General features: G+C 34.3%; 6 protein-coding genes, 1 long non-coding RNA gene and 1 other non-coding gene across 10 annotated transcripts; 6 read left to right on the plus strand and 2 right to left on the minus strand.

Annotated features, from left to right (window-relative positions):
• Positions 1–265: 265 nt before the first annotated feature.
• Positions 266–2,927, plus strand: LOC133812618 (SCARECROW-LIKE protein 7). Its single transcript, XM_062246406.1, has 2 exons — positions 266–414; positions 565–2,927. Exon 2 carries the CDS (start codon positions 593–595, stop codon positions 2,441–2,443), a length of 1,851 nt encoding a protein of 616 aa, XP_062102390.1. The 5' UTR covers positions 266–414; positions 565–592; the 3' UTR covers positions 2,444–2,927.
• Positions 2,928–18,394: 15,467 nt separating this feature from the next.
• LOC133780960 (uncharacterized) lies at positions 18,395–19,280 on the plus strand. Its single transcript, XM_062220280.1, has 3 exons — positions 18,395–18,595; positions 18,753–18,889; positions 18,997–19,280. The coding sequence occupies exons 1-3, from the start codon at positions 18,405–18,407 to the stop codon at positions 19,080–19,082; spliced, it is 414 nt and encodes a 137-aa protein (XP_062076264.1). The 5' UTR covers positions 18,395–18,404; the 3' UTR covers positions 19,083–19,280.
• Positions 19,281–61,958: 42,678 nt separating this feature from the next.
• Positions 61,959–64,564, minus strand: LOC133780478 (zinc finger BED domain-containing protein RICESLEEPER 2-like). The gene is made up of 5 exons (XM_062220199.1): positions 63,828–64,564; positions 62,748–63,735; positions 62,465–62,663; positions 62,080–62,141; positions 61,959–61,988 (listed from the first exon to the last, which is right to left on the minus strand). The coding sequence occupies exons 1-5, from the start codon at positions 64,562–64,564 to the stop codon at positions 61,959–61,961; spliced, it is 2,016 nt and encodes a 671-aa protein (XP_062076183.1).
• Positions 64,565–74,056: 9,492 nt separating this feature from the next.
• Positions 74,057–76,173, plus strand: LOC133812619 (uncharacterized). Of its 3 annotated transcripts, none has more exons than XR_009884003.1 (4): positions 74,057–74,320; positions 74,434–74,561; positions 74,655–75,499; positions 75,882–76,173. It is a non-coding gene; the product is annotated as an uncharacterized LOC133812619 (long non-coding RNA). The 3 variants fall into 3 exon arrangements; XR_009884002.1 differs by having other exon boundaries at positions 74,058–74,320; positions 74,655–75,205; positions 75,450–76,173; XR_009884001.1 differs by having other exon boundaries at positions 74,061–74,320; positions 74,655–76,173.
• A 12,911-nt stretch (positions 76,174–89,084) lies between these two features.
• Positions 89,085–89,516, plus strand: LOC133780490 (uncharacterized). Its single transcript, XM_062220202.1, has 2 exons — positions 89,085–89,258; positions 89,415–89,516. The coding sequence occupies exons 1-2, from the start codon at positions 89,085–89,087 to the stop codon at positions 89,514–89,516; spliced, it is 276 nt and encodes a 91-aa protein (XP_062076186.1).
• Positions 89,517–108,959: 19,443 nt separating this feature from the next.
• LOC133812620 (uncharacterized) lies at positions 108,960–112,463 on the plus strand. Its single transcript, XM_062246407.1, has 6 exons — positions 108,960–109,162; positions 110,201–110,289; positions 110,388–110,564; positions 111,372–111,470; positions 111,569–111,814; positions 111,907–112,463. The coding sequence occupies exons 2-6, from the start codon at positions 110,224–110,226 to the stop codon at positions 112,210–112,212; spliced, it is 894 nt and encodes a 297-aa protein (XP_062102391.1). The 5' UTR covers positions 108,960–109,162; positions 110,201–110,223; the 3' UTR covers positions 112,213–112,463.
• Positions 112,464–112,983: 520 nt separating this feature from the next.
• LOC133812621 (protein AE7-like 1) lies at positions 112,984–114,781 on the minus strand. The gene is made up of 5 exons (XM_062246408.1): positions 114,602–114,781; positions 114,270–114,373; positions 114,081–114,180; positions 113,525–113,570; positions 112,984–113,399 (listed from the first exon to the last, which is right to left on the minus strand). The coding sequence occupies exons 1-5, from the start codon at positions 114,713–114,715 to the stop codon at positions 113,299–113,301; spliced, it is 465 nt and encodes a 154-aa protein (XP_062102392.1). The 5' UTR covers positions 114,716–114,781; the 3' UTR covers positions 112,984–113,298.
• Positions 114,782–116,288: 1,507 nt separating this feature from the next.
• Positions 116,289–116,362, plus strand: TRNAI-UAU (transfer RNA isoleucine (anticodon UAU)). The gene has a single exon. It is a non-coding gene; the product is annotated as a tRNA-Ile (tRNA).
• The last annotated feature ends 6,329 nt before the right edge of the window (positions 116,363–122,691 follow it).

Below are 122,691 nucleotides of genomic sequence, written 5' to 3' on the forward strand. Positions count from 1 at the left end.
AGAAAGCGGGGCCCACTGTTATATGGGTGCCACGTCATGCAAGCGGCCCTCAACTGCAAAATACACAGGGAGGGACTGAAGAGTGAAGAGGAGTATACCAGCAGGCCAAAATAAAAGTGTCTATTAGTATTGGCAGGAGGGTACATAAATAATATTACATTAATAGTGTTTTCATCATTCAAAGTTTTGATTTTTATTAAATAAAAATAATTTAAAAATAAATAAAAATATTTGTTATGAGTATGAGGAAAGAAAGTGGGACCCTTTAGTTTCATTTCCACGGACTTTTTTATCAGCCATCCCAGTTGAGAGTGAAGAGCTTTTGTTCTTTAAATAGCTGCACTTCTGAAATCGTCTTCCCCCTTCTCTCTCCTCTTCTCGCTCTCTCTCTCTCTATAGCTGGGTTATATCAGAGTAAGTTCGATCCATTTGTTCAAAGTTTTCTTCTTTTCTTTTTTTTTTTTGGGGTAATTTGAAATTTATTTCTTCACCAGTACAGCTCTCCATACTAGAACTACTACTACGTTTTTGACTGATGATGTGTTTTGGGTAATGTGAGTGCAGAGTTTTTCCGGCGGTGGTTGGCCGGAGAATGGCATATATGTGTACGGACAGTGGTAATCTAATGGCAATAGCTCAACAAGTGATAAAGCAGAAACAGCAGCAAGAGCAACAGCAACAGCAGAGCCATCAGCAGCAGCAACTCACTGGTCTCAGTCCCTTCTCTCTTAACCCATGGACTACTACTACTCACCACACCACCATGTCTAATGCTCCGAATTTGGGTGGTTATGGGTTAGCGGGTTCTGGCTTTCCCGATCCATTTCTAGTCACCGGTGGTTCGGATACCGGTGAACCCGGTTTTCAGTTTCCTCACATGGACCACCACAACACTGGGTTTCGATTTTCAGATTTCGGCGCCGGTCCTGGTGGCGAGTTTGAGTCGGACGAGTGGATGGATAGCATAATGGGCGGCGGAGATTCAACGGATAGTTCCAATCTTCCCTCTGGTTGTGACGCGTGGCAAAGCAATGCGGATTTCGTTCTCTACGGTGCTGATCCCTTCACCGCATGCCCGAGTCGACTCAGTGTCCCTTGCTCTTCACCTTCGGATCTCAACCGAGTTCTATTCACCGAAAGCCAGAAGAGCCCTAACCCTATTCAGCCTCAGGTTTCGCCATGGATCCCACCCCAAGCTCCTCCGTCTCCGCCAATGGTATCGAAGGACTCAAAATCGACCAATCCTCCGTCGCACAGCGTACGGAGGAACGACGTTATCGGTGGCGGCGGTGTGTCTACTAGCTCGCCGGAAATCGAGTCAGCGCCACCGCTTTTGAAAGCCCTAATTGACTGTGCTCGACTCACTGAGGCCGAACCCGAACGAGCTGTCAAATCATTGATTCGGCTTAAGGAATCGGTGTCAGAGCAAGGAGATCCGACTGAGAGAGTCACTTTTCACTTCGCCGAGGCACTGTATAACAGAGTTTCTCTACAAGCGGATAAAAGCTCCACCATGTACGAGAGTGCTTCTTCTGAAGATTTCACACTCCCTTACAAAGCTTTGAACGACGCTTGTCCATACTCCAAATTTGCCCATTTGACCGCGAACCAGGCGATACTCGAAGCCACTGATAGAGCGAGTAAGATCCATATAGTGGACTTCGGTATCGTTCAAGGGGTTCAGTGGGCTGCCCTTTTACAGGCCCTAGCGACACGGTCCACCGGAAAGCCGAGTAAGATTAGGTTATCTGGCATACCAGCTCTGGCCCTCGGCAGAACACCGGCGGCGTCTCTGGTCGCCACCGGTAATCGTCTCTGCGAGTTCGCGAAGCTTCTGGAATTAAATTTCGAGTTCGAACCGATTCTAACACCGATTAGTGAACTGAACGAGTCAAGCTTCAGGGTCGAAGAGGACGAGGTGTTGGCAGTGAATTTCATGTTACAATTGTATAACCTCTTAGATGAGACTCCAATGGCGGTACAGAGTGCTCTCAGATTAGCTAAATCGCTGAACCCGAAGATTTTGACTTTGGGTGAATACGAAGCTAGCTTGAACCAAGTTGGGTTCATGACTCGTTTCAAGAACGCGTTGAGGTACTACACGGCCGTGTTCGAATCGTTGGAGCCTAACTTAAGCCGGGACTCGCGGGAAAGGCTTCAAGTTGAAAGGGTTTTGTTTGGCCGTCGAATTGGCTGCGTGGTTGGGCCAGAGGAGCCGGGAACCAAGAGAGAACGAGTGGAAGATAGAAAGCAATGGAAAACTTTAATGGAAGATTGTGAGTTTCAACCGGTGAACCTCAGTCATTACGCCGTGAGTCAGGCTAAGATCCTTTTATGGAACTATAATTACAGTTCTTTATTTTCTCTGGTTGAATCTTCACCTGCGTTTCTATCATTGGCATGGAACGATGTCCCTCTTTTGACCGTTTCGTCATGGCGTTGATGGGTTTTTTTTCCTCAATTGGGGCCACTGGTTCTTTTACCAGGTCTTTTATCTCTGGTGTGGAATCATGGCAATACCTATTAGCCGCCATTGATGTTCTTTGTTCGATGCTTCTTATTGATTCAGATATGCAAACGCGGTCATGCTTATTGAACTCACAGTAACTCTGATTTCGATCTTGCATTAAAGTACTGCATTATCAGAGCCTTTTGAAGATTTTTGGGACAGAACTTGCTTTTGTTCATTTGGTAGTTTGTCTAGTTTTTTTTTCTCAACTTTCTTAACGTTATAGTGGGCTTTTCTCTTTTCTCTTTTTCCTTTTTTTCTCTTTTTTATTTATTGGGGTTTTTCTTATAGATTTGAATCTTGAATATGACTAATTGTAGAAAAGGAATTGAAACTCGAGGGGAAGGAAGAAGGTGCTTTCCCTCTTTGTGTCTGTAATTTTGCATGTACATTTGAATCAATGGGTTTAGTTTTGCTATGAATATTTAGCTTTTATTTGACTAAAAAAATTGAGCTTTGGTATATGATTAAAGATTACTTTATTTATTCACTTATTCTTCTTCTAAAGCTCCTTTGTCAATATCTTGCTTGTGAGTTGTGACACCATTTATATTGCTAGCAGGGCCAAGTCTGTCAATCTGCAATTTTACAGAACACTCAAAACTATCATAAATTCTATGAATTAAAGACCACAGACCATAGACCATAGACCACAGATAGATATATGACATATGAATTATGTCATTATTACCCAGATAGCTCCCTGTAATTGGTTTTTGATGAAAACCCATTTAGCAATTACAAGTAATCTGCAACTCCAAATAGCCCTTTCATTGAATATTAGATGTGTATATAGTTGAGGTCTCCTTGTCAAATTCACTGAAACCCTTCTAGGAGAAAATGACTAGTAATAGTAGTAATCTATTCCAATTGTTAATTATAGCCTTTTTCTTCTCCATGCTCTTGATTGTGGTTTTAATGCATGTCCCTTTCGTTCATCAATCACATACACAATCTCTCTCTCTCTCTCTCTTTCTCTCTCAATTGACAGATATTACATTTTCATCTCTTGCTAAACATAGATGACTTGGGAAGAAAACCAAGCCAGTTTTCCAAGTCTGGACTGCATGAATCAATGGGCCAGAGGATGACAACGAAGGAGTGGTCTGCTGCATAATGCTCTGCTCATTGTCCGACTGATTGTGACCATTCGGGGGTCATCGTGGAAAGAACGTTTCGAGTGTTTTAGAAATTTGATTTTGCCAAAGGGGCCCCATTTTTAGAACAAAGAATGCACTTTGTGGGGTTTGGTATGCGTCTTCTTCAAACACTACTGCTCGTATAAATACAAACCAGTCCTCGTTTCTGAGCGTAACCTTCTTTCCCAATTGCTTAGAAAAAATATTGGACCCCATATGGTAAGGTAACACCCCTATCTACCTTACCTTCCCTTCCCTTAAATTACCTCGGTATTCACTCTCAATTGCCTAAAATTAAATAAATGGCTGACCACATACCTTTTTCTTTTTGCTTAAATAGTCTTTCTCTTTTATGATCAATCCTCAAAAACTCAAACCGCTACTTTTTTTCTGTTCATTTTTTTCCCTTTCTTTTTATGTGCCCATATCTATAAATGAATTCAGCATTTAAACTGTACACCTTTAATTCTTGTTACATATAACTTTTAAACATCATCATATTATCAAATCAATGTTGTGGACCGTAATTTGAACAAGGGTACTGATAGCACATGTACTACCAAGCATTGGTACAGTTTCACTGCCCGTGAAAGCTTAATACACAGGCATTTATATATATATATATATAAAAATAAATAGTTGCAGTAAAACTTGGATAATCAGAGAGTGTAAACACATCAGTCCTCAGACACAATTCTTGAATGAAAAGGATGGTTCAATGCTCAATCCAAGTTGCATAATTGGGTGTGGCTTACTTGAACAGTCGAACCAAATACAAAAATGGTTTAAGTGCAAATCACATATATAATAATATAACATAATATACTATACTAATAGTAGTACGGATAAGGAGGGAGGGAGGGAAATCATTTGAACAGTTTGGTGTGATGTGGAGGACTCTGAGATTTGGCAGAAGAAGGCTGTGGTGTGGGGTGTGGCCAGGGCAGGGCAGGGCAGGGCTGGAAGGGGTTGTGGTGAGAAGTGAGGGTGTGTTATTAGGTTTGGTGGAGATTTGTGTGTGGTTTTTTTGGGAGACCAAAGCTGACGAATTTGACGTGTGTTGGAGGAATGGATCTAGTCGATGAAATCTAATCCATTGCTGAGCTTTGTTTCGATGGGTGTGGAGTGGAGAGTGGTGTGGGAGAAGATTGATAACGTCACACGCTGCTGCAACGGTCGGGTGGTCCCGCCATCTGGAGACCATATTACGTAATTATCTTAATGCGAATTGAATGAATGAATGAATGAATATAAAATAAGGCCTTCTGTTCTTGCTTTGTCATCACACCAAGTGCTGACTCATCAGTCTCCAACCTCGGCCTCACCGGCCCCCACAGTCCTTCCCACATTCGCCACCGCACACGTGTTATGGGCTTTTCGCCCTTAATTTTTTCTTTTAGTAAATATAAGAAAAATAGTACATAGTTTAGGTTGTTCTCCACCGCACTCAAAAACATAGGTACACTAGTACACTTTCTTTTTATATTTTAGTTTTTGAAGTATTTATCGTTCAATATCTTTTTATGACGGTGTATATTATAGTTATTTATAGCATTGAATTTTTTTTTTTTAAATTCTGAAAAATTTATAATACTAAAAACAATATTCAAATAAGTGATTTTCTACGCATATAAAAATAACAATTATTCATGCAACAAATTATTTGAACATTATTCTCATATGGTTTATTTTGTTAACTTAACATAATATTATAAATATTTAACGGAATATATATTGACTTTTGGGTTAAATCTTAAATATTAAATTGATTTTTCAAAATCTAGAAATCCTATTATAGTTACTAGTTACCATTTGTTTTTTCTTTCAACTTTAGAGTGCTTTAAAGCTTACAAGTATGCAACAAAACAAAAAATCTAAAAGAAAAAAAATAATAAATTCAACACAAATTCAAGAAATAGTAATGACAATTTTCATCGATGTCTTTTCTGCTTCGTCTATGTCTCCAACAATTATTTTAGTTCATATTTTTTTTACATCTTAATGAACTAAACCCTGCAAGATTTAGTTTTGAATTTATAATTCTGATCGATTTTGTGTTACCCAAGAATAATATTAATCGATTTGCAATTCAATTAAAAGAATTGAGGCTTACAATCTATTTTTGAGTTGATTATGAATATAAATATTTTTTTCTTCTGAAATATGGAAATCACGTTATGTTAACTACCTGTTAATTAACTAACAACATAATAGTTTCGGTTATTAATGATTGCAATAATAAGGCAGTAATATGTTAGTAAGGTAAAAACCACATTTCAATTAGTGACCCGTAACCACTTAGGTGATGTTTGGTTAGTGGTAATGTAATGGAATGGAATGGGAATGAATCAATTCATTGCATTCATTTGTTTAGTTGCATTTTAGAGTATAAGAATGTCACTATAATGGAATGGTTTTTTCACCATTTTGGTGGAATGACTACTCTATTTGAAGACGAGAGGAAAGACAATTCCAATGCAAGACTAAAAAAAATGATAATTTTTTTGTTAGAATTATTATATGGGCTAATATAGTCACAAACATTATTCCATAATCACAACCATTAACTGAAGTGTCTATCAATTGACAATAGTCATAATAAGATGGTTGACACTCACTAATTGCATTAGAGGCACATGGTGGCACTTTAATGACTATGGTTGGCCCATTAAACTATAGTCCACCACATCTATCATAATGAGCCAAATTAGCCCACTAAAACCCATAGGGCATAATACATATGGTGTATGTAGTGGTAATTAAGTGTAAGGTGTTATTTGGTAAGGGTTTGCTCTTCATAAGCTCTTTCTAGCATTACATTTGATGTTGTGTGTTGTTTTGGGCTGATTCAAATGGATAAAGATGAGCATTGGAGACTCAATGACAAACTTAGGAGATATCTCTATTTTTGTGTAATTAATGTCCTTAATAAAATGTGATCTTGATTATTGCATTAGCATTGACTATTGTTGTTAAATTTAATTTATGATTATAATGCTCATAATGTGTTTCTAATATATAATTTTTATCAATTTTTTTATTCTATTCTTATCCATTTTCTCATTCTGAGTCATATTACTCTATTTTCATTTTCTTCAACCAAATAACACCTCAATTACTAAAAACATTAGTAATCATTTACTGAAAAAGAAAAAAAATTAAGAAAAAAAGCATACCCAAAAATTAACCACAAACACATTAATGATTAAGCTTCGAAACATAAATAAGCTACAAAAATGGCAATTACTAACCAAAAACACCTATTATAAATAATATTTGTTGAAGAAGTTGAAGAAAATAATATTCTAGAAAATAAATATAACATATTTATAAATTAAAATTATGAAATATTATACATAAATAGGTTATTAAATGTTCACAACATGAATTTTTGTTTATACCTCGAGGTAGATCTTGTCAAAGAAAAAAAATACAAATTTGCATCTCTACTATGTGGATTTGTTTTTAGGCATGTAAATAGGGAGGGTTTGTCCCGCCCCGCTTCTGCCCCACAAATACTTTTGCCCCACCCCGCCCTGTCTTGAATTCCTCCCCGCTTTTATCAGGGCAAAGACGACTCATCGGGTTGGGCCCCGTCTCACCTTGCCTCACCGTCTCATTTTGCCATGCCTATTTATTTTATTTTGTCATTCATTTGCAACCTCAAAAGTTAAATGACTATTTCACAAAAATAAACACTAACTTTCTTTTTTGAGCAGCATATCTATGTCTAGATAAGTTATCCAAAATACTATTTTATAGTGGATTTCATGGTACTTGATGACCAACTTGATACTAATTAAAACAAAGGATTTATAAAGTTTGTAGGTATTAATATGTTTGCAAAAAAAAAAAAATGGTTCATACAAGAGAAAAAATAAAAAGTTATGCCATTTAGTCCATCAGTTATTAACATTGGTAATAATTTTATTTAACTAGTTGATACAGTTATTCTAAAGACGTATTTATTGTTATGAATATTATGAATAATCGACTTCCTAACCCATTGAGATATCAATAAATGAATGATAATTTACTTGTATATATTTTGAAATATATATTTTTATAATGTTGATAGTTAAATTATAATAAAAGAATTTTAAATAATGAAAACTCATCGTGGTATATTGTAATAGAATCAAAATTTACTAAAAGGACTATTTTTAATATTTGGCTATGATCGATGTTTGTTTTATGGAAGACAATTTTTATCATACCTTAACGCCCATGTCACACGTTTGTGGAAGTTTATCCAATCATATTATTAAGTGCACTCGCTAATACTATTATAAAGCACTTTTATTGATTTAAAGATCGATTAATATGAGATTAGCACACTTTATACTTTATTCATGTTTAATCAAATTTCTAACGTGTAAATGTCTTGTCATGTATTATTTGAGAGTCTTTTTTACACTAAAAGCAAATCTTTTCTTCTTCCCTTTTTTTTAGTGGACTTTCTTCTTCGTTAAGTAGGTAAAATATATCAATTTTAAATAAATGTTTATATTAAATATTATTTTATATAGCTCTTAGGTGATGTTTGGTTGGAGTTAATAGAATAAAATTGAAATAAATCAATGTTTATTTTATTTTTTTGTTTGTTGATTGCATTTTAAAGTATTGGAATGTCATTCCAATTAAATGATTTTTCCTCATTTTCGGTAGAATGATAATATTATTTTAAAATGGAATGAATGTTCATTTCACTACAAGATTGGAAAATTTTAATAATTTTTTTATTTATATTAATTTTTATTTAATTAAATTCATATTCATTTTCTCATTCTCATTTCTATTCTTCTATTTTTATTCCCTCCAACCAAACGACACCTTAATGTTTTTTTCTTTCATTTTCGGGATTGAACACGACATGCGGTTATAAATTATTTTAGTTTGAATTTCATATGTTTTAGTTTCAATACTTTTTTTTATCATAAAGAACATTGACACACAAGTATAATTTAAGTTATATATATATAGAAGACTCTACACATAAATGGGTACTAACAATTATGATAGTGTGGCAACATAGTGACTTGGTATAGCAAGTCACCAACAGGTAAATATTTTTTTTCTACATTAATTTCAAATTTAGTTTTTTTTTTGCCATAATTAATGTTGTTTCCAACCAATAAGAGACGATATCTATATTTAGAAATTGACATGCATTTGAAAAATGAAAAGTTTACAATATTATATTTTCATAATAAATACACGTTTTTCATCAGGTAACCCTTCAAAAAATTTGAAAAAAAAAACAAAATTTATTTTTAGAAATATTAATTAACAACTATATATATGGACCATTGATCTTAATCCAATGATTAATATTAAAGTAACTATCTATAAGTAGTAATCATTAAGAGTGCATTCACATATATATATATGTCACTACAAGAAAATCTAATATTAGAGGCGGAATAATTAGAGGCGTACTCAATTCGCCTGTATTATACAGCTCCCTAGTCCACTGCTAATAATGTGTAAATATGAAAAAAAAAAAAAATTAATATTTTTTATTAGCGGCGGACTTACCATTATTAAAAGCTGGTAGTCCGCTGCTAATAATCTTACATATTTTAAATTTTGCAAATTGTTCGTCCGTCCGTCCCTCTCTCCTTCTCTCACTTATCTTTTCAAACGTTGCATTAGACTTCTCTCCTCCGACAGTGACCCACCACAGCTCCGACCAGTGACCCAACAACCACAAGGCGTTCACCATCCACGACTCCGACCTTGCGCTAGTGACCCACGCTGATTGGCCTCTGACTTTGTCATTTGTAAGGTTAGTATATATATTATGTATGTATATGAAAATGTTGGGTACTGGGAATTTTGGGTATTGGCAATTTTGCATTTAAATTAACATAATTTTTGGGAATCACCTTATTTCTTTATTTAATTATTTCATATTGTGCTGTTGTAAATTGTTACTGTTGTTGTTGTCATTTTGTAAATTGTTAATGACATTGAAAATGAAATATAGATGCTGTGAAATTAGCATTTTGGCATTTTTTTTCTCTTTATCCTAATGATAATTTTATTTTTACATTAATGTAATTATTAGTCTTTGTTCAGAGTTTGATATATGTATTGTTGTTGTCTTTGAAATAAATAAAAGTTGCTAAATTTGTATTTATTTCAAAGAAAGTTGTTGTAAATTATTTATATACATATGAAATCAAATAATAATCTTTGTATAAGAATATGATTTATGTATTATTATTACAGCCTACAAGCATAAAGTTATTTAATATTTATATAAATGAAACAAAAACTTTAAAAAGGAAATTATTTAGAAAGACACTTTTCTTATTCTCAGAAAAATATATTAGCTTGTTTTGTTTATCTATATATGATTAAATTAGTATAATGAACCTAACTTACAATTGCAATATTCAAATACAATATTATATTATGTATGACGAATTTAAATTAATTTTAAAAGTATGACGATTTTAGTACTATCACAACAAAAATTGATATATTTGGTGACATATTTTATGAACAATAGTCATGATTTAATATTTATTTTATTTTTATTATATTACCTATTAATAGAAGGCTATTTAAGTGGTTGCAATATATTATTATTTCTATAATTATAATTTTGTCCTAAAATAAACCATTTTGCTAAAACAATCCTATTAATTATAAATAGAAAAATAATTTAATTTTATAATGATTATAAAATATATATTAAAAAAGTTGTATATAAATTATCATAAATAATTTACGAAAAAATGAAGTGGTTATAAAATAACATAAATTATCATTAAATAACATAAGATAAATTTAAATAAATTTTACCATGAATACAAAAATAGTTTTTGTTAACTATAGTAATAATTAATTAAGTAATAAGAGATCATAAAACTCAAGTTTGTCCAAGAATAATACTTCTCATAAGACATCATAAAATATTTAAAATAATAAAAAAATTTAAAATGATAGATTAGGACAGTTACTCTTTTTTCTTCCCTTTCTTATACTCTCTTATATCATCGTAGATGACGATTGATAAATCTTGGGTCGCAGCAACAAGAGCAATATTTTTTATTCACCCCGATACAGCCACAGCCTCAGGATCAGTTTGGGGACCTCACGCTTAGACGATGTTCACAGCAGTCTTATATTCTTTCACCGCTACAGACACAGCCACCGCCGCAGCCACGCAAAATGTTGAAGATGAGGATAATTACAATATTAACCTTAATAATTATATTTAGTTATTATAGTTTATGTATTTTGATTAAATTAACAGTGTATTTATTTTTAATGACAATAGCGATATTAGTTAGTTTGATAAATATTAAAATTATATATTAATTTAATGTTAATTATGTTTAAATTAATTAATTGGTTATTTTATTAAAATTTAGTATGAATTAGTTTTAAAAATATTTAAATTTAATAAATAATATTTTATTTTAAATTAATAATAAAAAGTATAATAAAAAAATTATTAGCGGCGGGTGTGTCAGTCCGCCGCTAATAAGTATTATTAGCGTCCAATAATTAACAACAGGGTAGTAGCGGCGGATCACTGCCGTTAATTTAAATTACCAGTGGACACTGATGGTATTAGCGGCGGACCTTACCGCCGCTAATACTATTTAATTTTGCATGTAAGACAATTTTTTTCCACTCTCAAACCTTGTTTAATTTCAACAGAAATGCTTATTCAGAAATCAATTAATTTTTATTTTTTTTGCTTACGGTTAATTTCTTAATTTTACTGAATTATTATTATTATTATTATTATTATTATTATTATTATTATATTGTTGAAATATATATATATATATATAATGGAAATGGGATCGGGGGCGTATAAAACAAACATGTCAATTTTTTCACTTTTTTTTTACTAATAAAATCTCTCTTACTTATCATATTATTCTCATACATAGACTAGATACAAGCAACATTCAGGCACGTTTATGTAGTTTTATTTATTGATTTTTTTTTTAATTTATATTATTGTTATATAAATTTCAAATAAATATCATGTTTTAATTAAATAATTTTTTTTAAAGTTTATGTTGTTCTAGTTTTTAAATTTGGAAGTGACAACAAGAGATTATATAATATCATGTTGTGCATGGATTTGATATGTTTATGATATCGGATGAGAGAGCTAGAGTTTGTGCAAGGAGATGCATGGAACTCGTAGCCAGCGTGGTGGATATCACTTGAATCGTACCAGTGAGATCAGGACAGACTGAGTTAGTCTGTGGGTTTTAAATGTCTTTCCAGGTGGTCTGCTAGGGCTTCTTTTTATGAAAAGAGACTAGAATAATGATTGGAGTAGTGTCAGAAATAGAATCAGATGTAAGTCTTGTTTTGAGTGGCTCAGTGGAATTATAAGAATTAAAGGGTTAGTTGCTGAGTAAAATGGAATCCTTTAAGGTGGATCTTGGATCTGGTTAAGACCAGTTAGAGATCAGAGTGAGAAAATAATGTAAAAGATCGAGCTGGTATCAGATTTGAGCACTGCGAGTGCTGAATATGTCTTGAGAATTGGTTTGATGTTAAGTGTTTGTGAATCAAATGAATAGTGCATTCAAGGGTAGACTTGAATGGGATTTGTGATCGTCTTGGACGATGGCATAGTGGTGTTTTCTCTGCGGAGAATTGCTAAGAGTGAAGAGTGTCTTGGGGAGAAAGTGCTGGGTCTTTTATAGACCATGATTAGTTAGTGGATTGTTATGACATCCTAGAGATAGAGGAAAAGTGATTGCCTATGCACTATGTTGATTAAAGAGTTTGGTGGGCCAGATGGCCAGTTTCTTGTTTGAGATTATTATCTCAAGAAAGATCAAAAGGAAAGATGGTTAAGTGAGCCACAGATGGGCAAGGCTGAATGGAAAGCTTTAGCTGGATTAGCTAAAGGTGGTATGATGACAGACATGAATTTATGGTGATATAGAGATTGGACTTAGGATCCGATGGACTTTGAGATTAACTGAGAGATTCTGGATGAATCTCATGCTATTATTTTGTTCGTTTCATTCAGGCATCGTGAAATGGTAGCATGATATGGAAACTTTATAGTGATGGCCTGAGATGAAGAGGCATATATCGAGGCATGTGTAAAGCTCTTACCTGTTAGCAGGTCAAAACAGTGTATCAGGAAACAGCAAGGCCATTACAGCCTTTGGGTATTTCATAATGGGAATGAGTGAGCATCGCGGTGAGTTTTGCGGTGGGATTCCCAGGTTGATGGATCGGTATGAAATGGACATTAATTCATTGTGGACTGGTAGTCCAAGTGAGTTATTATATCAGTAAGGATAGGTGGATAGTACAGCTGATCATTATTTGAGTCTCCTTGTGAGAAGGATAGAGAGCCTTCGTGAACTCAAGGTCTATCTTATCAGATGAAGACTTTATTGTGACTTCCAAGTTTTGGAAGAGTTAGAAGGCGATGAATATATAAATGGAACTTAGTACAGACTATCACTCTCAGACTGGTGGTACATCAGAGAGAGAGGGTTATCCAATTATTATGGGAGGAACATCTTATAAGATAAGTGAGGAAATATATATATGCCTGGATCCTGAGGTGGTTCAGGGGAGTTATGAGATTGTTGGAGCTTGAATCTTCGATGATCACTTCTTGGAATAAATGGGAAATATTATTGAACTGAACGGTAGGAATGTGGAATTCCAGGTAGGGGAATGAATTTTCTCTAAAGTATCACTATGGGGAAAGGAATGAGGAATTAAGACAAGTTAAGCCCTAATTTGTTTCAGCAGTTGGATCCTGATTGGGTCTTAATAGGGTAACTCTGGATCAGTTTTACTTTTGGCACTGGCAGTTGTATACAGTGAGTTATGTGCTTCTATGCAGTGGGCATAGGCCGAAGGAACCTATGAGTTGAGTTATGAGGATCTGAAGGTTATGTTAAGTATTCCAGTAAGGAATAGCCAGTTCAGATTGTGACATAAGTAATGAGGATTCTGTTGAGCATAATGTACCTTGGGTTAAGGTAAGACTATTGAAATAGTGGGGTCAAGGAAATGACCTAAGGAATTTGTGTCAATTGTGTGGAATTCTGGTTCCGAGCTGTTGAGTAAATTTCGAGGACGAAATTTCTGTAAGGAAGGGATAGTTGTAATGCCCCAAATTTCCTAATGAGGTTTAGGACCTTGATTAGGAGGCCGGGAGGGCCATAATTGTTTTATTGTAGTATTTAATGATTATATGCATGTTTACGTAAATTATATTATTATATGATGGTGAATGCATGCATATGGGTTCATATGTTAATTATGAGGGTAATTTGGTAATTTGGCCACTGTGAGCGTAATTGTATATTTCGGGTGCATGGTTGTGATTAATTAATATAGCCACATTATAAGGTGGATTGGTTCGAGCTAATCGACATGAGACGATCATGAGATGTAAGTGTTCGGTCTAGTCATAACGGGTTTAAGTTCGGGGCTCGGGGTGAGTCTCGGGGTAAATTTAGTGATTAGAGCATTACCGGGAATTAAAGGGTAATGGGATATGATTTATTGGTGTTTGAGAATATTGAGAATAGCAGGAATTGGAGAGCGTTAATTATAATTAACGAGATAGGCGGGAAAGGACGGTTTTACCCTCGGAAGCTTTTAGAGGGATTTATTTGGCTTAAGGGCATTATGGTCTTTTGACCTTAAGGATTTATATCAGCTTTTGAGAGTTTAGAAGGCTGTGGAAATAGAATAAAACAGAGCCTATCCTCATCACTTCTCCTTTCTTCCCGTACAAGTTCTTCCTTCATCCTTTCTTTGAATTTTGAGAGCCATCTTGAGGAGTTGAGCTAGGAAATCAAAGGTGGCAGCTAGGGAACTTGTTTCATCCATTAAAGGGGATTCAAAACCGTGTTTGAGGTGAGTTTAGCCATAAGTTTCTGGTTCATACTCTGTTTTGAGTTTTAGTTTTTAACTTGTGAATCTCTTGTAGAAAGTTTGAATTAATGGAAGTTTGGGTGATGTTTACTTTGGGTTTTGATGAGGGTGAGTTGTAGAGGATGTTTGGTGGTTGAATTGGGTGTTAGGTTGAGGTTTGGGACAGGTTTCAAGGGCTGGTTTCAAGGGAAAACGCAGGGGAAAGTCTAGTGTGCGTGCTGAGTTTTCTGGGCAAAATTGGGTATTGAGCCGCGGCATGGCTGTGGTGCGCCGCGGCTCAAGGCGTCTGGCAGGGAGGGTGGTCTCTGTCTGGGAGGCGCGCCGCGGCGCAGCAGGGGAGGGCCGCGGCCCTTAAGGCCATTTTGACCAAAATGGTATTTTTAGCTTGGGGATTCAAGCGTTAGGCCTCGGGGTTGCACCTAGTACCCGGTTAAGTGGGGATTGATGTCCCGGAGGCTAGATATTGATTTGGGAACTTATGTTGATCATTTTTATTGATGATACCTTATATTTGGTTATGACTAGGTGACCGCTAAAGGACTAAAAGTTGATCGTTCACAAGGGTCGTTCTTTTAATCGTTCTAGCTCGACTTTGAGGTAAGAAAACTGCACCCCATATGTGACATGCATGGCTATGATTGATGCATGTTGGATGTTTAAATGTAAACATTAATAGCATAATGAATGACTGGCAATCTTGCCCATTTGCATATGATTATTATTGAGGCATGCTGGATGATTAAGTGTGATGCATGTGATGCACGAGAAACATATGATTAGGGCATGCCATGAATGATAAATATGAGATTAGTCAGAGCTTGAGTCTCTGGGTTTGTGCGTGATCATAATTATGCTAGCAACTGTTTAGTAAGCATGTTGAATGCCCTATTCTTGGATAACTGGCATATGATACATATTGATAGCATTGCTTACTTGTGCATGGTACTGAATAATTAGTCAGATTTAGCAAAGGGGCTAGTATCAACTGTGACTCATTAGTCAGGTTCGGCAGTGGTACTGGGCACTGGTCACGTTGCACTGACTCATCAGTCAGAATTGGCAAAGGTGTTAGTATCAACTGTGAAGCTGTGACTTATTAGTCAGGTTCGGCAGTGATACTGGACACTGGTCACATAGCGCTGACTCATTAGTCAGAACGGCCTTAGCGTGTATCACGCAAGCCAACAAAGATTAGATCTAATCGACTATCAGCATTGAATGACTCAAAGAGCATTAATGCCCGACCGACCTTGAGGGTCGATGAATGAAATAAGAGCTTGGAGGCTAGTGGCTTACCTAGCAGCCACTCTCCCACTTGAATCATGTGATGTTCACTCATTGGTTTGAAAGCTTTACGCTCAGTGTGATTATAATGATAATCATTTGATAATGTTTATGTATAGTGTTATGTTTTCTTGCTGGGCTTCGGCTCACGGGTGCTATGTGGTGCAGGTAAAGGCAAGAGGAAGTTGGACCATCCTTGAGTTGAAGAGCTTAGGTGATGATGCGTACATATGCGGCTGCTCGTCCACCATGGCCGAGGTTTAAAGTGGAACTAGGATTGAACCCTGTTTTGCCACTTAGACTGACCTGTTATAAATATTTTCTGTAATAGACTCTGAAACTTTATTTTCGGGATCCCAATGTATATATTAAACGTTCTAGTGAAACGTTACATCTTAACCAAAGTTTTTAATCCCTAAACCGCTAATCATACTTAGTTCACGATTTTGGCCAAATGACTCGGTTAACGAGTTTAGCACTGTTTACAAGGCACACCGTAACGGTCCCTGGAGTTTGGGGCGTTACAATGTCAACTCTGTGACATTCATGATTAATTCCTAAACCTGACACATTAGTGTGGTCAAATCAATAGGTAAGGGGATAATGGGCCGCACGACCCAACCCAGTCGTGGGTGTCTAAATACGCACGTTCCTGCTGCATGTCCGAGAAGTCAGGGGTATATCAGACACGTGATGTCTGATATATGCACGTTTATCTTACGTGATTGACTTTATAAAAGGTCACAGCCTCCAACTCCAGCTCGTACCGCGAGCTGGATGCTTCCCTCGACCTGCGGTCTTCAGAGTCCAGACTTAGTCCTTAAGCAATCTTGATGAACCCTTAGGTTACCTCGAGCTAAGGAGGTAGGACCTTATGACGGCAGCTCCGGGTTTGGGGATGTCCACGTGGTAGTCATGATTAGGCCGTATCTCAGCTCGCTAATCAGCCCGTGGGAAAATCAAGGCGTACAGATAGTATATTATATTATATATTTAATATGATATTATTCTAATGAGTAAGTTTAAGTTTAAGTTTAATTAAATTTTATTTAAGTTATAAAACGTATAATTTTGTTATTTTTAAATAATTATTATTGTAAAATATCTCAAAAATATCTTATTTTCATTTGTTTAATTATTTATTATTTTAAAAATAATTATCATTGTAAAGTATTTCAAAAATATCATATTTTAATTTGTTTAATTATTTATTATTTTTAAATAATTATCATTGTAAAATATCTCAAAAATATCATATTTTAATTTTGTAATTATTATTTTTATTTTATTTAAGTTTAAGTATTTACAAACTACCGTTAAATATAAGAATATTCTATTAAATGTAAGAATATTCCGTTAAATTTAACATTAAAAAAAATAAAAAATCGTTAAAATCAAGAATTTCCGTTATCTACACCCTTATTATATAGAAGCGATATATACTAGATACAAGCAACGTGGAATACTAGTTTGCTTAGTTTTATTTATAGAATTTATTAATTATTTTTATTAAATTTATATTAATGTCATATAAATTTTGAAATAAATATCATATTTTAATTAAATAATTTATTTATTTCTGTTTAAGTTTATGTTTGTTCTAATTTTTTAATTTTAGAGTGACAACAAAAGATTATATATTATATATTTGGTGTAATATTAAATATTATAAGTGAACTTGCTAGTTTTTAAAAAAAAGTAATTTGTTACTAATTCACAGTAAATTATATTATATGTTTAATATGATATTATTCTAATGAGTGAGTTTAAATTTAATTAAATTTATTTAAGTTATAAAATGTATGATTTTATTATTTTTAAATAATTATTATTGTAAAATATTTCAAAAATATCATATTTTAATTGTTTAGTTATTTATTATTTTAAAATAATTATTATTGTAAAATATCTAAAAAAATATCATATTTTAATTTGTTTAATTATTTATTATTTTAAAATAATTATGTAAAATATCTCAAAAATATGATATTTTAATTTTTTTTAATTATTTAATTTATTTTATTTTAAGTTTAAGTATTTACAAAGTACCGTAAAATATAAAAATGTTCTAGTAAATAGAAGAATATTTCGTTAAAATTAACATTAAAAAAAATTAAAAAACCATTAAATCCAAAAATTTTATTTATCTACCCACTTATTATATAGAAGAGATATAACATAAGATCAAATTCAATTTTTTTCAAGCTCAACAGTTCAATTTTCCAACCATGTGACACTTGGCTTAAACCTAATATAAAAGATTATCTCATTAGCTATGAAACTAGTATATTTTTGTAGTGTAGTTGATATAGATAAGGCTCATCTCAGTTTATTATAGTTCACCATGTATTTTGATTCAAACGGTGCAGAAGGGACAAGCATGTGCTACGTAAAGCCCATATATAGTAAGACAGACACGTTACCATACCAAGTTACCATTAATCATTACGTGTCATCACAGCAAATATCAGAATCGGCCTCGATATGATATCCATCAAAGAAGAATTATTCAACTTTTTTTATACATATATATATTTTCATAGTAGAGTATTCTAAAAAAATCAAGAATAATGCAAAGGAACATGATCAACGGTAGTCTAAGAAATATCATTTCACCACCTCTGCCAACCAGCACCTTATTTGGTCGGAAAGCCTCTGTGATCGGACTCAGACAAGCCACTGCTCACTCTGCTTCTAGGGAACCAGATCATCATAGCGATATGGACAAAGGGAAGGAAGAGAACACTAATGACAAAGCTGGGTGATGAGAATATATATATATACGTACCAATATTGGGTTTTGAAATTTGAACTTGAAGCACTAGTTATTGTCGTATAAATTAGCTTTATGTATTAAAGTACTGATCGATGTCGTTTTGGTGAAATTGGTAATTAATAATGTTTTATATACTAATCAGAGACGCGATGTCACGTTCCTTTGGAGAAGCTTATTCTACAAGGTGTGATGAAGAAGGATTTGGTGGAACCTATGGCCACAAACAGTCTTTCAAGTCCCAAAATGATCGAGTTATTGATGATCAGCAGAACCATTCTGGTATGTAGAATTTGATTATAGAATTTATTACGGAGTGATTATTACTTTAATAAATAATCATTAGGGAAATTCAAACATGTTTTGTTTGTTGTTGTTGGAATGTGAAGAGTACGACAAAACGCAGGGTAGTGTGAGTGATGAAGTAAAGGAGAAGGAGAAATCACTACACCAGACCGGCCCCAATCGCCAATAGTAGATTAATTAGTCTTGGACTATATAATAATTAATCCTATATTAATTGGGGAGTAATATATTAATTCCAGTTCAATTTTATATGCTTTAGTTTTTATACATAAGTGTGTGTTAAATCTTGTATGAGTTCTTAATATTATGTATGTAAATTTTTAGTGCTTAATCATATGATGAAATCAACTAAGATCTTGGTTGGCTAGGCCTTTAAAATCTATTTTTGGGCTCTTTTAAAGCATAATTAAAAGCACTTTTAGGGTTTTGTTGGATATTAGCTTCTTGAGCAGAAAATATCATATGAGTTATTGATATTTTAAGTCTTGTATTACCTAATATATAGAGTGAATGAGGTTTGGCACAAATTATATTGGATGTGTTCGGAGCTAAGAACTACTATTTTTTTATTTGGTTTCATCAAAATGTCTTCATATATCTCCAATGGTTCGATTTGTTATCTGCAAGCTTTCGGATTGTGATGTCTTCTGGGATATGGCATTCGTTGCGGAGGTAAGAAAAGGGAAAAGTTTGAAGAAGGGATGAAAATGAGGAAAGCTAGGTGAAGAGCAAAAGAAAAAGGAAAAGTATAGTATAATTTTCAAAAATTCAATATATATTATTTGCATTTAATGAAAATAATGATCATTAGAAGTCAAATTAACACGAGATTAATTTGAATTTAGTCGCTTAAATATTGTTTTTTGGCCAATACCTGTTCGTTTGGTGCAAGAACGAAGTGCCATTGTAATAGCCTAATTTTTTTACCTAAAAACTATATGTTATCTTTGTTAGTTTTAGAATCACATTATGAGCATTAGGGAATCACAAATTAGATTCAACCAACAATAATTTTAATGCTCATCGACCAATATAAAATATTTTATTTAGGTTGTACATACTTTCATTGTTGGGCATTGATTCTCTCACCTATGGAGAGCAAACACTTACCAAAACCACCTTATGCTAAATGTCAAGCACTTTTACCCTACCCTAAGAGGAATATTGGGTCTATTGAGTTTATATTTGTAGGAAAACTCTTATGTTTTCTGTGATCAAGACTCTTAGAATTTAATCAGCAATGACATAAACAATTGCAATAACTAATATATCAGATTAGTTATAAGGAAATGCTAGTAATCAAAAGTTAAATGCAGAAAAATAAAGGAAGAACACCCATAATTTTTATACAGGTTCGAACCAGATCAATCTGACCTACATCCTGTTTGATCCACTATCATCATCATCAATATCTTTAAATACAATTACAGTTGAGAACAAGCACTTCAGGACTCCCAAGAACCTTTCTCTCTCTAAGGTTCTAATCTCAAACACTTTCTAACAGTTGTGTTTCTCTCTCAGTCCTCACAATACACAAGCTCAAATTCTCTTTCTCTGTATTCTCTCTTTCTCTCAATACAACTTCTCTCCTCTTTCTTTCACACTTTCTTTTTCACGCTCCTTTTTTCACACCCCTAAAATGAAAGACAACAACACATATATATAGGCTGCCAAGATTAGTTGACAGCTAATACAGTTGGGTTAGTTAGGATTTGTAGGAAAGATCTCCACAAATTCCACCTCTTTTCTTCAAATCCTAGCTTCAGCAAAGTTGTCTTTGACTCCAATAGTGGACTATAAAATCCTTGCTTAGTTACTAAGGTTAAGAAAATCCAAGCAATGCCTGAATTTGCCTACAGATAACACCTTAGTACCAATGTCAGTAGGATTTTCTTCTGTTTTCACCTTTTCCAGCTCAACTACTTCCTCTTCAATCTTCTCTCTAATCCAAAATAGTCTAATATCGATGTGCTTGGTTTTCTCATGGTAAACCGGGTTCTTACATAGATGAATCGATGATTGACTATCTGAGTACACAGTAGCTTTGCCTTTGAGAAGTTTCAGGTCCTTTAAGATTCCTTGTAACCATATTGCCTCTTTGAATGCTTCGGTGGTGGCCATGAACTCAGCTTCAGTTGTTGATAGTGACACTAGTGACTGTAGTTGGGACTTCCAACATATGCAATCTCCATTTGTTGTGAATACATATAAAGTAGTTGACCTCCTTGTATCCTTACTTGCTGCATAGTCTGCATCTACAAAACCTTCAAGTGTAACTTTCTGATCCATCTGTCTGTATCTCAGTCCTATCTCAGTAGTTCCCTTTAGATATCTAAGTAACCACTTAAGAGCATTCCAATGCTCTAATCCAGGGTTGGACATAAACCTGCTAAGAATGCTTAGAGCATGTGCTATGTCTGGTCTAGTGCTGACCATGATGTACATTAAACATCCAAGAGCCATAGCATAAGGGACTTTTGCCATTTCCTTTGTCTCCTCGATAGTCTTTGGACTTTGATCTTTTGAAAGTACAAATTGTCCTCCTAGAGGTACTGACACACTCTTAGAATCCTGCATGTTGAATCTCTGAAGTACCCTCTGAATATAACTTGCTTGTTTAAGATTCAGAATCCCATCTTTTCTGTTTCTTGTCAATTCTATCCCAAGTATCTTTTTAACATGCCCGAGCTCTTTCATTTCAAATTCCTCTTTAAGCTTGTCTTTGATTCCCTTTATCACTGTTTTGTCTTTGCCCATGATGAGCATATCATCTACATACAGCAGTAAATATACTCTTGTTGATTCCTCAAGATGCTTATGGTACAAGCAGTGATCAAACTTTGATCTTGTGAAACCAATTTCCTGGACATAATTGTTGAATCTCTTGTTCCATTGTCGTGGAGATTGTTTAAGGCCATACAAGGACCTTTTCAGTTTGCATACAAGCTCCTTTCCCTCTTGTTCCACCTGAAATCCAGGTGGTTGATGCATGTAGACCTCTTCTTCCAAATAACCATTTAGAAATGTTGTTTTTACATCTAGCTGCTCTACCTCCAGATCTTGTTGAGTAGCCATAGATAACATCAGTCTTATGGTTTTATACTTTTCTACAGGTGAGAACACATCAGTGTAATCAATTCCTTCCACCTGAGTAAAGCCTTTAGCCACTAACCTGACCTTAAATCTCACTGGTTCTTCATGTGTTACTCCTTCCTTTACTTTAAAAATCCACTTGCAAGCCATCACCTTCTTGTTATCTGGTTTTTCCACCAATTCTCATGTGTCATTTCTGTTCAGAGAGTCCATCTCTTCTTTTATAGCTTGATTCCACTCCTTCTTGTATTTTCCTGAAGTAGCTTCTTCTATGCTTAATGGGTCTGGTATGTCACCTGTTTGAACTATAGCCAAAGCATAGGCTATCGGGTCTGCCTCAGCATATCTTGCAGGTGGGTGAATTTCTCTTCTCACACGATCCCTTGCTAGCTGATATCCTGTTAAATCTGTGGACTGGTTTGATTGATCTTCAGTATAATCTTCACCTGGTGCGTTGCTTTGCTCATTTTTTGGTTCATATCCTTTCAGATTTATCTCAAACTCAGTCAAGTCATCATTATTTTTCAATGCACCTGCACCATAAACATCACAACCTTTCTCGGCTTTCAAGTGAGGAAAATCATATTCATTAAACACTACATTTCTTGAAATTATGACCTTAGGCCTACCATTTTGATTCAAACAAATTCTATATCCTTTTGTGCCTAAAGGGTATCCAAGAAAAATTCCCTTAAAGGATCTAGCTTCTAGTTTGTCCTTTGTTTGGTGTGCATATGCTGCACAACCAAAAACTCTCAAGTGTTTAAGACTAGGAGGCTTACCATACCACATTTCATATGGGGTCTTAAGTTGTATAACACGATTTGGGCTTCTATTTATAAGATAACTAGCAGTTGCTAAAGCCTCTCCCCAATATGACTTCCCTAGACTAGAACTAATAAGCAAACATCTCACTTTATTCAATAAGGTCCTATTCATGCGTTCAGCCACTCCATTCTGTTGTGGGGTTCTAACTACAGTTCTGTGCCTTGTGATTCCATACTCATTACATAGATCATCAAACTCATTATTTATAAATTCTAATCCATTGTCAGTTCTAAGTGTCTTAAGTTTAAGATTTGTTTGATTTTCTACTTGGTTTTTCCAAATTTTAAACTTCTCTAGACACTCATCTTTAGTCTTAAGCAAATATGTCCAAACACATCTACTAAAATCATCTATAATGGATAAGAAATAAAACTTACAGGAATGAGTCGGAACTCTACTTGGCCCCCACAAATCCGCATGAACATACTCCAAAACCTTCTTTGTATTGTGTGTAGCAGTTGTGAATTTAATCTTGTGTTGCTTTCCAAATACACATGCTTCACAGAAAGGTAATGCACAAGTCTTCAACTTGTCTATGCTCCCTTGCTTGTGAAGCTCTCTCAGCCCCTGCTCACTAATATGCCCCATTTGTTGGTGCCACAGATGCATCTCAGTTTCCTGAGTCTTAACTAGAGATGTTTCAGCAATGGCTACAGTTTCTCCTTCTAGTACATACAGTACATTGACTCTCTTTAGGTTCCCATTCAAAGACTTGTAGCCATATCCTTCATCTTCAAGAGCTCCCAAGGATATCAAATTCCTTCTCAATTCGGGTATGTGTCTCACATTGTTGAGCACTTTCACCTCTCCATTGAACTGTCGAATTGCCACCTTTCCTAGACCAATTACCCTGCAAGAAACATCATTCCCCATTAGTACTCTACCACCATCAGTTTCTTTATAATCAAAAAATGAATCTAAGTTAGGACACATATGGTAAGTGCATCCTAAATCAAGGATCCACTCTTTGATATCTGATTTCTCAGATATTGAGAAAAGTTCTCCTCCTGATGAGCAGTCATCTTTGGTTTCTACCACAGCTGCAGAATCATTATGAGACTTCATTCCTTGCTCGTGTTTGTTTTCATTATGAAATTGATTGTAGATTGGTCTTCTCTGGTCCTGGTTTGATCTGGACCCTTGTTGATTTCTTAACAGATTGCAAAATCTCCTAATATGTCCAGTTTTCCCACAGTGATAACACTGTCTTGAGTCTTTCCCTCTTGACTTCGACCTTGAATGGTGTGATTGATTTCCTCTGGATGAGCCTCTCTTTAGATTTCTTCCTCGAACAAAGTAAGCCTCATCTTTCCTGGTTTCTTTCTCAAGTTGTATCTCGAACTCCTTCGACTTTAAAGCTCCAAGAACATCCTCCAAAGCAATCACATCTCTGCCATACTTTATTGCTGCTTTGACTTCTTGATAGGCAATTGGTAATGATCTGAGCAAGATAATTGCTTGACTTTCTTCATCTACCTTATGTTCAATATTAGCCAAACCAACAATAATCTCATTAAATTTATCAATATTTTCATCTAAAGAGATAGAGGAGTTCATTCTAAAACCATATAATCTTTCAAGAAGATTTATTTTGTTCGAAATGGATGGCTTCAGGTACAATTGTTCCAGCTTGTCCCAAAGACCCTTTGCAGTCTTTTCTGAAGTTAATTTCCTTCTTACTCCATTAGAAAGATACATGATGGTCGTGTAACAAGCCATCTCCTCCATTTCAGCGATTTCTTCTGGTTTCTTCTCTGCCAAAAGCTTTTGATCTCCGAGCACTTTAGCCACCTTTTGATGCACTAAGATACCTTTTAAACTCTCTCTCCATAAGGAAAAATCATTGGTGCCATCGAATTTCTCCAGTTCAAACTTTGCCATTGTTGACATACTTTCTTGATTCTGTTCTTGAACAATTCTTTATGCGGAAGCTTTGAATCTTGATCTCTCCTCTTGATCATGTAACCTGGCTCTGATATTGTAGGAAAACTCTTATGTTTTCTGTGATCAAGACTCTTAGAATTTAATCAGCAATGACATAAACAATTGCAATAACTAATATATCAGATTAGTTATAAGGAAATGTTAGTAATCAAAAGTTAAATGCAGAAAAATAAAGGAAGAACACCCAGAATTTTTATACAGGTTCGAACCAGATCAATCTGGCCTACATCCTGTTTGATCCACTATCATCATCATCAATATCTCTGAATACAATTACAGTTGAGAACAAGCAATTTAGGACTCCCAAGAACCTTTCTCTCTCTAAGTTTCTAATCTCAAACACTTTCTAACAGTTGTGTTTCTCTCTCAGTCCTCACAATACACAAGCTCAAATTCTCTTTCTCTGTATTCTCTCTTTCTCTCAATACAACTTCTCTCCTCTTTCTTTCACACTTTCTTTTTCACGCTCCTTTTTTCACACCCCTAAAATGAAAGACAACAACACATATATATAGGCTGCCAAGATTAGTTGACAGCTAATACAGTTGGGTTAGTTAGGATTTGTAGGAAAGATCTCCACAATATTCTTAGTGATGGTGGATTATGATTTAATGAGTCAATCTATGATCATTATGGTACTATTTTGTGCTTCAAATGTAATTAGTAAGTGTTAACTATTTTATTATAGTTATTAAGAATTAGTAGGCACTACGTGATTATAAGATTATTTTTGTAATTATATTAGTCTATATAATAATTCTAACATTTTTCTACTTAGATAATAGAATAATCAAATTACCACAATATTATTTATCACACAAAGACAGTAAAATAAATTCATACATAATAGCATATCCACATGATACATATATTACACATGATTGGGCTTTGGAGACATTCAAATACAATAACAATCATTAAACTAAACATGTAGTACAACAATTGAGACCATGCATATTCATCTCCTTTTGGACAAACAACAATATATATACATATATATATAAATGATAACAACAATAAAAAGTGACTATAAATATCATTATGCATGTTTCATAAATACAAGTCATAAGTAATCCATACAAAATACTAGCATGTTTAATACACAAAATAACAAACTCCTACTGATTTCAACAAGATAGGCTCCTAGCAGTCTCATGCGGGTAACGTGTTCTGCAAACACACATATATGTAAGCCTTTTGTAAGTGTATTTGCTAACATGCTAGTGGTAGGCATGTAATTAATAGTAATAAGGGATTTAACAACTTTCTCTTTAACGAAATAGTACTTTATATCAATCTGATTTGAGCGTGAAATACTTTTGAGTGTTCTTACAGAAAGCTACAGTTGCGGAGTTGTCACGGTATAGTTTCAGCAACCTCGAAATAGTCTACCACACCAAATGGTGAAATGAAATTCTGCAACCATATTGCTTGACAAGTGGCATCATAACACGTCATATATTCTACCTTCATTGTATATGAGGCTGTGAGTGTCTGCTTGACACTTTTCCACGAAACAGCACCTTCAGCCATCATATAGATGTAGCTTGAAGTAGACTTTTTATCATCCTCGCATCCTGCATTATCAGCATCATTGAACTCAACTATATCAAGAGCAGCTTGCCGATAAGTCAGCATATGATTTTTAGTACCTTGAAGATACCTCATGACTTTCTTAGCTGCTTTTTAGTGTGCTCTGTCTATGATCACTCAAGTATCTACCGAACACACTGACAACAAAAGCAATATCAGGGTATGTGCATACTTGAGCATTCATCAGGCTACCTACAAGTGACGCATAAAGAACGACTTGTTGAGATTGATTAAATATAATAGTTAAGTAGTCTTATACAAAGTGGTGTAAAACACTTAATGATTTTTCACTTAAGTTGAAGTAAAGATATGACTTTTTGTTGTAAGCATTTATAATTAATTTTTATGGGTCTAAAGTGATACAATGTGGTATCTAAGCTTATCCTACAAGTTTGGAATCATTTGGAGGTGCTTAAGGGTGTTTTTGGACACCCTAGCCAGAAAAACACCCTAGCTAGTGGGAAAGCAACATGTTAAAACCTAGGTGGCGACATTGTTGGTTTTTATTGATCAAATTAGAGATTATACGCAGCGGAACAACAATCAAATTGTTAATTTAATCCCACAAGATTTCTAGATCTACTTCTTCACATGCATATATATATTGAATCAAAGGCATGAATAGAAAATTACCTCAGGTCCTTCTTTGCTGCTATCTTTTTGTATGGCAAAATCCTTGAGATCTCACACTAAGATCTTCAAAAATGTTCTCAGCACACAAAGAACGAGTGTGGGCTCGCTATACAAAATAATAGGCAAAATCTATTTTATCAGATGTTCTCAACACATGAGATCTGATAAAATTTGGACCTAGGTTTTGTGAAGAACAGTGACTTTTGTTTGTATCACTATTCTCTTTCTCTGAGAGAGATTTTAAGATACTTTTCTATCTCTGAAAAGTTACGTTCTGAAAAACTGATATCATATATTTAATATCAGATTTTTGTTTAAATAATAATATTTTAATCATATTATAATATCTCATTATTTATTTAATATTTAAATAACTAAAATTGTGTAACCAAAAAACTGTTCTGAGTCTCTTATGCGTGTAGCACAGTGACTATGCACTGTGCTACACGTGTGCCACATGCCAGTGATGACATGTGATTTTTCCCAATTTTTATTATTATTTAAATACCAAAAATCCCAAAAATAAAGTAATTCAAAATTAATTATATTTTTGTTAAATCAAATAATTAATTAATTACACATAATTATACAATAATTATGTTTGATACATAGAAAAATATTTTACTTATCAAATAAGTCATTTTTGCCCATTTTTGTATTTACCTTTGTTAGTGTTTGTTTGAGCCATTTTGGGGACCATGGACCTATATCATTAAGCTCCAATAAATTGAAACTAAATAATTAAACTCTTTAATTATAATAGTTAATTTATTAATTCTGATATTTCTCCACTATAAATTCAGAATTGCACTCTTTATGTTATAGATATACTTTTACAGAAATCTTATCTTAAGTCGTCCATTGATATAACTATCTTACAATAGTTCAACCCTCCAATTAATTAGTTCATAAATTATAATGGAAGAATTACCATTTTACCTTTCTAATTTACTTATTATTCCTTAAGTACCATTAATTTACTAGTGAATAATTAATGTATAATTAGATTATAGATTTGAGCTCAAAATCATTCAGTTCCAGAATTAACCCTTAAGGGAACTAATATACGATCCGTTAGGAAAGATTAGATTCCGTATTGTTGATACATGTTCCCAGCCATCCATGATATTAAATCTCCAAAACAAAAGTCATTAGCCTCATTCTTTGAAGAGACCTTAACGAATGAATAAAAGATTTAATAAATATGAATAGGAATTCATGAACACTGAAGATTTAGGTTGATCTATAAATGATCACCAGTTATGATATGAATTACAAGTCTTTATTGTTAAATGGTTTTTGGATAAAGACTTTAATTCATATCTGTCCATGTCATAGATAATCATATTATATAAAACACATTTACCGAGATGTCTTACCACATCAATAATCCGAATCTAGATTATTTGTATCATTATGATACTCAGTAAACCGTACTTACAACTCCAATTAAAGAATTCCATAATTTTAATTTGTTGTTGTTGACTATTTTTATTAATTCATGTCATCTTAATTCTCTCGTAATAATACAATATCACATCCTCAATAATGAATATGGAATTTTTCTGATATTTACAAAATTATTCAAACAATAATTTAATAATCTAAATATAATAAAAATAATAAATCATTGTTCTTATTTATTCACAGAAAAAACAAATGTCTTTTACATGCTTTTAGGACACACTCCTAATAGACATGTTGCCACAAACCTTGAAAACCTAGACGAGACTACAAAATTTAACAATGAATCAATTATAAACAAGTTTGCATTTTTAACATAATCATCATTTTTCTTAAATATAGATTGTGCTTAATGATCTTTCACAAATGCAAACTTGTCTATAATTGATTCACTATTAAATTTTGCAGCAGAAGCAACTTTAGTGAATGTTCATTAAATTTTCAATTTAATTCTTATAATTGATAATAATAATGGTCCACACTAATATTATCTTATTAATTTTGAGATATTTCAGCCCTTGCAATATATTAGGCTAGGCATCCATATCCAGGATAATAACAATTTTATTTTGTTCACAAAATAGTTGAATTTTCATTATTAAAAAAAAATCCTATCCGCAATCTCAAAAATTCTTAAGTGACATCTTTGTGCTTGTTAAAAGAAGTATAACATTCAAAATATCTTGTAATTAGTATTATAAGGTTACACAAAGAATGCGATTAATTTCTAAAATATCTTTCACAAGGTATAAAATAAAAACAAATGTGAAAGTTAATAATTAATTAAAAGTGAAATCCGTATCACCATAATAAGAGTGAAGATCTTTTTTATTATTATTATTAATTGTCTATGAAATAATACAAACTATAATTATTTACATCAAAATTAAGTGGATCGTGGCCCCTAGTACAAGGGTTGCCTATACGAAAAAAAAACATCATAATTTGAAATTTACAATAATTTTTCTTAAAAAAATTATAATAATGCCCAATAATACAAACACACCCACCTGACCCTTCCCCACTTGCCCCCCTATCTGCTAAATTTAGAGTTGAAAATTTGAATCCCACCAAATACTCCTAATCCTAAACAATTTTATATCTTATATTAGTGAGCATTACTTTCCAGCAAAGAAAAAGTTTGAAGCCAACTTAAGCATGTTACGTTTTCTTAAGGAATTATTAAAGGGAGACTTTCTAGTACAAGTAACATCAGCAGAGGAAACTTCATTGATAAACTTCAACTACTCCCTTTTTGTCTTATTGCTTTCTCCACCTCCAATTTTCAATTTTAGACCCAAGTTTTGTTGTCCACTTCTTGAAAAACAAAAAAAATTCAAAAGCATGGAATTTCATTTTATATATATATATAAAAGATTTTTCAATGCTTACTAGTTATAGATTGGGACTAACAATTATGATGATGTGGCAACATAGTGACTTGGTATAGCAAGTCACTAATAAGTAAATATTTTTTTCTACATTAATTTCGAATTTAATTATTTTTTGACATAATTAATGTTGTTTCCAACTAATGAGATACACTAACTGTATCTAGAAATTGACATGCATTTGAAAAATGAAAAGTTTACAATATTATATCTATTCTATATAATAAGTGTGTAGATAACGAAAATTCTTGGTTTTAACAGTTTTTTATTTTTGTACGGAAATTCTTGGTTTTAACAGCTTTTTATTTTTGTAATGTTAACTTTAATGGAATATTCTTATATTTAACGGTAGTTTGTAAACCCTTCAACTTAAATAAAATAAAATAAATAATTAAAAAAATTCAAATAGGATATTTTTGAGATATTTTATAATGATAATTATTTAAAAATAATAAATAATTAAACAAATTAAAATATGATATTTTTAAGATATTTTACAATGATAATTATTTTAAAATAATAAATAATTAAAAAAATTAAAATATAATATCTTTTAGATATTTTAATAATTATTATTCAAAAATAATAAAATCATACGTTTTATAACTTAAATAAAATTTAATTAAACTTAAACTCACTTATTACAATAATATCATATTAAACATATAAATAATTTACTGTGAATTAGCAACAAATTGTTTTTTTTTTAAATACTAGGAATAAACATAAATTTAAAATCCACGTATAATATTTAATATTATATTAAACATATAATATATAATCTCTTGTTGCCACTATCAAATTTAAAAACCACAACAAACATAAACTTAAACAAAAATAAATAAGTTATTTAATTAAAATAAGATATTTATTTCAAAATTTATGACATTAATATAAATTTAATAAAAATAATTAATAAATTTTATAAATAAAACTAACAAAACGTGCATATTGCACGTTGTTTGTATCTAGTTTTCATAATAAATATACGTTTTTTATCATGTAACACTTCAAAAAATTTGAAAAAATTAAAATTTATTTTTAAAAATATTAATTAACAACTATTAATATAAAACATTGATCTTAATTCAAAAATTAATATTAAAGTAACGGTAGCAACCAAGTGCAACATATATATATATTATGATTTGTAAGAAATTTTGGAACCTATAATACATATAGACAATTTTGTCCTTAAAATTTGATAAATTGTTGACAAATATAGACGGAGGTCTTTTTAATGTTGTATATACATGATATTTCATATTAATTAAGTCTTTTTTAGTAAATAAAAAAATGGCAACAAATTCAAACTCAACCATCACTTTTAGCAAGATTTCAAAAGGCAGCTCTTTTAGAATTTTATTAAACATAGACTTCAAATTAAATTTTCGACAAATGTGGTATTCAACCAAAATAAATTGGAATTTCAATTTAACACACCAGACCAGAATAATATTTACTTGTTTTATTTATATTTGTTAGTCTTTGATCGTTAAATATATGCTAGCATAAACTAATATGACACCTATTAATTGACTCAAATTGTATAAAATGATCAATTGTTTATTTTCATCAATGTTAGGTCAAATATATTTATTTTTTAAAATGCATCTTTGTAAAATAATGGTTTTTTGATATTATTTACAAAGTAGCTTTTCTCACGTACTTGAAACCCTATTAAACACAAATGGCATCATGTCAAGAAGATTACTTTGGAAATAATTATTAAAATAAGGATACTTTGCATATTGATATTGTTGACTGGATTTTTCGTCAATTAATAATTAAAGAAGATGAGAACTTAAGATAATGAAATGACACAGATTTGACGTGGTTGTGGTTATTAATTAACACTAGTCAACGAATCAATTGTATTTAAGGATAAAGAATTTGCAAGGTTCAAGTTCTCTGGGGATCTTGACAGTGTTTTAGCACGCACCAAACTTCGAATCCATTAATTAACACTAGTCAACAAATCAATTGTATTAAGGATAAAGAATTTGCAAGGTTCAAGTTCTTTGGGGATCTTGACAGCGTTTTAGCACGCACCAAACTTCGGATTCATTACAAGTGAATCCCCAGCCCTATTTATAGGTGGCTTGGGGCTCGAGAGCATTATTAGATTTAATTTACATTAGTGTAACTAATTCACGAGTAACTTTGCGTTTACAAGGGATATTACAAGATGTTTATGTTACACCCAGATTTCGAGATCTGAGATTGTGACCTCGAAAGCTGGATTCGTCAGGTGTGAGCTCGCGATAGCTAAAGTGCATGTTCGTGGTCTAGATGCCAAACCCTCGAAGCAAGGTGGCAACCTCGAAGATATGGTAACCTCGAAGATATGTAACCTCGAAGTTCTTTCTAAGCTCGAAAGACATAGCATCGGAGTATATCCATTGTCAGGTATCTTCGGATCAAGTAGCCCAAGCTTGGCATGGGTGTGAGCTCGGAATGTAACGGCTTCGGTGGTATTTACTCGCTCCGAGCTAGTCTTGGGGAAAGTTGCATAGCTCATAACTTACCTAAAGACTTGGACTGGCATGAAGCTGATTCCCGGCCTCGAACGACTTAGTGGGTCATCTGATGAGACGCAGTCCATGCATTCAAAAGATATTTATTGTTGTAACTTCCCTACATTAAAGAGATATTAACTAGTCTGTTATAGGCCTCCTGGTCTTCAGGGGACGTTTCCTTGTATGTAGGAGTTACATAATTTAATGTCATTATTCCCATTAATGAAGAGGAGTATCTTCCCGAAATATGTGGGAACGAACTCTGAGAACCCTCTATAAATAGATAGATCATGGACACTTAGAGGGACGAATTTTTGATATCTTGAGAGAATTTCTAGAGAATTCATCCCTGAAGAATTTCCTGAAATATCCAAAGTCTTAATAAAATTGACTCGTGGACTAGGCAGAGTTAACTGCTGAACCACGTAAAATTCTCGTTGTTATTCTGTATTATTTACCTGCCCATAGTTCTTGTTGTTTAATTGCTCTACGTTTTAAGTTGACGAAAAACAGCGTCAACAGTTTGGTGCTTTCATTGAGAGCCTTAAGTAATACAATCCTTGATTAGCTATGGCCGCGAATGATCAAAATATTCCTAAAGAAAACTATCCACGGCGCCCTGGGAAGCAGCCGATGACGAATCCTAAACCTGATGAGAGAAGTGAGTCCTCCGATTCTCAAGGACCTCCAGCTCCAAGGGACGATGAGGACATGTACTATAATCCTGAACGGTATGTCCCCATTGTGGAACTTGAAAACTAACAGTTAAGAAAACAGCTGGCTGAAGCCAAGAAGCGGAACGAAGAGTTGGCTAGGTTAGCCGCAGATGCGCAGGTGGCTTAGCCTCAACCTCCGCAAGAGAACCAAGATCCACCTCTGCGGGACATTCATGTTCCTCCCCGTAGGCCTCGTAGGCGACCTCAGAAAAATGCTGCCACAAGAGGAGCGGAGCAACCTCCGCCACCAGCAAAGCAACTTGCTCCCTTGAGACCCCGAAGAAACACTCGGGCTAGGGCTCCGGCTAACTCAACTGCGGAGTTACCAGCAGAAATTGGGAATAAGCGAGCCCCTGCAGAGGCTCGGACTCAGGTTCTTGGTAACACGCAGAATGTTACCGAGTCAGCATGGGCGAACTCGAGGCCATCCAGGCCCCGAAAAGGTTGGCAGCCACCGTTACCCATACGGTTCCCGCCGTCACCAATAAGATACCCCTCACCACCTCGGAAGAACGCACAACCAACTCGGGGTGATGAGGCAAGGCAGGCAGGACGGAAATAGGGGAATAGAGAGGCTACTAGAGAACGGAGAGGCGACCAGCCTGTGAGAAGCCAAATGTCTCGATCTCGCACTTCAGAGATGAGGCAGCATGAAAGAAATCCGTCTCGGAACAATCATGCGACAAGCCTCGCCAGTGACAACTTAGGGGACGCCAGATCAGTCAGCATGTATGATCAAGGACGAAGAAATACTGGAAACCATAGGATCCGCTCCGACCTGCGGGAACACCTGAATCAGAATCGGGGTAGTGGTAATCCATTGAACCCAGACCTGAGAGATCGCCTAAATGGGAGCAAAGATCCCCTGCGAAGCCACGAACCTGGAATTGTGATTAATGATAGCCAATTTCAGGCAAGACCCCCTGCGGACCCGGTTCAAGAAAGAATTAATCAGCTGGAAATGGCATTTAGGCTCTTGTAGAATGAGCGAGGTCAGAGTCGGGATGAGGACTCTGATGAGGAGCTCGAACCATTCGCTCCCCATATTTCCAACACTCCGTTTCCTCAAGGGTTTCAGATTCCTCATGTCCCGCCTTTTGAAGGGAAATCCAACTCGTACAATCATTTGAGTACATTTAACACCATAATGAGAGCAAGTAATGTGGGTTACGAGCTCAGATGCACAAGTGTAATGCCCCAAATTCCTAATAAGGTTTAGGACCTTGATTAGGAGGCCGGGAGGGCCATAATTGATTTATTATGGTATTTAATGGTTATATGCATGTTTATGTGAGTTATATTATTATATGATGGTGAATGCATGCATATGGGCTCATATTTTAATTGCAAGGGCATTTTGGTAATTTGGCCGTTGGGGGCGTGATTGTGTAATTTCATGCATATGGGTGAATTATAATTTTACCACATTATATGTGGATCGGTTCGAGCCATTCGACATGAGACGATCATGGGAATGCAGGATTTCGATCTAGTCATAACGGGATTAAGTTCGGGGCTCGGAGTGAGTCTCGGGGTAATTTGGTGATTAGAACATTACCGGGAATTAAAGGGTAATGGGATATGATTTATTGGTATTTGATAATTTTGAGAATAATGGGAATTGGAGGGTGTTAATTATAATTAACGAGATAGGTGGGAAATGACGATTTTACCCTTGGGAGTCTTTGGAAGCCTTTATTTGACCTAGGGGCAAAATGGTCTTTTCACCCCTAAGATATATATCAATTCAAGGCTGTATAAACCTTTAGACCAAAACAGAGCATCCTCATCTTCAGTTCTTCTCTCCCTCCCGTACATGTTCTTCCCTCTTTCTTCCTTTCAATTTTTGAGAGCCAACTTGAAGAACCAAGCTAGGAGATCAAAGGTGGGAGCTTAGGAACTTAGTTCAATCATTGAAGATGACTCAAATCCAACTTGAGCTAAGGTTTCATCCAAGAACTTAAGCTTTACTCTGTTTTTCAAGTTAGTTTTCAGTTGGGAATTTGAGATGTTAGTTATGAGAATTAATGGAAGTTCTTGAGTGTGGTTGCTTGGGTTTTATTGAGGGTGTGATGTAGATGAGGTTTGGGGGTTGAGTTTGATGTTTTGATGATGTTTGGGGTTGATTTGGAGGTTTGTTTTTCAAGGGAAATCGTAGGGGAGAAGACCAGAAAAGTTTCTGGTCTGCTGATGGCGCCCCAGCGCCATTCCTGGCGCCTCAGCGCTAGGCAGAGCTGATTCTGGAGCTCTCTGACTTTGGGGCAGCGCCCCAGCGCTAGTGCACTTTCCAACAAGCATATTTTAGGGCTTAGGAGGACTTTTAAGGCTCGGGGGTTGGTTCCTTTACCCCGTTTGGGTGGATTGAGAGTCCCGAGAGTGTGGGATGGATCCCGGGAGTGAGGTTTTAGATTATAAACCTTTCTATGATTTATTTTATTGATGGGATTCCATATTTGGATATGACTAGGTGACCGCTAAAGGACCACAGGATTGATCGTTCTCAAGGGTCGTTATCTTACTAATTCTTGCTCTAACCCAAGGTAAGAAAACTGCACCCCATGTGTGACATGCATGGCTATGATTGATGCATGTTGGATGTTTAAATGTAAACATTGATAGCGTAATGAATGCTTGGAAATCTTGCCCATTTGCATATGATTATTATTGAGGCATGCTGGTTGGTTAAATGTGATGCATGAGAAACATGTGATTAGGGCATGCCATGAATGATGAATATGAGATTGGCCAGAGCTTGAGTCTCTGAGTTTGTGCATGGTCATAATTATGCTAGCAACTATTTAGTAAGCATGTTGAATGCCCTATTCTTGGATAATTGGCATATGATACACATTGATAGCATTGCTTACTTGTGCATGGTACTGACTAATTAGTCAGATTTGGCAAAGGTGCTAGTACCATCTGTGAAGCTATGACTCATTAGTCAGGTTCGACAGTGGTACTGTGCACTGATCACGCAGGGCTGACTCTTTAGTCAGAATTGGCAAAGGTGTTAGTATCAAGTTATCAACTGTGAAGCCGTGACTCACTAGTCAGGTTCGACAGTGGTACTGGGCACTGGTCACATTGTGCTAACACACTAGTCATGACAACCCTAGTGTGTAGTGCAAGCTATGTCGATTGGACCTAATCGACCCTCTGCATTGAATGACTCAAAGAGCATTAATGCAGGACCGACCTCAAGTTCGATGAATATAAACAAGCATTTATCTAGCCAAAGGCTAGTCATGTAGAGCCATTGCAGGAAATGGGCATTGGGCCCCTAGTGACCTGGTTGTCAGTCACTCAGTATGGTTTACTGTTAACCCAAGATATGTTTCCAAGAGAGGGGGTGAATTGGAAATTTAAAATAATTTCGGAAATTTAAAACTTAATATGTCAAATTATGCAATAAATTAAATTTATCAAGTAAAAGCAAATAATATGGCAATCAAATAGATATAGCAAATAATCAAACTTGTAATGTAAAGAGTTGAAGGTTAAGAAATTGCAAACTCTCGAATTTTACAAGGTTCGGTAGAACTAAGCCACCTACGTCCTTGGTCTTCAAAGCTATGGACCTAGCTTTGAGTTCAACTATCGAGCCAAGTTAGCGGGCTTGACTAACCCTTACAACCGGGAATTTTTCACCAAGGTATTTCCAAACCTCTTACAATAGTTTTCCACCACCAAGGACTATCAACCTCTTTTTCGGATTGTTGAAGTGCCAATCTCACTCTAACCGGGTTGTTTACAAAACCGGTGCCAACCTCACCTCAATCTCAATATGGGAATGTGTTTGATATTACAAGCAAAAATCACTCTAGAAGTATGATAATACAATGAGAAACCTAGAGTGATTAGCAAGCACACTTAGAAGAAATAAATACAAATTTTGGCTCAAGTGTGTGAATATGTGTTTGGATGAGTTAAACTTTGAGAGCTCTTTGAAATCAATGGATTAGGTTTGGTATATGTAATAAATGCTCAGCCAACCTCCAACTTTGAGTGAAAAACGAGTTTATATAGAGTTTGGGAAAAAAACTAGCCGTTTATAGCCGTTAGGGGTTAATTTTTGAAGCTGTCTGCCGCGAACCGGAAGTCCGGATGGGGAACCGGAATTCCGGTCTGGAAGCAACCGGAATTCCGGTTGCCAATCCGGAATTCCGGATGGCAAACAGAGAGCAAAATCTGAATTATGCCTATTTTCCCGTTTTTCAATTCTTTATAACTTTTAGCTCGTTTATCCGATTTCAAAAATTCCAATTGCGTTACGACCCTATCGGGATGTATTTTCTTAAAAGTGAATTTAGGATATTTATTTATCATTTTAAAAAATCACCATTTTTAGTATGTGAATGAGCCAAATTTTATACTTATGACTTAAAGTAAACTTGCAATCACTTTACAAGACTAAGAAATGAAATTAAACCTTTTTCTTGAGTTTCTTGAGTCTTGAAGTCCATTTCGGGTCATTTCCAGAAAATTTAGTAAAATGACCATTTTTCCCTTGGTCATAAGTTTGACTTTGAAGTGCTAATTCACTTTGGTTTTTGCTACAAAATCAACAAATCATTAGTAACAAATAATAATCAAATATTTGTTAATCATCAAAACAAGGAGACTTAAGAGTTTGGGTCAACATTTACCAGACCTCAAAGTGATATTCACTCATCTGATCAGAGCTATGAGCTCTGTATGATCATTTTGATCATCATATGCATGGCTTTGGGCACTGAGGCCCCAGTGACTTGCTTGTTGGTCACTCAGCATGGTTTATCAGAACCTGTTGAAGGTTAGAGGCTTACCCAACAGCCAGCCTTCCATTTGAATTAGTGACTTGCTTGTCGGTCACTCAGTATGGTTTACCAGAACCTGTTGAAGGTTAGAGGCTTACCCAACAGCCACCCTTCCATTTGAATTAGTGACTTGCTTGTCGGTCACTTAGCATGGTTTATCGGAACCTCAAGTGTTGCGACACTCATCTGATTAGGATTGACTTGATAGTCCTCCAATCAGAAGGCCAGGATTTCTTATCCTGGATACCCCAGCATTTGTTGGAATTCATTTGCATGCTAAATAGAGCTATGATTGCTAGGCATGCCAGATATGATTTGATATCATGATATGACTGTTCATGAGCATATGAGTTTTCTTGCTGGGCTTCGACTCATGGGTGCTTTGTGGTGCAGGTAAAGGAAAAAGGAAGTTGGACCATCCTTGAGTTGGAGAGCTTAGGTGATGACGTGTAAATATGCAGCTGCTCGACCAACACTTGGGCGAGGTTTGAAAGTGGAACTAGGGCTGAACCCTGTTTTGCCGCTTAGAACGGCCTGTTGTAAACACTTTCTTGTAATAAACTCTGAAATTATATTTTTGGGATCCCAATGTATATATTAAACGTTCTAGTGAAACGTTATATCTTAACCAAAGTTTTTAACCCCTAAATCGCTAATCATGCTTAGTTACACGTTTATGGCCAAATGACTCAATTAGCGAGTTTATCACTGTTTGCAATGTGCACTGTAGCGGTCCCTGGAGTTGGGGCGTTACAACAAGACCCCCTGCGGACCCGGTTCAAGAAAGAGTTAATCAGCTGGAAATGGCATTTAGGCTCTTGTAGAATGAGCGAGGTTGGAGTCGGGATGAGGACTTTGATGAGGAGCTCGAACCATTCGCTCCCTATATTTCCAACACTCCGTTTCCTCAAGGGTTTCAGATTCCTCATGTCCCGCCTTTTGAAGGGAAATCCAACCCGTACAGTCATTTGAGTACATTTAACACCATAATGAGAGCAAGTAATGTGGGTTACGAGCTCAGATGCATGTTATTTCCAGCGTCGCTTACAAGACCAGCAAAAAACTAGTTCGAAAAATATAAGAGGCATTCAATCACTTCTTGGGATCAGCTATCAAAAGATTTCAAAAAGCAGTTTAGAGCCATGATCAGGGTGAGACCCGAGGCATCGACCCTGACCAACGTTCGACAACAGCCAAGTGAAACGTTGAAGAGCTATCTTACAAGGTTTAATTTGGAGGTTGCCTAAGCTCAAGATGTAGATGACAACGGTCATCTAATGGCCGTCCAAGCTAGGGTAATGCCGGGAAGTCCCCTCTGGGATGATATGCAGAGAGAGCCTGTGAGGTCCTTAACCGAGTTTAATAGACGAGCTCAGAGGTTTGTCAATGTAGAAGAGGCGAGGTCAACGCTGAACATGACCTCTCAGCCCATAACTACAACGATAAGCGTAAACTCAGCCTCAGCCTCGGCAAACCCATTAGCCTCGAAACTCCCTGTAGAAAACCCTTCTAAAAGGAAGAATAATGAAGGAAGTAGCCCCGAGGCGGAAGGGGGAAAGAAGAAGAAAGGGGAAAGGTATTTCTCCGTGTACAAAGTGTACACCAAGCTCAACGAGTAGCTAATGAAAACCAGGTCCCTTTCAGGCGTCCAGACCCCATGAGAAATCAGAAGTCCAAGAGGGACTCCAGCAAGTACTGTCGATATCACAGAGATACTGGGCACACTACTGATGAATGCAGGCAGTTGAAGGACGAGATCGAAGGATTGATCTCGAGAGGATACTTCAGACAGTATGTCAGGAACCAGAATAATAATCAGGCTTCTACTAGCCAGAGGGCAGCTGCGCCACAGCCGTCTCAAAATAATAATTCCCGAGCTAGAGAAGAAGATAGGCCCCTTCCGATTGATGGAGAAGATGTGATAACCATCTCGGGCGGGCCTCATCTCGCAAGGACGGGCAAGAATGCCTAAAAACGATATGTGAACGAGTTAAAAACTGGGGACGGGTACCCCTATGAACCCAAACCTAGAGCTCTGAAGTGCCAAAAGATTGAATCTCAGCCTATAACCTTTACTGAGGACAATCCGTCCCATGTACAGTTTCCCCACAATAACACACTGGTCATCACTCTCCAACTTGCGAATTAGAGAGATCACCGAGTTCTCATTGATAATGGGAGCTCAGTGAACATTCTCTATAAGGCCACCTTAGAAAAGATGGGACTCGTGCTTCGAGACCTAAAAGCTTGTGCAACGACATTGTACGGTTTTTCAGGAGAAAGGATTGCCTGTATGGGGTCCATCGAACTCCCTGTAACCTTGGAAGACTATCCAGTCTCAGCAACCAAGATGATGGAGTTTGTAGTAGTGGACCTGCCATCGGCCTACAACGTATTGCTCGGGAGACCCGCCCTAGTAGGGCTGGGGGCAGTCTCGTCTGTAAGGCATTTGTCCACCAAGTTCCCAACTTCTAGTGGCATCGGGACATTGAAGGGAGACCAGTTGGCCGGGAGGGAATACTATAGCATTTCCATAAGAGGAAAGAAATAGGCGAGCGCACAAGCACTTGTCGTCATTCAGAATAAAGACAGGACAATCTTGGAGATAGATGAAGAAATTGACCCAAGAGTGGAGGAAAGAGCTGATCTCGAACCATTGGAAGAGCTCGAAGAAATCAGGCTCGAAGAATTAGACCCTCCGAAAATGGTAAAGGTCGGGAGAAACCTCCATGAAGAAACTAAATAGCAATTAATTTGCTTTTTGAAGAAAAACCAAGATGTCTTCGCGTGGTCACATTCAGACATGGTAGGAATAAGTCCAAATATAGTGAGTCACGCACTAAATATCGATAAAAGCTTCCCGTCGAAGCAACAAAAGCGAAGACAACTGGATGATGATAGGAAAAAGGCCCTAAAAGAGGAAGTCGACAGGTTAAAAGCAAACTGATTCATTAGGGATGCTTTTTACCCCGATTGGGTAGCCAATCCGGTACTGGTCCCGAAGCCTAATGGAACGTAGCGAACCTGCATTGACTACTCGGACCTCAACAAGGCCTGTCCTAAGGATTGTTTTCCTTTACCACGGATTGACCAGCTCGTGGATGCCACGACAGGGCATGGACTAATGTTATTCATGGACGCCTATTCTGGATATAACCAGATTGCCATGCCTGCCCCTGACCAGGAACATACGAGCTTCATAACAGATAAAGGGTTATATTGTTATAACGTTGTGCCATTCGGGCTCAAAAATGCTGAGGCCACTTACCAGCAGCTTGTAAACATGATGTTCTCCGAGCAAATAGGGAACAACATGGAAGTTTTTGTTGATGATATGTTAGTCAAATCTCAACTTAACAATAACCATGTTGATGACCTCAAAGAATGCTTTGCCGTGCTCCGGAAATATAACATGAAGCTTAACCCTCAGAAGTGCTCTTTCGGAGTATCTTCAGGAAAATTCCTGGGTTTCATTGTAAATGCTCGAGGAATAGAGGCTAATCCGTATAAGATCCAGGGCCTGGTCGATATGCCTTCACCTCGAAAACACAAAGATGTCTAGAGTTTGACAGGCAGGATGGCGGCACTAAGTAGGTTTATATCAAAATCTACAGACCGTTGTCTCCCGTTTTTCAACCTGTTGAGGGGAGGCAATAAATTTGAATGGACAGAGGAATGCGAGTTGGCTTCTTAGGAACTCAAGAAACACCTCGCAGAACCCCCTATCTTGTCAAAACCTATTACGCGAGAAGTTCTGTACTTGTATCTTGCTACGACCGAGCACGCCATAAGTGTAGTACTCGTACGAGAGGAAGAAAAAGTGCAAAGGCCCGTGTATTATGTCAGTAAAAGGTTACTGGGGAAAGAATCAAGATATCCCTTGATTGAGAAGCTAGCTCTCAACCTAATTCACTCATCTCGAAAAATTCGACCCTATTTTCAAGCGCACCCCATCCATGTACTAACTGATCAACCACTAAGACAAGTCTTGTCCAAGCCAGAAGCTTCAGGTCGACTGCTTAAATGGGTCGTTGAACTCGGGCAATTCGAGATCACTTATCACCCAAGGACGACCATAAGGGGACAAGCCTTGGCAGACTTCATAGTGGAGTGTACTGGCATGACCAACAATGAAGTTATAACCCCGGCCCACGAGCTGTGGAAACTTTACGTTGATGGGTCGTCTAATGAAAACGAATCAGAGGCAGGAGTAATTTTGATCACTCCTGTAGGAAGCAGATTTCACTCAGCCTTGAGATTTGACTTCAGCGCGTCAAATAACGAGGCCGAGTATGAGGCTTTACTAGCGGGACTTCGTATAGCCAAGGAGCTCAAAGCTAAAGCAATACATTGCTACAGCGACTCCCAGCTAGTGGTTAACCAGATATTGGGAGAGTACCTGTAATGCCCCAAATTTCCTAATAAGGTTTAGGACCTTGATTAGGAGGCCGGGAGGGCCATAATTGATTTATTATGATATTTAATAATCATATGCATGTTCATGTGAATTATATTATTATATGATAGTGAATGCATGCATATGGGTGTATTTATAATTATAAGGGCATTTTGGTAATTTGGCTTATTGAGGGCATATTTGTAAATTGGGTGCATATTGTAATTTGTGAATGAGATTTAATTATTATGGAGATATATTCGAGCTATTCGACATGAGACGGACATATATAATGGATTAGCGGTTTTGTCATAACGGGGTCAATTTCGGGGTAATAGAAATGTTTAGTTGGTGATAGATTGGGAATATTTGAGATCAGGGTGAAATTCTGGAAGTTTTGACTATAGTGTCCCCGGGGGTGTTTTCGGGACCCCGAGCACTAGGTTTTATTTGAGGTTACTTAAGCTTGAAGTAGCTTGACAGATAAGAACATACGTTAGAAACTTCTAGTTCTCTCTTAAAACAGTCAGTTTTACCGTTTGAGCCTTATTGAGGAAATCTTGAGTTCTGGGAGTCGGAATCAAGCGAGGGTCGAGGCATAGTGATCCTAGGAAAGATTAGAAGCTTCTTAACCGAATGATTTGATGAGAAACAACCCAATCGAAGGTAATCTAAGTTTGAAGTTTTAAGTTTGTAAAGTTTCTAAGCTTAGAATTGGACTTTGTTAATTGTTGAGTTTTTGGCCGGTTTGAGCTTTGGGTTTTGAGGGTTTTGGAGTATTGGGAAGCTTGGGAACTTTGATTTGATGATTGGGGAATGTTTGGGTATGTTTTTGGAGGATTTGGAGTGCTTGAAACACGTTTGGGAATGGCCCAGGGTTGGGGGCCGCGGCCCTGTTCTTGTGCGCCGCGGCCCTAGTTCGATGAAGCAGGTGTTAGGAAGTGAGCCTTGCTGGGTGCCGTGGCCCTTGATGGAGGGCGCCGCGGCCCTTGCCTCAGAGAACCCTGGGGGCCGCGGCCCAAGGTGCTAGGGCCGCAGCCCTTGCCCTGTTTTCACCCCGTTTGCTCGTTTTGACCCCGGGAACTTAGCTATGGGCCTCGGGAGTGTCCCTACTACTTGGATTAGTTTGGATTGATCTCTTGGGGGCTAGATATTGGTGTGAAACCTTTGATTAGCATGTTATTGATGGTGTTTCATACTTGGTTATGATTAGGTGACCGCTAAGGGCTTAAAGGTTGATCGTTCTCAAGGATCGTTCTTATATTGGTACTAGCTCGAATCTGAGGTAAGAAAACTGCACCCTGTGTATATGAGACATGCATGGTTATTATTGATGCATGTCAGTTGATTATTATGTTGACATGCATGGTTATTATGATGCATGTTGATTGATTAATGAGTATGACATGTGTGGTTACTATTGATGCATGTCGGTTGATTATTATGTATGACATGCATGGCTATTCTTGATGCATGTTGGATTGCTGGATATATTGCATATGATGCATGAGAAACATGTGATTGGGACATGCTTTATATACTGAGTAAGATATTGTTCAGAGCTTGAGCCTCTGTGTTTATGCATGGTCCTAATTTTACTAATACCTGTTTCGTAAGCATGCTGAGTACCTTGTTTATGGATATGGAACATGTGATATATGATTGGCGGCATGACTTACTTGTGTATGACACTGACTAGTCAGGGACTGACTCTAAAGTCAAGGAATCATGCATTGAATGGCTCTATGGCATTAATGCTGGACCGACTCTAAAGTCGAGAATTGTGCATTGAGTGGCTCTAAGGCACTAATGCCAGACCGACCCTAAAGTCGATGATCACGTGTTGAATAGCTCCATGGCATTAATGCTAGACCAACCCTAAAGTCGGAGAACTTATAAGCGCTTGCCTGGTCTACGACCAGATGACTATAGCCAAGGTATATGACCCCGGTGACCGTTTGTCACATGGCTAAGGGACGTTGTCCATAGTTTCGACTCTAGAGTCGTGAGGAAGGTTATGTTGGTGACTAATCACCTTGCACCTGTCCTAATCAAACTTAAGAAAGAATCACTTATCGGTTAAGCCCTGGTGACCCTATCGTCACATGGCTAGAAGGAGCGATGCTTATTATTGTGACTTTTGGCTATTGTCACCTATTTGCCTGGACTGATAGTCTTGAATGGTTATTATGATCGTTGTTGATATTATATCATGTTTTATTGTGTTTTCTTGCTGGGCTTTGGCTCACGGGTGCTACGTGGTGCAGGTAAAGGCAAGAGGAAGCTGGACCATCCTTGAGTTGGAGAGCTTAGGTGATGACGTGTACATATGCAGCTGCTCGTCCGCCACGGCCGAGGTTTAAAGTGGAATTAGGGTTGAACCCTGTTTTGCCGCTTAGAACGGCCTGTTGTAAATGTTTTCTGTAATAGACTCTGAACCTTTATTTTCGGGATCCCAATGTATATATTAAACGTTCTAGTGAAACGTTACATCCTAACCAAAGTTTTTAATCCCTAAACCGCTAATCATACTTAGTTCACGGTTTTGGCCAAATGACTCGATTAGCGAGTTTAGCACTGTTTACAAGGCACACCGTAACGGTCCCTGGAGTTTGGGGCGTTACAGTACCAGGCTCGTGGTACGAGAATGCCAACGTGCTTAGAAAAGGCAAAATCAGCATTGGAACATTTCGAGTTCTATGCGATAGAGCAGTCCCTCGAGAACAGAACTCGAATGCGGACGCCTTAGCCAGGCTCGCTACCTCTACCAAGAATGACGAACTGAATGTTGTGCCAATTGAACATCCCTCGGCACCTAGTATTGACGAGCCAGAGCAGGAGGACGTGTGTATGATCAATTTTGAGCCTACCTGGATGATTCCGATAGTTGAATATCTTAAGACCGGCATCCTCCCGGAAGAACGGACCAAGGCTTGAAAGTTGATGTATCAAATCCCTCGTTATACCATTATAGATGGAAGGTTGTATAGAAAAGGATATTCCATGCCAGTACTCCGATGTGTGACTCCTCCCGAAGCTAAAAAAATCTTAGAATAAATTCACGAAGGGTTCTGTGGAGACCATACTGGAGGGCATAGCCTGTCCAAGAAAATCATACGCCAATGATACTTCTGGCCTACCATCAAATCAGACTCATTTGACTACGTAAAAAGGTGTGATAAATGCCAGCGATTCGCCACAATTCCTCGAGCTCCACCATCCGAGCTAACTATGATGACCTCCCCATGGCCATTTGCAGTATGGGGAATCGACCTCATAGGCTCCCTTCCAATTGGAAAGGGCTGAGTAAAGTATGCGGTAGTCGCCGTAGATTGCTTCACAAAATGGACAGAAGCTGAACCTTTGGCGACAATAACCTCCAAAAAGGTCCTTGACTTTGTGGTGAAAAACATCATATGTCGATATGGGATGCTAAGGAAGATTGTGTCCGATAACGGAACCCAGTTCGACAGCGATCTGTTTACCAACTTTTGCGAAAAAAATGGAATAATAAAGAGCTTCTCGTCAGTGGCCCATCCCCAAGAGAATGGCCAGGTCGAAGCGGTAAACAAGACTCTAAAAAGTTCGTTGAAGAAAAAGTTGGAAGAAGCTAAAGGAAGATGGCCCGAAGAATTGCCCCAAGTCCTATGGGGATATAAGACTACGGCCCGTACATCGACATGACATACCCCGTTCTCTCTGGCGTACGGTTGCAAGGCTATGTTGCCAGTCGAGGTCGAAATTCCCACAATTTGAGCCCTCGCTTATGATCAAGCCTCGAACCACTCTCAGCTCGAAGAAACTCTTGACCTAATCGAAGAAAGATGGAACGAAGCTCAATTAAAAAATGCTGCATACCAACAGCGAGCTACCTGGTACTTCAACAAAAGAGTTCGGGATCGAAAATTCGGCATGAGAGATTTGGTACTAAGGCGTGTATTCTTGGCAACACGGGATCCGGCAGCTGGTGTGCTCGGGCCAAATTGGGAAGGACCCTATCAGATAGGGTCAGTCATCCCACCCGACGTTTACAAGTTGGCAAGATTGGATGGAAGTCTAGTACCACGAGCATGGAATGACGAACACCTACGACCTTACTATCAATAGTATAGGAAGGATGTTGCCTATAACCATGCTTGTTTTTGTACTATTTTTCTATTTTTGGACTTTTTCAAATAAATTTTGATTTCGTTTAATATGCTGTATTTTTTGTTTGCAATCTCTCTTAATTTAATAACCTATGGTCTCACTCATACGATATTAAGGGGGCATCAGTGGCACATATACCACCAGCTTGAAAAAATAAAACAGCATATACGAAATACATATAAGTGTTTGGACGTAACCAAATACGCGAGCTAAGACAGTCTGTATATAACCAAACTGTCAAAAGTATACAAGTATTTGGAAATAACCAAATGCGCGAAATAAGATAAGTTTGGATATAACTAAACTAGCAAAAAGATAAAAATGTTTGGATGTAACCAAATATGCAAACTAGATTAAAATGTAAGTGTATGAATTACAAACCTAACACGACCTTAATAGGTTTGGAACAAACCAGCTAAAACCAATCGGCAGTAAGTTGGAGCATAACCCACTTCGTATAAGCCGAGATCAAGGGTTGAGTATCTTGCAAAACAATAGTTTCAACCTCATAACCTCGGAGAGCTAACTAAGTGTAATGCCCCAAATTTCCTAATAAGGTTTAGGACCCTGATTAGGAGGTCGGGAGGGCCATAATTGCTTTATTATGCTATTTAATGATAATATGCATGTTTAGGTGTATTAAATGTGCATGTGAACCCGTTTGTGATTAATTAGGTGATTTTCATATTTTGGCCATTTCTGGCATTTTTGACATATATGTGAAATGGGCGTGGTGCTTTGTTATTATTTGGTTATGCCAGGGTTACCCAGCACAAGACGATCCTAGGAGGTAAGCCAGTGGGAAAGTCAAAACAGTATTTAAGCTTGACTTGGAGTAAGTCAAGGGGTATTTAGAGCATTACCGGGTTATTGGGTAATGGGAATTAATATTTGGTGATAAATTGGGAATATTTGAGATCATGGTGAAATTCTGGAAGTTTTGACTATAGTGTCCCCGGAGGTGTTTTTGGGACCCCGAGCACTAGGTTTTATTTGAGGTTACTTAAGCTTGAAGTAGTTTCCCAGATAAGAACGTACGTTAGAAAACCTCTCGTTCTTTCTCTCGACGGTCCGTTATATCGTTTGAGCATTTTTGAGGAAATCTTGAGTTCTAGGAGTCAGAATCAAGCGAGGGTCGAGGAATAGCGATCCTAGGAAAGATTAGAAGCTTCTTAACCGAAGGATTTGACGGAAAACAACACAATCAAAGGTAATCTAAGTTTGAAGCTTTAAGATTTTAAAGTTTCTAAGCTTAGAATTGGACATTGTTAATTGTTGAGTTTTTGGTTGGTTTGAACCTTGGGTTTTGAGGGTTTTGGAGTATTGGGGAGCTTGGGAACTTTGATTTTATGATTGGGGAATGTTTGGGTATGTTTTTGGAGGATTTGGAGTGCTTAAGACACGCTTGGGAATGGCCCAGGGTTGGGGGCCGCGGCCCTGTTCTTGAGCGCCGCGGCCCTAGTTCGAAGAAGCAGGTGTCAGGAAATTGGCCTTGCTGGGCGCTGCGGCCCTTGCCTCAGAGAACCCTGAGGGCTGCGGCCCAAGGTGCCAGGGCCGCAGCCCTTGCCCTATTTTCACCCCGTTTGCTCGTTTTGACCCCGGGAACATGGTTTTAGGCCTCGGGATCATTCCTACTATCCGGATTAGTGAGGATTGATGTCTTGGAGGCTAAGTTTTAGTTCAAGGGTTGATTTTAGAACTTGAACTCATTGGATCACCATTTGTGGTTGTGACTAGGTTAACACTAGAGGCTTGGATCAGGATCGTGCTTATGGCTTATTTGTTGGTAACCTGTGCATGGACCCAAGGTAAGAAAACTGCACCCCATATGTGACATGCATGGTTATGTTTGATGCATGTTGGATGTTTAAATGTAAACATTGATAGCATAATGAATGCTTGGAAATCTTGCCCATTTGCATATGATTATTATTGAGGCATGTTGGTTGGTTAAATGTGATGCATGTGATGCATGAGAAACATGTGATTAGGGCATGCCATGAATGACGAATATGAGATTGGTCAGAGCTTGAGTCTCTGAGTTTGTGCATGATCATAATTATGCTAGCAACTGTTTAGTAAGCATGCTGAATGCCCTATTCTTGGATAATTGGCATATGATACACATTCATAGCATTTCTTACTTGTGCATGGCACTGACTAATTAGTCAGATTTGGCAAAGGTGCTAGTATCAACTGTGAAGCTGTGACTCATTAGTCAGGTTCGGCAGTGGTACTGGGCACTGATCACACAGGGCTGACTCATTAGTCAGAATTGGCAAAGGTGTTAGTATCAAATGTGAAGCCGTGACTCACTAGTCAGGTTCAGCAGTGGTACTGGGCACTGGTCACATTGTGCTAACTCACTAGTCATGACAACCCTAGTGTGTTTAGTGCAAGCTATGTCGATTGGACCAAATCGAACCTCTGCATTGAATGACTCAAAGAGCATTAATGCAGGACCGATCTCAAGTTCGATGAATATAAACAAGCGTTTATCTAGCCAAAGGCTAGTCATTTAGAGCCATTGCGGGAAAGCCTAGGTAACGGTGTCATTACACGGCTATGGGCACTGGGCCTCTAGTGACTTGGTTGTCAGTCACTCAGTATGGTTTACCAGAACCTCAAGTGATATTCACTCATCTGATCAGAGCTATGAGCTCTGTATGATCATTTTGATCATCATATGCATGGCTTGGGCACTGAGGCCCCTAGTGACTTGCTTGTTGGTCACTCAGTATGGTTTACCAGAACCTATTGAAGGCTAGAGGCTTACCCAACAGCCACCCTTCCACTTGAATTAGTGGCTTGCTTGTCAGTCACTCAGTAGGGTTTACCAGAACCTCAAGTGATATTCACTCATCTGATCAGAGCTATGAGCTCTGTATGATCATTTTGATCATCATATGCATGGCTTGGGCACTGAGGCCCCTAGTGACTTGCTTGTTGGTTACTCAGTATGGTTTACCAGAACCTATTGAAGGCTAGAGGCTTACCCAACAGCCACCCTTCCACTTGAATTAGTGACTTGCTTGTCAGTCACTCAGTATGGTTTACCATAACCTCAAGTGTTGCGACACTCATCTGATTAGGATTGACTTGATAGTCCTCCAATCAGAAGGCCAGGATTTCTTATCCTGGATACCCCAGCATTTGTTGGAATTCATTTGCATGCTAAATAGAGCTATGATTGCTAGGCATGCCAGATATGATTTGATATCATGATATGACTGTTTAATAGCATATGAGTTTTCTTGCTGGGCTTCGGCTCACGGGTGCTTTGTGGTGCAGGTAAAGGCAAGAGGAAGCTGGACCATCCTTGAGTTGGAGAGCTTAGGTGATGACGTGTACATATGCAGCTGCTCGACCAATACTTGGGCGAGGTTTGAAAGTGGAACTAGGGCTGAACCCTGTTTTGCCGCTTAAAACGACCTGTTGTAAATATTCGTTTGTAATAGACTCTGAAATTATATTTTTTGGGATCCCAATGTATATGTTAAACGTTCTAGTGAAACGTTATACCTTAACCAAAGTTTTTAACCCTTAAACCGCTAATCATGTTTAGTTACACGTTTATGGCCAAACGACTCGATTAGCGAGTTTAGCACTGTTTGCAATGTGCACTGTAGCGGTCCCTTGAGTTGGGGGGTTACATTGAGGACGAGAAAAAGTAACTAAAAAGTAAGATATAACTAAACCATTTGCATTACACACCATACAAGTACTTTCGGGTGCATGGTAAAAGTAATATCCGACCTTGACAAATAACGAGATCGGAAGCGGATAATTCGAGCAAACTGTGCTTGAATGCATTGAACCTCGAGCTTAAATCCAAACTATGTTTGTGTGATTAAACAGGCATATATGACACTTTAATATAAAATGTGCAAAATACTTCAACCCGAGAAATGTAAAGCATATATATTAAAATGAAGTCAAAAAGAAAGAAAAATTGTATCAGCCCCATGGGCATAAATTAAAAGAAAACAATTACAAAAAATAAAGGGACGCAGCCCTGAGGTGTCATCTAAAGAGAAAGAGCAACCCCCTTGGCCTTCTCAGCATCCTCCTTGGCCTTCTCAGCATCTGTATCCTCCTCGGCTCCCTCTGCGTCATCTCGAGCAGCCTCCTCCTCATTAAGTCGAGCCTGCCATTTGGCCACGAGCTTTGCTTCAAGATGGCCTAAGAAGCTGGTATCGAGGTCGACATTGTTGGCCCAGATTCTGTACATGGCCAGGTCGACCGCTCGATCCTTTTTCTCCTTAAACTCTTCAAGAAGACGAGCCTTTTCACTCTCAATGATCTCAAAAGTGAGGGCCTTCTCTTCTTCAAGCTTGGCATTGACCTCCTTCACCCGAGCATTCTCCTTCTTAAGCTCTGCGAGCCTGGCATTCTGCTTTTCAAGTTCGGAAGACTTGGCCTTTATCTCCTCAGCCCTTGCCTCCACCTTTGCTTTCGTTGCCTTGCGCTCATCACTCAGTTTGAGCTGAAGATCCTTCGCCTCCTGAGCATAGGACTTGCTCGAGTGGATCTCATTGTTCAATTTATAGTTGAGCTGAGCAGAGACAGCAAGAGCCTGGCATACAAAGAAATCAACATTAGCATATGGACTGTCTATAAATACAGCTAGTAGCGAGAAATGAAAAGTTACCGCGACACTAAGCTCGACACTCTTCTCACAAAGTGTGTTGCAGTCTCGGGCATTGTTCAAAAATTGCCAATGAGGAGCATCAAAACTGCTAAAGCTCTGGCCCACTCGAGACAGAATGTCCGAGCCCAGCGTAGCCCCATGGGGTCCAGCAGCATTATCAACTACATACTCATTAACATGAGTAGAAACTGACAACTTGCGTGTTATGGAAGCCGAGGGTTTTTTCGGAGGTGGGCCGAGCGTTGAGTGAACCATGACGGGAGGTTGGAGCTCGACCACAGTGGACTCCCCAACTTGAGGAGTCGGCTCCATAGCCGAGCTCGTGGCAGCCGGAGCTGAGGGAGGAGGTGTCTTTTCAGCCCTCTTAAGGACCTTGGCGGGATGCTCGGACTTCCTTGAGCCTCTCGGGCACTTGCTTCTTTTGGCCCCACCACTCTCAAGGATGTTGTCGAGGTCGGAGTCCATCTCGCCTGCACAGTTACACCACAATATGAGTTATCAAAAAATAAAGTACTCTGCATAATGCACACATACATGGGATAAAAAGACAAGTGGAGAGAAACCTAACTGGAACTCTCCCCCGAGCTTGTGCTCGGTAACCACGAAATTCCCCCATCTTTAGAAGAGGCAGGGGGAGTGCCTTCCCTATAGGTGGAAGTCAACCTCGAAAGGTCCCTATAGTCGTTGGTCCCATATTGGACGGCTATCCCGTTCCATACCTCGTTCAAGCTATACCTGGTGTCATATTTCCCGAGCCAGCTATCAAACCTATGTACCCTATCGTCTACCGAAGACCATACATAGAAATGGTCCCTATCATCCTTACATAATACTAACCTATCGGGTTTATGCTTTAATAAGGAGGGGGGCCACATATTTGAGCTAAGGATGACTGTACCTTGATCATCCGAGCCCGAGCTTGAGGCCTCGTCATTGGCATCATTCCCCAATTGTGGACTCCTATGACGGACTGGAGGTGGGGGCCTCGCATCTCTCCTTAAGGGGAGGTTGCCGGTTGGTAGAGGTACGAGCTCCCACCGGTCGTATTTCTTATTGGACCAGTCTAATGTAGACTGATCCTCCCCTAAGAGCCTACATTCCCAGAGCTTGTCTTCATGCAGGAGATATGAAAGGGATCTCCTGCCATAAGGAAGCTGGAGCAGAGTCTCTCTGCGCTCCCTCATCTCCTTGGTAGGGGTAGAGCAAGTGATAGTTGGCTAGAAAATCAAACACATTTCAACTAAGTACGAACCTAAAAACAAAGTTCGAGCACAAAAAAGAAAGAGGTTGAGATACTTACGAATCCGTCTGAACGAGTAGAATCGAGACGGGGCTAGGCCATCTGTCCAGAAGAAGGCTTTCTTGAAGTCAGGAGGATGATTGGGAAGATCCGCGAACACCTTCTTCTCTTTCGGATAGCTCGAGAGATAGTAGAAGCCGTCTCCTCCCCGAGCTCGGGAGGGATTGCTTTTCAAACAGAAGAGATATAAAATCTCTCCTGGTGAAGGTCCTGCCCACTTCAACTCGTGATACAACGACCTCAGGGCAGACAGTACCCTGTAAGAATTAGTGTTGAGTTGGAAAGGGGCTAGCCCAACAAAATCTGTGAAGTCCTTGAAAAAAGACTTCAAGGGCAGTACCGCCCCTGCCTTCATGTGCTCCTGGCTCCAAGCTGCGTATCTCAGCTTGCTGTCAGGATTTCCATCTCCTGGAGCGCAGCAACTTCGCTCATGGGAGGTCGGGGCTCGGCACCTTAGCGAGCCTGATAATCCTATACCGTGAAAGGTCAGGATATCAGTTATCTGGCCTAGTGACGTAACCGAGCTCCAATAATGCTCGGCCTCGAAAAATTCCCTCCTCGGCTGCGAGGTAGAGGGTTCCCCCATCAGTGAAAACTGAAGATCACCTGGCTTGAAATCAATCATCACTTTAAGCGAAGGGTCGAGTGGAATTGGTCTAGGCTCGATATTTGGATCTGGATGAAGAGCGACCCTTAGTCTTTTCCTTTTCCCTTCTTTGACCTCGTTTATCTGACGTCAGAAGTAATCTCGAGTGTCCTCATGCTCACGCCTCAGTTCGTGCTCCCGAATTAAACGTTGATTTCGGGTGAAAGGAGATTTCGGGCTCGGAGTTACTGGTGAGTAGGGAATTGCGAGCTTTGACCCCCACCACTTTCCCGAATTCTGCGGCATCTAACAAGAAAGTAAAAGGGTGAGGGCCAAGCGAGCAAGAATTATAGAGATAAATAATACCTAAGCTCAAATGATCGAGGCTACAAGGCAAGCTCGATCCAAAGGACGAGACCAGTCCTAGAGCGTGTGTTCCATCGAAGGGAAGGAAAGTGGACATGTCATGGGAAATCTCGAAATATTAGGGAAGAAAGGTGACGGTTATTAAAAATGTGATATTTTTGGGAATCGTGCATTCCTTAAAGACACTCCCTAATTTTGTATCTGATATCTTGGTATGCAAGATACGGTTCCTGAAATTTGAAAACCCAAAAAAGGAACCATTTTTGGCCTCTTTTTCGCAGAAACTGGGTTTGAACTTAATGTCCATCAGTCGAAGCACCCTAATCCTAGTGTGTTAAACTAGTGAATGGATTAATGGGACGAGAGTAAATCTTAATGCCTACGGTGTAACAAAAGCATAAGCATGCATAAAAAAAATGTGTATGTTTATAACGCAAAGAAACCATAAACTGAAAACTTACACAATGTAATCGGTGGAAACAAAGAAATGGATGATTGAACGAGCGGTTGCAGGTACTATCTTACTAAATCAAAAAATCCAACCGTGCTTTGTCTTCTCGGCTTGGAGAACATGCAAGAACCAGGCGAAGAAGTGTCTGGTTTTTTCTCTCTGAAAAGTTGAATGTGAAGAAAAAATGGAGAAGACAAAAAGGGATATATTTATAGACCCTCAGAGATTATAAAAGTTGAATTAATCTGAGCCATTGGCCAGATTCCGTATCAGATCCGATGGCCAGGGACAAATGACATGATGGTACCATAAAGTTGGCAGGCGAACGATCGTGGGTAGAGTCTCAAGGCACTCTAGTACCTTGAGTAAGCAACACCCAGCAGACGCGTGTCCATACTCGAGTGTGCGATGGAACGGTTCCCGAAAGAAGTAGTTCAAAAGTTTCCTTCTCATAGGATTCAAACTAATACTTTTGAGGGGGCAGAATGTTACACCCAGATTTCGAGATCTGAGATTGTGACCTCGAAAGCTGGGTTCGTCAGGTGTGAGCTCCCGATAGCTAAAGTGCATGTTTGTGGTCCAGATGCCAAACCCTCGAAGCAAGGTGGCAACCTAGAAGATGTGACAACCTCAAAGATATGTAACCTCGAAGTTCTTTCTAAACTCGAAAGACATAGCATCAGAGTATATCCATTGTTGGGTATCTTCGGATCAAGTAGCCCGAGCTTGGCATGGGTGTGAGCTCGGAATGTAACGGCTTCGGTGTTATTTACCCACTCCGAGCTGGTCTTGGGGAAAGTTGCATAGCTCATAACTTACCTAAAGACCTGGACTGGCATGAAGCTGATTGTCGGCCTCGAACGGCTTAGTGGGTCATCAGATGAGACGTAGTCCATGCATTCAAAAGATATTTATTGTTGTAACTTCCCTACATTAAAGGAATATTAACTAGTCTGTTATAGGCCTTCTGGTCTTTAGGGGACGTTTCCTTGTATGTAGGAGTTACAGAATTTAATGTCATTATTTCCATTAATGAAGAAGAGTATCTTCCCAAAATATGTGGGAACGAACTCTGAGAACCCAGATAGATCATGGACACTTAGAGGGACGAATTTTTGATATCTTGAGAGAATTTCTGGAGAATTAATCCCTGAAGAATTTCCTGAAATATCCAAAGTCTTAATAAAATTGACTCGTGAGCTAGGCAGAGTTAACTGCTGAACCACGTAAAATTCTCGTTGTTATTCTATATTATTTACCTGCGTCGTATTTCTTGTTATTTAATTGCTCTACGTTTTAAGTTGACGAAAAACGACGTCAACAGTTTAGTAGACACATTTTCCCGTGCATGGTCCACGGGCTTGCAGAGTGAAAAACACATGACATCGACATCCGACCTTCCGAGTAGCTCCTCGAGGTGCCCGAGGCGCTCAGAGAGCTAGCGTTATATAGGGAATGTACAAAAAGGTGTCAAATGGTGGGGGCACAACCCTCAAGGATGATCTCACCTTTTCCTCATGATCTGTGTTGTCAAGTGTACGAATGGGACAACACATTCTTCAAAGCCGCCACTGATGTCAAAGGCTCATGGGCACACACGTCAGTGGTCCCCCAGATTCCTTGTGATGACACGTGGAGAAAACTCCCAATGAAGGGTACAAGCTGGTGGATTCCTAGTGGGATGCATGTGTGTTCCTTGGGGGTTTGACCCTTGAGCTACCTTCTGAGCGGGTTCCGTTGATGATTTGGTCTTAGATGATTACTAATCGCGATGTTATTGACTAACATGTATAGTGTTGGGGGAAAGTGTAATTACACCACCAATACAATAAGAATCTGTACACAATTCCACTTGATAGAGCCCAATAAAATATTAGAGTAGAGAAATGCAAACCCTAATTATAGAACAAACTCTTTGATATTCTTGAAAGCTTCAAACCCTAGATGGAGAACCACTTGAATCCATTTGATATGGAAAATCAAAACTAAGGCTTATACATGAGATGTATCGTTGTCCAAATTCTCTATTTCCTAGCCCTTCATCGATGTTTGTGACTTTCTTTAGTAGGAAAGGCAATTTGGATTGAACAAGCCTTGAAATTCACAAAGACAAGTGCTTTCTTTATAAATTTCTTAGAGAAAACTTGTGAACTTGGAGGCTAAAGAAATAGAGAGGTTAGAGCAAGAGTTGAAAGTTTGATCAATCCTTTCAAAACTCTAAAATACCCATTTTATAGTGTTATCACCATCATTAAGTCTAACTAATAGGATCACAGCTTTTAAACACATCATGTGTAGCTTAAAACAAGTAATTGTATAGACTAATCAGGTGATGCATTGCCTGCAATGTCTCATAGAGATTTCAAGCTTTGGGCAATGCATCGCCTACAAGGAGACAATGCAACACCAAATAGGCAGGTCTAACTTCTCAAAAGTGACTTTTAACACATTTGCTCCCAATTTTTTTGGACATACTTTGATACCTCAATGTATCACTTTGGACCCAAATTTACAATTTTTACATGCCCTACAACAAAAAGTCAAAATTCACACCTTCACTATATGAAATCATTAGGATTTTACACCTAGCTTGTGTAATACCATTTGAGCTTTGTATTTTAACAAATTCTAACATATAGTTGGGAAATGCATGTGCCCGCTAAAGTACGCACGTGTGGGTTACTCGAAAAGCACATGTAGCAGACATAAATAAAAACTAAAAGTCTATTTTCATCCAACAAAAATATTTTTAAAATAAACTTGATTAAATCTTTTTTAAAGAATAAAAAACATATAACTAAGTTTGCTTTAATTTCTTAATTATCTCTAAATTAACAAACTAAATAATAAAATCTTAAATCTAAATTAAATTTAATAAATAATATCACTAAAAAATTAATCAAAGTAAAAAAAATCGTCAATAACAGTGAAAAATCTTAGTATTAACAATATGTTTTTTCAACTAGTAGTTTTTTCAATATGTTTTTTTTCTTCTGAATTTTCAACCAAAAAATACATCATAATTCATACAAAATAAACATAAACTAAATTAAAACTAAATATATTCAATAATAAAATATACAACATAAGTTTCATGAAAATACTAATTAAAACTTAATTTATTTTGACATTTAAGCTCAATAAAATCATTTTTTTAATTTTTAATCTAACAACACTGATTTTAAATAATTAAACTACAACATATTACAATAAAATATTTATAAAAACATATAAAAATCTAAAAAATTACTTAAAAACTAATAAATTCAAAATTACTTAAAAACTTAATAAATTACTTTAAATCTTAAGAAATAGGCTACAATTAGCATATAAAATGTGATAAAATAACTCTATCTTGTTGAGTTATCAAATATCATTATAGTTGGATAATAGAATAAGTATATCAAATGAATAGTAAAAAACACAAATTATTATATGAGATGACAAAGCCGAAGAGATCACATATTAGATGGAATTGACAAAGCCAAGTTGGGTTATATCCAATTTCTACAACAAACTGACCTTTGATTCAATGATCTTGCTAAACACAGAGAAGGCTTAACATAATCCATCAAAAGCATGATTTTGTAAATGTTGGAATATACAACTGATTTTTCAAGGTATCAAATAGTTATGTACGAAAGCGCAATATATAATCACAAAGTATCATTTGTGCTAGGTATTCATAGGCCTCATGTTTATCACAAAAAATGTGACTTCTACTAGTGGTGGCTGAAGTATGGATCGGACGATCGATTTCATAAAAAGAAAAACAACAAAGTTAACAAGTAAATAAGTTAAGAGATAAATAATGTGAGAAAAATAGAACAAACAATATTTTTTGTTGTTTTTGTTGAAGCATTAAAAATACAAATAAAAGGTAAAATAAAGATAAGATGTAACAAATGGTAACAGGTGGGAAAGTATCAAGATTCACTCATATGCATTATCCATTTATTTGGATCATTGATTCACAAAATTAACTTAAATGAAAAGTTCACATCTAAACTATTCATTTGGAATATTAAATACTAAAGCACAAATATTTTAACAAAAAGATATATGGGTAATAAAATTATCTACCTTAAGCACAATATTAGTTTTACGAAAAATCTAAAAATGATAATAAATCATTGGAAATAATGCAATAAAAGATTAGACATAAAACTTAACAATAATATTACTTTTACTTGTTTGATAATGTATAGATAAAGCATAACTAAGTCTATATACTATAGTAAAATAAATAGAGAATATGACATAAATTGTAACGCCCTGGCTACCCCTGAACAGTTACGGTGAACAGTGAACCGGAAATTTGACTCGCTACCCGAGTCCTTTAGTTAAAAACGTGCTTCTAAGTGTTATTAACAGGCTAAGGTGGAAAACCAATTAAAAGAAAAGAATATATTTTATTAAGTATATAAATTGTTCATGAGCTCATCAAAACATTTACAAGTTATTTATAACACAAAATGGTCACTACTGTTTCAAATTTACAACCCTGCTGACCTAAGCAGCAAAAATAGGGTAAACCCCTAGTTCCTCTGAGAACTCCTTGGTCGTGGTGGTCAAGGAGCCGCATATGTACACATCACCACCTAAGCTCTCCACTCAAGGTTGGGTGAGCTTTTCTTTCCCTTTACCTGCACCACAAAGCACCCATGAGCCAAGGCCCAGCAAGAAAACACAGTATTGCATATAAACATTATCAAATGATTATTATTATTATTATTATCACACAGAGCTTATAGCTCTTAAACAGATGAGTGAATATCACTTGAGGTTCTAGTAAACCATAATGAGTGACTGACAAGCAAGTCACTAATTTAAACAGATGAGTGACTGTTGGGTAAGTCACTAGCTTAAACAGATGAGAGACTGATGGGTAAGTCTCTAACTTAAACAGATGAGACACTGATGGGTAAGTCTCTAACTTAACATATGAGAGACTGATGGGTAAGTCTCTAACTTAAAAGATGAGTGACTGATGGGTAAGTCACACAAGCGCTTTTTATTTTCATCGAACTTGAGGTCAGTCCGGCATTAACGCTCATCTGAGTCATTTAATGCAGATGTCGATTAGATCTACGTCAGCACTGTGTGACCAGTGCCCAGTACCACTGCCGAACTTGACTAATAAGTCCTAGCTTCACAGTTGATACTGACACCTTTGCCAAATCTGACTAATGAGTCAGTACCATGCACAAGTGAGCAAGATTTGCTAAGCATTCGATAATTAATCCATGTCCACATTTACACAATCAACATGCCTCAAGAATAATCATGCATGTCACATATGGGGTGCAGTTTTCTTACCTCTGATTCGAGCTAGAATGAATAAAAGAATGACCCTTGAGAACGATCTGGCTTTTAGTCCTTTAGCGGTCACCTAGTCATAACCAAATATGGGACACCATCAATAAAATGATAATCTAGGGTTTCCAAACCAATATCTAGCCTCCGAGACATCAATCCCCACTAATCCGAGTAATAGGAACAATCCCGAGGCCAAAAATCATGTTCCCGGGGCCAAAACCCTCAAACGGGCTCAACCCTGCTCAAGGGTTGCGGCCCTGACACCTTGGGCCGCGGCCCCTAGTCACTCCAGGAGCAAGGGCCGCGGCGCCCAGCAATAGCAAAATTGCTCCACCTGCTTCATCAAGCTAGGGTCGCGGCGCCCAAGAACAGGGCCGTGGCCCCCAACCCAGAGCCATCCCCAAACACGTTTTTCATCATTCCAAAGCCTCCAAAATCATGCCTAAACATTACCAAATCATCAAATCAAAGTTCCCAAGCTTCCCAATGATCCAAAACCATCAAATCCCAAGGCTTAAACGAACCAAAAACTCAACGATTCACAAAAGCCAATTCTAAGCTTAGAAACTCTACAAACTCAAAACTTTAAACTTAGATTACCTTTGATTGGGTTGTTTCTCGTCAAATCCTTCGGTCAAGAAGCTTCTAATCTTTCCTAGGATCGCTATGCCTCGATCCTCGCCTGATTCTGACTCCTAGAGCTCGAGATTTCTTCGAAAACGCTCCGAATGGTAAAAATGAACTAACGGGAAAGAACGAGAGGTTTTCTAACATACGTTCTATCTGACAAGCTACTTCAAGCTTAAGTAACCTCAAATAAAACCTAGTGCTCGGGGTCCCAAAAACACCCCTGGGGACATTATAGTCAAAACTTCCAGAATTTCATCATGATCTCAATAACTCCCAATTTATCATCAAATAAACATTCTTATTACCCAATAATTGACCCCATTATGACAAAGCCGCTAATCACTAATATAAGACCGTCTCATGCCGAATAGCTCGAATATATCTCCATAATAATGGGATCTCATTCATAAATCACAATATGCACCCAAATACACAAATTTGCCCTCAATGGGCCAAATTATCACAACATCATAATATTCAAATGTGGACCCACATGCATGCATATAACATCATATTATAATATAATTCACATAAACATGCATATATTCATTTAATGACATAATTAAACAGTTACGGCCCTCCCGACCTACTAATCCAGCCATTAAACCACATTAGGGATTTCGGGGCATTACAACTATCCCCTCCTTAAAGAAATTTCGTCCTCGAAATTTACCTGAACAACTCGGGATACTGATCCTGCATATCTGACTCCAGCTCCCAGGTCGCTTCCTCGACCTTACTGTTCCTCCACAACACCTTAACTAAAGGTATCGTCAAATTCCTGAGGACTTTATCCTTTCTGTCAAGTATCTGAACTGGCTGTTCCTCAAAGGAGAGATCTGGCTCAAGCTCCAGATCTTCATAACTCAAAATATGATTCACATCAGATACATATCTCCGAAGAGTTGAAACATGAAATACATTATGCATGGCCGACAACGCCGGAGGCAAAGCCAATCTATAAGCCACTTGGCCAATCCTCTCCAAGATCTCAAATGGACCTATAAATCTAGGGCTAAGCTTGCCCTTCTACCCAAACCTTCTCACCCCTTTCCATGGCGAGACTCTAAGGAAGACATAGTCTCCCACTTGGAACTCCACGTTCCTATGCTTGGGATATGCATAGCTCTTCTGTCTACTCTGAGAAGCGAGCATCCGAGCTCTAATCTTCTCAATAGCCTCATTGGTCCTCTGAACTGCCTCAGGACCTAAGTATCTCCTTTCACTTGTCTCATCCCAATGAATGGGAGATCTGCACTTCCTACCATACAACATCTCATAAGGTGCAACTCCAATGGTAGACTAATAACTGTTGTTGTAGGAGAACTCTATCAAAGGCAGATACTTACTCCAAGATCCACCAAAGTCCAGTACACATGCCCTCAGCATGTCTTCTAATATCTGGATCGTCCTCTCAGATTGCCCATCTGTTTGAGGATGATAAGCAGTACTGAACTTCAACTATGTTCCCACGGCCTTCTGCAAACTCTCCCAAAACTTGGAAGTAAAAGTAGGGTCCCGATCTGACACGATCGACCTCGGTGCTCCATGGAGACGCACGATCTCTCTCACATAGAGATCTGCATACTGGTCAACTGTATATGTAGTCCTCACTAGCAGAAAGTGAGTTGACTTAGTGTAGCGATCTACTATCACCCAAATAAAATCATGCTGACCAACAGTCCTGGGTAAGCCCACCACGAAATCCATCGTGTCCTTCCACTTCCACTCTGGGATATCCAGAGGCTGTAATAACCGTGCCGACTAGGGATGCACATGGGGACGGGGCGGTGCGGGGAATGCATTCCCCGTCCCCGTCCCCGACCCTTATTATTTTCCCCCGTCCCCGCACATTCCCCAGCGGGGAACGGGGCGGGGAATCCCCGTCGATAATGAACACTATAACGGGGACCCGTTTATTAAAAAAGTTGGATAACACAAATAATTTTTTATATTTTCAAAATTAAAAAATATTTGTAAACACCAAATTAAAACAACATAAAACTAAATTCTTCATTCCATAATTGATAGTCATATAGATAAGTTCCAAAATTAAAAACTTTGCAATGATATACTTAAAATCAATAAACATAAACTTAAAGACCATAAACATAAACTTGAAGTCCAAACAAACACACAAACTTACTAAATTGTAATAACATCTTCATCTTCAACTTTGAAAACTAATAGTCATCACCACCATTCAAGAGCCTTCTTTCTTCAAGAATCAAAATCCACAAAACTTGGACCCTAAAAGAAAATTTTCAATTATAAGTAAAAATATATTTTAAAGAAAAAAAAATAATATAAACAAAAAAATAATAATTAATGCTAAACTTACCGCTTCATCATCTTCAACATCATCAAAGAATGTACTATGTGAAATCTCATTTTGTGATGCATCTAAAAAATTCAACAAGAAATCTGATTATAGAAATCTGGATGATTCAAAAAGAATTATATATGTATATTACTAATACTATCCATGTTTCAAAGAGATTATCTCCAATATACAGCTTTCACCAATTTTGTTTTTCTATTTTGACCAAAGTGGAATTTTACCACGTTTCAATAAAAGGAATGTACATATATATATTTATGGATAAAAAAATTGCATTACTGGTTGTTGTCATCAAAGAAAAAAAATAAAATATGTCATTTTATAAGCTCTTTGCTTTGGGTATAAAAGAAAAATAAATAATAAGAGTAATTTATAATAAACATACCTAGTTTCTCATCCCATAGCCAATCTTGAGTACATACTAATGCCTCCAACATACTCGGGTGAAGCCTATTACGACAAGGAGTCACATGTCTTCCACTAGTACTGAAAGCAGACTCAGAAGCTACTGTAGACACTGGGATAGCCAAAACATCTCTAGCAACTTGTTGTAATGTAGGATACTTAAGACCATTTGTCTTCCACTAAGCTAAAATATCAAACTCTTCACTCCTAGGTAAAACTGCTTCCTCCAAGTAGAACTCTAACTTAGACTTGAAAGTATCCACCTTAGAAGTACTACTAACGAACAAGTCATAACCAGCTAAAGGATCCACACATCCATCACTATCCCCTCCAACTCCAGAAGCATTGGATAAAGGATCAGGAAGATTTTCTTTTCCATCATTTGGTTTGTATTCTTTCACCAAATCATAGCACAACATTCTAATTCGTTCAACTTCATTTTGATATTCACCAACATAAATTTTAGGAAAATAATACTCAATCAATTTCATCTTAAACCTTGGATCCATAACAGTTGCTATGGCTAATATGCCATGAATGGAAGTCCAATACTGCTCAAATTTATCCATCATATTTGATGCCATTATCCTAATCTCATCGTATGAAGACTTAAGATACTCCTTAAGCAACAACCAAATATCACAAATCTTAGAGAAGAATAGATTAGTAGTAGGATATTTGGTCCCATAAAACATCTCAGTGACATGGTAAAACAACTTCAGTTTCTCACACATAACTTTTGCCAAAAGCCAATCTCGCTCACTAGGTTCTTTTTTGTAATTTTTCTCAGTGTGTATTAAGCGACTGAACACATCTTTATAAACAATGGCACTAGTAAGCATCAAATAAGTAGAATTCCACCTAGTCTTACAATCAAGCACTAGCTTTTTATTGCTTGCACATGATAATCCTTTCTTAGCCTCTTCAAACTTTTCAACTCTTTTTGGAGTACCAGTCCAAAAAACTACACTCTCACGTATAGTTTCTATGGCACCTTGAATTGATCCTAATCCTTGTTGGACAATCAAGTTCAAGATATGAGCAGAACATTTCATATGAACTAATTCACCTTTCATTAGTAAAGAAGCATTTCTCAATTTTTCTTTCATTTGATCCATCATGGCAATATTCACAGTACAGTTATCTAAAGTAAGAGTAGACAACTTACGTTCAAGAGACCATTCAACCAAACACTCCATCAACACTTTTGCTAATAACTTAGCAGTATGAGGGGCAGGCACATATATAAACCTGAATGCATATAATAAAAAGTAATTAATTAGCACACACTCATATTAAATATACACATAAAATACAAAATATTATACAAATGATCTTATTACCTGATAATTCGATTGTGAAAATTCCATGAATCATCAATATAATGTGCAGTCACCACCATATACCCTCTCTTTTGATTATTTGATGTCCACATGTCAGTTGTGATTGCAACTCTACCACAATTGTCACTAATTGAGTTCTTTGTCTTGGTCTTCTCATTCTCATATATCTTCAATATATCCCTCCTAATAGTACTTCGAGATACATTCTTGAAAAATGGCTGAAGAGAGTTGAAAAAATCTCTAAATCCATGATGTTCAACCATATTGAGTGGATACTCATGCAAAACAATCATTTTAGCAAGTTTGTGTCTTGAACACTCTTGATCAAAGTTGTGAGCAGCTAGTGAAGTACTTCCATCCTTCTTCTTACTTGGATTTAATATTGATTGTTTTATATCTCGATGCTTCCTAAGAGGACATATGTTAAAATGATCACGCAAATGTGTTGTTCCATTTTTGCTTGATCCTCCTAATATTTTTTGACAATAGTTGCAAACAGCTTTGTCAACTCCATTAATTTTTTGCTTCTTGAAATGATTCCAAACAAAGGAAGTCAGTTTTCTCTTTGTCTCAGTTTTCTCGCTATCAACATTTGATTGGGTTGCTGTCATTGATTCATCATTTTTTGGAGATGAAGGAATTGATGAATCAAGGTCAATAGGTCCTGTGGGTATTATTCCTTCATTTTGTCCATATGTTGATGGAGTGTCTTCTTTTGGACTTCCAATCTCAGTCATTTTTTCCTATAAAAATTCAAAGTATACACTTTTAAACATATAAAATTAATTACGAAAACTTAAAAAGATGTACATTTATATTCACATACACTATATTATTTGCATATACAGATAAACTAGAATACTCCAATAAAAAGTGTGTCAAATGTGTCATATACGTCTATGTAATAATATATATTAGGTTTTGTATAAAAATATAATATACATATATATATATCAGGTTTTGCATATCAATTCATTATCTAGTTTATAATATATTTATTAAATAAATTATTTAATAGCAATATGCAATTTTCTAGGCTCATATAGTCATATGACAATCTTTCTAGACTTACCCTCATCCACAAAAGTACAAAACCTATATGAGTATATATAAAAATTCATCCTTTTTGTTGATTATGTATAAAATTACGTGGTCAAAACTTCATGCACACATACATATAAGATGAATAGTAGTTACTTGCCAATAAATAAATAAATAAACAAATCCTTTTTCAAGTATATAATTTATCATTGTCTATCTTGAGCATTGTATATTGACCGTAAAAGATAAAAAGCTATGTTTTTATCATTAAATAATATACATAAATAGAGTACCTTATACAATAATAATACTAATAGTTTAATACTTACCATTCTAGTCAATGAATAATCTCCTTTGTCTACTCCTCCTTATTGATGCAGCCACGAGTTGTTAAGAAATATAGTGCTTCCTACTCTGTTTAAGACTCACGATCACGAGGACTCGCAACTCACAAGTTATGAACAGGTTGTTGTTTTACAGAAAAAATATAATGTAGTTGGACTAAAGATTGGAGAGTGGACTAGATAGAAAGGCTAATATCAAATATATATGAAATAATTATTTAGGGTTTGTCTCTGAAGTGCACTCTTCAAAAAGACTTTTCATATTCATATAAAACAGTTAACAATAGTATAATCGGTGGAGTGGCTGGAGTCCATCCATATTCTATAACAGCTAGAGTATTTAATATATAGGAAATAGTGTAATTTGAATTAATGCATTAATTGTTATAAAACCATAAATTTAATGCATTAAACGATATATCAAAGAGGAAATTAGCTTAATTATAATTAATATTATATATATAGAAATAGAGTTATACCGTTATACATACTACATATAATTCCTAATACTATATATATATACATAATCGGGGACGAAATGGGGCGGGGAGTACTATCCCCGACTCCGCCCCGTCCCCGCCCCGATCCCCGCCAAGCCGGGGAATCCCCGCCCTATTAGGGGCGGATCCCCGCGGGTCCCCGTCCCCGTGGAGCTTTTGTGCATCCCTAGTGCCGACCTCTGATGCTCAGCCTTGACCTGCTGACATGTCAAGCACTTAGCCACATATTCTACTACATCTCTCTTCATCCCTGGCCACCAATACAACGATCTCACATCCTGATACATCTTTGTGGTGCCTGGATGCAAAGAGTAAGGTGTAGTATGAGATTCATCCAGAATCTCTTGCCTCAAAGCAGTGTCTAACGGAACACATATCCGTCCCTTGTATCTCAACAAGCCTAACTCAGACACTGTATAATCTCTGGATGCTCCAGCCAGAACATCCTCTCTAATCTTGATCAGTTGTGGATCACTCAGCTGACCCTCCTTAATTTTCTCTAACAGCGTAGACTGCAACGTAATATTAGTCAACTGGCCCACCAGCAACTCTATACCAGCTCTGGTCATATCATCTGCTAACTCTCTAGCTATCAGCCTCATACCATAAATCTGTCCCGGACCCTTCCGGCTTAAAGCATCAGCTACCACGTTGACTTTTCCTGGATGATACAGAATCTCACAACCATAATCTTTTACTAACTCTAGCCAACGCCTTTGCCTCATATTCAAATCTTTCTGAGTGAAGAAATGCTTCAGGTGATAACTCTACAAAATAGAGCTATTTTACCACTTTTTATGTGCTAATTGTTGCTTAATTCTTGAGTTTTTAATTGATTTATTAAGTTTTTAAGTAATTTTGAATTTATTAGGTTTATTTTGATTTTATATATTTTTGTGTATTTTTATAGTTATTTTGTTGTAAAATATTGTAGTTAATTATTTGAATTATTATTGTTAAGTTAGTGGTAAAAAATTGTTGTATTATTAAACTTAAATGTTAAATATAAATTAAGTTATAATTAATATTTTCAAAGAATTAAATTGATTTATTTTATAATTGAAAATATTTTAGCATGACTTAATTTATATTTATTTTGTAGGAATTATGTGGTATTATTTTAGCTCTTGAAAGCAAGGAAGAAATGGTATTATTCAAAGAAAAGTAATAGATGTGGTGTTTTTGTCCAAAGGCCCAAAGCCAAGCCCATAGTTTCCTTCCAAGCACATGATGCTTTGGCCCATCAGCACTTAGCCACTTCTCTCCAGCCGAAGACACTCCTTCAGCATTTGCATATATGCTCCATTCAGCCCCACGGCCCAGGCCCACTGCCTCTTCCATCTCCTCTCCAGGCCGTACGGACTCGGCCTCCTTCCTCAGCTCATTTGGGCCCAAGCCCAGTAGCTTCTCCAAACCGGCCCAGACGCCCCAGCTCGCCCAGCAGGGCCCAGACGCCCCAGCTCGCCCAGCAGGGCCCAAAACGCCCCAGCCCGCCTGTCCTCTGGCCCAGCCCGCCTGTCCCCTGGCCCAGTCCGCCTGCCATCTTCAGCTCTCCACATTGCCTTCAGCAGCTCCCACGTGTCCTTGCCAGCAGCCACAAACTCTTTTCCTCCAGCAAGTGATTTCCTTCAGCACACACCACCAACGCCTGCCATCCTCCTTGCCAGCAGCTCATCTTCTCTCATGCATCAATCCCTCCAGCAAGCCACATCCCCAGCCGAGACAACTTGGGCCTGTCCTTTTGCCCAGCCAAATCGGCCCAAATCCCCAAAGCTCCCAGCCGCCTGTTACAGCTATTCATGCCACTTTTTGAGCCTATATTTCCTAAGTGTACCATTTGTCTCCTATACTCAAAATGCCACATTTTTACCCCTTTTGTCTACACACTTTTACCCCAAAATCATCATCACTCCTACAAATTACCCCTATTTACCATATTATTATTAATTTAATCAATTTACTTAATTTAAATTGATTATTTTAATAATGTCATTTTGGCTATAAATAAGGGTTTTCAAGACCATTTTGGGGTGCTTAATGTTTGGGGGGTTACCATCTTTTTTCTCTCATTTTCTCTCTACCATTCTCTCTTCCATTTGGGTTTTTCAAGAGCATTTTGCAAGTATGTATGTCTTTTATTTTGTAATTTCTACTCTAGTTATGTGCTTCTAATCTTTTTCATAAGATTATTAAGATCATGATGAAGCAACTTATAACTAGGTAATATTTATGTTGTATGTTGATTTCCCTTGTAATGCAACAAAGTCTTTGGATTTTTCTTCTTCATATATTTCTTTCATCTTAAATATCTTGTATTTTAGATTGTTAGAATATATTTACACCTTGTTCTTCATTAGTGCATAAACATAATATTCTTTGTGTAAGGTGTGTCATTAAATTGTACACATCCATGCTTAGAACAAAAATATTATGTTTTGCCTTATAAATAATGTTCATTGATTTATTTGTTATTTCATTAGATTGATTTACACTAAATGCTTTGAAATTATAATTTTGAAAAGCGAAGAAAAATCCTATCTTTTTATAAGAAATTTGTGTTTAAAATTATAAATCCTTTTTGAAAAATGATAGTTTAAATTATTTTAACTATCACTAAAACTTGTGAATCAATATACTAATAAATGTTATTAAACTTACATTTTGTGGATTCTAGTATCTTAATAATCTTTTCTTTTAATACTTATTTTCAACTTATTATTGGTTTATTTTCATTATCTTAAATAGCTTTATTTTTCAATCTTTTACTTTATGTTCATTAAAACTTATCAATCTTTGGAACTAGGTTAGAATTTATTACTTTTGATTTAAAATAGTTTCATTTTCGATTTTAGACAACTCCTTTGGGTTCGACATCCTTGCTTACGATCACTATTCTATATGGACGATTCGTGCGCTTGCGATATATAAATTTTTAAACATACCCGTTTTGGGTCCATCATCAGGCTCTTGTGGTCTGTATAGATCTCACACTTCTCTCCATAGAGATAATGCCTCCATATCTTCAAAGCAAAAACCACAGCTGTCAACTCTAAATCATGAGTGAGATATCTCCTTTCATACTCCTTCAACTGACGAGAAGCATAAGCAATTACCTTCTCTGACTGCATCAGAACACAGTCCAAACCCTGATGAGAAGCATCACAATAAATCATAAACTTCTCCTAATCTGTCGGGAGACTCAGAATCGGGCCTGTAATCAATCTCTGCTTTCTCACACTTATCTGACCACACAAATTTCTGGCTCTTGCGTGTCAGCTCAGTCAATGCAGTAGCAATCTTTGAGAACCCTTCCACGAACTGCCTATAATAACCTGCCAATCTAAGGAAACTTCTAACCTCATAAGCATTCTTTGGCCTTGGCCAATCTCTGACCGCTTCAATCTTTGCTGAATCTACTTTAATCCCCTCCTTACAGACAATATGCCCAAGAAAGGATACCTGAGATAACCAGAACTCACATTTCTTGAACTTGGCAAACAATCTGTGCTCCCTCAGTCTCTGTAGAACCAACCTCAGATGTTGCTCATGCTCTGACTTAGTCTGAGAATATTCCAGAATATCAACGATGAAGACGATCACAAACTGGTCCAGATAATCCTTGAACACTCTGTTCATTAGATCCATAAAAGCAGTAGTGACATTAATCAATCCAAAAGACATAACTAAGAACTCATAATGCCCATACCTGCTACGAAAAGCAGTCTTTGGTATATCTCTTTCCTTGACCCTCAACTGATGATAACCAGAACCAAGGTCAATCTTTGAGAATACCTTCTTACCTTGAAACTTTTCAAACAGATCATCTATCCTTGGCAAATGATACTTGTTCTTAATTGTCAGCTTATTCAGTTCTCTGTAATCAATACACATTCTCAGAGAACCATCATTCTTCTTTACAAACAGAACTAGCGCACCCCAAGGTGAGAAACTAGGTCTGATAAAACTCAAATCCAACAGCTCTTGCAACTGTACCATTAATTCTTTTAACTCAGCTGGGGCCATTCTGTAAGGCGCTCTAGACACTGGCTCCGTCCCTAGTGCCAGTTCTATAACGAACTCAATTTCTCTATGCGGTGGCAACCCTGGTAAATCTTCTGGAAACACATCCATAAACTCGCAAAGCAGCGGATCGAGCAATCGAGGTCAGCTGCTAGGTTCCAGGACATATGCCATGAGGAAAGGTTGCCACTTGGCAGTGCATAGAGAAAGGAGAGAAGGGCTAAACTAAGGGAGAGTGAGATTAGATTTAGTAGAATTAGTCTTATGTCATTTTTGTAAGAATAATCGGGTTGGCGTTCCGTGGCTTAGGGTTTGTGAGCATTATGGCTTAAAGTATGGACCCAATTTGTTTTATAACCCTCTTGATTGATTTCATGGCCCGAGTTCCCCAATAGTCTATAGTCTTGGACATCGTTTGACCTATAGTTTTGAGATCGAGCTTAAATTTTGACCACAAGAAAAATAAATAAGCTTCAATTGGTAACAAGTATCGAGTAATATATCTTGTCACGAGGAAATAATAAATGATTGACAAATAACAATTGTAACTTGCACATGAATCACCTTCTAGATTTCAATCTCTGTCACTTCCATGGTAGGATAAGATATAGGAGGGTTGAAGATGATTTATTATTACGTAGAGTGTTCCATTTCAAGATGATTTATTATTACAATCATCTCCACCTTCCTCAACCATGAACCATGAACCATGAACCATGAACTTTTATTCTTAACAAGGTGTACATACAATTAACAATGACTCACTTTCACAATCAAAATATAGAACGGATTGACGATCTTATATATTTGCAGTACTATTCTAATTACAATATATTTATTCTATCAATAACAAATTTATTTATTTATTTTTAAGATCATTAGCATATTAGTAGTGTTCAAATTGCCACAAATTGTATTTTTTAAAGGGTTGAAAATATTTGTTAACTTTGTCATGGAGGTTCATTGTTATATGTTTAAAAAATTTAAATTATATCAATATTTTTAGCACTTGTTGAAAAATTAAGAGAGCTCATCAGTAAAAAAAAAAACTAAAAAAAATGAAGGTTTATCACGAACCATACATTTAAGATCACTATAGGGTTGGGGACTCGGTGAGCACTTGAATCGTTGAGATGGCGGGTTGGGGGGGTAGGGCCTAGGGACCGCAGGGGTGCCGAGAATAAGAGCCATGGGGGTCCGACCTAGAAGGAAAGGGTGTTTGGCGTGACAGGGCTTGTGTGAAGCGAATTCAGAAGGAGAGGAAGTAGAGGAAAGTGGGGGCGACTTCAGTTAGAGAAGAGAAAGAGAGAGCGAGACATAGAGTGATAGAGAATTAAGGTTAAGTGTGATAGTGTATATAGGGTTAGATTATTATAGATTATATAAGATTAAATTTATAACTGATTTTTTTTATAAACATTGGGTGGGTTCGGATTACACCCTATCTGATGATGCTGTTGCGAAAATTGCAATGTGCAAGTATACACAATCGTAGACGAGTAATAATAGAGTTAAGTGGAGTACCTTCCCACATAGATTTTTTATTAATTACTAATGATTAATTTCCTAATTTTAGTTGGCTACTAAAACTTAAATTAAAGAATATCAATAACATAAACTAGAATTGACAAAACTAACAATTAACAAGTATTAGAAACAAATAAAAACAAATTAATTCAATGGATGTAAAGCTTGGGTATTTATTTTCACCATCTATCCACTTTATTACTTTATCAATACAATTTCAATTATTATTTCTTTTATTGTGATAGTGGATTTACTAAAGCAATCTATATTCTTATTAGGATATATAATGTAATGCCCCGAAATTCCTAATGCGGTTTAGTGGCTGGATTAGTAGGCCAGGAGGGTCATAACTGTTTAATTATGTCATTAACTGATAATATGCATGTTTATGAGAATTATATTATAATATGATGTTAAATGCATGCATGTGGGTCCACATTTCATTACAGGGGTGTTTTGGTAATTTGGCCCGTTGAGGCGTAATTGTATATTTGTATGCATGTCGGTGATCTATTGTTGAGACCACATTATAATGTGGATTTTTTCGAGCTATTCGGCATGAGACAATCTTGGAATATTGATTAGTGGTTTAGTCATAACAGATTTAAGTTCAGGGCTCAAGGTGAGTCTCGGGGTGATTTTAATGATTAGAGCGTTGTCGGGAATTAAATGGTAACGAGATATGAATTATTGATGTTTGAGAATATCGAGAATAGTGGGAATTGGAGAGCGTTAATTATGATTAACGAAATAGGTGGGAAATGTCAATTTTTCCATTGGGAGCATTTAGAAATCCTTATTTGACCTAGGGGTATTTTGGTCTTTTCACCCCTAGGATAGATATAAGCCATTGAAGGCTGTAGAAAGAAGAGGAAAAGAGAGCAACTTCAAGAGCTTCTCCCGTACCTGTTTTCTTTTCCTTTTTTCTTTGTGATTTTTGAGCCTAACTTGAGGATTCAAGCTTGGGAAGTAAGTCTTGAGAGCTTGGGAGTGTGTTCCACCATTGAAGAGCATCATAATCTGAGATTGAGGTAAGTTTCTAGCCATTGAATTTCTTGGTTTGCTCTGTTTTAGCTTTGGTTTTCAGCTAAGATTTATAGGTTGGATGATTGGTTTTGTTGTGAGTTTTGGCTAGGGTTCTTGTGGTTGTGATGCTTAGGGAATGTGGGGATGGTTTTTGGGTTCATTTGGCACAAACCTCTCCACTGAGCTCCCAACCGTCCTCTCCAAGTCTAGACTATGCAAAACTAGGTTATTATAATGAAAATAGCATTAAAATACAAAACCCTACGTTTTCTCAAAGTGAAATGACCAAAATGCCCTTAATTTAAAATCTGCATAAATTCCTCTTTTCTAGACACCTAGCACAGTCGCACCCCTCCTGGCACAGTTGCGCCACTTGCTCCAAATCACTAGTTTCAACATATTTTCGTATTTTTGTCAAATTTTCACATTTTTTCGTTCCAAAACATCTCGAGTCTTTCAAAACCTAAAAGTAAACAAAAACAAGCGTAAAATACAACAAGATAAACATAATTGAGCAATACACTACCTAAAAAGACATGTTAAAACGAGTCTAAAACTCATTTATTAGATGCTTAAATATTGAAACACGAACTCAATTATCTTTTGGGTCGGATTAGATTTTAATTGAAAAAAATCAAAATTTTCAAATTTTTGGGTTCTGAAGCTTCAGATTGGACGGATTCTGCGAGTTTTCAGGTTTTTCAGGCTCAATGTTCACCCTAATGAGAAGTCCTAATTTTTGGATAGTTATATATTGATCAAAACTGCAAGGTTAGTAATATAAAAGAACTTTTATAAAGGAGGATATTGGAATATCCTACAATGAACAAAGCGTGACAATGTTTGTTTATCTTCTTTATTTTCAATTAATTTTGAAAATAAAAGCTTATAATTCTTATCTAATAATATAACTATAATTTTGTAAAACTAAATAAATATATATATGTATTTTTTCATTAATTTTTTGTTGATGGTAAATGATTTCGTAGACCACAAGGCAAATAAAGTGTGATTGCGACCGAGGAAGCAAGAAAGAAATGAAAGGAAAAATAAAAAGTCTACTAACCATAAAAAAGTATTAGATTTTTTTTTGAGCAAAAAAGTAAGTGATATTAAATGTCTCTTTATTCATATTACTTATATTTTTATAATTTTAAGAATTGATTGATTATAGTCAATATAATTAAAAGAAAGTAAGATAGTATTATAAAAGAAGATTGTAATATTTGATTTATGTTTTAAAAAATATTTATTTATTATTTTATAATTTTAAATTTAAATTTAATTATATAACTAATGAGTCATATTGAAAATTTGTATCCATTATATTAGGATCTAAAATATTAAATATATACGATCTTAAATTATATAATACATATAAACATTATGAAAAACTTAAAGTATCAAATTCCTATTTACAAAAGATAAGCTAAAAAAGAATATATAAAAAAAAAAGGCGTTACGTGGATCCAAATTTGGGTTGCAGATACATATAAATTTATTTATCGAATAATCTAGAACCCGATTCGCACGGAAAACCCTATCCAGGCTAAGAAAATATTTATACGCGTATCCAAACACATTTTGGGCCCACCACCAAGGGCACAGCTGTCGTATTTGATAAGGTCGTCACATCCAACGTGGTTCACGATTTTGCCACCGCCTTATCAATCTCAACTAACTACCAAACAAATCATAGCCGTCCATCGCCCGCAGATCAATAATCGTGACCGCCCGATTCTCAAAGCCCATTATAAAAGAAGACGAGGGCGCGCTAAAGATAATCATTCATTCATAGCCTCTTCTTTCTCCTTTGTTTATTCTCCTTCCTATTTCTACAACCTCAGATCTACTATCCATGGCAAAAATTTGTTGCTTTCCTTCATTGATTTCGCTCAGATCTCGTTTTGATCTACATGTTGATTGTTGTTTTGTATCGATTCATCGTTCTTACGCCGTTGGATAGCTGTTACTTTAGGCTATGAAGCTCTGCTTAAGGTCTGGACTCGATTCGCTTTCAAGGCCTCCTTTTCTTGTAAGATTCATGTTTAGATATTAGTTATTCCTTGTATGGTTTATAAATCGTCTTTCTCTGTTGTTGTCTTCTTTTTTTAATTGTAAATATTTACATGTATGTATATCTTCTAGATCTGGAGGCCTGGTTTTAGATCCCAAGGGTTTTACTCTTCGAAACGTTGATTTTCTTGGTTATTCATGTAGATCTTGCCTAGATCTATAAACTTAGAGTAGATCTTGAGGTGTATCCCGCCATGGAGGTATTATTCCTTTCTTAAATGTTTTTTTTACGTTATAAAGCTTTATAAATCGTTCATGAGTAGTCATGGTTCTTCTTTTGTGTGTGCAATCAGGTACACGGTTGATTCACTGGTCTTACAGCGGACGGTTTTCCTATCAAAAGTCTTGCTGTTCTTCGTTATGTGACGCTCATGGAGCTGATTTGACTCGGATTTTCTATCCAGAAATGGTGGTTTATCAATTGTAAAGCGTTGTATCATCTTTTTTTGACGGCGATACTGTACGGCCTGTATTGGTGTTGTATCAGCGATATTGAGATATGCAGGGGTATGGGTTGATTGGGGTTCTGGGTCTTTAGAAGGATGTATAAGATATCGGTACCGAAGGTCCTTGCGAGGTCTGAGATCCGATTCATCTTTGTCATCCGACCTTTGCCATGACAGGTGCGCTTGCATGGCAGGTCAAATATCTTAATAAAAAAGAATAAATTTTTGGTTTAGGGGGGAGATCGCACGGGGTATTTGCCCGGGATCTTCCCTCTCGTGTGTGCTGTGTCCTTCTCCTTTTTTTCTTTCTTATTTTTGTTCACTCGCAATATCTTGCCCCACTTTACGCATCGAGACGACTTGGATGGAAGCATGCATCCTGAGAACGCCAAACCAAGGTATATTTTGCCCAATTTACGTTTATTCATTTACATATTTTTATTTATATAGCAGAAAAAACAATTCTAGAGCGACAAGAAAATATTAATCATTATAGACTCCAAATCATAATAGACCTTAGACTCTAAATCATAATAGACCTTAGACTCTAAATCATAATAGACCATATATATTAATATCAGGCCAAAATGATGCTAAAATTATTTGGTTTATTGATTCTTATTTTTTAACAATTGTTTGTAGTTATGCCAATTGCTATTTCTGGAGATTGCTGAAAACAGTTCTTTCTTAAGGTAAATAAGGTTTCATTAAATTAAGTAGTTAGTAGAAATTCATGATTACCTAGCCCCGATTTCATACGATACTAAAACACGGTTTCGTTACAAGAATAATATAAAAGTAGTTGATATATTATCCATAAAGATGCACAGGTAAATTTTCAGGAACCATTAGGTCATCAACTTTACTTTTTCAGCTCTTTCCTTTATGTAATCAACTAATCAAGCCTGCAACTGCCCCATAACCTAATATTATTGATCAAATACTAAATGACTTGATGAAATGCATTTATTATCAATTTCAGTTCATTTTTTCTTCAATTCAAGTTTGTTATCTAGGTTTCTTTTATCTGGAAGCTTTTGAAAGTTTTTTTATGTAATATTTTGCAACGTGTAGTTGTACATGCTGGTCCCTTGTAAATTTTTTAGATCTATGGCTGCAAAGTCGAAGTTGTTCTATATGAAGCGGCCTACCCTTGTTTCAGCGAAGTTGATTGAGCAGAGTTGGAAGTTTGTTTGCCGTTCTCCATTTGAGGTGATAATCGAATAGATTTAAGTGGACGAGATTATTATCCCAACCACGTGTTTATTTATAATCAGAGTTTATATTACAATATAAAGTATTTTATTAGTTCATATTTTCATTACTACTATCAAGTGAAGTTATACAGCAGAATCATCTTTATTCACTATGGTTTTGTTTTAATTTGAATTTTTTTTGCTATCGTTGTTTCGGAGCATAGCGTTTATTAACAATATATATGCAGAGATTATTAACATTTTAAAAGCTGTATAGTTTTTATGTTTAATCGTTGAATTGCCGAATATTTATTGCTATTGTTACATAATTATGCTTCAAATGATCAAGTTTTACTGTTTCCGGCTGTATGATACTCCGTTGCACTTGTGAAACTAGTAAGAACTTTGCAATTGAAATTGAAGTAATTACATATTTTTTGATGAGATCAAAACATGTTTGAATTGATTAGGGTTGAATGTGTTGGAAATGATTTATTGATATGTTAAACTCTTGATAATGATTGTCAAGTAAATTTTTTTTTTTAATCTATTATAATGTAATTTCACTACAAAAAAAAATCATGGGCATTTTTTTTTCAGAAATGATCATCAACAACTATATATGAAAACATTTATGTTGTGGTATAAATGTTTGGTATTATTTTATGGAAATTGGATTTATAATGTTAATTATATGATGAATATAATAAGTTCAAATATTTTTAATGTCTTGTAAAAAAATATTTTGGCAAGCAAACTGCAAAATTTTAATAATTTTTGTAAGAGTTTAATATAAAACTTGACTTGTTTTTTCTTGTTTAGAAAAATGAAAGCCACTTTTATTTTAATATAAAAATCGTGTTTACATTGTCGTAGAAGTATTTATGGTATGTTTTTGAATAGTTTGACTCGGCAAACAAGTCATCTTTTCTTTTCACCTTCCCTTGCCTTGTGCGTGTACGATAGATCTGTTAGCTCAAACGGTTAGAGCACTCGAAGCCCCGTTTGGGTTTCGAGAGGATGGTGGTTCGAATCCACCCGGATCTCCATTAATAATAATAATAATAATTCTATACAAGGAAAAGATATGCATCAATTTATCGTACCGTTAAAAATAAATCCATTCATCGTATATTTTTAATGTAATTTTCTGTAGGTCCCAATGTGAATATGACGACAGATGAGTCGGTGCGTGTCGTGAGGTGCACCTAACTTTTAGTGGCGGACAGCTCATGCTTTTAGAAAAGCATTTGATTCATCCTTCACATTTCGTGTTGAATGAAAGTGCTACTTGTGGTTATATTATGTTGATACTTTTTGTTTCCTCTCACTGGACTGTTTATGACTAATTTCATTTTAGATAATTTGTTTTGTAGAATAGTATAAATAAATTTTAAAAAAATTGAATATATAGAATTATATTTTTGTTTTAATTTATTAGTTTGGTAAATTATTTATAATTATAGTTTAATTTTTTTTTTTGATTAAAATTGAGTTTAAGGTATTATTTAAAATATTTTATAAAATTCAAAATATTATTTGTCAAGGCCAAACTATTAATTAGAGAAAACACATTATCTAAAAAATGTAAACTCTTTTACATATAAAAAAAATATTGCTACATGCGGTCCCTATCTCTATTTGTTGTTTTGCTAAGACTTCTTTTGGTTATAATCTATATAGCAAAAACAGTGAATTTATTTATTAAAATAATAATAATCTTTAATAATTGTTTTTCTTCCTTAAATTTTAATCATTTTTTTAAGTTTCAACATAAAAATAACAGTTCAAAAGTACTTATTCCATCTCGTTTTCATTGCTTAATTTTTTTTCTTCCCTTTTCTACTTTACTAAATCTTAATTTTGTATAGTGGGGTAGAATGGAAAAAACTATAAAATAAAAAAGATCAATCTATATGTTTTATTTGATAAGTAAAAGATCATTTATAAGTTATACTATATACTTTTTGTTTTAGGTTTAAATAAATTTAAGTACTTTATTTATTAATAATTAAAAAATTAAAGATCAATAAATTTGATTTTATATTAAATAAATAATTAAATTAAAATATAAAATCTTTTAAATCTCCAATATAAATTTATAAAATCTCCTATATAATATAATTTTTTATTGAGAAAATTTAGTCATATTATTTTAAAAGATAATATAGAAATGTTAATATACCACTTATATATTAATTAGTTTATGATTTTAATTTTTTTTTGACAAAAGACCAATTTCATTACATATTTTAGTTTTTAGAAACATTAAAAATGAATATTTTGATTTTACTTATGATTTTTATTCTAAGGAAATAATCTTTTTAAATTTCTATTATTCATGTTTATAGTTTTTTCAAATTTTGAAATAAAATATAAAATTAGAAATTGTGTTTCTGTCTTTCATTCTTAAAAATATATATATATTTTCAAATTAAAGAGTCAGCGATGTTTTTATTTTTTACAATAATAAAGGTGAAAGTTAAAAGAAAAATATTAAAGAGTAGTTTTTTACTTAATTTTATTTTAATGTGTGGAGAAGGAAATTTTAAAAACTTACAGGGCTATATTTGATAGAGGTGTAGATAGAGAGAAGAAATTAGAGTATATATATTTAGATAGAGGTGTAGAAAGAGAAGAAATTAGAGAAGGAAATTTGAAAAACTTACTTTTATCATAATTTACGTATATATCCTTATAAATAATTTACTAAGAACAAGGGTGAAGAATAGAGAAGTAAGGTTCCAATAGAACCATTTAAAATATAATTATGATGATATAAAATAATTAATTTTAAATACTTCAGGCTAATGTTAGATCCAAAACCTATCAATAAGTTCCTTTCATATTTAGAAGAGCTATGTCCAATGTATGTAATGTAGTTAATCGTTATACATAATTAGAAAAATGATTTATATATTTTTATACTTTGTATTTTGTTCAATTACTTATTTGAATTTTGTGTTTTGATAAATTCTTTTTTGGATCATGTATTTTGTAAAATGGTTTAAATAGACCTCTAAATCCAATTTTGATAAAGAAAAAATTGAATATAACAACATATTTGTTAGGCAAAATATTTTTGTTTTAAATTATTAGTTTGGTTAATTATTTATAATTTTAGCTCATAAAATTTTGACCAAAATTCGAGTTTAGGAGTTCTATTTGAATCATTTTACAAAATATATGATCTAAAAAATCATTTGTCAAAATATAAGGTGCAAACAATTAATTGAACAAAACACAGAGTCCAAAAAAGTATAAACTTATATAAAAATCTTGAGACATGTGATTTCTTATGCCAACTAAAACTCTTAAAATCTTATTAGAATTTGTGTGAACTTAAAAACAAAATCCTCAACATGAACACTAGATTTTTATTTTACTTTTGCAAATTTGTTCACAGTTTAGTTGTTTTTTTTTTGTTATTTTGACCCTGATGGACTTAATTTCTAGGTTTGTCACTAGGTTAGAAACTTAGAATACTACTTATCTCATTAGTCAACATTAGATGTACTAAACGGAATTACTTGATCTACCGAATCAATTCTACCTTTTTAAAATGGGAATATTTCACCTGTAAAACAAATAAAATTAGATATATTATGTAAGCTTTTGATGTATCTGAATTAGAGCCTAACTAATTCAATTAATACACATTTAATTATCTTATTATAAATATAATTAAACACGTTTCTTTACTTAATTTGTTAAACATTCATTAAAACCCACAACACATTACATTTTCTTTTCTGAGCAACACAACACAATACATTACGTTTTGATTATTTAATTAAGTAGAATTTGACTCACATTCTTCAAATTAGTGTCAAAACAATAACAGTTCTTAAAATCCATTAATTTTAAAACAACCTAGAGTTACTTATATTTATCAATTATGAAGGAATAATATAAATATTATGGATAATTCTTCTAGAGGGATTCACTTTAAGCCCTATCGGTAGGGCTCTCAGTGTTTCTCGACCCGTGAATAGTTTTCGGCACGATTTCTTTTATGACCTAGTTTATTGTAGCTACTTAGAGCATTCTGTAAATTTTCAGAAAATTCTGAATAGTTTACAGTACTGAAAACTAGGTGCAAACATGTTGCACGCGTGGCTAGTTTTTTTTTATGCTTTGAATCTAGTTTTTGGTACTGTAAACTATTCAGAATTTTCTGAAAATTTGCAGAATGCTCTAAGTAGCTACAATATATATGATCATAAAAAAAATCGTACCGAAAATTATTCACGAGTTCGAGAATACTAAAAGTGAAGCCTATAAAAGAATTTCCAAAAATATTTTAACCAAGACCAAATTTCTTTATAGCAACGTGATTAGATTGTTTTCATTGAAAAAACCAAGTCTATTATTTTCTTTACACAATCACCCCTACATTTTGGATTATTACATTTTCACCATCCCTGTAGAGGCCACCGCCTTTCAGGGTCAGGTAGCCATGTGGAACGCGTTTTAGGTTCCTTTGCCGTTTTCTTCTTCTTCTTCTTCTTATCTTCATTCTCAACCTTGTCACTCCTCCGTTTGATCCCAACCCCGGGAGAGTCCTTCGTCAAGCTAAGAATAACCTTTCTCATAAATCTCCACCCTCTGTTTTTCTTGGTAGTACTCCATAATGACGACGACGACGACGACGATGATGATGATATTTTGCCCAAAACACCCTTGTCTTTGTCGTTATCTAATTCTAACCTGATCGAGTTCGAAAGCCTTTCGTAGCTTGTCATTCTCGAAGTTATAATTTACGAAAGAAATCTCAGAATGCTCTCTCTCTCTCTCTGGTCTGTGATTTCTTTTACTCGGAACCACCATATGGATTTATGGTTGAGTGGGCCTCTTCATCTACTGCGGCCCATTATATAATTACCCGTCGTCATAGGCCCATATAGAACTAATAGTGCCATGTTTGCAAAGTTGGATGAATAGACGGATGAAGGGAATACACTTTATTTTTATTAAAAATTAATATATAATATATATTTTTTTAACTTATACTCACAATTTTCTAATTTTTTTTCTGTCATATTCTAAAAAGTACATATAAATAATTTAATTTTTAAATATTTAAATAAAAAAAATTAAAACACAAAAAATATAAAAACTTGTTAAAGTAATATTTTTCTAAAAAATTATACATTATATTTTTTAAAATAATTTTTTAGAAAAATCATAAAAACAAGATAAGATATAATAAAATTATTGAAATTAACAAAAAAAAAATTAAAAATGTAAAAAAAATATTAAGAAAAAATGTTACAAATAATTTTTTTTAAATAATTATTTTGATTAATAGGGTTCTTATATATATTTTTGGGGTGCAAATATAATAACCATGTTATTTACTTTTTAACTTATTTTATTTGGCAAGGAAGATGGGAATAAAAAAAGAAAATAATTATGGATTGCAAACTCTTTGTATCCCAAAATAATTCTTCCGTAGACCGAATTACTTTACTAATTAAAATGATTAAATTTTAATATTATTATTTATTTTAAATAGTCAAAATTATTAATTTTTTCTTTCATTCTTATTATACCAAAAGTCATTTTCTTCATTATCCCTACTTCATTATATTTTTATTTTTAGTTGTTCCCATACATATATATTATAATTATTTTATTTATTTTTACTAGTTATTATAAAATGATAGTAGTATTAGTTAGTAATGATATTTTTTACGTGTATACTTTTAAAATGTAATTTTCTTTAATATATTACAAGAATAAATCATATTTCAAAATTAGTATCATATATTTTTAAAAATAAAACCTTTTCAATTAACACAAATTTCTTAAATTTTTTTTACAAAAAATATTTCAATATTTCCTAATGTTTAGTTGAGATGAGAGTAAATATGTAAATTTTATGTTGTCAAATTTTTTTTTCTAATATCTCTCTTTTCCTCTTATTCTTCCAAAAAGAGAAAGATTAAAAATTATGAATTTGGAAGGATTTCTTTTCTCCCTCCTTTAATCCTTGCTACCAAACAAGTGTTTCTACCTCTCTTTTTACTTTTCTCCACAAATCCACTCTACCAAAACAAAAACTAAGAAAACACTCAGTTGGGGCATGATTTGGTTATATGATATATCTACATTATATTATTATTATTATTATTATTATTATTGTGAAATGGATATATCTACTAATTAGCAATTACATTTTTCAGTGAATAAATTAAAATGGAAAAGCACAATAATCTAACACGTGTAATGGTTTGACACTACAGATACATATACATGTAATATCTTTCTCAAATTGGGTAAGCCTGAAATTTAAGGCAATATTATAAAAGTGGTAATGTGAAAAAGACTAGTAGACAATGTCGATTCCTTTAAGCCAAACATGTAATGCACTATTAGGCAGTACATATATATTTATTGGAATTTGCTGGCTTTGGCTTTGGCTTTGGCTTTGGTAGATAAGAAGTGAGTGCAGTGCAGTGCACTCGTAATTGAGCGTTGGATAGCATTTAGGGTTGCCGTCCCTTTCAATCCTCTTCTCTACACGTTTTTATTTTAAGGAATTGATTGGAGAAATAAGTAGTAACCGACACACCACCCGTCCCGTGGTGATTTGGAATTGGAATGGGACAATTTGGATAGATAGTGCGGTTTGAACTATTTGAAATAAATGTTTTGCAGTATAAGCAGAGTCGTGCCTAAGTATAGGTGGACTAAGCCTGGCATAGGGCCCACTCCCAAATTTTAGAAAAATAACAATATTTACATTCAAAAGCCATCCAATTTTAGAAAAATATCATTTTATGTGTAAAAATTGGAAAAAAAAACTTTTTTTTCTTTATTTGTATTGGGACTTACCCATCTCAGGCACACCCCTTAGTACAAGCAGGTATGGTATAGTTTTATCGGTTTATATATATTTTAACTATTCATAACATATATGACAATTTTAATTATCTTAAATAATACAACTCAAATAAAAATTATTATGTAATTAAAATATGTATATTTAGTGTAGTGTTGTGTAATTTGAATGCTATCACAAACAACAAAATCGTCCAATTTGAGAAAAACACAACTCACAATGCATCGAAACTGCGTAGTATGGTGTGGATTGGTATGATGCGAACGGTTTCGATACGTTGGCGAATTTTTGAATATACCATAATGGCAAGAGAAATGAAGCTCTTCTATTTGTTATTCAAAGACCGAGTCCCACTGAAAAGTTGAAATTATTACATCTCTTATGGATAAGGGTGTTCATTGGACTACATTCAATATTTTTAAGTCTATTCGATCTGATTCAATTATCTATTGGATGTTAGATTTTTACAACTAACGAATCTAATTAATTTGTCTCAACCGATCTGATCCGATCCAATTATCCATTGGATTAGATTGGTTTAATCCATTGGATGTGTCTCCTACTTATGTATTTGATTGGATTGGATTTATGTGATATTTTTGTGCATTTATTTAGCTAAATTTGTTCAAATAATTTATAATATTATAAATAGAAAGACTAATTTATTCCAAATGATATAATGTCATACAATTACAAAATAAATTATAAGCATAATACTAAATAAATATATATATTTTTTAAAATATATATACAACTATATTGGCTCATTTGCATTGAATTTTTGCATATATATCATCTAATAATCGATCCGATCCAATTTGAATATTCAAAATCCGATTCATTCCAATCATTTGGATATCCAAATTTTGACAATCAATTGTAATTGGATCGATTGGTTCTAGTTGGATTGGATAATTTTTTGACACCCCTACTCATGGAGGTCTCTCAAATAAAATTGTTCCTTGTACTAATGGACTTCTTGAATGCTTATAAAAATAATAACTATGCAAATTTCAAAAACGATAAATTCAGATTTAATCGGTTTTAAAAGTTTAAAACTTTATCGAAAGCAAATTGGGCGGTACGTTGAATTTGCGAACGGTTCTTTAATATCTTAGTGTTACTCAAGTTATTATAAGAGAGTGATGCTACACACATATCTTTTTGCACAAACAATGATATTAAATTTTTTCAACCACATAATCTATTTAGGTTAAGACTATATTCATTTTAATAAGTTATTAATAATGCTACCATATTATTTATTGCATATTTTTTGTATAAATATTATGTTTCTCAATCATCATTACTCTAAATAATAATATTTCATAATATGAACAAGGTTAAATGCAAAGTTTGTTTGTTCCATTAAGGTGAAATTTATTCTTTGTGATAACTGATATATCATAAAGAATAAATTTTGCGCTGCACAACCCTAAGTTATAAAGTTCGACCAAAATTTATTGATATTAGATGGATTCTTTTTTCTCTTTATTAAACTTCTTTCTCATTGCAAATTTTGGTTGGTATCAGTCACTAGCAATAAATAGTACAGTAAAATACCATCAATTTTTATAGATTTCATGGAAGTTAATACGTTAGGGTGAGATATTTTTTCCTAAATCATCACATCACATTACATTAACTCCCTTAAAAATATTTTACACCACACAATAATTCTTAATTATTTGTTGAACCATTTTGTAGTACAAATATTGAACATCAACACCAATTAAAACAATTTTTTTATTTTATTTTTTGAAAAAAGTCAGATAAATCCTTAAGCATATACAAAATATGTGATTTAAATTCGTAGTAGTCTCAAAAGGACATCTGAATTGGTCATTGCATTTACACTACCTCCACGTAAGTGTGAGGTTTTTTCATAATAGACACGCAAGGCAACATTTTTTATTTTTTTGGTTGTGTGAATAATTATTATTAAAAATCATATAAAAATTTAGAAGATTCTATAATAGGGGCTTTAAAATAGCTTGCCGGTGGGGCTATTTTATTTTTCTGGCTCATAAACAATTTTCGGTGCGATTTTTTTTTATGATTGTATATATTGTAGTTATTTAGAGTATCTTACAAATTTTCAGAAAATTCATAGTAATTTACATTACTAAAAACTAAGTTCAAACATATTATTTTCCACACGCATAAAAAAATTAGTCATGCGTGCAACAAACTGTTTTTAAACTAGTTTTCGGCACTGTAAATTATTCGGAATTTTCTGAAAATTTGCAAAATGCTCTAAATAACTATAATATACACGGTCATAAAAAAAAAAATTGGGCCACAAACTATTCACGGATTGAGAACACACAAGAATCACACCAATAGAGCTATTTTTGAAAAGCCTACCATATAAATTTCTTAAAAATTTATTATTATTATAACATTAGATTTGTAGAATACTTGGTCTTAGAAAACGAATGATTTGACTTACAAAAATAATATAGGAATGGAAAACGAGTTTTGGTCATATTTGGAAGTCTCTCACTTCACAAAAATTTCCACCGTTTTAAGTGTCAAACGAGTTGGCTCAATTCATAATTAGTATTTTTTTTTTCAAAGTGATTATATTATATTAAATTGATAGTATAATGATCTAGAACCATGTTTAATAAAATTAAAATTTGGGATCAATTCAGCGTGATTCATACATGCAATTTTTTATAAGTAAAAAAAAGAGGATCAACTGTTTAGCTAGTTGTCACACCTGTTCATGCTTTAGAAATACTACTCACTTCTTGTTCTTTATATCATATTATTATAATATTATGGGAAAATATTATTTCGGTCTATGTTTTTCTAGAATATGCGATCGGTTTATGACAATTCGAACATTGTGTTTTATAAAATAGAATAAAATAGTACTCTAAACTTAATTTTTGTTAAAATATATTTAATTATAAGATCAATTCTTGAGTCGTTAGAGATTAGATAAGTTCACAATAACGAATAAGGTGATCGAAAAGCTAAGAAATAAAAATTATATTTTAAAATATTTTGACCAAAATTGGATCTAGCATACTATTTTGATCTATTATGTATAACATAAAATCTGGATTATTATTTAATAAAACACAAAAACCAATCACATATTAAAAAAAAATTACAAGAACCAAACTAGTATTTTGAGATTTCCAAATATATTGAAGAATAGTAAATTTAGACCAATCATTAATTTATGTCCACACACATATTAAAGTACTAATATATTTCTCCTTACATAAAGGAGGTATTAAGTTCTAAAAAAATATTAATATATGACATGTGTATTCTTTGCATTATATGGATAAAAAAATATGTGAAGTTGTTTTCTTCTCTTATTTTATTTATAAATATATAAATTTAAAAAATATATTTTAAACTTTAAAAAAAATCATATTGAAAAGATTTTATAGATGTCCATGATTTTTTCAATAAGATACTGATTTGAAAGGAGTACAATTTGATGGTGGGGATGAGAAATTAAAAAATATATATAAATATATTTTTTCAAAAAAAATATATATATATATATTATACGTGTCCATCGATCATTGACATCCAACACACCACAATAATCTATTTATGATGATTGGATGGAGATAATAAAAAGATAGAGAAAATTAATGGTAATGTATTCTTGTCTTTTATTTTCTTATTTTAGCAAACAAATAATCAGTTCTTTTATTATTTCTATCATAGTTTAATCCAATCATAATATATATATTTTAATATATATTATGTGTAATGACCGAATTAATTCTAAGACTTTGGACCATTAAAACTACTATACATAGACACTATTTTAAAAAAAATATACATACGAAACATTCATAACTTTATAAAAGAAACTATAAACGAAATGTTGAAATACATAAATTCGGGGTATGGTATGAGATCTCATTGTTTTAAAAATAAAACATAACTCAAATCTTAAATAAATTTGTTACAAAATCAAGTGCGGAAAATACATAGAAAACATAATTAAAAAGACTGAAAACAACGTCGTTCTCGAATCGTTCACGTAATCCATCGACTCCATTCTTCCTCAATATACAACCCCAAGCTGCCAAGAATCCTTCCGCCGCCATAACTATTTTCCTACATACATAAAAATAAAGGAATGAACTTAATGCCCAACAAGGAAAATCTACTAAAAACATAAAACATAAACATAAACATAAACTATAAACATATGACTATAAAATCATATACCATATAGGACTACAATATTAATGGTCATTAACTCATTAATATGGCATGTGATAAACCATCTAGGTCATCTGTCTACTAATTGAGGTAAGTTATATCACATGGTAGTATATGATAACTCATCTAAGTCCTTAGTCTACTAGTCGAGGTAGGTAAATCATAACTTTAAACCATGAAAATGACTATAAAATCGTATACCATATAGGACTACAATATTAATGGCCATTAACTCATTAATATGGCATGTGATAAACCATCTAGGTCATCTGTCTACTAATTGAGGTAAGTTAGATCACATGGTAGTATATGATAACCCATATAAGTCCTCAGTCTACTAGTCGAGGTAAGGTAAATCATAACTCTAAACCATGAAAATGATAAACAATAAGGCTTGCTAACTAAGCAACTATGAGCCCTAGATACATAAAAACATAACATAACATAAAATTATCATAACATATTATACATAAACATAACATATAATCATATAGAAACTATCATATTTTCCTTACCAATACCGGGATTTATGAGAACAAGGACAGGATATGGAACGCTCCTAAAACCAAAAATAAGAAGGCGAGTATTCTAAAGAAAAGAGATGATGACAAGAGGACTAAACCACCGAGAAGAAACTTACCGACAAGAAATCTTAAGTTCCAAGAACTTAAATACCTAACCAAGATAATGAAAAAAAATAATGAGTTAGGATTTGTGTAAAGAAAACTATAAGAAACTGATGAAACACACAGAAATGAACTAGGAATAGGAATACCTTTGAATGTACTAGAACCGAACTACACCTCGATATCTAAAAACACACTATTAACCTTACTTTCCAAGTATTTTTAAAGCTTATAACCCCAACCCAAGTGTTTATCACTCAAAAGTAAACCTAGCAGCTTGAAAGCTCTGAACACAGCTTGAAGAATGAGAGAAATGGATGAGTATTAGGTCCTATTTATAGAGTTCAAGGAGTGAAAAGATCTTGTTTTAGCTTGAATAAAAATAATGAATATTTAATTGAAAAACATTTGAATATTCGTTCAGCAGAGGCTTAAGACTCGGCCAAATCATTCAGAGGCTTGCTAAGAGGTTAAGGAATGAAATGAGCTCGGTTTCAAAACCATTTGAAAATCATGCCCTAGGGCCGATATATCGCCCATTGTAGGCGATATATCGCCTAAGCCTATATCCTAAGGCTCGACGATGCATTTGTGCGAAGTTACGTGTTTTTCGTATTCCCCGTGTGGCGATATATCACTCCTAGAGCTGCGATATATCGGCATACGCTGAAATATTATACACGTAATTGCACTTTTTCAGCTTAATTTGAATTGAGTAAATAACTTTGACTAAGTCATGAAACAATTTTAAAGTTGTTGGCAGGTTCTAGGGTTTTCAAATATTTCTCTTATAAAACTATTCATCAAAAAAATAATTAATTCTCAATAAACATGCACATGATAAGTATCATGATCTTATTAGTTCTATCTAAACATTATAGTATAATAAATATCATCCTTATAATCATCTATATTAATCAAACCTTATGTTATAATTAATATTCTTAAACTATAAGTTAAACTTATAAAATCTATAAGTGTTGTTACGAGTGTTCAACTAAGTCCCGGCTTGAACCAAAATCTACAGTAATAAACATACTATAACTTACTACTAGCTATTAATACTACTACTACTATCCGACTAGCTAAGTAAAATTCTTGTACTCTACATCATGTGAAATTGAGACTCATTAAAAAATTTGAATATAAAATTTAAGAAAAATACAATTTTGACCTCTGTGTTTTGCCTGAATACTTGATTGGCCCTGTGTTTTGTTAATTGACAAAATATACCATTTGTTTTGTAAAATAAAACAATATGATAACCTGAGCCTGATTTTGGTAAAGCAATTTTTCAATATGAATAAAATGCCTTCATTTTTTTTTGTTTTTTTAATTCCTTTAATGAATTTTCTTTTTTCTAATATATAAAAAAAATTTATAAAACATTTTAAATTCTCTAATGTTGAACCCACGAGAAACACATCCAGATGAGAAAAAAAAGAAAGAAGAAGACGAGGAAATTGGAGTTTTTCGAGTTAAAAAATGCTTTAATGGAGTAATCGACGACGACGACACGAGTTCAAGAGTTTCAAGCATTAGTATGCAAGAAGCTATAACTACCCTTACAAGAATGGTGACCATCAAATTCAAAGAGTCCCTAATATTGAGCAAATTCGATCAAAGGTTCATCCCAGAACTCCTAGCATTCGTTCCGAATCGAGCTGGAATAGTCGAAGCGTGTTACTTCAAAGTACTGCCCTGAAAAACTCTTCATAGAGTAAATAGATAGATGAATGGAATGGAGTTTCTCAGTAGTTTGGGTTGTAAATGTTCTTGTTCAGATAAAAACTCTGTTGATACTAAAGATGTTGGTGAAATCAACTTTAGTTAAAATAACACTAATCCTAGTTATGGAGCTGCCATTCAAAAACCCAACTTGTTTTTCCCTGTTAGACCGAGTATGGACCTTGTTGACGCCATTAACCAAATGAACAGAACACCTAGACTCGAAAAGGCGGGATCTGCTTTTCCTAGCTGAGAAAGTTCTTCCAGCTTTCGAAGCACAAAATCCCCATCTGGGTTAATGAGAAATGTTCCTCCGGTGAAGAGCCCATTTCTGGGCAGACCGGAGATTCTCTGTAAGTCGCCAGAGGTTTTTAGTTCTTCTTCATCGCCGCTGTTGGAGAAATGGAACAATACTATGAGAAAGGGACCACGCTACATCTAGGCCTGAAGACGAAAACGAGGGAGAAGCTCACATGAGTTCGACATTAGAGATTTTTTACTTTTAACTTTTCAATTATATGTTTCCTTTTTATTTAAATTATTTTTATATATTAGAAAAAATAAAATTCATTAAAGGAATTAAAAAAATAGAAAAAAAAAATGAGGCATTTTAGTCATTTTGAAAAATTATTTGACCAAAATGAGGCTCAGGGTATCATATTGTTCCATTTTAAAAAATAGATGGTCTGTTTTGTCATTTAACAAAATATAGGGATCAATCGAGTATTCAGGCAAAACATAAAGACCAAAATAGTATTTACTTAAAATTTATATATTAGTGTGTTATGTTCGATACTCATAATGAAATTTATTATAATTTTTAGATAAAGAAAATTAAAAGATATCTTTAGAGCATTAATGTATCCTTGGATACAAGCATCAATGTGAGTTTATTAAAATAAGAAGTAATGATTTGGTTAATTATTTAATATAATGAATTTATGATTAATGTGACATTTGTATTATGATATAACTACACATTTTTAATAGTGTTGCTAGTTGGCACCTTAAGGTGCCCAAAACCACATGAGCTGGCACTTTATGATTAGTTATTGATACTCCATAATACTTATTAAATTCAAATGTGTGAGACCCGATATTAGATTGCACCAATAACGGTATCACCTCCTTGTGGTGTTGGGCACCAGTGGTGCCCCTCAGCAATTCTCTTTGTTCTATGGCACCCATGGTGTATGCCTAGGTTGATTGGTGTAATTTAGGAGCAAATATACATATATTGTTTTTTAAATTAAAATGTGTGGGACTCGATACTAAATTGCATCAATAACAATATGCAATGTAAGATGGATTGAATTATATTTAAAAAATTTAAATCTATACTTGTATGATTTAGATATATGTTTTTATGTCGGAAACTCTTTGTACATATTAGAATGTGGTGCATTGTAATAAGTATAGGGTTACATCTCAAAACCAATTAGTGATGGATGGACTATCTCATGCTCTTATAAATTGTATTAAGTTCTCACACACTTTTAATGTGGGACTCACTAACACATGACTCACATATACAATGTATTTATAATATTTTAATATGAATACATATATGAAATTTTTTGGGTAGTTATTGTTTTTAATCACTACCGATAGATATTTTTGGTATTTTCAGTATATCGATAAGTTGTAATTCTATTTTTTTTACATGACAGTATATAATGTAGTTACATATATATACTAGATACAAACAATGCGCAATACACGTTTACTTAGTTTTATTTATAGAATTTATTAATTATATTTATTAAATTTGTATCATTGTCATGTAAATTTCAAATAAATAAATAATATTATATATAAAAGAGTGATATAAACATATTAAATGAAAAATTAAACCAAAACATTTTTTATAATTTTTTTTAAATATATATAGATATAATATGATAACATTTTTAAACATAAATGGTAATTTAAAAAAAAATTAAGATTATATATTATATATTTTTATAATGATATTTTATAATATTGAAATTTATATTGATATAAGAATTAAATATCTAGTATTGTATTAAATATTATTATAATAATAATATTTTATAATATTTATATTTATTTAATATAATTATTAAATATCTAGTCTTGTATTATATATTATTATAATAATGATATTTTATAACATTTAAATTTGAATTTATATTATATAATTATTATATATGTAGTCTTATATTAAATATTATTATAATAATTATATTATATAATATTTGAATTTATATTAATATAATTGATACATATCTATTTTTAAGTTAGTTTGAAACGTATATTATGTTAAATATTTAGAATATTCTGTTAAAATTAACAAAACAAACCGTTAAATCAAGAATTTTCGTTATCTACACGTTTTTTTTATATAGAAGAGATATAAGTTAGATTAAGTAATAAAAAAAATAACTTGTACTTTTTTTAAAAAAACTATATATAAATGATAAAAAAAATTAGGATTATGTGATAAATGTTATTATAATTTTTAAATTTATATTAATATAATTATTAAATGTAATGCCACAAATTTCCTAATAAGGTTTAGGACCTTGATTAGGAGGTCGGGATGACCATAATTGATTTATCATGTTATTAAATGATTATGTGCATGTTTATGTGAATTATATTATTATATGATGATAAATGCATGCATATGGGTCCACCGTCCACATTTAATTATAAGGGCATTTTGGTAATTTGGCCAGTTGAGGGCGTGATTGTGTATTTTCATGCATGTAGGTGATTATAAATAATACCCCATTATGTGTGGATTGGTTCGAGCCATTCGGCATGAGACGATCATGAAATGCAAGTTTTCGGTCTAGTCATAACGAGATTAACTTCAGGGCTCGGAGTGAGTCTCGGGGTAATTTGGTGATTAGAACGTTGTCGAGAATTAAAGAGTAACGAGATATAATTTATTGGTATTTGAGAATATTGAGAATAGTGGGAATTGGAGGGTGTTAATTATAATTAACGAAATAGGCGGGAAATGACGATTCTTTAGAAGCCTTTATTTGACCTAGGGGTATTTTAGTCTTTTCACCCCTGGGATGGATATAAGCCATTAGAAGGCTGTGGATTTGTAAAACAGAGCATTATCATCCTCATCTCTTTCTCTCCCGTACACCATTTCTCCTCCTTCTTCCTTTCAATTTTTGAGAGCCAATTTGAGGATCCAAGCTAGGAGAGCAAGGCTTAAGGGCTTAGGACCTTGGTTAAACCATTGAAGGGGGTCTAAATCAAGCTTGAGGTAAGATTACATCCATGAATTTAAGCTATACTCTATTTTTTTTCAAGTAAGTTTTTCAGTTGAGAATTTGAGGTGTTAGTTGTGAGAATTCATGGAAGATTTTGAGTTTGATTGCTTGGGTTTTGATGAGGGTGTGTTGTAGATGAAGTTTAGGGGTTGAATTGGATGTTTGGATGATGTTTGGGATTGGTTTGGAGGTTTGGTTTCAGGGGGAAAATCGTAAGGAGGGAAACCAGAAAAGTTTCTGGTCTGCTGATGGCGCCCCAGCGCTAGGCAGGGCAGGAATTGGGCTTCTCTGACTTTGGGGCAGCGCCCTAGCGCCACTAGGCAGCGCCCCAGCGCTAGTGTATTTTCCAGCAAGCTTATTTGAGGGCTCTGGATAACTTTTAAGGCTCGGGGGTTGGTTCCTTTACCCCGTTTGGGTGGATTAAGAGTCTCGAGAGTGTGGGATGGATCTCGGGAGTGAGGTTTTAGATTATAAACCTTTTTATGATTTATTTAATTGATGAGATTCCATATTTGATTATGACTAGGTGACCGCTAAAGGATCAAATGATTGATCGTTCTCAAGGGTCGTTCTTTTACTAATTCTTGCTCGAACCCGAGGTAAGAAAACTGCACCCCATATGTGACAGGCATGGTTATTCTTGATGCATGTTGGATGTTTAAATGTGAACAGTGATAGCATATTGAATGCTTAGCAATCTTGCTCATTTGCATATGGTTGTTATTGAGGCATGCTGGATGATTAAGTGTGAAGCATGTGATGCACGAGAAACATGCGATTAGGGCATGCCATGAATATTGACTATGAGACTGATAAGAGCTTAAGTCTCTGTGTTTGTGCATGATCATAATTTTGCTAGCAACTGTTAAGTAAGCATGCTGAATGCCTACGTTTGAATAATCGACACATGACATATACTTGGTAGCATTGCTTACTTGTGCATGGCACTGACTAATTAGTCAGAATTGGTAAAGGTGTCAATATCAACTGTGAAGCTGTGACTCAGTAGTCAAGTTCGGAAGTGGTACTGGACACTGGTCACACAGTGCTGACTCATAAGTCAGGAACGGCCTTAGCGTATTCAACGCAAGCCAACAAAGATTAGATCTAATCGACATCTGCATTAGATGACTCAACAAAAGCATTAATGTCGGACCGACCTCAAGTTCGATGAAAAACTAAAAGTACTTGTGTGACTTACCCATCAGTCACTCATATGTTTAAGCTAGAGAATATCCATCGTCACTCATCTGTTTAAGCTAGTGACTACCCATCAGCCACTCATCTGTTTAAGCTAGTGACTACCCATCAGTCACTCATCTGATTAGAGCCATTGCAGGAAAGCCCAGGTAACGGTTTTGTTACACGGCTATGGGCACCGAGCCCCATGGTGACTTGCTTGTCAGTCACTCAGTATGGTTTACCATAACCTCTAGTGTTAAATCACTCATCTGATTAGGATTGACTTGATAGTCGTCCAATCAGGAGGGCAGGATTTCTTATCCTCGATTCCCCAACATTGTTTGAATTTATTTGCATGCTTGAATAAAGCTATGTTTGCTAGGCATGTCAGATATGATTTGATATCATGATATGTCTGTTCATGAGCATATTGAGTTTTCTTGCTGGGCTTCATCTCATGGGTGCTATGTGGTGCAAGTAAAGGCAAAAGAAATCTGGACCATCCTTGAGTTGGAGAGCTTAGGTGACGATGTGTACATATGCAGCTGCTCGACTGCCACGACCGAGGTTTGAAGGAGAGGAACTAGGGTTGAACCCTGTTTTGCCGCTTAGATCGGCTGGTTGTAAATATTTTGTTATAATAAACCTTTAAATTATATTTTTGGGATCCCAATGTATATAGTAAACGTTCTAATGAAACGTTATATCTTAACAAAAGTTTTTAATCCTTAAACCGCTAATCATACTTAGTTACACGATTTTGGCCAAATAACTCGGTTAGCGAGTTTAGTACTGCTTACAAGGCACATCGTAACGGTCCTTGGAGTTGAGGGCATTACATTAAATATTTAGTCTACATATTTTTTTTAAATAGTTTTAAAGGTATATTTCGTTACATATTTATAAAATTCTATTAAAATTGACAAAAAAAATTATTAAACCAATAATATATTAGATATACACTTTTATATATATTGGGATAAATCATATACAAGGCGTATGTTACAATTCACTTCTATTTGTTTAAATTTTGATGGCATGATTTTTGATACTTTTCATGTTATAATTAATATGATATAAGATATAAGATATAAAATTATAAACTTAATATTTGGAGTTAATTATATTTTAATTATGACATTTTAAATCTAATAAAAAATTATACATAAATATATCTACATAATATAAACAATAAAGTAAAATTTAATTGAGATATTTTGCTATAATGTTTTTTGGCTACCACATATTTAGTTGTTTTAAGGATATTAAACAACGTGCAATGCACCAACATATTGAACCAATATCAAAATAACAAAATTTGTTAAATCAATAAAATTAAATTAGATACACATTATATATATATAGGGATAAAGATATAAAATATTTGAGTATTTTATTAATTTTGTTGTTGATAAAAATATATAAATTTTTGTAATAAATCATTAAATAATTTAACTTTAGATACAACAACTAATCCAATTTGTACCATTACGATTATATAAGATTGGCTTTGAGCTACAGTGTAAATTGAATTGGATCTTCAATATAAAGTCGTTACTTTATGTGCATTAAATTAGTTATGACTATAAAAGAAAGAATAAGATAGAATTGAATTGGTCGACACTTCTAGTGAAATTCACCTTTTATGTATTCAATTATTAAAAAAGAAAAGTAAAAGTGAATGGAATTCTATGTTGGTGGGTATCATGAAGTAGCATATGCTCTGTTTATACATACCAAATGCATATCTCTTATTTATTTTTTAAATTTCTTAAAAGGGCTATTTTTTATTTTTTTATTTATTTTTATTTTAATGAAAGGGTATAAAAGCACCTTCAAAACTAACATTCAACGAACCATAAATGTAAAAAAAAAAAATTGGCTTGAATATTCTTTCATCGATAATTGCATTAAAAGAAAAAGGTCCCAAAAAAAGTCCCGCTCTAACATATATAAATATATATATTTAGAATTTAAGAGGACTATATGTATTAAATATGGTGCACATTGCTTATTTATTGTAAAATTAAAAACAGATCTAAAAGAATGGTCCATACTGAAGGGAGTAGCCCCATGCTGTCACTTTTGAAACTAGTACAGTACTACAGCTGGATTCACCTGATCTCATTAGGAATTCTAATTCTGCACTAAATAAATATTATATATATATTTTACATAAGAAGTTGTATTTGATGGTTTTTCTTAGTTTTAACTGATTTTCTTTTTTAATTTTAACAAAATATTACAAATATTTAATGGAAAATATTTTAAAAACTAATTAAGAATAAATATCTGTTAGAAATAATATAGTAGAGAATAACAAAATATACATATTAATATATTTAATTTGAAGAAGAGAAATACAAAAATACAATATAAATAATAAATCAAAGTTGAGGCATGCGAAACACGCTTTCCTTAAAGCAGATTTGCCCTCTCTACCTGAATGGGGCTAGAGAATTCGTGAGCAACCACTTCCCAGGATACAATAGATATCAAGCAGGACGAATGCACGTCTGCGTCTGCTTAGGCTAACTCGAAACAAACCTTCCCTCTATCACCAGAAAATACTACAGAGACTGAAGAGAGGAAAAAAAAAACCTAAGTGTGTGATTGTAACGGCCTGGTTATCCTAGGACCGTTACGGTGAACAGGAAATTTGACCCACTACCCGAGTCATTTGGTTAAAAACGTGCTTCTAAGTATTATTAACAGGCTAAGGTGGAAAAAAAGACAATAAATAAGAAATGATATATTTTATTAAATACATAAAATTGTTCATGGGCCCATAAAAACATTTACAAGCTATTTACAGCTCAAAATGGTCATTATTGTTTCAAATTTGCAAACCCGCCGTCCTAAGCGGAAAAAATAGGGTAAACCCCCTAGTTCCTCTGAGAACGTCTTGGGCGTGGTGGTCAAGCGACCGCATATGTACACATCACCACCTAAGCTCTCCACTCAAGGTTGGGTGAGTTTTTCTTTCCATTTACCTGCACCACATAGCACCCATGAGCCAAGACCCACCAAGAAAACACAATATAGCATGATATAATATCAACAATGATCATAATAACCATTCAGGACTTTCAGTCCAAAACAAGTAAGTGACAGTCGCAAAAGTCACCAAGATGGGAACAGCTCCCTTTAGCAATGTGATGATAGGGTCACCAGGGCTTAACAGATAAGTGAACCCTTCACTAGCTTAAACAGGATAGGTGCATGATGACTAGTCACCAACATAACCTTCCTCATGACTCTAGAGTCATAACTGTGGAACACTGTTCCCTAGCCATGTGACAAGCAGTCACCTAGGCCTTAGGCCCTGACTCTGAGTAACTAGTCTTAGACTAGCCAAGCGCTTATAAGTTTCATCGACCTTAGGGTCGGTCCAGCATTAATGCATTAGAGTCATTCAATGTTGATATCGATTAGATATAATCTTCATTCGGCCCTGCGTTCAAGACACTTTTGCCGTTTCTGACTCTTAGGTCAGTATCCCTGACTAGTCAGTACCATATACAAGTAAACAATATTCGCTAGCATTTAATATGCAATCAATGTCCACATTTATCAACCAACCTACCTCAACAACAATCATGCATGTCATATACACAAGGTGCAGTTTTCTTACCTCAGGTTCGAGCAAGAAATAATATAAGAACGACCCTTGAGAACGACCAACCTTTAGATTCCTTAGCGGTTACCTAATCATAACCAATTATAATCCATTAATAAAGTAAATCAATAAATGGTTCACAATCTAAAACCACACTCCCGGGATCAATCCTGTACTCTCGGGAATCTTAATATACTCAAACGGGGCAAAGGAACCAAACCCCGAGCCTTAAAAGTCATTCTGAGCCCTAAAATAGGCTTGCTGGAAAATGGACCAGCGCTGCAGCCCTATTAAATGGCGCTGAGGCGCTATTTCCAAGTCAGAGAGGCCCAGCTCTCTGCCCTGCCTAGCGCTGCTGCGCTAATTACAAACCAGAATCTTTCTGGTTTTCCTTCATTGCGATTTCCCTTGAAACCAACCCTCCAAACCAATCCCAAACATCCAATTCAACCCCTAAACTTCATCTACATCACACCCTCATCAAAACCCAATCAACTTTACACAAAACATCCCTTAATTCCCAACTATCGACATCAAAACTATAAGCTGAAAACTATAAAGAAAAATAGAGCAATACTTGAAATTCATGGACAAAATCTTACCTCAAACTGGTTTTGAATCCCCTTCAAAGAATAAATCAAGTTCCTAAGCTCAAACCTTTATTTTTCCTAGCTTAATTCTTCAATTTGGCTTCAAAAATCAGAAGGAATAAAGAGGGAAAATGGTGTACGTGTGAGAGAGTCCCGAAATCTATAAAGAGAATAAAAAAAACATTTCATTAAAAAACAAGGGAGCAACAAGAATTAATCAATTTCTGTCCAATTTTCAAGTGTTTAAAATAAAAAAATTAAAACCAATGTTATTTATTTAGGTGATTTGATAAACTAGCATTTTTTTTGTGTTGTTGTGTTGTTATTCTCAACTTCTTAGTGGTCGGGTTCGACATGTCTTCCTATTATGACCTATTTGTCCACACTTGCTACACTTGTTCTTCTTTTTAGTTTCCCAGGCAGCTATAATTCTTCTTTTCTTTGGTCTTGCAGCCTTCACTCTTTCAAATGGAGGCAACACTATGACGTCTTTGAAAAAGTCTGGTAATTCCCAATGTTGTTGTTTCCCTATTGGATACACAATTTCATTGTATGTTTCTAACCATACTTTTGTTGTGTAGTAATGAGAACAATAATTGTAGGGGTCTATGTTCATCTCCTTCATCACAGTAAGAGTATGACCACATGGCATTTCATCATTCTGAAATCTATTGCAAGTGCAAATTTGTTCTTTGAGATTTGCAATCCATGGCTTATCTTCTTTAAATACCTCAAACAGATATTCATTTGCTGGCTTTACCTATATTATATGTTGTATAGGTATGGTGGCAACATTAGAGCAACATAATAACAACAATAATGACTGGCAGAAATAATTGAAAAAATAAAATAAAAAATTGATCAGTCTTACAGTTAATCTCAAAGAGTATACGAAGTTGTTGTTGAGTGCTTGTTCTGCAACTGGTGTCAATCTTGTCATTTTTTTAGCTAGTTTCCTATTAATGTACGTCCAATCTTGGAGTAATCCACGCAAACACTCCAAAAGTGTTGTGACAGTCACTTCTTTAGCTGCCACGGTGGCTACGTTAAGTGACTCAGCAATATTGGAAGTCATTACCGAGTACCTTTTGTTTTTGGAGTAGAATCTTGACCATTTATGATATCCTGTGTACGCAGTTGCTGCAGCAAAGAAAGGTACACTATATTCCTTGGCATGTTTCTTGTAGGTTGTTTTCAGGTTGCTTAACAGGTGGAACATGTAGTAGCCACGTGTTATTTGTGGGAAAACTTTATTTGTTGCTTTGATTATGCTTTCATGTCGATCTGATATTATACACTGGTCTTCTCTAACTCCATATGCTTCTCTTAGTTTTGTGAAAAACCACTCCTATGACTTGTTGTTCTCAGAATCTACTATACAAAAATCAAGTAGGAATATTTTACCTCATGCATCCTGTGCACTAGCAGAGAGCAACGTTCCTCCATATGCAAACTTCGAGAAAGTGTCATCAACAACTATTATAGGTTTGCATTTTGCCCAGCCTCTGAAAGATGCATTCAAGGTCGTGAATAGACACAACAAACTATCATCCTCTCCTTTTTCAATGTCAACTATAGTTCCAGGGTTGGTTTTTTGTAGCATGTACAAGTAACACGGTATGAGGTTGTAAGATTCCTTTGCATTTCCTCATAATTCGTTGAGTGTGTGTTCCTTACTTCTCCATGCTTTCATATAATTCATATTAATACTGTATCTATCATTCAAGTCACCTCGGATGTCTAGTGGAATGCATGTTGTTTTCAGGTTGAGGAACTTTGGCTTTATGTAGTTGCCTATTAATTTTGATGTTGTTTGTCATTGATCACCGAATCTAATTTCCAAAGAGCATGTGTGTATTTTGTAATATTTTCTGATGATGAATGCTTGTGTTGTTGCATTCCTTGATGCTCTTATGGACCACTTGCAGTTTTTGTCCAAAAAAATAATGTTGTATTCTCTATAGCATGATTTAAACACCTTGTATTAGAAGTGGTTTGTTATTGCAAAGTAGCTGAGAACGCTTTTTAGTGTTGCCCTGTCTTTGTAGATCTGACCAATTTCGATTTCGGGATGGCAGGGGTTTGTGATTACAAGTGAATCTATATTGTCAAGCAGTTGGTCCTTATTCTTGTTATTCTCTAATTGTTCCAATATTTTTGCAGTGACTAACTTTGCATAGTCAATGAAGTCAAATGTTTCAATGATTTCTTCTGTGATTTCACATTCTTGTTACTCTATTATAGATTCTGTTGTTCGTGGTCCATTCTCAATCATCGTCAATTCCGCTGTTATATTTGCCTCTTTATATGCGTAGAATGGAATTTGATTTGATATGGTTGCCATGTTGTCTACTGTGTTCACACATAGTGGATATCTTGTGAAGTCAGACTTGTTCATTTTCAACTGAAGTAGAAAATGAGACTTGCATCATCCACTATTGTGAGGGGTGGGTAGCTGTAATAACCCGAATTTACAGTTAAGGCTAAGTGCTTGGATTACGGTGCCTAGAGGGAATAATATGTCGAATTAATTGATTAAATGTGTGACTATGTGGCTGTAACGCCGTAATTTCTCATAGATTACCGATAACACAGCGTTGGGTCGTAATCGTAAATATTGCTCTTTTATTGAATAAAAACTTGAATATAAATACATGGATCCATGGTTTTATAAAAATAAAATAATTGTCATTAACATAAAAAAAAATGAGCAACATTTAAATAAAAATAAATAAATAACATATTCTTTAATAAAAATAGGCCCGCATGATCTTCCTCGACTATATGGTCCCCACGAGTACATCACGAAGCTCTTAGGTCCCACTCGCCATTGGCATTTCTATCCTTAATTTCCTGAAATAATAACATCATAAGGAGTGAACTTCTAAGCCCAGTAAGGAAAATACAAACAAGGGTTAGTCATATAATCAAACATAACACAAATTCACAAAATTCATACCAACACAAACCTCTAGATCATATCATAACTTAAGTCATAATTCTAAATCATAATCTAAGTCATAAATCATAAATCATACTCTAAGTCAGAAGTCATAGGTCATAAGTCATAAGTCATAAATCATAGATCATAAATCATAGGTCATAAATCATAGGTCATAAATCATAAATCATAGGTCATAAATCATAATCATAACTATAATAACAAATAAGATATAATAAAATGATAAGTGTTTATACAGGGGTGGCTATTAAGCCCCGAACAAAAGTCTGTCATACACCGGACATAGGTCCGTCATAAAGTTTTGGCAACCGAGCCTACCGGACATAGTCCGTCATAAATTATTGGACACCTTAGGTCCAAACACACTTACCCCTTTATTGTACCTAAAATTTTAGATCATACAAACATAAACTATATCATATTAGATCATACAAACATAAACTATATCATACTAAACTACCTAATTTTCCTTACAAAAAACTGGAATATTGGAGACAAAAGCGGGATTGGAACTCCTAAAACCAAACATAAAGAATGGTGAGTTTCTAAAGAAAAGAGATGAAAAGAAAACTAAACCATCAAAGAAGAAACTTACCGAGAAGAACTTAAACACCTAACCATCAAAACCATAAACAGAAGTTAGGATCTGAAAGAAACTTAAGGAAACTAAGGAATCATAAAGAATAGAACTTATGAGTTGTATTACCTTGGACAAACTAGAACCATTCTACACCTCGATATCAAAATCACACTATCACTACCCAAGTGTTTATAAAGCTTAAGATGATAAAGCTTTTATCCCAAAACCCTAGTGTTTCTCTCAAGAATAATCTAAGCAGCTTGGAGGCTCTGAACTGTGCTTGAAGAATGAATAAAATGGCTAAGTGAAGGGTCCTATTTATAGAGTTCAAGGAGTGAAACTATCTCCTTTTAGGTTGAATAAATAAATGATTAAAAATTGAATATATTTGAATTATCTATTCAACAGATGTTTAAAATCGGTCAAAAACGTTCAGAGGCAAGTCAAGAGGTTAAGGGTCGTTTCAAGCTCGGATTCTACGAATATTCAAAATAGGCCACTGGAGCCAATATATCGCCTAGGGTAGGCGATATATCGCCCCTACCAACATATCAAAGGTTCGTGGTTTCGTTCGTGCAAAGTCGACGTGTTTTCCGTATCTTCCGTAGGCAATATATCGACATACGTAGATATTTTAAACGCGTTTTTGCACTAATTTAGGATAATTTGAATGGATTAAACAGCTTTGACTGAGTCAAAATTCGATCCTAACAGTTTCTGGAAGATTCTAGAGCTTCTAGATTCTTCTATTATTAAACTATTCATTTAAAATGCTTAAATCCTCAAATAAACAAGATTGTGACAAGTGTCAAGCTCTTAATAATTCTATCTAAACCTTAGGTTATCATAAATAATATTCTATGTCCAATAATATTAATCAAACCTTATGTTATAATTAATATTTCTAAACTATAGGTTAAACTTATAAAATCCATAACTATTTTTATGAGTATCCAACTATGTCCCAGCTTGAACCAATATCCGCTAAAACTGACATACTATAAGCCATTACTATCTACTACTAATACTACTATCTAACTAAGTAAAATTCCAGGACGCTACAATTCTCCCCTGCTTAAAAGAATTTCGTCCTTGAAATTTACTTACCAAACATCTCGGGATACCACTCCCTTATACATTCCTCCAATTCCCATGTGGCCTCTATTTCTGTGCTATTGCTCCACAAGATTTTAACCATAGGAACACTTTTGGACCTTAACGCCTTAGTTTCCCGTTCTAGAACACGTACTGGCCGTTCTTCATAACTGAAATCTTGTTTTAACTCTAGAGCCTGGTAATTGAGAACATGGGTTGGATCTGATATGTATTTTCTCAACATTGACACATGAAAAACGTTATGCGTTTCAGCTAATGATGGAAATAAATCCAACCGATATGCTACATGCCCTACTTTTTCCAATATCTCAAAAGGATCTATAAACCTCAGGCTTAACTTTCCTTTCTTTCTGAAATGCATAATCCCTTTCATCGGAGAAACTTTAAGAAAGACTTGATCGCCTACTGAAAACTCAACATTTCACATCTCAGCGTCCGCATAACTCTTCTAGCGACTTTGAGTGGCAATCATTCGTTGTCTTATCTTTTCTACTGCCACAGTTGCTTACAGCCTCGGGTCCTAAATATCGTCTTTCACCAACTTCATCCCAACGAAGTGGTGATAGGCACTTCCTTCCATATAGCATCTCATAAGGCGCTATGTCTATCGTCGTCTGATAACTGTTGTTGTAAGAGAATTCTATCAATGGAAGATACTTTCTCCACGATCCTGAGAAGTCTAATGCACACGCCCTTAGCATATCTTCTAATATTTGTATGGTGCGTTCTGACTGACCATCGATTTGAGGGTGAAATGTCGTACTTAGTTTTAACTTAGTGCCCATTGCACGCTGTAGACCTTCCCAGAACTTTGATGTGAAAACCGATCCTCTATCGGAAACTATCATCTTTGGAACTTCATGTAGTCTCACTATCTCCGCCATGTAAAGCTCTGCGTTTTGCTCAGCACTATAAACTGTTCTTACCGGCAAGAAGTGAGCAGATTTTGTGAGTCTATCTACTATCACCCAAACAGAGTCATGCTGCTTGGTGGTCCTTGGTAATCCCGTCACGAAGTCCATCGCTATATCTTCCCATTTCCATTCGGGAACCTCTAATGGTTGCAAAGTTCCAGCAGGTCTTTGATGTTCGACCTTAACTTGTTGACATGTAAGGCATTTTGCTACAAATTCTGCTATGTCTTTCTTCATTCCCGACCACTAGTACATAGCCTTGACATCGTTATACATCTTGGTCGATCCCGGGTGAAGTGAATAAGGAGTAGTGTGCGCTTCCTTCATAATACCTTCTCTTAATCCTCCACTTTCAGGCACACATACTCGGTTTCTATATCGTAGCATGCCTTCCTTTGTCAAGGAGAAATCAGCATTCTCTGAGCTTTGTAGTGCTGCCTTCATCTTAAGAAGAAACTCATCTTCTTGTTGTTTCTCCTTTATGTCCTCCATTAGAGTTGACTTGATTGTGAGGTCAGCTAGTTGTCCAGTTATTAGCTCTATTCCGAACCTCTTAATATCATCTTGTAAGCGTTGGGCTATCCCCTTAAGTGTTGACAAGCTTCCGTAACTCCGCCTACTAAGTGTGTCTGCCACGACGTTAGCCTTTCCTAGATGATATAAGATCTCACAATCATAGTCATTTACTAACTCCAGCCACCTCCGTTGCCTCATATTGAGCTCCTTCTGCGTAAAGAAGTACTTTAAACTTTTGTGGTCCGTATAGATTTCACACTTTTCTCCGTACAGATAGTGCCTCCAAATATTTAGAGCGAAAACTACCGCTGCCAATTCTAAGTCATGGGTCGGATACCGTTGTTCGTACTCCTTTAGCTGTCTCGAGGCATGGGTGACCACTCTTTCATCTTGCATCAAAACGCATCCAAGTCCTTGCTTCGACGCGTCGCAATACACTACAAACTTGCCCTTATCGTTTGGAACACATAGAACTGGGGCTGATATGAGCTTGTCCTTTATTGTTTGGAAGCTTTCTTCGCACTTCTCCGTCCATCCAAATTTATGTTGCTTCCGCGTCAAATTTGTTAAGGATGTAGCTATTCTGGAGAACCCTTCAACAAATCGTCTATAATATCCTGCCAATCCCCGAAAACTTCTCACCTCTTGGCAGTCTTGGGTTTGGGCAAGTCCTTCACTGTTTCAATCTTGGCTGGATCTACTTCCACGCCATATTTAGACACAATGTGTTCTAGAAATGCCACCCTCTCTAGCCAAAATTCGAATTTCTTAAACTTAGCATATAATTGATGACTTTTGAGTCGTCCCAACGTCAATCGTAGGTGCTCTTCATGCTCGGCTTTCGTCCTTAAGTAGATCAATATGTCGTCTATAAACACCACAACGAACTTATCCGGGTAGTCCTTAAATACACGGTTCATAAGATCCATGAACACTGCTGATGCATTTGTTAAGCCAAAAGACATCACTAGAAGCTCGTAGTGTCCATATCTAGTCCGAAAAGCCGTCTTTGGGATACCTTCTTCTCGTACTCTTAGCTGGTGATACCCTAACCGTAAGTCTATCTTCGAGAATGCCGCAGATCCTTGTAGTTGATCAAAAAGAACGTCTATTCGAGGTAAAGGGTATTTGTTCTTGATCGTTACTTTATTCAGTTCTCGATAGTCGATGCACATCCTCATACTCCCTTAGGGCCAAGTCGCGGCCCGCCTAGGCAGCCTTAGCCAAATTAGGCTTTTGGGCTCGGGGATCTAAGCGCTCGAGACGATTTCTACTATCTGATTTAGTAGAAATCGAGGACCCGGAGGCTCGTATATTATTCCAAAGCTTTAGTGCATGGAAAAAAATGGTGAATGATAAGATTATAAATTTTTATAGATAAACTTCAATTCTTTACACTTGATTAATGTTTAAACAGTTTATTTCACGCACATGCAACAGTTGTTTGAACCATGTTTTCGATACAGTAAATTATTCATAATTTTATAAAACTCCATCATATATACAAATTGAGGTAATAACTTATATATATGTCGTAAACAGAAATGAGCAGTAACACTTGAGAATTTCTCTAAAGTATTGGTTTGAGAAAAAAATATTGCAGTAATAAAATGACGGAGAACGAAAAAACAACCGATATATTACACAAATAATAAAAAAATACAATAATTATTATTTTTCCTTTAAATTTAATAATTTTTATATGGTAAATAGAGTGTAAGGACTAAATTGTATCATTTACTAGAAAATGGAGACCTATAGGCTACAAAATTAAAAATGGGACCTAAGTGATATTATTGGTATAAAAAAACCCTATAATAAATATTCTAAACAAATACTCTTTCTTCTTATTTTTTTATTTGTTAAGTAAAATTTTAAAATATAAATATTTAAATAATATTTATTTATCAAGTTTTTACATAAAATTTAAGTTTTTTTTAGAACATTACATGTTACAACACAAATGAATCATGATTATAGTACATAACATTTTATGTTGAACTCCTAATTCCACCAAAATAGTCCCGGAGTCAAGCACTACTTACCAACACATAGTGGTGCTCATCAAATACAATTCAATTGTAATTTGATTAAATCAGTTATTTATCTTTTAACTTAAATTTTAATATTAAAGAAATTAACAAATAAAAAAAAACATACAAAAAACTAAATATTGTTTAGTAATAACACTAAACTAAGTCCTTGCAATTACCACATAAATTATTTGAAATATTAAGTTTATACCATAATCATTCAAACTTAAAAATAATGACAAAAAACCAATAATTAAAGTTCTTAGATAATAACATAACACGAAAACAACATCATCTCCAAATGCTAATATATAATAAAAAAGCAACAACAATCTAATTAAATATATTTATATATGATATAATATAATATATATTTAAATTATAATTAAATTGGATCGGTTCCTAATTGGATTTGCACATTCTTATCCGTCAACCAGTTCAATCCAATTAACATTCAGTTTTTTTTTTAAATCTAATCAAATCTAATTGTAATTATGTATCCAATTTTTTGTAATTATATTGGTTTGGATTATTTCCCAATAATTGGATTAGTTTGGATATATAAAATTAAAAAAAATTCTAGAAATATAGGTTGAGTATGTCCATTTATGGGGTTGGAATTTTTAGCTCTAATTGTGTTATGTTTATGTATTAGGCACGCACCAACTTTGGTGGCCATATCCCTCATACTCAACTCACACACCAAATAATAAGTTGCATTTAAATTTTTTTATATAAAGTTACATCTATTTATATATATATATATATATATATATATTAATTTTTCCTATTCAGAAGCATTAATATCCATTTAATGTTATGTAGTGCCCAAAAGGGGATGAAAAACACAAACGATAAGACCTGTTGGCCTTTTGATGGAAAATATTCAAAAAAAATGTTTCTTCCTTTTTGAATGGTGGAAAAAATGTTTCGGTGGGAGGAATTTATTTTATTTATATATTTATACATATTTTTAAGAATAATTAGGTGGGTATATAATATTGGATAATTCTATAGTAGGGCCTTCAAAAAGAGCCTTACTGTAGGGTTCTTTTGTCTTTTTAATTCGTGAATAGTTTTCGACGCGATTTTTTTTTATGATCATGTATATTGTAGTTATTTAGAGCATCCTGCAAATTTTAAGAAAATTTTGAATAATTTATAATGCCGAAAATAGATTATTGCACGCGTGACTAATTTTTTTATGCGCGTGAAAAATAGCATGTTTGAACTTAGTTTTCGGCACTGTAAATTATTCAGAATTTTCTGAAAATGGGCAGGATGCTCTAAATAACTACAATATACACGGTCATAAAAAAAATCGCGCCAAAAACTGTTCAAAAATTGAGAAACACAAAAGAGTCCTACGACAGAGTTTTTTTTGAAGACCCTACCAAAGAAATTTTCTATAATATTTTAGTTTGTCTTGCTAAAAATACTCACTTTTACATTTTAATAGTTTCAATATACCATACTATAACTCTACGTTTTACTAAACTATACAAAATATTATCAGAAAATTGAATTACCCTTAAGGATCTTACTTTTAAGAATAGGGTATTACCCAATGAATTAAGATTTAGAATAAAGTGAGTGGAAAAATATATATGCAATGTAGATATAGGGTGAGTGCACCTATTCTAGAGTAGCTAGGAGTTATAACGAGAAAGTTGTTTAATATTATTTTTTAGAGGATGAAACTTAAAACTTAAATATGATTGTAGTCTGAGTCTGAAGTCATCTTGCATGCTCTTTGCTTAGCTAATAAAATTTTTTAGATAATTTTTTTATTATTTTTTCTATTGCGATAAGGTCGCTGGATATAAACAAAATAATTTTTTTTTAAATAGAATAAAATTGTTATTTTATAAAGTTTGGATATTTTTTCTCAATAAATATAACTATATAATTAAAAACTTAACTGTAATAAAAATAAGAGGGGCTTGCCCCCTAGAGCTAAATTAGCTCCATCACTACTCTACATGTACTGTATATTTTTATTATTACTCCATTTATATGATTATATATTTAAACACAATACATTTATTTTAAATCACAAAAAAAGCATATTAAAGAATATTTTTAGTTTTTAAAATAAAATATTAAATTAATATATCTAAATTTAAACATATTTTAAAAAAATTCGTAAGATATATATATATTTATTTTACTATATTAGTATATCTTTTAAAATATAAATATTATGTATTTAAATATGAAATTTAACTTTGCATATTATAGATTTTAATTTTGATAATTAAAGTTCAATTAATTTTTCTTTCAAAAAATCAAATTTTAATAGAGTAGGATAATGCATGGTACCCTATGCTACCGAAAAAAACTAATAATAATAATAATAAAAAAAATTAATAATCAAGAGTTTACTTTATTTTGTATTAAAAAATAGTTAATTTCTTCAAATATTTTTAAAATAAAATTTTATTTCAAACTTCAAAGAGTAAAAAAAATATATGTTTCATTTAAATGTATAATTTTTTCTAAAAAATTATACATTTTTTATTTTATTTATTTATTTCGGGTTTTAACTTTTAAGCGAATAATCTGAAATTCTAATGTGGTGTTCCCATCCTATAATAACAAACAAGGAATAATATAAGAGTAATGGTGGATCCCACTCCATACAATATTTCCTACGAAGCGAGCGACTTTTGGCCAAATCACCAAGCACAACAAGGACTGAAGGAGCCTTCCATCTCTATAAAAGTCCCTTCCATCTCTATAAAAGTCCCACTCCTCCCACTATTATATAAAACAAATCGCATATATATATATACACACACAGATATATATATATATATATCTATCAGGGGTAGCTGAGAAAGACCTCTGCTCTTCTCAAGCCCAAACCATTTGCATCTCTCTGCTCTTTTTTCACATCCCAATCAGAATCAGATACCTCTGGTTTTTCTTGCCCAAACACCACTTCTCTTCTTCTCCAGATTTTTCTCTCTTCTAAATTCAGGTAATGTTATCATATATTAATTGTTTAACTTTAACTTTAACTTTCTCTTTTTTTTTTTTTTTTTTTTATATGTGTGAATGCAAATCTGATTAACGTTTCATTGTAATTTGTAATGTATATCTGATTAATTTAGTTTTATTTAAAATAGATCCGTCACTGTAGTTTTTTCTTCAAATCTTTCTTCTTCTTCTTCTTTTAATCTAGATAATGGCGATCATGATTAGGTTAATTTATTTATACATAAACTTGTTAGAGTTAGGTACAGATGAACTTGGATCATGTATTGGGGTTTCGGCGAATCCCACGGGATCTCCCATAATATTCTATTTTCACGATAACTTTTTCTGTATTTTTAATTTAAATCTAGTCATGAATGATCATACAGTCACAATTTATCATTATCAAGCTATTCGATTTAATCGACATTATTTTTCAGAAAATATTATAATTATTTTTTATCATCACTTTGCTTTTTCTTTTTTTAATGATAAAGCAATAACGATTACAAGAAATTTTGATGTGATAATTTATTCATTCAAAATGCTATTCATCCAAATTGCCCCAAAACGGCACGAAATGATGCGTTTCAGTCGTTGGTATTTTGAAAGAAAAAAAAAACTGTTAGTCCATGGCTATAAAAAGATTACTAAAGTAAACGCTTTGAAGAGATTATTTTTTGGTTATGGAGAGAGTTTTCCAGTACTGGCGGGTCAAGAGGGGCGGCTGGGACCCAGCCTGTTAGACCTCTGCCTTTATTTTATTTTTTTGAAACAATTACATTTTGCCAACTGAATAAATTCATATAAATGTGTGCATATTTTATCTAAGTAATTTGGACCACAGTTATATATATATATATATATATATATAAACTAAGGGAAGATAAAGTCAATGGGATACCTGAATTTCTGTTTGGAAATTTGTATGTGATATTGACAAATAAGAAAAACAAATTAATAACAATGATATCATCTTTATTTTAATATTATATATGTTTCTTATGTATTTATCTAACTTAGGGTTAATTCATTTAATCAGGTTAAACTATAGTTCTTGTGAACATGTTTCTTATAAAAAGAAATAATCAGAATCATCATGTGGATGAGGATGCACAAAAGGAAGAAAAGGTAACAATCTTCAGTCCTTGTTACTTATTTTTCAGTATGCTATGGCTCAATCTATATTTTTTTACTATTAGTAAAACAAATCCAATTTCCACATTCAGGTCAAACAACTTAGCGAGGCTCTTGGCTCATTAAGTGGGCGAAGTTTAAAGTACTGTACAGATGGATGCCTTAGGAGATATTTGGAGGCTAGGAACTGGAATGTTGACAAGTCAAAGAAATTGTTGGAAGAGTCACTTAAGTGGAGGGCTACTTATAAACCTGAGGAAATCCGTTGGGTAAGCAAAAATTTCTATGACTACATTACTTGGATAGTTTATTATAGAGATGTAAACATTCAAAACTCTCGAAATTAATTAAATTAGAACGATATATTCATAAGAATTTTATTGGGTTGAGTCTAAGACACTTGGATAGTTTATTATAGAGATGTAAACATTCAAAACTCTCGAAATTAATTAAATTAGAATGATATATTCGTATAAATTTATTGGGTTGAGTCTAAGACACTATCGTTTTCTTTAAGATATTTTGTGGCTCGTTATGTGCAATACAATCTATCAACTAAGGCGTCCTCTGGATAAAACAACATAATTCTCTGTATTGGTATCCTTTTATACAGAAGGAGACTGTTCACGTATGCTCTTTTATTGCTAAAGAAATTCGAAAAGAAGAAAAAGAAATTTTTTGTTTGATAAAAGCGTGTATCTTCTATTATTTTGATCTGTCTAATTATGAACGCGGGGAAAGGTGGTCTTGTGCAGAAAATAAAAAAGAAAAAATAGATTATTCAGTCTCCTAATTTGACTGTCGTGAACACGTTTTAAATATAATTTAATGAATAAATTAAAATTTATATTTAATTAAATAAATTTCCAAATGTGAGTACCCTTGGGACACACCCGGCTAACAGTTGCATCTTATATATAGTCTTAGGAGAAAATTCCAAATACATACGGGACTCTTTCAAATATCACACACCAAAAGACTTTTTTTTTTTTTTTTAATAATTCACTTGTACTTTTTGCAAAAGTTCCAACAATATATACATTTGTGGTCTTATTTGGTATTATTCCCTTGTTTAGAATGAAGTAGCTCATGAAGGTGAGACTGGCAAAGTGTCCAAGGCAAACTTTCACGATCGACTTGGGAGACCTGTGCTTATAATGAGACCAGGAATGCAGGTTTGTACTTGTACTTTCCACCACCCTTTCAGAAAAAGTAGTGTAGACATAAAAATCTGTTTTTTTTATTGTTTTGTAATCTATTTTTTCTGCTACAGAACACAAATTCACCAGAAGGCAACATTCGCCACTTAGTCTATCTCATTGAAAATGGTATACTCAACCTTCCAGAGGGTCAAGAACAAATGTCATGGTTGGTTGACTTCACTGGATTTTCATTGAACACAAACATCTCTGTCAAGACAGCTCGTGATATTATCAACATTCTTCAAAATCACTACCCTGAGAGGCTAGCTGTTATTTTTCTTTATAACCCACCAAGGATTTTTCAGGCTTTTTATAAGGTTTGATGATACATATTATTCATACATATCAAAAAGCTTTATATTATGCTGTCTGTCTTTTTATTAATGACTTCTTTTGTTGATCTTTATAGGCTGTGAAGTATTTCCTTGATCAAAAGACTGCTCAGAAGGTCAAATTCGCTTACCCCAAAAACAAAGACAGTGTGGAGCTCATGAAGTCATTCTTTGACATTGATAATCTTCCCAATGAGTTTGGTGGTAAAGCCACAGCCACTTTAAAGTACGACCATGAAGAATTTTCAAGGATGATGGCCTTGGACGATGTCAAAACTGCCAAATTCTGGGGTTTCGATGACAAGCCCTCTCTAAAGACAAATGGTCACTTTGGGCCAGAGGTGGCACCAACTCCCATTCCCCTGGCTCCACCTGCTAGCTGAGACTCGAAGAAATGACCCTCTTGCCTAATCTGTCTTTTTATTATGACTGTTTAAAACTGTAAAATATAGAACCGGCTGAACCAGCTTCTAATCTTTTTAGCTTTAATCTGGTGATGGGAACCAGAACATTTGTTCTTTTATTATTGAGGCTATTCACAATTATAGCGGCTGATAAACATTTGTCTTCTATTCTCGTTACTTGATATGAGCTAAGAGACTTGACTAAATTTTACACTTTACATTTTCTTTTACCCTAATGCTTGTTCTTTTACATTACTTAATGCTATTCAAATTTGCTCAAGTTAACACTGTCGTTAATTGTAGAAGTATACTAAAACCTTACCAACCATTAAAAAAAGACTACACTTGACCAAGTATTCAAAACACTTGGGGAGTGTTTGGTATGAGTTAAAGTAAAGATGAGAATAAGAATTTAAATTCCTTTTTATATTGGGTTCAAATTTTAAAGAGATAAATTTAATAATTTGTGTGAGCCTTACATGTATTTTAAAAATAAAGTGAACATTTTTTTATACAAAAATTTAATATTACCTCCATCTTAAGTCAGTCTACCTTTCCAAGGCAACTCAACTACTCAAAACAAACACTTCCTTAGGGCTTATTTTTTTTGAGTAATTGAGTGACCATGGAAAGTCTAAATGGGTTTAGGATGGATGTAATATTAAACTAAAATGATTTATTTTACTCTTCAAATATATGTGGGGCCACGAAAATTATTAACTTTACGTCTCTAAAAATTTGAACCAAACATAGAAAATGATTTAGATTTTCATTCACACCTTCACTTTACCTCATATCAAACACCCCACTTAAGGAATTCTAATACATCCAGTAAATACATTAACTACATTCTAGGTCAAATGTTTTTACCTTGGTATATAAAGAAAGAGGCTTTCGGCAAATTTGTGTATATGTCGAGAAAATTTATGTGGAGCAAGCCCACTCAGAAAAAGTAAAACAAGTCACATATAGCTGGGGAACAAAAAGCCAAAATTATAATACAACAAAGGTGGTTTCTTATTGATGGCCACTAATGTTCTCATGTACAGAAGTCAGGTTACTTGATCAGAGTTCATTGGAATATAGGCACTCATCCACAAGTTGGCGAATATTAGGATTCTCCAGAGCCGCAGCTACTCTTTCTTTATCATTTAACTGCTTATTTACTACACAATATCAGTTTGTCAAAACATATCTACATCAGTATTCCAAAACTGTCAAAAGTTCATCTTAAGAAAACAATGTTAGTTTTATGTACATGACTTGAAAATATTTCTTTTCAACTTTTTACCTGACTCTTCATTTGCATGAGATCCTGGAGACACCTTAATGTCAACCTGTTAAATTCATTAATTAGCAAATAGCATAAGCAATTATCCAGTTTCCAATGACAGTAATGGAGTTGGTGATTATGAAGATTATTTATTTATTTATTTGTTTATTACTAAAAAAAATCAGCTCTGACAGATTCATCATCAATAACATTATTTATTCAGAGATGATCACAAGATGATTATGTTGAAAAGATCTTATTAAAAAGGTTGTTCTAAGCTCTAACATGTGATGGCAGATTTAGCCTTATTAAAGGTCTAAGATTGGAAAGCCCAACTCTTGTAAAATGAAAGATTAAGCCTTCACTGAATCACAGACTTAAAAGGGTACTCAAATTTTTAACTCAACAGCTGATACAAAAAATAGTATGAACTTCCATCACTGAAAGCACTTGTATTGAAGCAAACGATTAATTGGGTATTTCTAATTATCCAAAAAATAAAAGATTTACGCCACAAAAGAGTAAGAAACTAAACATAATCAATACTATATCTTAAAGCAAAATTTAAGTGTACCTTAAAATGTGGTGGAAAATAATGCTTTAGTTTAACTCGAAGGCACAAACCAATCACAGTTGCCATACTACAATGTTGAATGGTTGGCGTGAAAGTTATCCTGTAATTAATTTATGAAAATGATTTATTTTGAATAAATTTAAAACAGGAAAAAAAAGTGAAATTGAGACTTAAATCAGCACAACTTACAGAATACGTCCGAGTTTATCATCAACAGTAATCGATTCCTCTGAAAGCACACTAAGCTGCTCCAACGAATATGGATGCTCTGGATCTCTAATATCTCTCACGAAATGTATCAATCTCAAGTCAAAGACACACAATTGGTACAGTGTGGTGGTCACTAGACAATCAAAGAAGAAATTCCATTCTTCATGGCAAGCTTAAAAAGAAAAATTGTTTTGGTTTTTGAGACTCAATAAAGTTAAAAACAATGATTAATTTAACATGTAACTAAGCTCAAAGCTCGAAAATTGAAAGAACATTAAGTTGAAGAAATAATAATAATAAGTAAGAAGGATATCATAGATTTCGAGGGGATCAACTGCATCATCGCCATGGGGATCTTCGGTTCGAGCTACTCGTTCCTTCTTGGCGTGAACAACTGGGTTCGCATTGATCAGACCCAGCGTCATCTCTCTCTCTCTCTCTCTCTCTCTTTCTCTTTTCTCTCGCTCCTCACGGACTTTGGTTCAATGCTGGGTGAGGGAGGCTATGTCTGAATTGATTATTCTTATTTATTTATTTAATTTTCTCTAATCACTTTTATAGTGGCCAATGAATGAACGCCACGTGTTGATAAAGTTTTGGAATTTCGCTGAAATGTCTTTAAAACAAATTGACAAGCGACCACAAATATAGTTATGAGTAAAAGTACTCAAATTAAGTACCAAAATATTATATCATCTATCATTCAAATTTATTTAAGATTAGATTTATTATTTTAAAAAATAATGACAAATTGTTCATATGACAAATTGCTATTGATAATATTTTAGTTCACATGTTATTGTTCATATGACAAATTGCTGTTGATAAAATTTAATATTGGACACTAATCAATATAATATGGTGTTGTACACGACTAGTTGCTCTAAAAAAATGATGATAGTAGTGATAATAACAAAATGTGTAATAATATGTGTACCAAAATATTATATATAGTGATATATCAGTACTTTTTAAAATAGTAAATCTCAATTTTATTAAATATGATTGGGTAAGTTAAACTAGAGCTGTAAATACGGGCCGGACTTTTGAGCACGGCACGAAACCGGCACGAGCACGACACGACACGAAAAAATATGGGCTTGGGCCAGGCACGACACGAAAAAATATGGGCTCGGACTAGGCACGGGCACGACACGGGCTTAGCACGGCACGGCACGCACGTAAGCACGAATATAAAAAGCCCGAAAGCACAGCACACAAAAAGCCCGAATTAAACTCAAATAAATAAAAAAATTATTATTATATCATCATTTTTTTATAGTATGTAAAAATATCATACTATTTTTATAAATTTTATTTCTTAAACTTTTTCTTGGTAAAGTTTTTAATGAGGCAATGTTTATTTTATTTTTATTTTTAAATTTGGAATTTTTATTGTGTTAATTAAGTAAATATATATATATATATGTAAAAAGTAAAACAAGAAAAAAAAGTAAAACATGTAAAAAAAAGTTGGCTCAAATTAGGTCCAGATTTTGGCTGACTTGAGGCCCATTTTTGGGCACGAAAAAAGCCCATTTTAAAAAATAGGTTGGCCCACTTTAGAAATATGGGATGTCACGATCTGGGCCCGGTCCGGCCCGGCACGTGGCCCGTGTGGGCCGTGCTGGGCCTATATATTTTTATGCAGGCTGGCCCAGCCCAGCCCACTTTCTTACACGGGCTGGCCCGAATTTACCGGAGGCACGAAAAATGTGGGCCGGGCCAGGCGGCCCACATTTATAGCTCTAAGTTAAACTGTGTAATATTTAGGTGAATATTTGAAGAGAATGTTAATCTAACAAAAGTTTTCTTTTGCTAAATTTTTGTCCGGAAAAATTAATAAAGAATTGAAGCATTTGGTGGCTGTTTTTGTGCGCTTGTCAGTAACTGTGATACTTGTGAGTGGATGCTATAGTGTCTTGTGAACTTGCCACGTGGAAAAGTATCTTAACTTTCTATTATTTGTAAAATAATTAGTAAATTGGTTATCATTCAGGTCCCGTAGCTCAGTTGGTTAGAGCGTTGGTCTTATGAGCCGAAGGTCGCGGGTTCGAGCCCCGCCGGGACCAAAATGGTTTATTTTTTTGGGGTCGCTTTCGACTTTGGAATTAGTGTCGTATGAACACCTCTCATGTCGTTTAGGATGAGCATAAATTCTTCCAAATAATTAATTAATCTTTATTTAACACAATCTTTTTTTACAATATTTTCACACATTAATTGGAAACATACCACTTATTATGTTGATGTTAATAAAAGATGAATTATAGAATAATAATTTAAGATGTTTATTTATTAAAATATATGATTAATCGCATTAACAAGGATAATGAATATACACACATCCACTTTGTTATTGGAGAAATTTTGTAACAACATCAAAATATGTGAGCATTCGAATAGAGCTTCAAGCACTTAAGGAAATGTAGGCAAGTGCGTAAAATAAAATAAAGACACAAAAAATTATAGTGGTTCAACTCGAGATTTAAGTTTGCGTCCAATTTGGAAAAGAATACTCTTATTTTTCATTACTTTTCAACTTCCTTTTAAATAGTGTTGGGATCACCTAAATAAGGTTTTCCTTCTTCAAATTAGGTCATCATTTGAACATTTACAATTAAATGTTATTAATTACAGTAAATGCAAAATCCACTTACCATAGAATATTTGTGCTTATGTACGAGGTGTTGGAAAAACTCATTGCAAGATCTTTATTTATTTTCATGCAATTTACATATTATCAAATAAACATGCAAATTCTTAGAAGATGCTCCTATGAAATTGATACAAATACAGAGTAAAGTAAAAACTTACATTACGCAGCGGAACTGGAACAACTCCATCCTTCAATCTCTCTAACCCTTGATTCTTTTCTATAGGAGAGTATTATCAAGAGATTGAACAAGATCAGCAACACAGTCTTCCTCACCAAGCCTTTAATCAACCTAGAATTAGTGTGGATTGGTTCTCAACACATGAGATAGAGATCTTGAAGAGAAGAAGAAAAGAGAGTGGCCAATAAAGGTTTAGAGTGTCTAGGTTTTCACTTACCCAAATTAACTGAGACTAACTTGCTTCCTTATGAAAACCCAAGTTATCATATTCCTTATATAGGCAACTTTATGAGATTTATTTAAATTTAAATTAATTAAAAATAATAAACAAAAATAAAAGTCTTGGGCTGCCATAAATGGACTTAGGCCCAATCTCTTTGTTTTGAATTTAAATCCCAACTGGGCCTAAATTCAAAATCTTTTATTTATTTTATTTTTTAATTAATTAATTAAATCCTTATTCAAATTAACTAATTATAATTTGAAACTTGATTTAATATTATTTATTTATATTGATACCAATTTATCAATATTAATAAATTTACCCAAAGATTCTATTTTATTCTCTAAATATCATATCTCTGTAAATTTTCCAAAATTGACCTAGTCAACTTTAAAAATCCTAATTGATAATTAAATCAATTAATTGAGACATTCTAGATGATTTACTCAAAGGTGATGCCGGGACTATGGATCCATGAAATCAAGCTCCAACAAGTTACCGTGAATTTATTTACGAATAATTTCACTACCTTATTAATTTCTCGTGACTCCACTATAGACTCGGAATTGAACTCTTGAATTCGTTGAACGTATTTTCAAAACCATAAATACGTTATCCATTGTTATAACCATTACAATCAGTCAATCTTCTATCGATGACTTATTAATGAGCTGGGTGAAAATTACCGTTTTACCCCTCATCAGTATTTTATCCTTAACTCCCACTAAGTTCCTTATAAATGATATTTCCGTGAACTTAATCACAGAAATGAGATCTCAATCATTTAACCTTTTGAACAAAGCAATTAAGGAAATCATCTTTTCACTTCTCATACAGAAATTATAGATTTCGTATCTATGAATAATACTCCCACTCAATTACACTAATAAATCTCGAAGATGTAAGTATGGGCTAGACCGTAGGGTAAGCTGGTAACGAACAAGTCAAAATTTTTTAAATAATATAATTAGTAAAATATTATCACTCAGAATTATGATCGACTTAATATATGGTCAACGTTGTGACATTGATTAGATTTGATAACAACGATACTTATTTATCAATCAATAATCAATATCGGTCATAGTCCAATGTAACTAAATACATCCGATCTTATCTACTTGGTCGATGCCTTGGACAAGACATCACACCCTGAATGTGTAAGTAGATCATATCGTAGATTGCCTAATCAGTGAAAATCCAATGCACTGATCTAATCTTAGGACTCGTTCTTTTGAACATATAATTACAACTATAATCCACTGTGACCTAGTCACTATAATTGTAACTATCCATATGTTCAGGATTTTATAAATGTTTGTATTATTTTAATAATCATGTAATAAAACAAGCAAGCAACACAGTTGTCAAACTAAATGATTTCTACTACTTTTATTGATAATATGAATTCGTGCTACATATCCGACATGGTTTTATAAGGGTATAAAACCCAACACGAGGAAGTCGACATGGAGGAAGTAGTGAGTGCTCGAGCAGAACTAGAGGATTATTTTATAAAAAGGTGTTCGAGTATAAGAGGGAGTGTGATGCACAAACTAGCCATAATATAATATATGATATGATTTCAGACCCAAGAAAAGATATAAAATTGTGAGATATATGGCAATTAACAAGGGAATGATTGTTGATTAGTCATCTACACAAGAATAAACAACTACATATATATATTTTTCTTATTTGTTTTATTTAATTACTTGCCAGAATTTAAATGTAGTTATATATGTATACTAGGTAAAAGTAACATGCAATGCAATGCACGTTTGTTTATTTTATTTAGAAAATGTATTAATTTATTTTTATTATATTTTTTAATTGTTATATAACTTTTAAATAAATAATCAATGTTATATATTATTAAAAAATGACATAAACATATTTAAAAAAATTAAAACAAAAACATTGTCTATAGTTGTAAAAAATAAAATAAATAATATGATAATTTTTTAATTTATAAATTATCCTACTTACCTCTATTCAAGATTCAAAACGTTCGATCATGATATTCTTCAAAGCACACATCACTGATTGGAAAAGATGTTTGTTTATGCTCGATAGAAAATGAATGTTATTCTAATTTTTTTTATGTAATTACATAATCACACTCTCTATACACACAATATTTATATATAATGTTTGTTATTATTTAATTATATCAATATATATTTATATAAGTTGGATTAAGTTATAATAAAAAAAGAGTAAATCGTATTGTTTAAAAAATATATATAAATGATAAAAAAAATAAAAATTAGAATTATGAATTAAATATTATTATAATAATAATATTTTTATAATATTTAAATTTATATTAATATAATTAGTAAATATTAAAATATAGTTTATCATATTTTTTAATTAATTTTTAATGTATATTCTGTTAAATATTTAAAATTTTATTAAAGTTGACAGAAAAAAAAACTTTAAACTAAGAATCTGTTATATAACCAAACGAATTTTTTAGATTATCAAAACTCTAATCAAAAGTGGTTCTGTCATAAAAGAAATCAATAAAAAGACTATCGTGGATGTACACTAATTTTTTCAATACAAGCCACGTTAATGGAAAAGCTACCATATCTATTGTCCTGCCAAATGAGTTTATCTTCTGAAAAGACTCGGAACAAATTGAAAGAGTTCCATGATTGCTCCTCAAAACGTGGAATGGAATACATTGTTAAGATTAATGTGAGGCTACAAAAAATGCACATTTTTTTGTAAAAATAAAATATATGTTTGGCTAAATAGGAATGTTATTGATTATGAGAGTATGCATAGAAGGTATTGACACATTTTTTGGTCAATTATTAATTTAATATGAAAAAATTATTGTACATGAACTCAAAAGACTATTTCAAACTATAATAAATGAATAATTATAGTGGTTCGGCCACTAACAACTTACGTTCACTTAATCTATTTTATTATCATTTTATCTTAAATCAAACGAGATCGAATGAGCTATCACTTGAATTTTTTAAGGTTGTTGAGTATTAATTACAAATGAGTAAATGTTATGAAGAATACAAATAGTCTTTTTGTTGTAGAATAATGTCTAATCAATTTAAGATTACAATTCTAATAATATTATTTATACGTGTTATTTAAATTTGATGATCCCAAATATGTGACCTAGTTAGTCTCATTATGGTGATCCCAAACTAGGTGATCACTCTTGAGTATACACAATTAGCACATTTGAAGTGTCCTAGTCAGCAAGTTTTTTCCATGTCGCTTGCCACATCATCAAGCCAAAATGGGTATAATAGAAGTTAATGTAGTTTTGTGGAATGTAATGGTTGATAGACATGTGAGGATTGGAGACTTGTAAGTTGCTAAAGAGTTATTAAGTAACTTTCCTAAGAAATGATTGTTTAGATTTTTGGGTATATGATTTAGGTTTCAATTTATTTTATCACGAATTGTATTTTTGTATGTTAGTTGGCTTTGGGTTCTATATATATATGTATCTATGAAGGAATGCTAACATTGTATAATCATTCTAATAACTAAAATGATCAACATGAAAGAAACAAATTATAATGGTTTTTGTTTATTTTTTCAGCCATATTTTATGTTTTCGAATGACTTCAATTTTTTTTTCTTATTAATCGTGTTTTTTTTTCTGAATTTTTTATTAATTGTGTGTACTCTTATGATGCATCGACCATAATAAGTAATTACTATAGAGGGATATAAAAAATATTTTTAAATTATAAGAATTCAAATTATAATTTTACAATCTCAGTGTTTTAACTTCAATATATTCGGACAAGATAATTTTTTTTCTTCTTTTGTAAGAAAAAAGAATCATAATTTTAAGCAAAATAAATATTTACATGAAAGAAAAAATAACTAAATATATATTTTTATAATTAATGATACAAGCATCATTTTTTATTTATAAATATAAAAAACTAATAGTAAATTATAAAGTTTTATTGAATGGATTCGTTATGGATTTTTAATAGGTGTACCGAATTTTTTTTTTACAAAAATACTAAAATTAAAAATAATAAAAAAAACTACAAAAATTAATATAATTACACAAATACTAATATTTTGAAAAATAATTACAAAAGTACTGATAATATTTTTTAGTTGCTTTTAACACTATTTAAGATAATTATTTGTTACTTTTTAAAACACGACTTTGACTTCAGTTGTAAAAATAATTACAAAAATATCGGATTTCTTTTTAGTTGCCTTTAAAAATATTTAAGTATTGATCACCTCACTTAATTTTAAGATTATATTATGATAACATATAATTGTGATACTTTCTAGCAGGTTATTATAGTTACTATTGAGTAACTTGTTATTGTGATTTATATTTTGTAACTTATTTTATTTCGATACAAATCAAATACTCATTAGTTATCATTCTACAAAAAAAAACATTTTAGTTAACTCCAAATTTATTTTTGGAATTGGTTGATGGTTTCTATTATGTATGAAAAATAACTTGGTAGCTGCTTTTTAATTTATTAAGTTAAATAAAAAAGTAAAAAAAATGTGTATTATTCGCTATGATTTTAAAATAACTTGTAAGTTTTTTTTTTTTGTTGTTGCTTGGTTAATCAATATACCTCTATAATTCACATTTTAAAACACATGAGAGACTAAACCGTGTATTATATATTTTTTAAAAATTTACTATGAGTATACTAAATAGAACCATTTATTAAATATGGCAACTTGGTATACTACATGTTAACTAATTAGTTTGTAAAATAGGCTTGAATGTTACAAAAAATATATCTTAAATAATAAGATACCATAATATAATCTAAAAATAACTAATCAGTATCTTAAGATATTTACAAATAAGATTTGGAGATAACCAAAATGTATGTGAACTAATATGGTTTAAAATTAAGTTTTTTTATGAAAAAATGAGATAACCAAAATGTATGTGAACTAATATGGTTTAAAATTAAGTTTTTTTATGAAAAAATGACCAATCAATATCTTATTGACATTGTAAGTAACAAAAAATGTGCATTATTTTGCTATGATTTTAAAGTAACTTGTAGGTTTATTATTTACTTGGTTAATTAGAATACCTCTATAATTCACATCTAGAAACACATGGCGACTAAAATTTGTATATTTTTTTCTTGAAAAAAAAAATTACTATGTGGTATACTAAATAGAACCATTTACTAAATATGGTAACTTGTTATACTATGATAACTCATTCGTTTCTGAAATAATCTTTACGATTACCATAAAGTATCTTAATATAATGAGATACTATAATATAACCTAAAAATACCTAATTGGTATGATGTCTACAAATAAGTGTCGGATATAACCAAAA

This window comes from Humulus lupulus, chromosome 1 (assembly GCF_963169125.1).
Source record: "Humulus lupulus chromosome 1, drHumLupu1.1, whole genome shotgun sequence".
In the NCBI taxonomy this organism is placed as follows: domain Eukaryota; kingdom Viridiplantae; phylum Streptophyta; class Magnoliopsida; order Rosales; family Cannabaceae; genus Humulus; species Humulus lupulus.

What these genes read in the sequence shown, in the direction of transcription:
- LOC133780960 (XM_062220280.1), top strand. Translation starts at nt 18,405, where the DNA reads ATGCAAAGGAACATGATCAACGGTAGTCTAAGAAATATCATTTCACCA. An exon ending in AACACTAATGACAAAGCTGG is followed by an intron (nt 18,596 to 18,752) that starts GTGATGAGAATA and finishes TATACTAATCAG; the next exon opens with AGACGCGATGTCACGTTCCT. An exon ending in TGATCAGCAGAACCATTCTG is followed by an intron (nt 18,890 to 18,996) that starts GTATGTAGAATT and finishes TGGAATGTGAAG; the next exon opens with AGTACGACAAAACGCAGGGT.
- LOC133780490 (XM_062220202.1), top strand. Translation starts at nt 89,085, where the DNA reads ATGTTGAACCCACGAGAAACACATCCAGATGAGAAAAAAAAGAAAGAA. An exon ending in TAACTACCCTTACAAGAATG is followed by an intron (nt 89,259 to 89,414) that starts GTGACCATCAAA and finishes GTAAATAGATAG; the next exon opens with ATGAATGGAATGGAGTTTCT.
- LOC133812618 (XM_062246406.1), top strand. Translation starts at nt 593, where the DNA reads ATGGCATATATGTGTACGGACAGTGGTAATCTAATGGCAATAGCTCAA.
- LOC133812621 (XM_062246408.1), bottom strand. Translation starts at nt 114,715, where the DNA reads ATGACGCTGGGTCTGATCAATGCGAACCCAGTTGTTCACGCCAAGAAG. An exon ending in ATCCCCTCGAAATCTATGAT is followed by an intron (nt 114,374 to 114,601) that starts ATCCTTCTTACT and finishes AGATTGATACAT; the next exon opens with TTCGTGAGAGATATTAGAGA. An exon ending in TCATGCAAATGAAGAGTCAG is followed by an intron (nt 113,400 to 113,524) that starts GTAAAAAGTTGA and finishes GATATTGTGTAG; the next exon opens with TAAATAAGCAGTTAAATGAT.
- LOC133812620 (XM_062246407.1), top strand. Translation starts at nt 110,224, where the DNA reads ATGTTTCTTATAAAAAGAAATAATCAGAATCATCATGTGGATGAGGAT. An exon ending in AACCTGAGGAAATCCGTTGG is followed by an intron (nt 110,565 to 111,371) that starts GTAAGCAAAAAT and finishes TCCCTTGTTTAG; the next exon opens with AATGAAGTAGCTCATGAAGG. An exon ending in TAATGAGACCAGGAATGCAG is followed by an intron (nt 111,471 to 111,568) that starts GTTTGTACTTGT and finishes TTTCTGCTACAG; the next exon opens with AACACAAATTCACCAGAAGG.
- LOC133780478 (XM_062220199.1), bottom strand. Translation starts at nt 64,564, where the DNA reads ATGACTGAGATTGGAAGTCCAAAAGAAGACACTCCATCAACATATGGA. An exon ending in TTTCACAATCGAATTATCAG is followed by an intron (nt 63,736 to 63,827) that starts GTAATAAGATCA and finishes ATATGCATTCAG; the next exon opens with GTTTATATATGTGCCTGCCC. An exon ending in TCGTTAGTAGTACTTCTAAG is followed by an intron (nt 62,664 to 62,747) that starts GTGGATACTTTC and finishes ATTTTAGCTTAG; the next exon opens with TGGAAGACAAATGGTCTTAA.